The sequence below is a fragment of the Pleurodeles waltl genome, chromosome 8 (genome assembly GCF_031143425.1).
Source record: "Pleurodeles waltl isolate 20211129_DDA chromosome 8, aPleWal1.hap1.20221129, whole genome shotgun sequence".
Taxonomy (NCBI): domain Eukaryota; kingdom Metazoa; phylum Chordata; class Amphibia; order Caudata; family Salamandridae; genus Pleurodeles; species Pleurodeles waltl.
Window position 1 is genome coordinate 1,282,859,965 of NC_090447.1, and position 144,179 is coordinate 1,283,004,143.

The following is a 144,179-nucleotide window of genomic DNA, read 5'->3' on the forward strand; positions in this document are numbered from 1 at the left end:
ATTCTGCAACTCCAGGAGGTACTCCGCCATCACTGAGATTTGGTGCTGCAGGAAGTAGTGCAAAAAGTCCTTTGCGAGCTCCGCTAGTGCCTTCGAGCAAATGCCTCCCAGCCTGTTTATGTATTGGACCACTGACATGTTTTCCATTCTGAGGAGGATGCAGCAGGAGGCTTTGTACCAAGTCAGAGATTTGATCGCAAATGACCCAGAAGTTCCAGGCAATTGCTATTAAGGTTGAGTTCCTCCTGAGTCCACCTTTCCCCCATGGATAGCAGCTGGCACCCCAGCCTTGTCTGCTGGCATTCAAGTCTATGATCATGTCTGTAGAGGATCTGAAGATCTCCCTACCATTCATGCCTCCATGTGGTCTGTCCACCATTGTAACTCCGTCTGTGCCTCTAAGGTGAGAGAGATCAGTTCTGAGTATGTTCTGAGTATGTTAGACCCCTTTTGTCTGGCCTGCAAACCTGAATATGCTCCAGAACCCACTTCTGGCATTTAGTAAAGTGTGCCCCTAAAGCAAATCACCTGCCCTTGCCTGGGCTAATGATTGTTGTTGCCTCTGAAAAATGTTTACTTGAGCCAATGTTTGTTTTAGAACTTGTGTAGGAATCTGGGGCATGTGCCAACTTGTTGCCTGAGCTTGTGGCATTCTCATGACTCAGACTGGGTGTGGCCAGGTGCAGCAGGTATTTACAGCCACACCAGTCTTGAGGTGATTGCTTTCTGTTAGAGGTCTTCAGATGCAGAGTGGGATTCTCTGCTCCTCCGTGCTTGTTCCTAGGTTGTCTATTCCATAGCTCAGCATCACGGATGCCAATCATAGAAAAGAAGAGGTCAAGAAGATTAACATCATAAAAGGCGGTAACACGCTGCATGCACTTGAAAGGCTTCTGACTGGTTACCTTTGATAGTTGATTGCGGCTGGTCAGACGGGCAGCCCACACTAGGGAGACATGTTATTATTGTCCTTGGTTACTTGAATGCTTGCCGTCTGTCAAATAATAATGCTCATCATTTGTAGCTTGCAATGACAGTACAGATTTAAGTGTGTGTTGGACAATTGTTATTTTTAACGAGGTACTATGAACATGTTTGTTATAGCTGACTTTTATGTTGCATTTTCGTGATGCTAATCATTGCCTGTGATAAAGAACACTCAGGGTCATATTTATACTTTTTGACACAAGACTGCGCCGTCGCAGTTTTGCATCAAAAATATTACCGCCGGCTAACGCCATTTCTTTGCACTGTGCGGGTGTCAAATTTATACTTTGATGCACGGCGGCGCAAACCACAGGTGTAAGTAATTTTTTTTTACGCACACCGCAGCGTCACGTCGTAAAGGAAAATGACGTTAATGCGGCAGAAATGACGGTTGGCCGATTTACGACACCGCAAACCGGACATGAGGCGTTTGTTGACGCAATAGCATCAAAATTCCCTGCAAACACAGCCATTTCAGCAGAGGAGAGACAAAATGGATTCCGGAAGCCTGTACAGACCCCAGGAAGATGACAACAGACCAGGAACCAGCCAGGAGGACCCACACAAGAACCAGGACAGGGGGAGAAGAAAAGAAAGTGTTGCTTCAGTGCAGAGGAGCAGGAAATTCTGGTAAAAGAGGTGATGGAACACCAGCACCAACTGTTTGTCACCTCACAGTTGCCAATCAGTGGGAGAGAGGCAATATGGCAACAAATTGTTGACAAGATTAACAGTGTGGCAGAAGTACGCAGAACAGTCATCGAGTGCAAGAAACGCTGGCATGACTGCAAGTGCAGGACCAAGGAAAAGATGGCCAGGAACAGGAAGGCAGCACTGCAGACTGGAGGTGGGAGTCCAGCACACCAGGAGGCCCTAGACCACATGGAGGAGATGGTGGCAACCGTCATCCCTGAGGAGATCGTCACAGGGATTCAAGGACAGGACAGCCCACACTAAGCCCCCTAAACCCACAATGTATAAGAATAAGAGGAGGGAGTCATGTCCGTCAACATGTCTATAGGTTGGCCCTCTGGAGGGTCCGCTTGATAGACCGCACCCGCCGGTTTATATGTCGCACATCCTGCCGCAGGCGACTCATTTTGCGCAGGACACGTCCAATTTACGCTGCATCTCAACAAAAGCAGGAGGGTCAATAGCTGCAGCTGGGGTGGTCTGGGTGCCAGCTGAGGAAGTGTGGGGCCATGTAGTGTCCATGGCCATGGGCTGCCCTGCAGGTGGTGCTGTGCTAGGGCCTGGAGCACTTGCTGATGTGGTTGCCGCAACGGTCCCAGCTGTTGATGGTGCCACCTGGGTGGTAATGGTGGTGGTGCTGGTGGTGGCTGTGGTAACGAAAGAAGGACCGCCCTGTGGGAATGCCCTCCAGGCTCCAGAGGCCCGTTCGTTCCGGTATCTGCGGGCAATTCTTCAGTACCCAGACTCTACCTGAAGTATATGCTGATACCTCATTGCCCGCCTTTGGAATTCCCGCACCTGGATGGGTGTCATATTTGCAGCTGTGAAGACAAATGGAAAAAATAACATTAGGAACTGCATTGTGAGAAATGGCACAAGAAGTAAATCAGACAATACATCTACTGTACTTGTAACAGCTCATATCATCATACAGATCATTGAATGTCCCTGAGAAAGTACATGGCAGGCCAGCCTACAAAGGTTCTATCACACATAGCACATCCAAACCCTACAAGATGGGTAACAACTGCCATGTTTTGGCATCATAGTTCTGCCAGTTGTCAGCTAACAATCATGCAGCACATCCTCCGCCAATGCCAGGGCTACAAATGTCATTGTACGGGATGGCAATCTAGGACCACATGATCTGCAAGTTGTAAATGGACTTGCTAGTATAGTACTCATGTGGGAAACATGAGTGTGTATACTAGGTTCAGACAAAAGATTCACTGATTTTCATGTCTGTGTACCAAACTTGTAACATCAGTCCCAGGTACACTATTCACAAACCCATGCCTGTGTTTGTGGGGGAGGGGGGGGAGTAATAACTAACAATTGCAAACAACATGAACACCCAGGAAGCTTAGGAAATCTGGTCATGTGTTTTGCTCTACACACACACCACAGGTAAGGTGTATGTGCAAATAGGAGACAGCAAACCCTTGACCAATCCCAGCGCCACACATGTCAGGAAATGCAGACCTTTGTCAACATCATATACTTCCAGTAAGCCATGACTTACAACGAGATGCAACAACACCCCTGGCCATGAGTTGCATGCACACCTAGGCCATTGCACTCAAGTGCCACATACTCGTAGCACTACATGTGGAGCTACATGCGGCTAGGAAGTTCAACCTACAGTTTAATAAATACATTAGTGAATTGGGAAGCAGAAGTCTGTGGGTAAGCATTTAGCAGCCCCATTCTGGTGGAATGTGGGTCTGACAGGCTGACTAAATCACAGATTAGGTCCAGTGCAACTCTTGCTGGTACAAGTGTTCTCCACATGACTCATCCCCATTCACATTGCGGGGCCTACAGGACTGAGCTAGAATCCCTAATGAAGACAATAGGATAAGGATTGGCCAACCCAAAGATGGTGTTAAAATGAAAACCCACTCATGGAACAAAACAAATGATTGGGCAGTGCATCACACCTTGCTATGTGTTAAACACACAGGAGTCCATCACACATCACCAGCAAACACAACACATAACAGACATATCAACACTTACTGGAGTTGTCTGGATCCTCAAATGTAGCCACCTTGCCAACAGTGTAGGGTGCGGGTCCACAAGTAAGGCATGGAAGGGAGAAATGTGCTCAAAATCTGTGCACTGTCCAACAATTCCAAAGACGAATACAATGTGTAAGATTACATAAGTAAGTAAAGCCACTCAGACATGATGATACTGCATCCAATATAGCACGGCTAACATGTACATACCATGGGTCTCCTGTGAGTTTTACACACATATCTGCACACATGCAGTGGCCCTAACTATCATATGGTGGCAAACATGCTCCTTCATTAGAGAGCAGACATAATAATGGAGTGTATTCGTCTCATCATGTGTATCCAAGAGAGACATCCAAAGCCACTTTCCTTGAGGAGTGCATTACCAGTCAACCAGCCATTGTGCCCATGACAAATTCATGACACACAGGTACAATGTACAGAGGGGCAGGGACAGTTGTAAGCCCTCATGTTGTTACACTTGCTTCATTTTATGTGGCCCAGCTATGATGCGTTGCATCAACCATAGAGATATGACCCCATGTGCATACCTTTAGCCAGCTATCCGTAAACGAAAAGTGGAACAACAAACACCAAATACCAGTCAAAGATGTTAGCTGAGGGCAGCTTGAACTTGTCCCCTTTGTCTCCAAATCCAGATCTGACATGTATCCAAAATGACGAAGGGCCACAATAATCCCTAAGATTCATAGAACTTCCGTGATCACTTTCCTTACACACTCACCAGACACACATGAGACATATGTTTTGTCCACATTGCTATCATGAATTGACTTGAAGCCTGCACTCATTTTCAGCCTCATGTAGTGTTTCGAAAGTCAGTCTAGCTGTTGCGTCAACAAATATTGGTAATGATTTTGAAAATCTATACCTCACAAGCAAATGTGACCTATATCTATACATAATTGGCTCCTGATTTGTGTTACTGTTTGACACAAAGGCGGCACCAACTTACATTAAGCAACAGTATTCAGTAAGTTTGCAGAGCACTTGCTTCCTAACAGCTAGCAAATGTGGTCCTTAACATAGTACACAAATGACCCTGTATGTTTCCAAAGCATTCCACACACTCAACAACATTGCCGGCAGATATTGTACAAATCATCTGATGTCACTACAGAGCAGTTAATTGTGCACATGTACATGATTTGTACTCACCAACAGGGCCACCAATCACAATGCCCAGGTGGTACAGCAGATCTTGCTCCCTGGAGATGAGGTCAGCCCAGCGGTGGTTCAGCTGGTGGTCATTCCTTGGGGTCCGGGTAGATGCGTTACAGGTGAAGCAATACCTTTCCCCACCGGAGCCTCCGTGCCTCGGTGTGATACCCCTGTATCACCCGCCCACCTGCCTCAATCATAAGGGGGAGGAAATGGCACACCAGCCATATGAAACCCCCAAGCTCCTCCTCACCCATCTTGCCAAGACGAGGCCTACCCAACATCTTAGCAGAAAAAAGGGAAATAGGGGATGAAAGGGGAACAAAGGAGAATAGGGGAAAGTAGAATATGAAAAACATAAACTAAACAACTAAAACAGCCCAACTATCCCCAAACTATCACTACCCACAACAGACTCCCAAAAACAACAAAGACAATAAAATACTAGATAATTGTACACAATAAACACTCAGACAGGATACAACAACAATATTTTATTCACAAAATGACAAGTAATGGACCACACAGGAGACAAAAGCACAATTTAACCAGACAAAACTCTCAACACAGCCACACAGTCTAAAAGAATCACAGACTGCAAAGTGAAAGTACACCCACAGTACATAAGCTGTAAACAGGATATCCTATTACATCACTTCCTGCCTAAAATGGTGGGCGTTTTAATCGTAATTTTGACGCATACAGTCTGGGCGTCATTTTTTTCGACGCACAGGAGTAAAAATGAGCCCTCATCCATATATTTGGAAATAGTCTAACACTTTCTGAGGTACAGTGTGGAAGAGTCAATGGTGTTTTCAGGGCATTATGCGTAGTTTTTCAGGCATAAGCGTCATTTTTTGATGCATATGTGTCAAAATTTCAGTGCATTAACTGGGTTTGGGTCATTTTACCATTTTAATGTTATGGAACATTTGTGACACAACTGAGATAGGCTGATTGCACCCACTTAGGTCTTGAGGGTGTATGGGCACATATGAGGCATCATACTGCTGCGGACCATGATCCGCCACTTCATTAACAGGATTTTCACTCTTCGCTGACGCACTAGATGGCCATATGTGTGGCCTACATATATGTATTGCACAAATTGGGCATGTTTGGCATCAGGAGGGGATAGCAATGTGACACACATAAGTACAATACCTCAATGCCTATGGCTCAATGTGTGTGCATTGGCTATTAATGTAGTTGTTGACCCAGTGTGTGTGCATCACAAGATGCATTATTGCAAATATGCTTGTATGAATGTGAAGTCAATGTGTCCAAACCTTAGATGCAAGTCAGTGTGGAAATTAGAGAGGACATGTGTTAGTCATACATGTAGCAACATCTGTTGTATGCACTTCCAAGATTTTGGGTAACGTAGACTCTACAAATGACAAAGCATGCACCGGATAGATGGCAGATGCTTGTTCATGTCAATGATCCAAAAGTTGCCCATCTCATGTCTTGGAAATTTGGATACTGCTTCCTAGGTTTTTGGTGAACCCGCTGTGAGTCAGGCACATGTACAGACTGAGTGGGTACCATGTTATTGACACGGAAAGCCAAAGGTGACCCACAACTGTAATATCACCCCACAGTTGTGGTCATATGACTGAGCCACAACTCTCCTGTGGCAGTGGTGGACCAGCAGACGAGGCAGCACGTGGCCACATATTTCCAGTGATCAATTGCACAGAGGTGTCTGGTTCATGTGTGTTGTCCATTGTTGATCCTGTATATTTTTAGGGGTCTATGTTGTCACAGTTACGTCCAGGTCTCAGCATGAGTCAGTGGCGGCTACTCCTGTATCTACTGAGTATTCTTCAGAGATCAATGGAAGTAAAGTCGATGAGGACATGAGAACCTACATGGGGATGGTCCCACCCTGTCACTGCAGACGTGTTATGAGACCGTCAACAGGGCAACTTTGGTGTGCTGAGTGAGATCATATCTCAGGAGTCATGTTCCGGCAGGTGTCATTACAACATTTGTACACAGGTTGGCCTGTAAAGTTCCCACTGCATCTGGGAACATCATAGCCTCTGTGTTGATTAATCTTGCAGCTATTCAGCATGCACAGGCCATCAATATGTTGTGAGCAATCAGATTCAGCGTGTGAACCGCTGGGTCCTAACATGTGTGGAATTTTCATGCACATTATCAGAGTTTGCTGGTTCTGCTGGAGGCACCATACCCAATCCCTGCATACAGTCCTGGTACACTGTCACACTTTGTCGTTCATGCACCCAGACAAGGGATAGGCCATGATTTGGGTATTTGGAGACAAGTTTACAATTATGGTACGATAAAAAAGCAGATTATGCTATACAATGTTTTGAGTAAGCATTGTGAAGCACCTGACAAAATACCCCCGGAGGAATGTAAGGGTTGGGAAAGCAAGTGTGGTACATATGTAGACACAAGGAACCTTTAGGGTAACGCACAGACAGGTGCCAGTCAGGTTGACAGGATGCAGGGTCAATCAGGATAAAGCAATTTCACAAGGTACATACTCAGTGGTCTGACTTACACTGGTCGGAGGAAGAACAAGACAGTTGACATGGAAGACTGTGTTTGTCCTGTGTTTTGGAAGGTGACACATAACCCAAGGGCTGTGTTACATGGCTTATTTTTCTAGCAATGCATAACAGTGTAATTGACAAAATGGCAGCTTCTATGCTGTTCCAAGCATCTGCAAGGGCAGTGCATGGTCAAATGGGTGGTCTGCATGGAGGTGCTCACAGGTGTGCTGCATCAGTTTCTCACAAGTCCTGTAAGTGAGATTTGAGTTCAAATGGCCAACAGTACCTTTCACATGGGAAGCAATCTACAGGTGATAAAAGGGCTTAGAAACTACAAGTCAGTGTATTAATTGACCTGATGTCCATGCAGTCAAATGTCCTATGACAATGGCATACCATACGAAAGGGTGAAGCACACTGGATTATTATTGTTAGTCTGTGTGTGTAGAAGAGGGAATATCTGGATACACATATTACCATTCCAGGGACCTCTTCAGACAGGTGGGATGAGACCAGGAGCATGGGTGTGTCAGGAGTTAGGACATGGGCTGACATGTACATGGAATGTTATGTGCGCAATGCTTGTCATAGGTGTGGCACTTGTGCTGTCTATGTTCTGCTTATATGGAACTCTAGTCACAGATAGTCCTTGCAAAGATAGGTGCTGTACGACTTACTGCTGTCAAGGGTCTGGTCATACATTCCTGTTACCAATGCAATAGCACAGCCACTGCCTCATGTATGAGGCATTTTTTTCCCTTATTGACTGATGGTGTCTTACTTGTGTGCCATATGCTGCGATGAACCATGTTGCCAACATGTATGTGTGAAATAGGTGTGGTCCTCTGCTATTGCCCTTCACAGGTGAAATGTACAGGATATATGTCATTTACTGTGTATGTGTATGTGACTGTTGTATAATACGCATCACAATTGCTTTGGAATGTTCTGTGTCCTGATCTGTATGTCAGCAATGCTCCATGAGGCTACACTCTTTTTCTGATAGTTAGAGATAAAGGTGAGCAAAAATGATTTCCCAGACCATGATATGGTGATTATTATCGGTGTTTATTTACATCTGTTGCTGCAGTGGTGATGGTGAGTTGTTTCAAAAGAAATTGTTCACAATATGTTGGCGCCTACGCAATCCAGCAGCTGTGTTTTGTTGTTCCCCCTCATGTTACAGGTCAGCATCCTCCTCTTCCGGCATTTGTGGCTCTGGTTCTAATAGGGGAATGTTCCTTCGTATACAAATATTGTGCAGGATGGCACATGTTAAAATGATCTTACAGACCATTTCTGGTGAATATAAGAGGCTGCCACCAGTGATGTCAAGGCACCTGAATCTCGACTTGAGGATGCCAAAGGTCCTCTCCACTATGGTGCGTGTCCTCCTGTGTGCCTCATTGTAGGCATGCTCTGCTGCAGTGCCTGGGTTGCCAAATGGTGTCATAATCCATGGCTGGATCCCATACCCCTAATCAGCTGAAAGAGAGAATGATTGGGATCATTTTGACGTATCTTGCCCCATTAATATCACCTTGCATGGCAGTATTTGTCTTGTGTTGTCTGTGGCTCTTTTGTGTCATTGTGTTGATTCCTAGGCTTCTAGGATGTAACATCTGCATTGGGTTGTTTCCTTGGCTGAACGGGTGTTTGCCTGCTGACCGGTTGTCAGCAGTATGTTTTGAGATTTGCAGTACAGTGTGCACTCCCTATCATTGTGACTTGTGATACAGGTGTCCCTGTGTCTTCACTGGGGGTGAGATGATAGTTCCATACACAGATTCAAATTGACAGTGGTGGTAACACGTTAGCATCTATGTACCCTGGACATCCCATAACTTTAGACATATGCAATGGATTAATTTAAACATCAGTGAGACGCTTACATTTTGCAAGGTGACAATTAGCCAAACCTCTCCATACGTTGTGATCATTGACGTATTGATATTAGACTGTACACTAATATCAGATGTGTGACACGTTCACTGCAGACCTATCAAACATGGCTAGCGGTGTCACAACCTCAGTGTGCTCCTGTCCACATGTTGCTGTCGTGGTGTATGTGTTGTGTGTCCTAGAGGGTTGCTGTGCAGTGTGTATATAAGCAGGTTTCTGTACTTACCACCAAGTAGTCCATTGCCATATCGTCCATCCTGGAAGTGTTGATTGATGGTACAGTGCCGGAAGATGAATGAGTCATGGACACTCCCAGGATACTTTGCCACAATACTGGTGATCAATCTTGGTGATCCACAATGGCCTGCACATTGATGGAGTGTGTGTGCTTCCTGTTGCGGTATAGGTGTTCAGTTGTAGCAGGTGGCACAAGGAGTACATGTGTGCAGTCAATGGCACCAAGGACGTGTGGGAATCCATTTATGAGGTAAAACCCCTGTTTGGTCTCTTGCTGCTTCTGCTGTGTGTTTGGAAAGCAGATGTGGTGGGGTGTGAGTCCAATGATGGCATCCAGTACTTTGGGCAAGAAGACAGAGAATGATGGCTGTGATATCCCGGCAACCAGGGCGCCAGTGGTTTGGAAGGAGCCACTTGCCAACATGTGAAGTAGCACCTAACAGCTTGGTTTCTGTTAGGGTGGTGCGGGGTGTCAGCAAGCTGGGTGCCAACTGTGGCTCTATGTTGCGCAGCAGATGCTGAATGGCTTGCCAGTTCAACCTGTACCTCTGGATGATGTCATGTTCCCTAAGGCCATGAAGGGTTGTCCTGGTGTGGAATATCCTCTCCTGCCTTCTGCGTTGCCTTTGGGGTCCCTGCTGGTGTTGTGGTAGCTGCTGTTGTTGTTGCTGTGCTCTGCGTCTGCGTGCACGCTGGATGAGAAGCACCTCCATGTCTCCCTTTTGCTGCTTTGCTGTTGCTTCTGTGTGTTCTGATTAAATACAGGTGTGTTTGCCCCATTTTAATGCCTGCCCTGACCCAGGCATTCATTTTTGGTGCAAATCGGGCTGTGCGTCATTTTCCAACTCCGCCTCCCGGGCGTTTAAGTCATTTTTTGGACGGGAACGATTCCTTGCATATAATTAACGCAAGGCGGTTTCCCGCATCCAGAAAATGGCACACACGGCGGGATTTTGACGTCCGCGGGCGTGAAAGTTTAAATATGGGGCAAGGTTTGCGCCGAATGTGCGTCAAAAGTTTTGACACACATTCGGCGCAGACGGAGTATAAATATGCCCCTCGGGGTCTGTACCAGTATCTAGCATCTAATAAGTTGTTGTGGTGTGTTGATGGCTGTACTGTATGTGCATTTTACTAGGCGGGCCCCTAAGAATTAATTAGTTAAGTGTTTAGCTAGTTTGTGCGGAGCTGTATTGCTGCGTGTCGTCTATTTTATATGTGGCCTTTTGCTTTTATACTTGTTAGTTGCTTTTCTCATATTATTGTTTTTATACATTGTAAGGCTTATAGCTTAAACAAATAATAAATAAATAAATAAATACATACATAAATAAATAATAAATAAATGAGCAGGACGGAGTCCTTTGAACCTTTGGTTTGGCTTTTAGCAGTGATCCATCGATATGTGATGATATAATCACTCTCATGGCCGGTGTTGTGTGTCTAGCAAGGTTGCAATTGTCACAGACTGCGTCCTGGACAAATTACAGGACATAGCAGTTCTCACTTCAAATGAGGCAGCACCTCCACCCACAAATCTAAGATCGGGTCTGTTTGTGTGAATGTTTTACTAAAATGGCAGCAGTTTGTTCCTACTTTTAAGAGAGGCAAACTGTGCTTGTACATCAGCTTTGCAAAGCTCAGTGCAACTTCTAGGTGTAATGAAAATGAGTGTTACTTTCACTGCAGAGTGATGGAACAACACACCAGATAATATAAACAACGTGCCCTGGAGCCTGGTGCACCAGCATCTGGTGGCCTGACAACACAAGAGGACCATGTGGGGTGGAGGAGAGTGCTTGAATGAGAAGGCCCAGTGGGGATAATGATGACTAGACATGTAATAAAAGTGTCAAGTTGGGATTGCCCCAGTAATTGTGAACTCCACCCCTAAATCACAGAATAACTCATTGGCTTCATTACACATATATAATAATAATGACACAAAATACATTTGAATAAACAACACTAAGGGCCTGATTACAAGACGGATATACCACCAGCTGTATTACGAGTCCATTATATCCTATGGAACTCGTAACACGGCTGGTGGTATATCCGTCACTTTACCGTCACTTTTGGGATGGATTAACGCCTCCTCCAAAGTTGTAATCAGGCCCTATATTTTTAAAATTGGATACCAAAATTCTCCCAGTTAATAATGACGATAGCAATGCTCCGGCAACGTGCTTATAAACAAATATGATCAGGCAAAAATGTTAACCTTAAACAAAGGCACCCGAAGTAGCATTAGTTTGAAAGGAGGCAATTTCAGTGGCATCAAAAAGCGGGGTGCTAAATAAAACAAAATGTGAAACCATCATTATCATTGCATATCCAAATTATGACATCATGCAAAAAATAAAAATAAATTTAACATGCCATTGTACTCTACTCTTTAAGAAAAATTAATGTTTCAAAAGCATCTTATACAAATTCAACAGTAACTTAAGTACACGTTATAGAACCAAATATATAGTCAAATCCATTTTTCAAATAGACAAATGACATATTTTTGATTTAAAAAAAGTCTTCTCTTCACTCTTGTCATGTCATATAGGCAATTGTTCAAGTCTCATCTTGCAAGGGCAACTGTGTTGCTGCAAGGCTAATGAGAAAGCATCACCAAAGGGTGAGGTCAGAAGCACAGCTATTTATTTCAATATATTTGCAATTTTACTTTTTCTCATTGACCCCATTCTGCACATACATGTTAAGTTGAACTGCTTTGAGCTATGTCTTATGACATGGGGATAGTATTACCTTCTTGGTTGTTTTTTGAATTCTGCATATTAACAAGCTATGTAAGAGGTCCCGCGTTTTCTTAGATTTTCCAAAGGCAGTGCATCAGTGTTTGGAGACAGACCTAATGTGAACACCTTCAGTTATTTACAAAGCAATGCATAAGGGTGTTTGTGTAGCTCTGTGTAAATGGTAACAAAAACAGCACATTGCACTGTCTTGTGTTTCATTGCATCAGGGAAAAGGGAAAATAACATGGGTAGGGCATGGATGTTCATGTGCATACACACATGAAATCTTTAGTAAACCCATATTTACAAAAATTTTTAGAAATGATTTTGACCCACAGCTGTGTGCTTGTCTGGGGCTGCCATCACAAGGACAGAAATCTTTCTCTTTGTAGCTGTTCTGCATTCAGCAGCATTCATACAACGAGGAAAAAGCAATCAAGGTTAATAACTGTGAGGATTTGCAACCATTCCTCCATACAAACGTTTCTGACCTTAACACACACTCACTTGCACAATGTGTGTACATTTGCACAAGGCAGCCAGTAATACACCAGCACACGGATAGAGCAAGACTGCATAATTTATTTAAAAATATGGGGCTGTTTTCCTCTGTCCCATTGATCTAAAGCAGCAGAGCATCTTCGCTTGCTGCGCTGCAGTGTTTGAAATATTTACAAATATGCTTCTAAGTGTTAATTATTTTCGAAAATAACACGCATAAACAATAGCAAAAATCTATATACTATTTAAAATATTTAAAATATTTAATTAGGTTATCAACTTTAAAACAAAATTAAAGCAACTAAATAAATCATACAAGAACAATATTACACACCAATGGGTCTGGGTACCTCATTGCAGTATGATGCAGCAGGTCTTCCTCTATGGAGGACAATCCAGCCCAAAGCTGCTGGAACTGCTGCACTTTGAGACTTCATTAGGTGAAGTACACTTCCCATTGCTGCTTTCTTTTCTCAAGGGGATATCCCTGGCCCACTCACCCACAGGGCGCCAATGTCTGAGGGAAGTAACGCATTGGCAGCTAAATAAGCTCTCCTACCTCTCTCACTTCAAATTAAAGTCTCCTCCCCTTTCCAGGCATATTTACTACACAACTAATTAATAAAATACCCAAACAGAACCCCTACAAATCCCAGCTACACAATCATCTACCTACATACCTAAGTACATGAGATAGAGACAGATTATCGGAAAAAATAAAAGACAAAGTAGACAAATATATTACTAACTAAAGAAAGAACACAACAAAAACACAATCACTGCAACAAAGACACTTTGCTGCCTCTCAAATAACCACCAAAGTCCACCAAAAACCACACATGATTCAAAACCCTCCAAAACACCAGCACAAAAAAGAGAAAGTGAAAGCTGCTTAGAATAATGTGCTAAAACTTGTTGCTTCCCCTTACATAATTTCCGACTTGAGTTATGACGCTTTGTGATGTACTGCATGTGTTTTCTCGTATGGCATGCAATCAGTAGATGTGTGACAATGAATAGGAAAAATGGACGCATCCCTACGCAAATGTCTAACAAAATCACACAACTCAATAAGTCATTATACAACACATTAAAAATAAATACGTTTAACACTATTTTTACACTTATGTGTATGTGTTATAGTACATAGTACATAACAATTTCGATGATGTAAACATTAAATTATATGATTATTAACAAAATATATTATAAGAATACAAAATAGCAACATTAATATGTTAGGTAAAGTACATGCAAATCTAACTTACTTTTAACTTCTTTAGCATGGTTACAAGTAAGAAAGGGTGTAGGCATTTCATTTGGCTATGTATTTAATTCCTAATATCAAAGCATTACTCAATTTTGATTAGTTATAATTGATGCTACCGTTTACGTTGTAAGCCACAGCATGTCTTTAGCACAAACTAGTACATTTAAATGTGTGTGGAAATGGGTTCTGCACAAATCATATCCTTGTGTGTATGTAAGATAAAAAGTTGGTATATGAAAAATAGAAATAATGTAATACTCTTAGACACGTTAAAAAGGAATCTATTAATACTGAGCTAAATGTCATGCTCTCATTTCTACAATGAATGTATCATTCATTATGTGTTCCAAATGAATATTTACATAATTTATATTATGTCTACATCCTTATGTGATTTGAGGTTTACATACCATTTTGGTGGAAGGTTTGTTTTGAAATTTAGCATGCTTAATGCTTCAGAATATTATTATCATTTACATAAGAAAGTTCAAATTAACCTAACTGCGTTCTTGAAAGCATTTATGTGGCATTCATGTAATTTGGATTTACACATATAATATTATGAAGTAACATAATTAAATAAACATAAATAAATCATTCCTTGATAGATGGAAAACATAAGTAAAAACGCAGTTTAAATAAAGACATAGGGAATAAATGTGTGTTTCTTTCATTATTTCAACAAGGTAAAGATCAGTGTAATTTTTAAAACATAAATGACACAACTTTAGAGAAGAGAAAAAGTTTTGAAAGACAAATGAAAGCTTGCCTCAACATCAAGGGGCATGTTTACTAATCTTCCATGCACCTGAGGGCAGCAAGCAAAGGTGCTGCTTTACATTGCATGAAAGGGGTGTTTCTGATTTCTGCTTGCGCTGGTGCACTGTGTGCTGCCTACCGTCAACTCAGGTATCTTTGCATAATGGTGCAAGCTTGCTTGCATTACAGGCAAGATTGGTTTTGTGAGGGAAGGGACATCTTCCTGCACAAAAACAACTTTTAGAGACATTTTCCTCTTTTTGTGTGTGCTGCATACTGCAGCAAGGTGGAAGGAGTAAATAATGATAAGTGAGAAATAAGCATATTTCTCCTTGTTACGCTTCACTGGGGAAGGCACAGCATTTGACACATTTCTAGGTTTACTAGCTTTAGCAAATATAGTAATGCACCAAAATCCATCGGTGGGTGCATGGGAACGCTTTTGCTCCACCCACGAAACTCCACCCAAGTTTAAATATATGTAACACACCAAGCAAATTAGGCCTTGCATGGCTCAGTAAGTTCCAACTAAGCGTTTGCATTGCCCTAAGTTGTCTTGTGCAATGCAAGGGTGACACAAAGGTTTAGTAACTCTGTGCCCAAGTACTAAAACAAAAACACAAAACATACAGTTTCAAATTATCATTGTCTAAAAGGGAGGCTTTATGTAAGCAATGTATGGATAAAATATACTCCATAACACAAGACTGCAGGTGAAATGCCAAAAGATAGCATGACAATATCAGGACTACCGGGATAACTGGGCAAAAAGAAGTCCCAAACTTTTATTTAGCTGCCCTGCGATGCACAATAGTGACTCCTACACTTTCTACCTTTGATGATTCAGCATCCTCCTTATGTTCTGCTTGACAAGCAGGCCTTAGAGGGTGTGTGAGCAATGCTCAGTCACCAGGTGAAGAAGATGTAGGTTGCCTGGTAGCTAAAACATTAGTGAGCACACTGAAGACTACAGGGAAATTTCTGGCAAACACTGCTGAGTTTGTGAAACTATAACAACATACTATGACAACATTGTTGTTGAGGATGCTCTTGATAAAAAAGAAGGAGTCCGTATTGGCCTCCATTCCATGGTGGAAAGATTAGATAGATGAATTGATAAGCGTGAGATGCTTTGCTACTTTACTAGTAACAGAAGACAAAGGCTGGTGTTGTTCTCTCTTCTCCTTCATGAATTGAGCCATGTCAGCTACAGAATCATCAGTTCCATAGACCTAAGAATGAGAGTCTTAAACAGCCTGAGCCAAATGTCTTGTTGAGACGCAGATGATTACGGACTCCTTCAAGAGTGTCAGTCAATATCTCTAGCCACAACTTGATCTCTTCCACCATTCGTTGCATCTGAAGTTGACTTCAAGGTCTTCTTGATCTCCAGGAACACACATACAGATGCTGCTCACACAGCCACATTGTCGTCCCTTGTCAAGATGGGAGGAGAATTGTCCAGAAATTCAATGAGGTTGGTGAAGCTGTCCTCATCTAAGAAGGACGAAGCTAAGGCAGCAATCATGCCATTATTAGGCCTTTCCTTAGGAGAACAATGTTCTTCCTCTGACATAAAACAATGAGTGCATTGTTATGTTTGGATTTCCATAAATTAGGACACACAACCATTTTAACAATGGTTATAGATTGAATTTATTTGGAAAAAACGTTGTTAGTGTATTCCACTAATTGAAAATAGCTCCAATCATAATAAGATTATAAACATATAGAATAAAAATAAACCCTCTAATTCAAATTTAAACACACCAAAAACCAGTTAGATATTTGTAGCATACAGATATTATAAACAGTTCAATACAAGTTAGTTTTAAAAAAAAGCTGCAGTAGCTCAGAACATGTAGAAACATGCAGACAATTCTAGCTTTTTACTCTATCTAAGGAGTGCAAAAAACAAACATATACTGTTTTTCATGATAAACTATTAAAACAGATTAGAAGAAAGAAAAAATACATTACGTTTATTGCTTTAAACAACTGCTTTAATTATGCTCCATCACCTGACCTACCTATCACCTCGGCTGCAATACTGTGTCAGTGATTGTGCATGAAAAGAAATACATACTTGTCCCCCGTCATATACAAGGAATTGTACCCCTGACAGTGAAGGAGATAATTCGCTATAATTTCATTGCAATAAATAGCATGAGTTAGTCCAGAAATACTGTATAAAGTGGGTTATCGCCATAATTGAGAATCATCAGCAATTATTGATAATCTTCTTCCAAAATTTACTTTGAAATATATTCTCAGTTATCCAGCCTGAATTGCCTTATAGCTATTATTGCTGACATCAGAAGAGTAGGGATATTTAGGAATGGACGACAACGCATTGCATTGAATTACATACAATTACTGAAATGGACCTTGACCTCGGTTGCACCTTGGATTATTTGTAATATCTCGAACTCCAGGAGCTGTTGTTATCCCAATTAATAAATTGAACTACATCTAGACGATTTGTATACATGAAGGTGTCTATTTAATGTTAAAAACTAGATACAATTGTCCCCTTGTTTTTTTACCTCAATATTTTATCATTCACTTTAAAGTATGTTTGACTCACCATGACATAATGTGAAATTCTTTCTGTTCTGTCTCCTGTTTACTTCCACCCTTTACCTTGTGTATTTTAATACAATTAGCTGAATGGAGTAAGGTAAAACGTGTTTATAGTCTCTTCTTTTCTGCAAGAATAAACTGCTTACCAAACATATAAAAGTCAATGGTACGTATTTTCTGGTTATACATTATAGTATTGGAGAAGTTTACTTTACCGTTTAAAGACCCTGGATTACAAAGAATAATCCTCACTCACATTGACACCACACAAATAGTGTTTTTTCTCCTAAATCTGTTTTACTCCTAGATGTCTAATTTCTGCTTCTAAAAGTGTTTCCACATGTCTACCGACGTTGCACGAATTGTGATTTGTCACATAATCTGATTTTGCATTTAAATGTGATTTCACTCTACATATAATGTCATAATTCTGCTTAAATTGCAGAAAGGCTGATTTTGTAGATAAAAGTGATTTTGCATCTAGATGTAATTGTAAACCTACATCTGATTTGAGTAGATTGGTCACACTCATGTTTATGTTAGACCAAGGGTGATTTCGAACTTCAATGAGCTGTCAAAGAAATGTAATACCATACTGATACACACCTTTTACACCTAATGGGTGAGCATACTACTGCATTTTCTTTCTGTGTTGTGTAATGTTGCACCTGATACCACACTCCTGCTGGCTTTGCACCAATTATGATTTAATACCTAAATGTGTTTCTGCAATTAACATTTATTTGTGCTGCTAAATGCATCTGATTTACACCTAAATGTGGCTGCATACTCTTGTTGATTTAGTACCAAAGGTGATATTGCCTCTAATCTCATTGTGCAACTAAATGTGTTTAAAAGTGTTTTCACACTGTTGGTGCACCATGGATGTTTTTTCACCTAGATGTGATTTTGTGACGAAAGATGATTTTGAGACTATTTTTTCACTTAATTTTTGCTCCGACAAGTACTTTCATTTTCCTGTTGATGCTGTACCATGGTGATTTTACACCCAATATATGTTTGCTTCTAAAAGTATTCCACACTCTTGTTGATGTTGCCCGAGGGGTACTTTTGTGCTTAAATATAATTTTGTACATAAATATTTACCTTCTTATTATTATGTGTGCTCCTACAAGTGTTGCCCCATGCTTCCTGATGCTGTACCACATGTGATTTTGCACCTCAGTGTAATATTACATTTATTAATACTCCTAAATGTGATACCGCGATCCTGGTCACTTCACACCAAGGATTATTTTACACCTGAATATTTCCTCCTAGACGTGACTTTGCCCTTTAATGTGATACCAAAATCTAGCTTACTTCCTGCCAAGGGTTATTCTAGGTTATTCTACACCCAAATCTGATTTTGCACATGTATCTGATTAGAGCTTCTTACATTTTTACACACTCATGCTGGTATGGCACTAAGGCTGAATTTTGATTTCAAAGTGCTGCCAACCAAACATGAAGTCATAAATAAGTTGTCCCTTACTTAATCTACTTCAAGATCAATGGTTTGCATGTTTTTGTGTGATTGTATTATGTCCATTAAACCTGGAAGACAGATAGTTTCATATCAGGTCAGACCCCTGGGTGGATATATAATCACTTGACAGATCCTAGTCTCAATTGGCCTACTCCAAACTATCCCCAAATACCACAGAGAGCCATGACAGTAAAACAAAGAAATCTTAACCAGTGAAAAGTACCATGATTTCAGAGTGGGGGGGGGGGGGCATTAAAATTGGCCTACTATGGACACTTCTCTTGGACTGATATACAATGTTTTTCCTTCTGAGACTTAAATAAAACAAAGATACCTTATCAGGAAAAAAATCATACTATTATTTCAGTTTACCATACTCACAAAAGTGAGTTGCACATCACCCTGTATGAAAATGAGAAGGGCACAATTCTAATTCTCGGAAATCAAGTTTAATGTTTTCACAACAATGTTTGATACTCTAAAGGCCCTAAGAGCCTTCCCAATGGCTAGGTACAGTAGCATCAACACAATGCTTACATCCCTACTAGATACCACAAGCTCACCCTTCTTCTTGCCCCCCTCTCCGCTCTTCTTTCCACACTGGCACCCATACACATCCCAGGAAATGAAACTAGCTATCAAAATGGCAACTTAAATCGAAGTAGGCCCAAAACTTGGTACAAAGCTACTACTACACTGACACAGATGGAAACCCATTTGCATGATGCCTATTTTCTATCCAAGTAGAATTTGCATTGTTTAGGATTCAGCAGGGATCATGCCAGCACGGGGAGCAGGCATGACGTGTGTTAGAAGCACAGCTCAAGATTAGACAAGTGCAACAGTGATACCAAACTGAGAGTGGCACCATACTAAGGCCCATTTTTAAACTTTTTTAGCGCCGCATTTGCGTAATTTTTTTACGCAAAAGCGGCGCAAACTTACAAAATACAATTGTACTTTGTACGTTTGCGCCGCTTTTGTGTTAAAAAGTGGCACAAATGCAGCGCTAAGAAAGTATAAATATGGGCCTAACAGTGCATGAGGATTTTCTTGGAGAATGTTTCACGTTTTATCAAAAACTGCATATATCAGAGAGAGCACTCGAAACAGATAACATCTGTGAATACCTACAGAAGATCCAGATACCTAAAGTCAGTTAGAAGATACGTGAACTACCAAAAGGGAGCTCACAGAATAAGTGATTGACGAGGTTAAAAAGAATTAGGAGCAGATACGCTCCAGGAGCAGATTGTGAACTTGCCATAGTGTAGAAGATCTTCTTAGGTACTATAGCAAACCACTGCTGGCCAGGACATTTTAGGGGACATGGGAAAAGGGAGTTGATAGAATAGGACGATTGTTTCCATTGCCCTTAAACCAAATCAGGACTAAACTTAATGTGACAAACTGATTAACGTGGATACGAATTCTATTCTTGCAAATCAGGTAGTATTTGTCATTGAAGATCCTTACAAAACAACATGACTGGCTTGTGCGACCGCTGGTCCCCCACTTAGAAGTGCCCTGGAGTGCAGAAAAAAAGGTATGATAGAACTGAATGGTATTGTGTCTTAAAGTTCTCATGAGTCTGGGCTCAGGGAAGGACTTCATTAAAAAGTGAAACAGCTACACCTTAACCCACAGCCTTAGTGAAATATGATGGTAGAATATTAGGTCCATTCTTTATCAGCAGAGGTACACAACATGGTTGCCCTTGGTCACTTCTGTTATTCCTGCTGACTTTGGGGTCTCTGACAATAAAAAGGAACAATGCAGCTAGAATGGAAGTAGGATTTGGGGCATTAAGGCCAGAGAACCTCAATCTGCAGAACTATCAACAGATACTTCTAACGCACCAACGAGGCCTGCCAACGCTGCCACATAATAGATGCAGACTTCCTTCACATGCTCTGGGCATGCCCATCGCTGTCCCAGTACTGGTACGCAGTTACAACCAAGTTAGCCAGATGCACGGGCTTCACAACATTACATCATTGGGGAGCTTGCCTATTTAGCCAGCTGCGCCGCACTAAGAGCCTCTGTTCAGTTCATCGACCTGGCCACATTACTTGCTAAGCATCAGATCTTGTGAAAATGGAAATCTCCTAGTCCCCCAACTTTGTCAGGCTGGGCCCTCTCTGTGAATGCATGAGCACAGGCCGAAAGCAGGGCCTTGCACTGAGAGGATACTAAGGGGCTGCGCAAATATCCCATAGCGGCTGCGTGAGATGCCCTACTGACAGAATTCCAAGATGCAACACGAGGCGGGGAACCCTTCCCCCCTACACCAGAATATGGGGCACCCGCTAGCTCTCCCACATAGAAGCCTGGAACTCATGACATGGCAGGCACCACACAGCCACACATTCACACACTGTTACACACATAAAGGTACTTCGACTCTACCTCGACCCATGAAGACAGGTGCAGACTAGTTCTACTAATGGTAATAAGTTTAAAAGTTTTCATCTCTTAACATGTGTTCATGAATCCGTATTACTTGTATTCACACTACACATTCAATAATGTCGAAACATCGACCTATCTATCCTGTAGTCAGCTGAGGAGTTAAAGTATAGTTGGTTCATCAAAGTTATCATATGTTCAATGTCATCAGTATACACTGTTTCTGATTTTTGTATACTGAGGTATAAGGTAATTGTATACACGAAAATGCAAAAAGAGTTTAAAAAATGAAGGCCAGAGACCTACTCTTCAAAGATGATATCTTCATGGTCTGAGAAGAATCACAGATAGATGGCTTAATAGGAACAGTTTGGGCGTTCTCAAATGTAATCCCAATAAACATCAACTTTATCCTGATTTGAAGATTGCATAATACCGGTGCAAACAGTAGACGTTTTGGCGGATTGTCACTGCAAAAGGAAGGGAATTATACGAATCTGATTGTGTTTGCATCTAAAGCGCAAACAGCCTCAGATAAAAAATATTCAGGGGTGGAAAAGGAAATACCTGCATGTAGGATAACATGGGGATTAATTATTTTAGGTATTTCACATGATGTATGGAATTTTTGTTGAGGAGCAATCACAAAAATGTAACACCTGTTTACTTCTAAAATCATGTTAATGGTGTCTCAACACATTACAAAGATATCCATGAGTTTTAGTTTAGTGTAGTTTATTTGCCAGCTTGGAGCAATGTAACTGGGGATTTTTGGTCTCCATTTTAATTGGTAATGTTGAGGCAGAAGATGGTCATAACTGTAATGGGTGTACTATGGCAATAAATTGGCAAGAGGTGGAGAAATCCATACCTAGTAAGGTGTGAAGTTCTGGGTATGGTGATGGTAAAGGGCAAGTCATTATGGCCCTCATTACGAGGCTGGCGGTCATTGTAGGAGGCTGGCCTGGCTTGTAGTGGGTACCAAGGGGTACTTACACCTTGCACCAGGTCCGGGTATCCCTTATTAGTGTAAAGGGGTGTCTAGCAGCTTAGGCTGATAGAAAAGGTAGCTTAGCAGAGCAGCTTAGGCTGAACTAGGAGACGTGTGAAGCTCCTACTATACCACTGGTGTCATATGCACAATATCATAAGAAAACACAATACACAGATATACTAAAAATAAAGGTAATTTATTTTTATGACAATATGCCAAAAGTATCTCAGTGAGTACCCTCAGTATGAGGATAGCAAATATACACAAGATATATGTACACAATACCAAAATTATGCAGTAATAGCAATAGAAAGCAATGCAAGCAATGTACAGTCACAATAGATTGCAATGAGAGCACATAGGTATAGGGGCAACACAAACCATATACTCCAAAAGTGGAATGCGAATAACGTATGGACCCCAAACCTATGTGAGCTCGTAGAGGGTCGCTGGGACTGTAAGAAAACAGTGAGGGTTAGAAAAATAGCCCACCCCAAGACCCTGAAAAGTGGGAGCAAAGTGCACCTAAGTTCCCCAGAGAGCACAGAAGTCATGATAGGGGAATTCTGCAAGAAAGACCAACACCAGCAATGCAACAACGATGGATTTCCAGACGAGAGTACCTGTGGAACAAGCGGACCAAGTCCAAAAGTCACGATCAAGTCGGGAGTGGGCAGATGCCCAGGAAATGCCAGCTGTGGGTGCAAAGAAGCTGCCATCGGATGGTAGAAGCAGTGGATTCTGCAAGAACGAAGAGGGCTAGAAACTTCCCCTTTGGAGGATGGATGTCCCACGTCGTGAAGAAGCTAGCAGAGGTGTTTTCGTGAAGAAAGACCGCAAACAAGCCTTGCTAGCTGCAAGGTTCGCGGTTAGGGTTTTTGGATGCTGCTGTGGCTCAGGAGGGACCAGGATGTCACCAATTGCGTGAGGAGACAAAGGGGGCGTCTAGCAAGACAAAGAGCCCACTCAGAAGCAAGCAGCACCCGCAGAAGTGCCGGAACAGGCACTACGAAGTGGAGTGAACCGGAGCTCACCCGAAGTCACAAAGGAAGGTCCCACGACGCCAGAGGACAACTCAGGAGGTCGTGCACTGCAGGTTAGAGTGCCGGGGACCCAGGCTTGGCTGTGCACAAAGGAAATCCGGGAAGAGTGCACAGGAGCCGGAGCAGCTGCAAATCACGCTGTACCCAGCAATGCAGTCTAGCGTGGGGAGGCAAGAACTTACCTCCACCAAACTTGGACTGAAGAGTCACTGGACTGTGGGAGTCACTTGGACAGAGTTGCTGAGTTCAAGGGACCTCGCTCGTCATGCTGAGAGGAGACCCAGAGGACCGGTGATGCAGTTCTTTGGTGCCTGCGGTTGCAGGGGGAAGATTCCATCGACCCACGGGAGATTTCTTCGGAGCTTCTAGTGCAGAGGGGAGGCAGACTACCCCCACAGCATGCACCACCAGGAAAACAGTCGAGAAGGTGGCAGGATCAGCGTTACAAGGTCGCAGTACTCGTCTTTGCTACTTTGTTGCAGTTTTGCAGGTTTCCAGCACGGTCAGCAGTCGATTCCTTGGCAGAAGGTGAAGAGAGAGATGCAGAGGAACTCTGATGAGCTCTTGCATTCGTTATCTAAAGAATTCCACAAAGCAGAGACCCTAAATAGCCAGAAAAGGAGGTTTGGCTACCTAGGAGAGAGGATAGGCTAGCAACACCTGGAGGAGCCTATCAGAAGGAGTCTCTGACGTCACCTGCTGGTCCTGGCCACTCAGAGCAGTCCAGTGTGCCAGCAGCACCTCTGTTTCCAAGATGGCAGAGGTCTGGAGCACACTGGAGGAGCTCTGGGCACCTCCCAGGGGAGGTGCAGGTCAGGGGAGTGGTCACTCCCCTTTCCTTTGTCCAGTTTCGCACCAGAGCAGGGCTGGGGGATCCCTGAACCGGTGTAGACTGGCTTATGCAGAGATGGGCACCATCTGTGCCCATCAAAGCATTTCCAGAGGCTGGGGGAGGCTACTCCTCCCCAGCCCTGACACCTTTTTCCAAAGGGAGAGGGTGTAACACCCTCTCTCTGAGGAAGTCCTTTGTTCTGCCTTCCTGGGCCAAGCCTGGCTGGACCCCAGGAGGGCAGAAACCTGTCTGAGGGGCTGGCAGCAGCAGCTGCAGTGAAACCCCGGGAAAGGCAGTTTGGCAGTACCCGGGTCTGTGCAAGAGACCCGTGGGATCATGGGATTGTCTCACCAATGCCAGGATGGCATGGGGGGGGGGCAATTCCATGATCTTAGACATGTTACATGGCCATATTCGGAGTTACCATTGTGAAGCTATACATAGGTAGTGCCCTATGTATAGTGCACTCGTGTAATGGTGTCCCCACACTCACAAAGTCCGGGGAATTTGCCCTGAACAATGTGGGGGCACCTTGGCTAGTGCCAGGGTGCCCACACACTAAGTAACTTAGCACCCAACCTTTACCAGGTAAAGGTTAGACATATAGGTGACTTATAAGTTACTTAAGTGCAGTGGTAAATGGCTGTTAAATAACGTGGACTTTATTTCACTCAGGCTGCAGTGGCAGGCCTGTGTAAGAATTGTCAGAGCTCCCTATGGGTGGCAAAAGAAATGCTGCAGCCCATAGGGATCTCCTGGAACCCCAATACCCTGGGTACCTCAGTACCATATACTAGGGAATTATAAGGGTGTTCCAGTATGCCAATGTAAATTGGTGAAATTGGTCACTAGCCTGTTAGTGACAATTTGGAAAGAAATGAGAGAGCATAACCACTGAGGTTCTGATTAGCAGAGCCTCAGTGAGACAGTTAGTCATAACACAGGTAACACATACAGGGCACACTTATGAGCACTGGGGCCCTGGCTGGCAGGGTCCCTGTGACACATACACTAAAACAACATATATACAGTGAAATATGGGGGTAACATGCCAGGCAAGATGGTACTTTCCTACAGTCATCAGACTACATCACAAGTTGTGGGGTTTGGCAGAAGCCAAACCTCCACAACGCCGCCTGGCCCACCGGTGCAGACGCACCGATGCGGCCGGCGATGGGCAGAAGTCCTCCAATGACTCTTATTATGGCGGTCAGCAGACCACAAGCATTGGCGGTCTGCTGGCTGCAGCGGCTTCAGCTGTCTTAGGAAAAGACCGCCAAAGTCGTAATGAGGCCCTATGTATGTTGAAGTGCTCGATGACGAGTCAGTTCAAAGTTGTGTGACTATTTTGGAAAAGAAGCAATGAATTATCAAGGAAAATTTGATTGTGGAAAGGGCGGGTGTTCAGGTGAAAAGATGAGTGAGAAAGTAATACAGTATTTATAGAAACAAATGAAGAGAGTCATACTTGTTTTGGTGACCCCCTAGTTGACAAACGACAAAAGAAATGTACTGGTTGTGAGATATTGGCTAAATGTAAAAAAGATGCCCACTTCCATGTTAATCCCTGTAGGATGTCCTGACCTTCCACAGAAAAAAGTAGCCTTTGATGTGTTTTTGCCCAATATAACAAGATACAAGAATATGAACGAGATATTTATTAGATCATTTTAGTAAGGTTGGTGAAGTATGTATTGTCATTCAGGTGCACATGTGGGAGCTGCACTTATTGTGTTAGGTGCTTGAGCGAGGGTGCACGGCAGTGTTTATAGAGCAAAAATGGTGTATAGGTGGATTTTGATAAAACATGAGACTTTGTAGCGAGACTTAGCATTGAACATACTTTTACAACATTGTACCACTGTATGTATGATGGTTTAGCATACAAGTCTTACACAGAAATGAGGGGAACATTTAGTTGGCTTGGATCAGTGAGTGTAAGCGGTGGCAAGAGCTCATGGATATTGTATGGGTGTAATGCACCACTAGGAACACTATTACAGGGTTCTCATCTTTTAAAGAGATGGTGGCAGAACTCCTAGTTTGAACCCTAGTTGGGTCAAGGTTTCAGAAAGGCGTAAAAGGAGTGGGTCGAAGAGATGATGGCAGTTGGCCAGAGGAAATATAAGGATCATTATAACAATGAAAGAGGTGAAAAATGGACAATGGGTTAGTATTTAAAAAGGCAGAATGGTACATCTATCTCCATAGGGCCAAAGCAATTCAATATGAGGGCAGGATGGGAGAGTTGGCGTTTCATCAGGTAGGCACAATGTTAATTATAGTTGCAGAGGAGTTTTAAAAGAGAAGGGTAGTGAAGTAAGACAAAGAATAATGCGCAAGTAAAGAGAAAATGAAAGAGGATGTGTGGGATTTCCAGGAAGAGTGTTCTGTGGGTACTGGAGAAGGTTATGGCAGAAGGATGGAGGCTGAAATACGTGAAGAAGGAGTAATGGGGAACTGAAGCAGACAGGAGTGGCAATTGTGTCATTTTATCTCCCCCTTACTTCCAGATGTTTCATTTGCATCTCAACAAAATATTTTCACAAGATAAGCTGATCATTTTAAAGAGACAAAGCAAATCACACCATAAAATATTTATTAAGAATTGGAGACGTTTTTCTTGGTTTTTAAAAAACACTTTTCCACAAGTGCCCTTTATAATAATTAAAAACTATAGCAAACGTCAACATTTGTTTTACATTATTATACATTACAATTATAAAACGTGTAAACACCACATTTCATACAAACCTTTTTTTACATTTTAAAGTATTTTGTCCCCAGATCAGCTGTAGCACGTTTTATATATTTAAATTTATTTATTTTTACAAGTAAACAATATACAAACCGATGCACCTGAACGCCACCAGCCAAGGAGCTGTTAGTGACCGGGCTCGCGCATTTAGGACACGGCATCTCGCAAGATAAGGTGATACTGTATTGATTGATGGAAAAATTTGCATTGCTCAAGTGACTCTGGGTCGGGAAGAGAGCTATTTCTTTAACTACAGGATTCTAGTCTATGACACAGCTGAAACCCACACCTCAATGCAATGCTTTCTGTCATAATCCTGTAAGCAACAGAGCCAGAAGCAAACATACAGCAGTGCCATGTATGATAATGATCATTCTCAATGGATTAGGGGCCAAGAAGTGTCATTCAAACATGTAGTCTTTGCTTCTAAACACTTACACGTCAATGGGAACATTTTCACGCCCGGTTGATCAACTGATAGCAGTGAATAACTTCTCAGCATCAAAAGGTATGAAATATTATTTTTGGGGTGAACATATGTGTTATAGAGGACCGAACCCAGTTCTGAGAGTTACAGAATTATACATTCATTTCCGAATCTCCCACTGATTATCAGTGTGATCTGACCATGGCCTCTTATGCTGTATACGTTCCACATTCCACTGCATTATTTACATGTTATTGTCATGCCTTCTACTTCTGATGCTGCATTCATTCACACAGCATCTGTTGAAGTTATGGGGCAAAAATGAATTTGTGGCAGTGACTGACACCTACTCCTTATTGCTTCAAAAGGAAATGTAAATGTTCATTTTGTACATAGCGTATAAATGGTGTGGACCCCCTTTTCTGGACTGAAAACCGAATCCAGGCACTCAGAAACAGTGATTTGGCAACACTAATGCAATTCCATCAGTTGTGGAGGCCAGTTTCCAATAATGCAGGTGGCTAACTTACCCACTGCTAAGTGCATTGGGAGAGGGTGTTGAGGAGAAGTCTAATAATTAACCATTTGTTGGCCAATAATCGTCTCAGGGAGTTCACGGATCCGTATGATTAGATTTATGCTACTGTTTAATATGAGACCTGAGGCTCTCTGTAGACATCTGATGATTTGACGTTGGCGTTGTACGATACAACACACTGATGGTCAGGTGGAATCAGTATATGGATCCACAGCCAATATCCTACAGTAGTATGTTTAGTCAATAACATTTGTCACTATGCACTTCGGAAGAAAAGCAAGCATGAGCAATCTTCAAGGTCATGAAGAGGCATGCTAAAATAGAACTCTCAAAGGGGCCTTTGGGTCATGCTGGTCAGGGGCAAACCAAGCCTCTTAATTGTTTCAGGCAACTCATGGCACACTCTTTGTTAATAGGAGAGTCGAAGTGATAAGGTTTACAAGAATTTCTTCTTCCATCATAAAATGCAGAATCTCTGCCCGACCAGCCTCTTATACTACCCTGTACAAATGTAAAGAAAGGTGACTGAATCAATGGCTCATAATGTGTACTTGCAACCGCTATGGAATTCTGAGATTGTCTTGGCCAATCAGAAGGCTTAGAATGCAAGCTTTAACGGATGCTATTTGCGTACATACTTGGGGCCGGATGTGTTAACATGCAGGTCGCAAATAGTGAGTGCAAATTGTACACCAACTTTTTGTGATGTGCTCTAATTTTGCAGTGTGATCTATGCACTAACAGGCTGTGTCACAAATTTCAATCACAGAACAATCTGCCTAATTAATGTTAAGTAGGCAGGTGCCAATGTATGACCCTACCCCCCCATGATTGGCTACAAACCCCCAGATGGTGGCATACAGGCAGTGCTTAATTTGAGCCTATGGTGGCAGGTGGGGCCCACTGGTGCTCATTTTTGGGAACTGACACTTTTTTTCCCCAATAGACAGATCTAGAGCAGGAGTGAGAAAAACACAAAAGGGGGAGGTGGTGGAAGAGAAAAACAGAAAGCGGCAAAGTAAGTAAGCAGGGATAAATAATAACTTTTGAGAATGAGATAAAGAGTCTGAGTGTCTGGTGGGGGATTAAAGATGGCATGAGGTGGAATCCAGATGACACCTTAGAGCTTTGATAGTGCAGGTCGAGGGGTTCTGAACACAGCTTTGGCCCCTGAAGTTATTATTTTACAAATTAAGCACTGCCTTCAGTGAACAGCAGATCGCATTCCTGAGTTCACATTGCCAAACGGGAAACTTTTGTTTTTACCGCTGCTCGTGCTCCTTAAAGGAACAGATGCTGCTTTAAAAAATGTTTCCCATTTAAAAAGACATGAGGAAAGAAGGCAGTGGTCTTATGGTCCTATTGATCACTGCCTGTTCCCCAGGAGTCTGCCAAACACAATCCCCAAACACAGTGCTTAATTTGGGCTTGTTGTTTCCGGTGCTGAGCACCAGCACTTATTTTTGAGGGCCAGGGCTTATTCTTCTGCCTCAAGCATTTGCTGCGAGCAAAAGACACATATGGGAAAGACGGAGGAAGAGAAAAATGAAGAAGGGTCACAAAGGGAGAAAGCAGAAAGCTGCCAGAGTGAGATGAAGGGGCACGGATGGACTGAAAAGGCCCGAGATGGCTTCAGGATTAAGCTGTCTCATTATTCTGTGCTCATGCAGCAGCTGTGTGTTTAAGAGGAGGGCTTTGGGCACCGGCACGTTTTTATTTAAAAATTAAGCACTGCCCAAACAGGAAGGTGTGCAGTGGGAACAGCTTCCCCTTTGCAAATGAGTTACAACCTCCTTTCTAAATCGAAAATGCTAATTTAGTACATCGTTAAAACACATTTTGAGGTTGCCATCCCTGTGATTTGGGGAATTGAAGGGTTTATGACTGCAAAATGTTTTTATACATTTGGCTTTAAATTCTGTGAAGGTATCAGATGGGCGTGAAGTGGGCAGGGACACTTGTTATGATTGTCTGCCTAAAAGGTCTTGAACCAGGCACTAATAAGCCTATTGATCACCTTCTTATGAACATCAATTACCTGCCCTTCCCTCCCATTACATTTAAACTGAGGAAGGCACATGGAATGCATTTCCAATGGGGAGTGGAATGAGAAACAAAAGCCTACCTCTCTTTAACTCCTGTTTATTCTAGTGGGGCCTTCACTATCCATATATCACAATTTGTTATTTTTTTTTCATCAAATTTTGACTGTACCGTCAGTGTGACTGACCCCACCGCACCAACAATCTAGAATCTTTCAGTATTAAGGGGAGGTTTTTTAGCTGCAAAATGATTACTTTTTTGATACATCACACAACATCTCTTTCCCTTAATAGAACCATAGATTTTTCAGCAGTACCGATGCCCACAAAATGCAACTGGTTCTAGTGCCACGTAGAAGCAGGTGGTAAAAATGCCAAAACAAGCACACTCAAAAACAGAAACCTGGCAACCTGCTTATCAAAATACAAACAAGAACATCACATATGGCTTCACTTTAATTAACGGTGTTTTAAAGAAAAATCACAAAACTTCTTTTGGACAGGAAATCTGTTTCAGCCAATAAGTCAGTTTTTTATTCTACTCTTTGTAAATGATTGTCTTAAGAATTAAACAGATCTGGGGATTTATTTACCTAAACATTTTTCAGTTCATGTACACTAAAAAAAAAACTTGCATTGACCATGGAAAGAAGACTTTAGCTGTACCGGTGGGGTACTTAATGGCTCGGGCGTTTACAGTACAGCAAACCTACAGTCGTTTGAAAGGCATAGCCGCCATTTTGAGGACAATACATTCTGTCCCATAGTTAATCCTCCACTGGAATCCACTGGAATGAAAGCCTATCTGGTAATGTCAACTCAGGAAGTTTTTCTGACAGTTTTTTGGCAATTCATTCCAATGAAAACAAGAAATGCTTAGCAGGCGCTGGAGAAGTTCACTTTCTTTGATGCACTAAGCACTGAAACTTCCTCCAAAGTGCTCTTCTTTTTTCAGTGATCAGACGTCACCCAATACTTCATACTGTCACCGGGGGGTATTTCATCTGGTCCGGGTTGCTATGGGGGTAGGGTGACTGCATTGGCCTGAATCCGCCTTGCAACCCATCCAAGAATTGCGGCATTTGAGTCATTTGCATAGAGTCGTGCGGCACGGCGTAGCCCACAAACTGCGGGTGCAGGTACTGCCCTTGATGTGGAACAAGCTGTGAAGCCTGCTGGCAGTTCATCACGGAGAAGTTGGTGGGGATGTTGACATATACATTATTCATGGTCCCTTCTGGCAGGCAGCAGTTGGTTTGTGACCTTGTGGGAGGCGGCCGGGCTCCTGAGTTGGCGCTCGAGCTGGAGCTGGCAGCGGTGCTCGACTGGCGCGAGGAGGACCCACGTGACGTGCTCGCACTTTGGATCATGGGGATGGTCTCCATCATCCGGTTGTTTCCAGGGGCTCTGCTCTGCTGAGGCTCTTGCTTGGGCCGCAGGCATCGACAGCAGCAAACGGCCACTAGGGAGCCCAAGATGATGAAGGCTACAAAGACAGAGCCAACGATAAGGAATGGTACATAGATAGGCACTGCAAGAAATAGAAAGATATAAACAGAGCATTAATGTTACATGATCATGAGTACTTTGTCGGTACATAATGCAAAAAGTTAAATGTAGCATTTTTACAATTGTAAACATTATGTATTACATGTAGTATTAATTAAAAAAAAAATCTAAATTTACTGCAATACACTGCACTAATTGATATTCTTTGGGGGTTACTTTGTAAGTTAGTATATCACAGTATGGAAAAGCCTAATTCCCCCACTGATAGTTAAGAATAGGTATCCTCAGATGCACAAATCACTCAAGCTTTGGGTACGAAAAAACAGCTAATGTTAATGGGGCAAGAGGAGCTAAAGGGAAAATGGCGGCTGCTTGCTGATAATTTGCTGACACAATTCTAAGGGCCTGGTTCACATTCTTACTAGAGCACTAACAACAGCAATAAAAAATGCCCACTGCAGTACAAAACTGAAATAACGTTTGCTCTGTGTATACACGGCTTGCATAAGATCAGGAATAAAATGTGTAATGACAGAGTGTACTTTTCAGGTGTGTTCAGTGCATGTTAGTGGAGGAGAAAAGATACATCCAAACAGCCAACAGAAACAGAGACTCAAGTATTCCTATGGGCTGATCAGAGATGTGATTGGCTATATCTAAAGCTCATAGCACAAGATTCCTGCACCTAAGAAGCCAATGGCTGAAGAAGGTTATAGTATGCAATGAACACAATTTGTTTGCCATAAATGGTGCAATTACTATTACACGTCAAACATAAAAAAGGAATGCAACATAGGTGGAGGCTTCTATTTGGTAAATTGTGATAAAAGCAAATACAGGGTTTCTGCATCTAAGAGAAGAGATTATTCTGATTTCCTACGGGACTGCCTGTTTGTGGGCGGTTTTGGGGTGACCGCTGGGAATTTGTTACCGAGCTCACCATAAGTGAGGCACTGTTAATACAATGACACAAAGTTAGATCCGGTCATACAATCATGTACAATGTTAAGAAATAGGAATATGGTACCTGTTCAGGGTCAGACTGGCCTACCGGCAAAGCTGGCAGTGCCAAAAGGGCTGGTCTCGCCAGCTAGCGTGCAAGCCAGTTTTTTTGGCCATTTATGGGCCTATCTTATGGTCTTCTGGGCCAGTTTGTACTGCTGATAATACCAATATTACCACAAACTTTGCCTGTAACAAGCATACATGCATGGAGTCTCCAATACCTCGAAAAACACCCATACAGTATAATGACAAGGCAGTGGTAAGTAAAAGAATGTATTATGTAAAACTGGTTGGGTACGGAAATGCCATCCAACTGGCAAAATGGGTAATTTTGAAACCCTCCATATGTGCTATTCTAGAACCTCATGCATGTTTCATGATGTCATGCATTGAAGAAGGATGCTACATATTTCCCCTTCTAGGAGAATTTACAAGAATAATAGATGTAGATCGATGCATGTATACAATATCTGTGTTTGTCATATGCAAAAACAGAATAGGATCTGAACTGGATATAGACTGGGGGAAGAAATAAAGGATTAATCTAAAACACAGACCACTCATCAATTTATACACCATTAAATAATGACTCTCATGCAATATATCCCGTGTTCTTTACAAATTTAAACTAGCCTGAATTAGAAACACGGGCCACGTGTTTGGCTATCTAATTCACTAATGGGGTCCAGGTTTATTTTGGTTCCCAGGCCTGTGAGTCAAACCCTGTCCCTGGTGTAACAGCGCACAGAACGCTCTTAAAAAAATATAAGGCAGCACTGGTTTATAGGGTAAAGAAACCTGTAAACTCAATGAGATAAGTTTACTGCGGATTAGTTGAAGCAAGCCCTGGAAGGAGGGGAGAATCTGGACGCATCAGAAGAGAGGCTGAATCGGAGAGGACAGCACAGGAGCCATTGTAGATCTCTCAGATTTCATATGAAAAAGAAAACAAAAGAAGAAATGTGCAAAAACCCATCAACTGCAGAGAGATGTGAAAGAGTGACAGCAGCAGTGGGACTGAAGGGTACTTGGGAATGTGACAGAGGTGCAGGGCAGGTGGTCAACGCGAGCAAACGTGAGACTAGACCAGAAGATAAACACTGAAGTTGGTCAAACGAGGTGGCGAAGCTATTTTAAGTTTGTTAACGAGAGGAGCAAAAAGCAGGAACAGTCCCCATGCTCGTTAGGACTCCGATGTAGGTGGGAAAATTAGGACTTGTTGAGCAAAGCATAGAGCAGAACGGGTAAAAATAACAACTGTTCGCCAGCGCGCCGTTTCAGAAGTAAGGATGCCGAAGGGACCCGTGGGAGGGCGGTGACACAGCCAGCGCGCAGAGTGCCTATCGCAGCAGTCTTGGCGCTTGACTCAAAAACCACCAAACAGGGAGCTTAGGAGCCGCGTAGATAAAGCCTAAAGGAGTCTTGGAGGGTAAGATAGGAAACTCAAACACTTCTCTAGGGAATACACTCATAGCATAAGGCACAGATTTTTAAATATATTTTAATGGAAGGCAGTCAATGTACATGACCCTGGGACGGACGCCCAGTTTATTCCATGGGCTTTTCCCCACTGGGCAGCAGGGCCGGCCTTAGCACTGGCAGCGCCCTGTGCGACCATATTTGTTGGCACCCCCCAGTGACCACCTCCGCTACGAATTCCTTCACTACCACCATTTAATAGTGCCCTCAAGTCTCCATAACCACCCTCTCTCAGATACATTTAATTAGTTTTATAGCGCCACTCACACCAGAGTAGGGTGTCAGAACACTACATTGCACACACATTACACAGAGGCAATCATCATAAATGTGTAACTCAGTGTATAAGAAATGTTACATAAGACAGAGGACTACAAGGTGTAGGAGTCACATGTCATCCATACTGGTTGGATGTATAGTTTAAGAGTGCTTGGTCTGGAGAAGTACACACTTAGAATACAAAATATAACACCATGTTTGGGGGTTCTTTTAATAATAATAATGGACTTATACCCAAATGAATCCTTTATTGCAACATTAGGATAATGAAAGACTGGGGGGGAAATGATAAAGCTCTAATCTATACCTTGCGGAATGCATGCAGTTCTTTGATGAAAGTTATTAGTTTACTGGTCTGGATTGGGATTTTAATTTATGGACTGTAAGTAACAAAAGGACCTCTAAGACAAAAGCAGTAACCCACTGACCTATTTGTGGTATATGCCCTTTGTGATCTACATGGTACATGTTCTTTGCAGGCGGCATATTAACCCCCGCACTACCTTAAAACTTACACCAGAGAAAACAATGAACTCTCTCCAGGAAGAACACTAATCACCAAAGTAATCTTGACACTTTTTTGGTTGCTTGAAAATTGCTTTAGGCTAGGAACGCTACAGTAAGGGCTTTTAAAACTATAATATACTTGCAAACACAGCACCCACTCCCAAACTCAGCTCCTGCTCAGGGCTGCTTTTAGTTCCCAGTAGATGTGGTGTCAGCAAACTCTATCTGTGGTCTCAAAAAACCTATGCCTGCAATGAGAGCAACATTAGTAGAAAAACGAGGCCAAAACTGGAGACCCTGTAAGTCTGTGATTAAAATGGTGGTCATAATCCATGGTTTCATCCTGCAGTATTTGTGTACAGTGAAACATAGTAATGGACATAGGACTGAAGCGCTGTCCTTCAATGACAAGTGTTTTGATGACCAGAGGGGAAGTGGTGGCCATAATTTTTGGCAGGAACAGCGGGGCGCACACACACACAAATATATATACATGGACATACACCAATTCACAACACTCACTCACAATAAATTCATATATCTATACACATACACAAGCCTCTAAAATTCAAAAAATAAACCCTATCTGCACTGCAGCTCAAGGAGAGGAACGCCTGGGAGTCCCAGGAGGGTTGGGACTGCTGCCTTCTCTCATTGGCTGAACACTCACTCACAACAAATTCATACATTTATACATGCATGCATGCACACAGCAAACATTCAAAAACATAAAACACATCTGCACTGCAGCTCAAGGAGAGGAAAGCCTTGGGGGTCCCAGGAGGGTTGAGACTGCTGCTTTCTCTCATTGGTTGACCCCAGGTCAGCCAATGAGTGGAGGCAGAAGTCCGTCACTCGTCACAGAGTAGGAAGGGGTCAGTGAGACCACTAACCACACCCCACTCTGTGTCGAGGTGTCACTGATTAACACAACCCTGGGAACTTCAGGGCTTAAAATTGAAGCACTCATCCAGGTATGAGGCAATCAGTGACACTACCCCTTGTCATGAGGAGGAGGGCCTCGAGGCACTTTTGCAAGGCTGAGGAGGTCACACCCTGTGAAACGTTCAGGCTGGTAAAGTTCAGCTCAGGCATCTAGGAGTCTGCACATTTAGCACATCTAGTTCCTGGCTGCCTGACCTGAACAAGAAGAGTGTCTGCCAGGCTAACCTTCGCTCAGCCTGGCAGGCACTCTTCTTCTTCAGAAAAAGGTGAGGCAGGTGCCAAGAATGTGGGGGGGCTGGAGCAGCAAAAGTTGAGGGTGGCGTCTTCCATGCCAGATTTTCTGACTAGCCACTATGCAAATGATTTCCATTCTGATTAAGTATAAATACATTCACCTTCAGTGAGTACCCTGGAAATGTGGCATAGCACAGGACCTCCTGGAACACAATAAACAGCATGACTAAGAATACTTAAAAAATATTATAGGAGGTAATTTGCATTTGCCACAGATCAGACTTAGGCCCTCATTATGATCATGGCGGTTCGGCCCGCCATGCCGGCAGTGGCGGCTGAAGCCACCAGCCGGCATGGCGTGCCGGACCGCCATATAATGCACATGGTGACAACCGCCAGCGGCAGCCATCACCCACCGTCAGGCAGCCTGGCTGCGGGATGAAACACCATCCGCCAGGGTAGCTGTGCTACCCTGTGGATAATGTTTAATTTCCCGCCAGCCTTTTCGGAGGCTGGGGGAGGGGGTGCCCCGGGGCACTTTGCATGGGCAGTTCAGGGGCCCCGGTGCAGAGCCCTGTTGCGCAGATCACTGCCCGATTTTCGGGCAGTGATCTGCGTGACGGGTGCACCTGCACCTGCCACACAGAGGCATTGAATGGAGCTGCCGTCAATGTCCCGGCTGAGCCTTTCTGTGAGCCGGCAGCATTAACGGTGGCTGTCAATGTCCCGGCAGAGCCTTTCTGTGATTCGGCGGGCGGAAACAAGGTTTCTGCCCGCCAGCTCTCAGAAATGTTCATTATCTGTCCGGCGGGGTTCCGGGGTCGCTGGCGGACAGTGTTTTGACCGCCAGCATGAACACGGCGGTTGTTTCCTCTGTGTTCATAATGACCCCCTTATTGTTAGCAAGGTAAAAAGCTTACTATTGACATTAATATATATTAAAAAGGCATTATAAAATGGACAAACTTTCAAAACTGAATATTAGGATGTGAAGTACTTTGATTCTGCATGCCTGCAGTGGCCGGTGATTAACTAGAGCAAGACTAGCAATTGCACTTAGTTGACTATATTTTTTTCATTTGCTTGTGTACATGGCTATGTCTCAAATTTGATTATTAACAAAATACTACGACTCGTTTACAAAACCTGTGCCATCCAACACTGGTCCCACTTCAGATAATTGGGAACCTGCATGGTTTTTACATGGATTCTTTCGGATTTGTTGGTAGATTATGGCTTTTTCACTGTAGACCATTTCCACTCTCAACATACTTTATTACTATTTGTTCATTAAAGGCCTTCTTGAGGAACGTCTCTGAGCACGTGAACATTGAATGGTACAAAGACAGTGACTTTGATGCATTCCAAAAGAGTCAGAGACACCGTAGAGGTAGCGATGCTTTGGTTCTGAGTGATAAATTCATCAGCAGGTAGATTCTGCCATCTTCGTGACAGGTGCAGGCTTTGTCGCTGAAGCTTGCAGGACCTTTGTGGAAGGCAGCAGTAGTTGCAGGGTCTGTGGGATCTGTCTAGGTTTCAGTTCCCTGAGAAGTGAGGAATGATGGTGCTCTGTGATAAAGTATGTCTTGTTACCGATAGATTGGTCTTGATAAGCAAAGTAAAAGAGATGGGTTGGCAGGAAGCATTATTTCCACAGACTGCTATTAGTGATCAATCGAGGGAGGGGGGTAATGTTGAATGAGGAGGTTTGTTTGAACAATGGCAGAGTTCACTAGCTTGTTTTAGAGATCACCATGCATTATCAATAGATCTCCATGGAGGATTACTAGTGTGCAAAGATGCTAAAGTTGACACTTAACAACTTTGAGGAATTGTTTTTAAATTCTCAAGCTTTATGCAATAAAAGATTGAAACGTTTAAAGAAAAGAGGACAGCTGTAGATGTACTGCACAGTAATAAGCAACGTTATTGGCCTTTCAGGGCAGTGGGTACTTCCGTTGTAGGCCTTGAAACTGACACTCTATCACCCCAAAGAATTACCTCCACTGGCACTGGTGCAAGGCCTGCTCGTTGCTCTGTAGCCAGGAGCTGCAGGGTGATGTTGGCCCTGCAGAGAGTGAGTGTTGGAACATGTAGTGCTAAGGCAATTCACTGCAGCTTGCTACCCCACCCTTTTTGGGCAGGGCCTTTAGCTGCAGTCAAAGTCTGGGACCTTTACTAGTCCACCAGGCCATGCATGGATGGACCTGGGAAAGAGAAGTCAAAGGAAGTAGCCCCAATCTATGACAGGGCCACCGCCACTATAAACTTGTGCCCAATGGAAGACAAGCAGTCAGGTTACAGGTTTGTTTCGCCAGAGCCAGCCTAGGTTCTGCCATCAGAAACCCAGTGGTTCCCCTGACTCTAAATGAAGTGCAAGTTTGATGGGGCAGGAGCTTCACCCATTTATGGCAGAACTCGCGACAAGGATCTGGTGCACCAGGTTAACCTTGCCTCCTCCTCCCACAAAGACTAACTTTGGGTCCTGCCAGATCAATTTGTCAAACATAAGGAATTAGCCATATTTTCAGACAATCTACAATGTTATTCGATCAAATCTCGACACTGCTCAGATTTTGGCGAAAAATTCAAATTAAACCTGAAGGCAATGACCAGAATGAAGGCAATGGAGTTTTAATATTTGGCTCATGAAAGCCATCCCTCTTTCAAAGAGACTACCTAGCTTACAACCCACTGGGAAAATGCAGTGTCCAAATCTCTATAGGTATGATAAATGGTGAGTTAGTCTGTAGCATCGCTTTCTTACTTCCTTGTATCCAGGGTCACCCCACAGAATTGGTTCACTGGGCGTCTTTGTGGAAAAACCTTTTCATTATATGGAACCTACAACAGCAGATCCCTGGCCTCCACTGGTGGCACAGTTACCTTTAGCACTCTTCGTCCAGATATGGATCCAAAAGATCCGCAGGTTGTTTATTGAACTATTTTGGTCTCCAGAAATATAGTGCAGACCCAAGCACACAATGGGACAAGTGGACTGACTTAATGGGTACAGAGCCTTCGTTGGTAACTAGCAGACATTTCTGCACCAAGGAAACAGCTAACTCACAAGTTTGAAACCTAGACTCACTTGAATTCTCTCCAATAATCTTTTTGGCAAACTCAAATAAAGGAGGATAGACCACCCAGCTTTGAAATGAGTTCGTGAGAGATGCTATCGTGATACCTTGGTCAGCCAGCCACATACAAACTGTGACTGGGAATGGGAAGTGTGAGTTTAACTACGCCAGGCACACAAATAGTATAATGTTGCAGTTTATGCTACAATCCCTATGTTGTGCTAATTAGGTTAACACTTGTGTCACTCTACTTGCAACAGGAGCTCCTTTGGGGTTTCCCTCCGATCTCCATGATCACACCCTCCCCCCTTCTCCGCCATGGCTTCTTCTTTCTTGCCTCACTGTCCTCTTCATGGATTGTCCCAGAACACTCTGAGCAGGTGGTCAGGAAGCTCTTGAAACATTATACTCTCTCAGATGTCCCTGGCTCCAGAGCGAAATGTAGCAGGACCTAGTAATGCACAGTCAGCACAACTGCCCGCTCAGACATGCCGGAACAGGAAAGGAGGGGAGGGCAAGCGAGTGGGCGGGGTGGTGCGCGGTGGTAGGGTGCATGGGGATAGGGGTGCGCTTGCGCATGCCAGCACCCGGTGGCATAGAAACATAGTGGAGCAAGCAAGGACAGAGCAGCACTGAAGAGCAAATATGGGCACATGGAACACACGGGAGGCCTGGTGCACACATAAGCGTGGCAGCACATGGACATGGCAGAACAAGGTGGCATGAGAACATGTTGGCACAAGGAAACACACAAGTGCGCAGGCCCACATCCCGGAAACTTTTCATGAATAATATGTATTTCCCTGCAGTCTTGAATGTGTCGAAGGCTTGCGTATTAGCATGTGATATATTTAGATTTCACAGTCTGTCTCAAGATATTATACCGTAGGCGATCTGGTGGCCCTGTGAGAGATGAGCCGAATAATGATATTCAAGACCCTGTATGCAATTATTACCAGTTTTAACTGCAATGTGCCAAAATAACTCAATCAGGCCATTGGCACGATAGCACATCACCATTACTGTAAAGTGCAGTGACATCTGAGTGGCGGCTTAAGATTGCTTGTTACACTTCTCGGCATTTACCCACCTGTTGAGAATCTGCACCTGTTTAAAGGGACTGAATGATCCCCATCACAACAGAGCAGCCCCCACGGTAATTGCCAAACAATGCAGTTGTCCTGCTTTTTTCCTTTTAAGCTCCCAGCTGCAGGAGATAGAGTTTCATGGTTAAGGCATGAGTGGGAGTCCACTACAAAGCACAGCTGCTCGGTGCATGAATGAGAACATGCGCCTAAAGAAGGAACCGTCTCTAAGTAGTCCTGAATCAAGAGTGGATTGAGAAGCCCCAAGGGACCTGGGCTTGATGTCCCTCGAGCCACCCTCCACGCTGTGGTCATGAGCTGGGCAGGGGCGTCTGTGGGGGGGCAAAAATGTTATAGATGGTGAATGGGCGGAAGAAGCTGCAACACAGAATGTCATGCACAGCACAGCTTTAGGAATGCCCTTACATTTAGCAATGCTAATTGAGAGGAGCATGAATGCCTACAGTGACACAGGAGTAAATCAGGAGATTAATGGACCCAAAGCCTTCAATGCATCCGTCCTCTACATGGACATTGACTCCGCCTCAGTCCTGAAAGCTTGCATCATCTGCTGGTTTCTACAGTGAGTTGACTCGAATATCACACTGCTGAGACGCAAGGTCTTGACTTTTGTAACATTCAGCTTCTTGCAATGGGCACAGCTATCAACAGTGCAGCAGGTGCTTTGGCAAGGACCCTCGGGCTTCACGGGCCCAGTGCGCCCAAACCTCAATTTTCCTTGCTTGCACCAGGGTCCATGACACCCTTGTTGTACCACTGTACCCGACCGACCCAGTCAGACGGCGAGTTTAAACTCTCGCCAACAAAATGGCAACACAGATACTATGGCCCATATTTATACTCTTTTTGCACCAGATTTGCGTCATTTGTTTTATGCAAATCCGGCGCAAACTTAACTCCATATTTATACTTTGCCGCTAGACCCGTCTAGCGTCAAAGTTATGGAGTTTGCGTAATTTTTTTAACTTGGAAACCTACCTTGCATCAATGAGATGCAGGGTAGATGTTCCTGGGCAAAAGATGACTTTAAGGCATTTGTGCCGTATTTATCCTCCTGTGCAAAAATGACGCACGGGAGGAGGAGGGCCTTAAATAATGGCACTAAGCAGGCACTAGGGTACCTGTGGGCTCATTTCCATGGTCAGAGACCATGGCAGCAGTCCACAGGTGCCCTTCCCTGCACCCAGGGACACCCCCTGCTGCCACCCTCACCCACCCCTGGAGGAAACCCATGCATGGGGGTACCCATCTACGGTAAGTCCAGGTAAGTTTTTCTTATTTTTTTTGTTAAAGTGTCACAGAGGGGCCTAACTTGGGCCCCCCTACATGGCGCTATGCCCAATGGCCAGGCCCAGGGGACAGAAGTCCCCTGTGCCTGGCCACTGGGCAGAGGATCTTGTTCCTGTCTTTGCTAAAACAGGAGTCGTGTCTATGGGGGTTGTGCGTCACAAAATGACGCTAGTCAGCTTAGAGTCAATATTTTTTACGCTAACCTGACTTGCACCATTCTTTGACACACAATCCCCACGGCCTATGTATCACCTAACAGGACAGATATGCAACATGTGGGTTCTGATCACACAAACAACTCTTACCGGAGAAAATAATGTGACATGCTCCCTGCAAATAGTTTTGCCTCTCATTTTATATGTATGTTTATCTTCTGATTTGCTCCATATGTGATTTATTTATCCAATGCAGTTATTTTGTTTTGTTTTTCAATTACATAGTGCTTGGTTAAATGAATGGGCTAAAATTTCCACATCGCTGCTACAACATAAAACATTGTAGGGGAATCTCTGAAGGGATCACTGAGGCTACCTTTCCATCACTGACTGTGAACCTTCCAAGCTGGAAATCCCAGGACTGGTCAGGGTGGCCTCATATTCAGACATTCTCTTGAGCATGAAATAAGAAAGAACTGGACGGCTGGATATGGACAAATGCCCTGCATTACAATGGACAACCATTTAAAAAAAAACCCTAACCACACATGTCTCTTTTATCCAGAACAGTTTCGTAAGGTCTTTTTTTAATAAATGAACAACAGCAATGTTCTTCCCTAATAATACATTTTATTCTGTTCTGTTTTATATCAGAACCTGTGCATTAACCAACTTTTCTACAAAACACACATACTCTGCAAATTACTTTTACCTAATGGGAGAATTGTCTCTGCTACATCAGCATTTGCTACGAGATTGCATTACCTAAAATGCCCTATGTCTAGGTCTCGCCTACACAGAGCACGCACTGTGCGGCAGCTCTCCCACAACCCCTATTACGAGTTTCCTGCTGAGCCAGCGGGAAAGAGCCCACAACATTGACGCCGGCTCATAATCAAGCTGGAGGTAATGTTGCGGTGCGTCGGATGCAACAGCACCCGTTGCGCTTTTCACTGTCTGCTAAGCAGACAGTGAAAAGCACAACAAGGCTGTCCATGGGGGCCACTGCACTGCTCATGCCAAGTGCATGGGTACTGCAGGGGCCCCAATGTGGCACCCCATCTCCGCCAGCTTTTACATAGCGGTGCAACCACCATGTAAAAGCCGGCGGAGAGGGGACTCGTAATCCCCAAGGCAGCGCTGTCCTGGTGGATTAAGACCGCTGGCACCACTAGGCGATCGGCCGGCGAAAAAGTGGCAGTGCCGGCGGTGCGACCATGGCGCCTTCACCACGGTCATAATGTGGAGACCGAACCGCTGCATTGGCGGAGGTCCGACCGTCACCGCAAGTCTGGAAGTCCTAGGACCCCCAGACTCCTAATGAGGGCCACATTGTTTACAGTTCAAAAGGCTTTCAGTCCATCACAACATACCACTAGTTGTTTTTTTTGTCACTCTCACTTCCAATCATTTGATTCCTTAGCGCCTGTAGGCTTCCCTTTCTTTCTTGTGGTAGCTCCTCCCTGGAGCATGGACCAAATACATATGTTCTTCCTCGTCTTTTTGGAATGCACTCATTTGTACTTATTTTTTATTTTGTAAGCGTTTCGGTATTATTCCTGGATGTACGATGTGCTTTCCTACTTTAAACACAGGCATACAGCTTCACTGTATCTGCCGCCTCACTAAGATGGTTCATGTAGTTACTGTACTTGTTGCAGAGAGCTATATGCTTTTGGGTGGGCATGAGTTTCAAATCCAGGAAAGGCAATGGCTAATTCATATTGCAAAAGACCAGACACCAAACAATGATGGAGGCGGAGGACCAGCCTCACCACAGGCTGTTGACAGTAGCTACAGATTTAAGCAAGCATAACTATCAATCCCAAGCTCTAACTGAGCAGGGTGTGTGTTAGGCGGGAAGAGTGGCCAATTTTGGGCTGCTCTCCAATCACTGCCCAACTCTTTATAAGGCCATTTTACATTATATGAATTTGTAGTGTCCAAATCACTCCCCAAGGAGTATCGAGGAGCAAGGAAGGAGACTGACCACTCTGGATTTGGGTCAGGACAGAAGACTTTCATCCTTCTACAGTTGTTAAAATGGGTAGCAATGAGATGCATAATAATATGTGTTTTGTTCATAGTTCTACACAACTTCCGGCTTTTGTAGCAAGCACTTACTGCAGAAACGTTTGAACCATTCACTCACGTAGCACTCACTCTGTCATCAGTCCTTTCACTCAAGGCAAGTTTAGCGCACCCCCCTCTGTCACATGCATTGCGTTTGTTTATAGTGCAACTCCTACCAGTGTAGGGTGTCAGGGCACTTTAGATCACACACACATTATACACAACCAATTAATCTTACATGTGTACATTTGTCTATAAGACAATGAGGATCACAAAGGGAGGTAATCATGTCATCCCTATTGGTGTGCAGTAACTTTTAAGAGTGTTTGGTCTGGAGAGCAACAGACTCTTGTTTTAAAAGGTACCACCGTGGTTTCATGTGGCTTTACTAGTAAGAAAGAGTTTCTACCCAAACAAACCTTTGTTGCAACATTAGGATTTTGAGAGACTGGAGATAAAATCAATGTTCTAACCTACACCATGCAGTTTGCATGCAGCACTTTGATGACAGTTCATGGGTCACTGTGGTACATTAGGATTCTAACTAGTGAACTAGAAGTAACAAAAATATCTCAGTGACAAAAGCAGTAACCCACTGAGCTATCCACATAAAATACAGTTTTGTGATCTGCACTGTTCACGTAATTTACAGTAAGCGCATTAATCCTCTGTGCTACTTTATGATGAGTCAAAACTGCCATTAGCAATAATTGTGATCTCGCTCCAGCAGGAGAATTAATCACCAGAGCTACCTCGGAAAAAGAAAAAAAATATATTTGCCTCTCAAACTATTCTCCTGCAAGCATGTTGATTGGATGTATTTTTTACCCTACTCACCTACGTATCTCACCAATATTATTTTTTATTATACTGGAAAACTTTCCTTACAAAGTGCAACAATGCAAAATTCCAACAGAGCCATAAAAATAGTCATATCCTAAGCTCAGCACTGCACTCACCTACAATAAGAGGGCTGCAAGACACTTTGGGCATGTCCACTTTATGATTGAAAGGGGGCCTAGATGACATACCACGGCAATACAAATTTAAAAATATCATGATATCTTATTGGTTTAAATATTGAGAGGTCGATGCTCTTTACAGCGGAAGTTCCTTTCCAGAACTGAGTCACTGTAGAAATACAAGGCTTTCTGCATGTGTTTTAAATGCATCATTACAATACCACATCTTAGAAAAGTCTACATAGAAAACACTTTTTGAGCGCTATAGCTAGATTATTATTTATTTGTGTATTCAGGCCTCAAAGACATACAGAAACAACCATTTGCAATGCACTGGGTCTCGCATTCGCTCGAGTCAGAGCTATTAGCATTGTAAACTCCTAACCGGACTTTTCTTGTCACACAAATTACAAGAAAAAAAACACAGCGCAATTGCGCTATGTAAAATGCAGCGCAATCGCGCTGAAGTTAAAAACTGAAAAACCGGGCGCGCTCACACTATGTAAACCCCAGTGCGATCGTGCTGCGTGGAAAATAAAAAGATAAAGTAGTCCGGAAACCATGCTGAAAACATCAAGCCTCGAATGGTTTCAGTAGTTTACCGGTGCTGTGTAGGTGGGCTAAACACCAGAAAAGGCATGACGTATGCATGCCTTTAACAAATGAAAGCAAGGAGATTTTATAAGGCAAGCCCACGAACCAATGAAAGTGACTGACGTGACATGGGCGTGGTTAGAAGCCCAAAGAGAGATTAAAGCATGGGACGGAGCACTTTGCGCTCGCCCATAAAAAATGGAATGTCAGCAGAAGAAATTAAAAACATAAAATTACCGGCCTATTCTGAAAGGCTGGAGGAAACAAAACAGTTCCAAACTCGTCGATAGTTTTATGCGATCAATCTTGACTAATCTTTGGTTCATTAAAATGTTACCATTTTGTTTTCAGAAATTAAACCAAGCTAGAGAACCTCATCAGCAGGTGTTAGAATACCTTCCCTGTGGATCCCTTGAGTAACCCTTGGCTGTGGCACATCATCAACTGATCATTGAGGCAACAGACTCCCCATAAACGGGTAACAGTGAACAAAGCATGTCCTTGTGTTCACACCACTGGCTAACTGACATTGCCCTCTCTTTAAGGGTTTGACTTCATTTACTTTACTGGGATCAAACTTAAACAAAATGTTATAGTACTCACAGTGATGCATTAATTGGCTGACTAGTATGTATAGATACAAAATGTGGTATGGAAGGAACCAAAATCCCCATGCTATGCCCCTTTTCGAAGGATTTATCTAGCAATATGTGATAATTGGTGCACTTATTAAATGCCAAACCCAGAGGATGTGGATTGTAAAGGTGCAAAAATTATCACATCCACTTTTAGGGGACTCATGATTGAGACCTTTATAGAGCTATTTTCTATATGAGCATCAGATGTTTATGACAATGTCTGGTTATCATTAACTCCGTGGCCTAGACTTACTAACACTTTGCACCAGGTTTACATTAATTTAGTAATGCAAACCAGGTGCCGAGTGTTGTGGTGACATTTAGGCCCATATTTATACTTTTTTAGCGCCGCATTTGCGCCGCTTTTTGACGCAAATGCGGCGCAAACTTACAAAATACAACTGTATTTTGTAAGTTTCGCCGCTTTTGCGTAAAAAAAATGAGGCAAATGTGGCGCTAAATTAGTATAAATATGGGCCTTACTTTCCAACGCAAGTCAGGAATTGCGTTGGAAAGTTGGTCAAAGTAATTCAAGGTATTGCAGTAACGCCACTTTGCCACATTAGGGGTTTCTATGGGTGGTACACCGGTGTTGAATACAACCACCCATGGGTTTGAACACAAATACCTATCTGCTGACAACTGAAGAATGAGATTTGTGCCAAAACCTTACTTCTCCTCGAGGCAGAAATGCTTTGATTTCTTCATACTTGACAACATTTGCATGTGTGCTGCATTGTAAAGCACACATACAAAGTGGGGAAAGAATTAAAGCACAGTTTGTGTACTGGAAGGATCTTCATCCAGTACAAAACCTAAGTTTGACAGAACAAACACATCCTTGCATTATTGTATATTACCTAAGATGGGCCATTGCTGAGGTAGAGAAAAACAACGCCATGTCTTAGCAAATATATGGTGCTGTTTTCCCCTCTCCCTTTGTTGCAACTTAGTACAGCAACTTTGGTTGCTGCAGAGTCACTTTAAGGATTTTGGGGGCCCTGGGCAAAACATATTTTGCGGCACCATGTGTTGAACAAATTTGAATTATATTACCCATTTCAAGCACACACGATGCTAAACAATGCTACATTATATGTTAAATTTGAATAAGGTCACACAGAAATAGTTGAAATATGTATTACCCAGTACCCCAAAAATCCTTAAGATATCACTGGTTTTAAGAGACAGCTTTAGAGGTAACAGTAAAAACAGAGGGAAGAGCTTTAGGTAGAGAAGAATAGACAGAGGTCAAATTGAGAGAACGTTCAGTTTCCTAGTGGGTACTTTGGAAGTTGGGGGCTCTGGGCAATTGCCCACTTCGCCCATGCCTTAAAAAGTCTCTGGGTTGATGTGCTCCTTTGCATCACACGTTAGTAAATTCCCTCTGAAACTTTATAGGGAAGTAATATTGGCAACATTTTTAAAAGCTTTACTAACAAGTCAAGAGAGAGTCAAGTCTGTTTGCATAATCACACGTTACTAAATAATGGACGTATTTTCAAAAATATTAGAAATCTGATATATTCACTACAGAAAATTGCACCGACACATTTATTCCACCCACATGACTAGCAGTGAGGGTGTCTAATTTCCAGACACAGAACCAGAAGTGAAGCAAAACGTTTATCCCGCTGTGTACTTCGGAAGCACTCTAGTGCCTTAAATACCTATAAATAATAACTCTCCCTGTGACTGGTACTTTGCATGAAGACAGACGCCTGAATGATATATTATGTTGTTGCCAGAATTGATACAGTGCCCTTCTATGGTTCCATGGAGCTTTCAGAGTCTGGGCTCCATTAATGGTTGTGGGGGCTTTATTGTAAGGGAGGAGGTTTGCATTATGTTCAGTATCCTTAAATGTCACTCTGTTGAGAGCAATACAAGTTCAGATTCACCTAAACACAGAATGAAGAGGCACTACAAAACTTCTCACATTTTTCTTATAATTGGATCTGTCTTTGGGCGCTAGTGTTCTGTCTTACTCACTGGGCCATGCAATAGAAGGTTTATTTACCAAGAGCCTCACATTGACCTTTAGTAACATCTCACGTTCAACCAACCAGGCCCAATCACAGATCCTTGTTAAGCTGCCCCACTGGTCACATCATTCCACCGTGAAGCAATGAGATGTTGTCCAGGTTTTCCAAATATTTCACCCATATTGAGTCCCCCATTCTGAGGGCACCTGTCATTTTCCCAGGCAGTCAACCCACCCTGTGGGGAATAATGTTACTGTATGTCTCTGCATCATTTTTACAACTGATTCTGGGTTTCCCAGTTAGGTCTTACCAAAAAGGAAAACCAAAAGTGATTTCTTTTTTTGACAGCTTTCCCCATGCAAACTCTGCCAGGTAATACCTAATAGGAGTTTCACTGGAAAAATCCATTTGTGTGTTCACCTGAATTATAATCCCATATCGGACGCCAACACTGTTTGCATCCATTTCTTATTATATCAGAAGTAGTAAAAGGAGAAATGTGAAGTTAGAGTTTAATAGTGGATTTATTACACAGTGACTTGTTGGTTTGCTAAATATTGCTGCACTACAGCCCTCATTAGGAGTAACCCATAACTTCCAACGGAGACGGTAATGGGAGCTTCTGTCCCGGGAGAACTGCAACCCTTTATTTCTTTTTCACCCAGACATTTCACTTCCTAAAAGCAGGTCAAATATCTAGGTGGAAGGAGGCCTGACAATGTGGAACAACATGTGGAATCCAGGTGGAAACACCGATTCCTGGCATTATTCCCCATTTACGAGTGCAGAACTCATAATAATGGGTGCTCCCCCATCCCGAAATTACCAATGAGCAGAGTGCAGGAATACCGACGCAGGAATCTTGCTTCATCAGGAATTGGACCCTTATAAGTAAATCTATGAAAGACACATTACTAATATCCCAAGCCTAAATCCTATTACTGTAAACTCCCAATTAACACTTCTGGATTCTTCCCTCCTCCACCCCTCCATTACTCCAGTCAATCCAACTAACAAATTCACATATCCACTGCTCAAATTAACTCATAATAATACTAAAACTGTACTCCTATTTCCATATACTAATACAACACTAAGGGGGTTATTCTAACTTTGGAGGAGTGTTAATCCGTCCCAAAAGTGACGGTAAAGTGACGGATATACCACCAGCCGTATTACGAGTTCCATAGGATATAATGGACTCGTAATACGGCTGGTGGTAAATCCGTCACTTTTCCGTCACTTTTGGGACGGATTAACACCTCCTCCAAAGTTAGAATAACCCCCTAATTCTTTTTGGGTTCCGGAGTAGCGTGCTACTCGCCGAAAAGCGCTTCAACGCCTCGTCAGGGGTAGTGAGCGCTATATAAATACTATTACAATACAATACAATACAATATGCTGCACACATTATAGAAAATAATCTATATTTAAAGCAGTGCATCTTACGCTAAAGAAAGGGTATGATTTTTTTCAATTGACAGTTAATATCGTTCCCCATGTTGACAGTGATGCACAAGAACATTTTTTTTTTTTTTTTTTTTTTTTAGTATTGGTTACTTCTCGATGAAGATGTCTGCTGGAAATTAGCTTTATTTTTGTCTATGCGCCCTGTTTGTTGTTGAGTCACCACAGGACTCCCGGGCGCGGTGGTACTTTTCAGTGCAGAAATGAAGAAGTCCTGTGCCTTTTGGCAAACGCTGCCTTGCCTTGCTTTCCTTGGCTCGCTGGTTTAACACTTAATTTAACAGCATGTCGCTCGGCCCTTGCCAAACTTACACTTCCCCTGAACCCAGACCACCATCACTGCTCCGGACTTGAAACGACACACACTGGGATGCAGTTTACTATCTGGATCCAGAGCAAAATAAGACTTCATTTCTGCAATGGATATCAATGGTCACTGGTAGCATCTCTAGGACACCCTAGGTGGACACCGAGGAAGAGGAGTGCTGGCAGAGGGCCCAAGCCACAGCAAATGATCTGGTAGCAATACCATAGAGCCAGGTCCTCACCACAGCAATCAAACCCTGCTCATGGACGAGGAGGTAAATTCCCTGTCAATGGCGACCACTGGAAGCCTTCGACACCTTTGCCTCAGGCGTGTTCTCTGCATGTCAATATGTGTGCGGTCGATTGCTGCGTGAAAGATTCATCATTGCAACACCTCAGACTGTCTCTCATCTGTGGTTTACAGAAGACCCACTTTTGTAACTCAGGATTGCTCTCAGTTGTGTTTTTGATATAAACCCTTCCGCAAAGTTGGCTACTTTAGTCCGGGGTGCATAGGGCCTGCTTCAGGCTTCATAGATTGGATTCAAACTGAGATCGTCAATGGTACTCAGAAAAGAGTTCTCCAATATGTTTTCTAATTGTTTTGCCAACTCAGATGACAATATGCCATACACTCTAGGGTTGCAATTCTACAACTCTACATGAAAATCTGATGATTCCATACACTGATGGGAAGACAGCACTCACACTGAACACCTGAGAAGTGAAGCGTCATATTTTGCAATCAAGTCATTTTTTAAGAAGCAATAAAACTCCTCACATCATTGGCTGATTATAACTGACATATGTGCAGGCTTCGACTTAGTTATGCCCTAGTGATTTTAACAAATTTAAATTTCTAACAAAATGTATTTTTGCAGAGACACATCTTCGCTAAAGAAGCGTTGTCCAACACTGATCCTACGCTGTTACTGAAGAGTTGAACTTTACATTATGCACCGGTTTCATCGCAGATTCAAGTAATGTCCATTCATGTAATGAAAAAATTCACGAGTGTCAGTTTCTCGCCTGGTAATCATTAGGAGGAGTCAGTAAATGACATCCTATGAATTACATTTTTTAGGTTTGGGTTTTGACAGTACAGCCATCAAACAAATATATTGCTAGCAAAATACATAGGCTTTGGCTCCACAACTTTTAACCACTGGCTTTCTTCAATTAGCCTTTTTCAGCCACTGGCTTGAAGCTTTGTCAATCATGCCTTGGCACCCCGGAGTAGAATCTTCTTCTGTCACTTAAGGCCATTGGCTGTTTGGATGTATCCTTCCTTCTACACTCAGTTGTTTTCATTGAACCACATGAGGCACTACTTTACAGGTGTAGCCATCACTATCATAATTTCTGGTTCCCTTCAATGTGTTTTGATCTAATGTGCTATGGTTGCATTGTGTTCGCACATGGAATCTAGGCCCACTGGCTTTGTGATTGCTTGTTAATAGTGTCCGTTAGAAGTGGTTCAAACTGTTTAGATCAATCACTTCAAAAGGGCTGCTGTGTAGTTTCAGGAATAGGGCAGCACCATGAGTGGCACAGCCAAGGTACGTCGTTCTCACCTATGAAAGAATAAATTCAGATTACCACACTCTGTCTGAGGAAGATAAAGGAAAATGTACTAAATGAGTCGCATTGCAACACAGCAACCAAAGTTGCTGTGCTGTTTTACGTCAAATGGAAAGTGAAAAACAGTGCCATATCCACTAAGATATGACACCATTTTTCTCCTAGCCAGCTCTGGTGCTCTTTAAACTGTCATGCGCCAACATATCTACCCTTGCACAATAGAACAAGGGCATATGCGTTCTATCAGGCATAGGGTTTGACTACAAAGGGAGCCTTTCAGTAAAAAAAAACTCTACTTCAATACTTTTTCTACTTGGTTTGTGTGCTCTACAATGCAGCACACATACAAAGTTTGAAAAGCTTGGAGACAAACATTTTTCCTATGTTACGCCTGTCTCAAGCACAAATCCCTATCAACGTTAGTAGATGGGAATTTGTGCGAAAGCTGCCTGGGAACGCCCATTTAACAACCATAGAACGTCCACTGACAACATTTGGACATCTTTCCGATGCAAATCTTGATCTTGGAAGGAAATACCACCACACCACTTTGGGCAGGGTTTGCATTACAAAACTAATGTAAACCAAGTACAACATTTAAGAAAATCTGGACCACAGATATCATGATGTCTCGTAGGGCAAAAGCCAGGACATCTCTTGGAAAGTCCATCAATGACTTGATGTCCTTCTAGACAAAATTATGCAAAGATGTGACACCCAATAGTAGATTCCATTGTATTGCCCCTTTTCATGATAGTGGAAGAAGCAACACCACCGTTTGTGATTAACAAATAACATATCTGCATTGAGATGTGATCAACAAAGTAAAGAGGAGTATTTATTAAAGATTTGTCTCGCCTTTGCACCACCCAATGGGGCGCAAGATCAACGCAACACCTTACATGGCCTTACGTGGCTTGATAAATCTAGAGTAATGCAACACAGCTCAAATCGCTACTTTGAATTACTCTGCCCTAAGAAGGCGTTCAGTGGGGTGAAGCGTGGGTGTTCTCACACATCCATCCATGGGTTTTGGCACACTCCTAGATTTACCATTACTGGTAGACCTAGGAATGCATCAAAATGCTATAACTTCCCAAGTGAGGCATAACGAGGAGAAATATCTGTATTTCTCCTTGTTACCTCCTCTATCTATGTGCGCTGAACTCTGCAGCACACATAAAAGGAGAAATTGCCTCAGAGGATTGTTTTGTGCAGGAAGGTGTCCCTTCCTGCACAAAAGCAATCTTGCTTACAATGCAGACACCCTTGCACCGTGATGCAAGGGTGCCTGTGTTGACGATAGGCAGCACATTGTGCGCCCGTGCAGGGAAAAGACAGGGATGTGCTATATTATGTTAAATACGGCTCATTCCTATCCTTTCCCTATCATGTAAGGCAGCTAGGTCACCTGCTGTGCCACATTATTTTTTCAGAAATGTGCCCCAAAGAGTGCAAACAGGAGCATGGAGTCAAACTGCTCTCTGACGTAGAAAAGACGCCACCTCCTTCCTGTACTTTTAATGTAAATGTTATTGACATTTCCTGTTTGGCTTGAGTGTTTGATCCCATTAAGTAATGCATGTGTCCGTGTTAGGCACTCATTAAATACTTCCAAGTGCTAATTAATATTTTTTCAAAAGGAGAGTGCTCTTCTTTTCCGGGGTTTTGGGCATGCACGACACAACTAAATCAACTTTTGTTTAACTATACAGATTATAAGGGAGCAACTTTTTGTGGGGGCTAATTGAGGTGCTCCTTCAGTTGTGGTGTGTTTTCTACCAACAGTTAACACTAGGGTCCTCACTTTGAGCCAGGCAGAATGGAATGGGTTATTTACCACACAAAGTAAATATCATTGTCCCATGGTGAGGTATTTGCCATGAGGTATTTACCACTTGTGGTAAATACCTCCTGTTCCACGTTTTTAACCTGAAAACAAGGCCTAAGACTCAGAATAGCACAAGTTTTCTCGCTCAGAAGTGCATGGGTGTGGTCACACATAAGTGTGCACTAAAAGCTCGATTGACAAACTGCATTTTGAAGTATGTGACATAGTACCCCGGGGGTACCATCTGCTTCCTACAGCATTGGATTCTCGAACCTTTGTCCCGACAGTTTCACCTACACCTCTCCTACCTTTTCAAAACAGAGACCTCTGCCACATTTGTGCATTTATATTGGCAGATGGAGGGGTACGCTCTTCTAGTAAATGTGGCTGGAGAATGGGAAACGTACTACTAAATGGTTGGTATTTATGGAAATTTAAGGAGGGGATATGGGAGGCACGTTAATGCAAAAGAACACATGTATAAATGAGTAAGGCAACTGCTATTCACTGCATACATTTTTAATTCTACCGCAGTTGTCATAGTAACAAAACAGGTTCAAATGCCTTAGACTAAGTCAAGCACCACACATGGCCAATCACACCTACTGTACTACACACTCGGAAACCTCAATGGAGGCAGCAAATAACACTTGGGGAATAAAGTCTGAGGCAAAATCCTTGGTATATATAGTCTATTGTGAAAATTATTGCAGGAAAACGTTTCTTAAGTTTCTATATTTGCTTCTGTTTTTGTGGCCTAGCTTTGATTGCAGAGTTCTTGTATAGAGTACCCTGTTTTAAACTTAAGCCATTTCTATACAAAGTCTGTCACTGTATCTGCAGTGAACCTTCGCCCTTCCCTCCGTACTTCTTCTGCAGTTCCTGTTTGTCGCTAGTTTCAGTATTCTGGCGTGTGCCTTTGAGATAGCCTGTAGTCTAGCCAGCCCGGAGCTCAGTTGTGGCACAGATTCCCTGAGAAACTGAGTTGTCTAAATCTGTGGTCTGAATTCCTGTGGTGTTATTCAGCCCGGCTGTGCAGCCCTATCTTCTAATTCATTACAGCTTTTTGCAAATTCGCAACTGGCGTGTACTTTCTTTCCGAGTGGAGCTCTCTATTCTGCTGTGTGTGGTATCTGTGTATTCACACTGCACCCATTAATTAATGTTTTATTACATCTCTGTGTTAGTGGGCTGCCTTCCAAGACATACTATAATGCTAGTGTTTCCGCATACAATTTCAAGTCGTGGTTCTTGTGTTGTAGGTAAATAACTGCTACTTGCTTTGGTTGTTGTTTAGGGTACTTTTGTAAATTGTCAGATAAATATTACGTACGAGCTTATTTTCTCCATACGTTCGCTTGGATGAACCCTGTTAGTATGCACCCAAAACATACACAATAATTGCCAGAGCTTGCTTGCCAGATTGTGTTATTCTTTCCCTACATAATTCTGTTCGTCTTGGTGTCCTATTTTATGTCCTGAGCTGTCGTGGTTGGTTTGCTTATGCAGGGTGTCTTCTGCTCACAGCACTTATTTAGCAGAACATTTCATATCTCCTGTTACTGATCTAGTTCTCTTCTATTGTCTTTGCTTCCAATGGTCATATTTGTTTGACTGCAAGGGTGTGGAGTGTTTTGTACCGTCCACATTTTCTGAGTGCAGTTAACACACCCCCTGTAAGCATGGACAGATACTAGATGTAGAAACACCTCCTTAACTGAACTGCTTCAGTGGATACCAGCATTGTTATCGTTGCGAGTTATTACCTCTCAAAGGATGGCTCTTAATAGTTTCATATTGAAATGTCTACTGGTGCAAGAATGTATTTCACAAACTGTTGTGCATCTTGACCTTGGGCATCAAATATACCAAGAGGTTCAATGTTTCTCTCTGCACAATGTGATGACGTCACAGGTATTGTGGGGCTTCCTTTGCACCCATTGATCACTTCTTCCTTTCTTTAGACCTGGATGCTGGGATTACAGAACTGGAAAAACCTTCCATAATTGCACTTAGTTTTGTTTTGTCCTTGTCCAAAGGGAACTTCTGTTGACAGCTTCTCTGATTGAGGAAGTATTTGCCCTGATTAGGGAGCCTTTCTATGACTGATATACCCTGATATTCTAAGTATGTCTTTGGGAAATAACAGTGGCAAGTTAAAGGTCTGTGACACATTGTGGGCTGAGTGTTTTTACATTTATGTCCATCTTCCCCTTTAGAAAGTTAATTAAAAATTCCTCAGCTTTTTCTGGTGAATAGTTACCAGTATAAATGCCTGTCACTTAACTAAGGCCTTTCAGTAAAGTCTTGCCGGTGGTGGCAGAGCATCTGTATTGACAGATAACGTGTGTCTATTGCTATCTAGATGGCATTGTGGTCAGTGCCCAGACACTAGAGACGGCTCATCCACCCTCATCGGTTCCCAATTACCCAGTTAAAGACCAATCTGTAAGAATCCCCAGTTTTTCTGGGTCAACTTATATCCTTTTATTCTCAGAAATATTGCAAGAACTTACTGCTCTAGCTGCAAAGTTAAGAGCAGACACTCAAAAAATGACGCAAATGCGGCGCTAAAAAAGTACAAATATGGGCCTCAGTGTCCACTCAAGTAAAATAGATCAATTGTGCACCTGTGTGTATTAGAAAATCTAAAATCACTTATTTTGCTTCAAGTTGCTTAGAACTGTTATTTAATCCTTGGTCAAGTCTTATATGGAATACCAGTTTTTATTTTTACTCAAAAATGTGAATAATTTCCTCTAGCTCAGATTGTTATGTTATGCAGGTTTGTAGAGTCCACTATCACTCCAGAGCATATCCTGGTGCTGAGCATGTGTGAGACTAAGCACAACTGGGGTCTAGTTGGACTACTCGAAAAGCCAGGTCTTCAGCTTCTTGCAGAATTCAGGAAGTGAGGAGAACACTCTTATGTGTAGTGGCATCTCATTCCACACTTTAGGAGCTATGTAGGAGAAGGCTTGACTGACAGATCAGGTTTTCTGTATGCATGGAATTTGTGCAAGTGGAAGGCTGGACGAGCGGAGGTGCCTGGAAGGTTTATGAAAGCATATGCAATTGTGAAAATATTCTGGGCCAGTGTTAAGTAGTGCCTTGAAATTGTGGATGAATCATTTGAATTGTGCTCATTTGTGAATGGGGAGCCAGTGAAGCTCCTTCAGGTGTGGACTGATGTGAGTGCTGTGTGGGAGGTTGAGAGTGATTCTAGCTGCCAAGTTGGGAATGGTCTGCAGCCTGCTGGTGAGTTACTTGTTAATTCTGGTGTTGAGGGTGTTCCCACGGTCCGGATTGCTTGTGAACACGGGCCGTGTGGTAGTTTTCTAGGCGTTGAATGGAAGCCATTTAAAAATCTTCCTTAGCATCTTCAGGATATGGAAGAATGATGAGATGACGGCATTGACTTGGGCAGTCATGTTGAGTTTGCTGACAATGATGATCCCAGGGTCCTTGGCATGGTTGGTGGGTGTCCTTTTAGCTCTGTTGGCTACCAGGTGGAGTCCCCTGTGATGTGCTCTTCCCAAAGATCACAATTTCAGTCATATCAGTGCTTAGATTTAAATAGTTGGTCTTCATTCAGTAGGCCGCTGCAGTCATGCAGGCATTGAATTTAATCCAGGTGCTGGTCACCTTGTCTGTGATAGAGAAAATAAGTTGTGTGTTATTAATGTAGGAAATGAATATTGATTGTGAGAGCAGATGATGCTGGCTAGAGGGATCATGTAAGCATGGAAGAGGGTCTTGCTCAAGGAAGATCCTTGTGGAACTCCACAGATGAAGTCGTAGGCATCCGTGGTGTATGGTGCCAGGATGAATGACTGGGTCCTTCCGGTCAGGAAGGAGCAAGTCCATCAGATTGTATGTCCATCTATTACAATGTTGTGTAGACATTGGATAAGGATGGGGTGGGAGACTGTGTCAAATGCTGCTGAGAGGTCCAGCAAGATGAGGGCTGATGTGTCTCCTTTGTTCAGAGTCATGCATGGCAACGATGAGGGCAGTTTCCATGCTGTGCTTGGGTCTGAAACCAGACTGAGTGGTGTAGTCTAGTTGGTGAACATTGAGGTATTTGGTGAGGTGTCTGTTGATTATTTCCTCTAAGACCTTGGCGGGAATGGTGGTAGGGAGATCGGTCTGTAGTTGGTGAGGGTTAAAAGGTTCGCAGAGGGTTTCTTAAGCAGTGGGAGGATAGTTGCATGTTTCCAAGCATCTGGGAAGGTTGTGAAAGAGATTGAGGCTTTCAGAAGGAGTGTAAACATTGCTAAGGGGTTGCAGTCCTCTGGAGTAGGCGTGGTGGGGACAGACATATAATGGGGCCCCTGAGTGCATGGACTTCATGGTGGTGACAGTTTCTTATGAGGTGACGATGGGCTATGTGTTTAGCATTGGTTACTGGGATAAGATCAGGATTCAACATCCTCTGAATCAAATTGTTTTGGATGCTTCCATGTTTAATATCATCTCCCCTGCATTGCAGTATTTGCGCAGGTCACAAATGAACACACATGCCTACTCTAAATGGTTTTAGCTTGGGCACTATGGAGTTCAACATTTAAACATGAGCAACAGGATTTGAATCGTCACTGCTGGGAAACCTTGAGCCAATTAAACTCTTGTATTTCCATATGCCTTCCCGAAAAGGAAGACAAAAATCCAAAAGCAGGTCTTTTGAAGTCTAATAATATGGCATACTCTAACAGCAGAGTTCAATATCCCATCCTCATTAATGATATTTATATACATACCAACATTTCAGAAGAGGAAAGTGGGGTATTTGAAAAAAAAAAATGGGAGAATGTATTTTCCTTTTGACTCCATTGAAGCAAAAGCAATTTCAGACAGGAGACAGCCAAAATAAAGCCATTTTTGGCTTAAAAAAATCGGGAGTCTCCCGCCTGAATCAGGTCTGTTGGCATTATGGGCCTGATTACAACTTTGGAGGAGGTGTTAATCCGTCCCAAAAGTGACGGTAAAGTGATGGATATACCACCAGCCGTATTACGAGTCCATTATATCCTATGGAACTCGTAATACGGCTGGTGGTATATCCGTCACATTTGGGACGGATTAACACCTCCTCCAAAGTTGTAATCAGGCCCTATGTATTTATGATGGCTGACCTTCTCAAAAATGTCTTAGCCTTTGTCGGCTACTTTCTTAACTTTAATCTTTTAGACTCTTTTGAACTGTACTTTTGTACCTTGCTGAAGGTTACGGAGTTAGGATCTTCACTTTGCATTTTAGTCTTCTTCGGATCTACAATGCACCCAAGGGCGCTATTTAAGCAATCTAGAACTTCAAACAATACATAGAAAAGTAACTGTTTCAAAGGTGGACAAAAGTATTTGCAAAATGTAATGTTCATTTGCTAGATGTTTTTGGTTATGGGTAAATAGTACAGAAAAGGAGAGTGAAGTGGAGTAGGACTTCCGTACCACAAGGACAATGCGACTGAATAACATCTTCTGCCATCTTGGCTTTCTGGCAGCAGCTGTATTGTTGAGCTGGACTCTATTCTTTGGCCAAGCTGCTAATTTACACAGAAGACAGTGAAGAAAGACTGGGATTTCAAAGGAAAATGATTGTGAAGTTTGCTTCGTCCTAGAATCCTCACCCTTTTTCAGAGAGGTTTGACAGTAGACAAATGTAGGAGAGGCTACATTTCCAGTAAATATGGTACTATGATATGCTGAGCCAGCATTTGTGGTGAGTTTGTGGATGCTTAGCAGTTTCAAGCACAAAATTGGCTGAGTGCTGGCACGCGACAGATGTGATTTCTTTTGGCACAAGTAGCGAACTACCATGTAGAATATACAAAATTCCTCTAAAATTGTTCCCTTTGATAATGCATTAGGATCTGTGGGCTTTCAGAACCGTGACATCTGGCTGTAACTCTAATCCTAATATGGCACTAGGGATTTCACATGTTTGATTTGAGATTTACATAAAAATATGCTGCATGTTTTTTATCTTGCTCAAGAAAGGTGAGACTATGCATGCATGAGTCGCTAACGAAATCCAATAAGCAATTATTTGTGAATACAAGAGATTTCACAACAGCCTCTGTCCCAGTGGGCTCCCTTCATTTCCCTAGCTGGCAGTCTCAGAAGAGAGAACAGTGGCTGAGCAGGTATGGAATCCTACCTTCCCTCCTATCACCTAAGTGGTGGTCCAATCAAAAGCAGGGAATTATATCTTCCCTCCACTCACCTGAATGAGAGTCCAGTCAAGAGCAGAGAAGCCTGCCTTCCATCCAATCACCTAAGCAGAGGTCTGATCAAGAGCCAGAAATCCTACATTCCTCCTGCCGCCTAAGCAGTTGTCCAACCAAGACCTGATCATTCTATTTTCCCTTCAATCACCAAAGCTGTGATCTGATCAAGAGTGAGGAGTCTTACCTTCCCTGATACCATGTAAGCGATAGTCTGATCAACAGCAGGAGAACCCGTCTTTCCCTCCTGCCATATGAGTGATGGTCCGATCAACAGCAGGGAATCCTGTCTTCCCTCCAGTCACCTACGTGGGGGCCGGATTAAGAGCCAGGAATCCTATCTTCTGTTCTGCGATCTAGGTCTGACCAACAACAGGAGAACCCTTCTTTCCCTCCTACCACCCAAATGATAGTCTGACCAAGAGTGGGCTGCACTGGGCAGCGTGGCTGTTCTTTGATACGAGTGGCGGCTCCTCCATTAGGGCTCTGAGCAGTGTCCGGATTGGCATCAGGGCAGGCTGGGAGCCGGCACCTGCAGCGCCAGTGACGAAGCAGAGGAGACGGAGGAGCGGAGCGGCGCACGGCGTTCAGGTAAGTGGTTTTATTTGTTTTTTAAAATAATTTGATGTTTATTCCCGTCCTCTCCCCTCTGCGTGCGTCCCGCCCCCTCCGCAGCCCACAAGCCGCGACTGACTAATACTGCTTTCACTTTGGTGGTTGGGAGTGCAGAATGGGTAAACTTGCCCCAACAGTGCCCCTGTGGCATCCAACTTCGAGATAGTGCAGTGTGTATGGATAGGATGGCCTGCTCTTTTTAGGTTTCAATGGTGCTAAGAATTAACCTGTACTCACACTCCTACAACCTAGTTACCCAGTTCAACAGAGAAAAATATGCTGTAGCCAGATTACCAGACCTTTTTTCCAGTTTGCATGGATTAGAACTTTGGAAGTAAGGCTGCTATGGGTAATGCAGTCCCCCCACATTAGAGAAGTTGTAACACTGCATCAAACAAAAACTTTTGCTATTCACCTCAGAAATAAATACGCAACTGTGGGGGGATGAGGGTAAGTGTGCAAAAGCGTGAGGTAACTGTGGTACTGCTTGTTATTCCACATTTCCCCCACAAATTTCTAAATCCGGAGGTAACTTGGCACTCTCCATGAGCCAGCAGTGTTGTATCTGTTTATAAGACATCGTGGCTAGGCTTGCGCGCACATAGCGTGTCCTTCTGCGCAGAAAGGCCAAGCAAGTCTGATTTGGACACAGGACAGTATGGGAAGGCTTGCACAGTCTGTGCTTCCTTTAGAGATAAGGCACAGTGAGTGCTTTCACTATAGACAAAATATCCCCTTGGTGGCTTACCCTGTCAGAGCACTTTAAGGGCATCTAGCCTAATATTTGGCAGGGACAATCCATCAAACTACTTTAGGCATAAAATAAACAGACTAAAACATTTTGCAGGTGACCACAGACTGGAATGTGCTAGCAAATAAAGAGTGGAGCGCATGGGCACACTTGCACTCACGTTACCTGCCCTCTGTGCAGAAATGGCAGCATGGGTTCAATTTTAATGAAAATACCTGGCTCTCTGCGTGGATGTGGCAGCTTGGGTACAGTGGCACTGACATGATCTACTCTGTGGGTGGGCAGAGGGGCACGCTTTCACTGGCATTACCTTCTTGCTTCATGCAGATAGGCCTGAGGGGGAACTCTGGCACTGACAGTCGCTCCTTTCTGTTTGAAGGTAGGGCGGGGGTGGGGACACATATGCTGATATTACATACACTCTGTTTCTAGAGGGGGTATTCTTTCACTGACATTGCCTTCCCTCTTTTTGCAGACATTACCTACTCTCTGTTTCTAGCTAGGGCAGAAGGGTACTTCTTCACTGACGTTACCTGCGCTCTATTTCTAGCTAGGGCAGAGGGGTACTTCTTCACTGACATTTCCTGCGCTCTGTTTCTCTATACGGCAGAGGGGGTACTTTTTCATTGACATTACCTGCTCTCTGTTTCTAGCTAGGGCAGAGGGGGTTCTATTTCACTGACATTACCTGCGCTCTATTTCTAGCTAGGGCAGAGGGGGTTCTATTTCACTGACATTACCTGCGCTCTATTTCTAGCTAGGGCAGAGGGGTACTTCTTCACTGACATTTCCTGCGCTCTGTTTCTCTATACGGCAGAGGGGGTACTTTTTCATTGACATTACCTGCGCTCTCTTTCTAGCTAGGGCAGAGGGGAACAAATTCACTGACATTACCTGCGCTCTGTTTCTCGATAGGGCAGAGGGACACTTCACTGATATTACTTACTCCCTGTTTCTAGATAGGGCAGAGGGATCTCTTTCAATGATATTAACTTCTCTCTCTGTTTCTCGATAGGGCAGAGGGGTCTCTTTCACTGACATAACCTTCTCTCTTTTTCTAGACGGGGCAGCGGGGAGTTCTTCACTGACATTGCCTTTTCTCTGTTTCTAGATAGGGCAGAGGAGGTACTTCTTCACGGACATTACCTTCTCTCTCTGTTTGTCGATAGGGCAGAGGGACACTTCTCTGATATCACTTACTCCCTGTTTCCAGAGAGGGCAGAGGGGCCTCTTTCACTGACATTACTGACTTCAGCTAACGGAGAGTTCTTCCAAACTAACAGCCACAGCGTCTGACAGCTGCAAAATGAACGCGGAGCACCGGTGGCTGCCATGCAGATGGGTATGTATACGCCCAGAATGCCTTGCGCGCGGCATGTATATGGTACAGGCCCATACTGCCTGTGGGGGTGCGTGTGTAGAAGCCAGCGGGGTCTGTGGGAGGTGGGCGTATCACAGCGCGTGTTGTTCATGGCGGCCCGTCTACAAGCGGCGGCTTCCTGAATGTTCCCCTCCCCTGGTCCTTCTTGCTCGTCCACGGCGCATGGTCTCCGCCTCAATAATTTGAAGCATGTCCGCTTCACCACATTAAAGAGCCCCACGAGTATCCATTATGCCCGCGGTTGCAGTTTTCCTGGGAACGAGTTCGTGCAACAACTGGAGCAGCTTTTAAAATAACTCGGCCTCAGATGAGGCCTTAGTTTAAAAGACTTCTCAGCGCGGAGAACGAGAGGGCGTGCGACGGTGGACGCCGTGGCGCGCCTTCCTGGCTTTCCTGGATTCACACACTGCACCGGGATCAGACTCCGGAGAAAGTCTACCTTTGAATCAGCACCAGAAATAATCCGTCCAGTCCTGGAAACCTGGCACCTGACGCTGCTGCTACAGAGACACCATCATTCACAGGGTGGTTACACTTTTTAGTATTAAAAAACACTCTATGTTTCTTATTTGCGCAAACATGAATCATTTGGGAAAATGTTTGGATGGAAAAGGACCGTAGTCAGTAAAAATTGTAACTATACACCCAAAAGAGGTGTCAAATAAAAGCAGCCCTTCAAACACACAAACAGCTCAGTTCACCAGCATTCATGAGTCAAGAAGAGGGCCACTGGAATTATGCGGCAGGTGAGGGTCAAATTATGCGGTACATTTGAGTAAGTTATGCGGCAAGGAAAGGTAAATTATGCAGCACTTCCTGTGACAGTATTTATTCATTGTATAATCATTTTTACACTTATTAACACTGTCTGGGCAACAGTTGTACCTCATTAGTACAAGTTTAACACCCAAAAAAAGCAGTAAGCTACAGAGAGGTGGCCAGTCAAACTTTGCAGGGGGCCTTCCACTGAGCAGCAACACGTGTTGCAGCGATTTTACTAACTTTTGAACCGTTTGAACCAGAAACATTTTTTGTTGTTAAAATCCACAGAGTGTGCGGCAAATGATGGATTATGTGGCAAATGCAGCAAAACTACAACTAAGCAAAAACCGCAGCAGCAGCACAATCACATACTTCCAGTGGCACTCATCATGAATAGGCATAAATGCCAGGGTAATTGTGCTGAATTGCTTCAGGCGATCAATGCTATGATTGTGCCAATACTTGTGTGAAGGGGGCTTATCAAAATACATAACTATTTTTGACCCCAGGCATCAATTGAAAGTATGTGTTTTCGGGGCTCTGGCAGTCTACCAACAACAAGAATTGATACACATGGGTCCTGCCTGTCCCTCTTCCATCACCCAACTTTCCCCTGTCGTTGTGAACAAAGACCGGTGGTTTATACGGAGTTGTGTAATACTGGGGTTCATGTGAAGAGGAAGTATAGCATTTGAACCCATATCCCCCATAGTAAGGAGTGAATTATTGCATTGACTAAAGTCAGGTAGAGGCTTTGCCTCCATCTTGATATTTCTCTCATGCAAAGACTTATTCTGGCCACTGGCTTAATTACAGCAGTCTACACCTAAGGTGATGTACACAAACTCTTAATTCAAACAGACTAAAATGGAAGGTCAAACATCTTGCACTGTATGGATGAACTAGAGAACTCACACTTGTCCTTGTACACGCGAGGCCTTGAACATCATTCTCTCCCCTGCAACACGACAAAAGTGTTTCACAAAATGCCTTTATGGTAGCTGAGAACAGCCTCCTAATTCCCAGCAAAACACCTAACCTCAGAGGAAAGCCTGCCGAGATTTCATTTTGGTAGGGTGAAACTCTGCTGCTAATGCCCTTGGGCTTGAAACGGGTGGATGAAAGGTGTTTCCACTCCTGTCTGAGAAAAGCCTCCCTGGAATACCAGGAAAAGGAAACAGTCCGTTTCATGTGTGTAATTCTTGCTGTTTTGAATATTCACTATTTTAGGGTCATGGGGAGGAATCCCAACCTTCTTATGCCTCGCAAGCAGGAAACACCTTTAAGCTCCCATTTCATGGCTGCCTGTCTTTTTGGGCCAATCAAAAGATGGATGACTTCAGCTGCCCCATCCAATCGCACTTTGCCTTCCTGTGGAAGAGCACCCTTTCTCGTGCACGAGCCAGCTCTGAGTTCAGGCTATCACTCTAAAAGACTACGTTCTCATATCCAGCTGGAAACGCCCAACCTTTCGCCCTCCAATCTAGTATTTGACACCAAAGGGACATATTCCGGGACTAGGACCAAAGTCCGTTTGTGAGTATACAAAAGCTCAGTCATTGCCACACTAAAGGAAAACATAACATACTAGCTAGTGACTCCAACCCACTCGTTAATAAAACAATAACATGTCAAACAAGCCTACACATTCAATGATGTACTTGGTGATTATGCAGCGTACAAAACAACCTGAGCCGATCCAGGATTTGATCATGCCACAGTCCACCAGTGCATGAATTTCGCCTAATATTTTGCTGGTAGTGTCCACACTTTGCCTCATCCAAACCTGTAAATCAGTGTATGGCCTCACTGGTACCGACCTGCTCTCAATTACGTACAGAACTGTGAGGGGTGTCCCTTTGAGAAATGGGCCCCCATGCGAGTACTTGCTGCTTGGCCCAATATCAAACGTTTCGTGGATTTGTCTGCCTGCCTAGTGGGGCGCTTGACGCTTCCGCTACACTTGAAGGGCCAGAAAGTTTGAAGTGACTGAACTGAAGAGGACGGGGCAGATGCCTCAGTGTGAATAATCTGTCTCCCGACTGCACGCTGTGTATATGGAGTCGCTCGGGGCTGTGTGCCCTGGAGGGACATGAACCCTCATTAGCCTCCTTCGGGAGCTCAGCACTTCCAGAAATTAGATCAGTATGCACTTTCAGGAGGGCGCTGGGGTCGTGGGTGACATTTTGACCCAATTACACTGCGCAATTAGGTTACATGTACATGCTCCTGAATTCTGACCGCTGGCAGCGTGCTGAGCGCGCCGCTAAGTGACGCCGGCCATGCTTGAAACGCGGCCCAGTCTGCTCGCGCCATGTGCGCGTGACAACTGATCCTGCCGCGCGCAGAGGGCCCAGTCTGGCACACACAGCCAGCACTATTATTATATTTATCATAAATCCGACAAACCACCCGGACCCCTCGTTTCTGGTTACATTAGTTACAGGATCTAAACAGCATTGGAAAAACCAGTAAGTCTGGCTTTAATGTGCCAACACATGCAAAGACACACTCAAATGCTGTTTAGGTGGGTAGCATGTAAAACGTAGTTTATGACATTAAAACCCGTCCTTTTGATTTTTCCAATGTTAGAAGAAAGTCGGAAAAAGGATTGCTTTCTATACAGAGTACATATAGGAGAGAGGTAATTATTTTACTTTTCAGACGTAAAATAGTTATCCATGCAATCCAATGGAAGCACTTCCTGAATGAGGAATGTAACAGCAAATAGTCACAGACATGAGGTTAAAGACTGGTACTCATCTCGCGGAACTCAAAAGCCACTCTATGTATATTTTAAAGCATTGGTAACATAGGTCGTTCCGACGCTCCACTATCAAGCCAGACCTAAAGCGACCAGGTGAATTTATGCATGTATGAATTCTTCACCCATTTGCCTCTAGAAGTTCATAAGTTCATAAGTGTTTTAAAACTGCATGCACCAACAATGTTGATTTACCGGTGAAGCACTCATTTATTGTATTATACCTTCATTTATATAGCGCTTCATACATCTGATGAGGCTTTGCAGATGGGTAGCACACTCCTCCAAAGAGTGTGCTTGGCTGGAAGGGTGGTGGTTTGTAGTGGTGGCCTGTGTGAGAAGGGTTTCCTGTTAGCATGATGACCAGAGCAGTGATATTACCATGTTACCTTGGTAATTGTCAATGTGCTATGGCACGAAAGAGTTGATGTACCATGTGAGAGCAGTAGTGTAATAGCAAGGATCACATGGGCACTGATGGAGGCACAGAAAACACCCCGTGTTCTCATACCCAGCTGGGTAGTAAATTATATGTATAATAGGGCGTGCTGTCTGCCCCTTGGGCTCCAGTACCACTGCACCTGCTGCACTAATGATAGACCCCTGGATGCAACTTGCACGCAGCATGACTTAAGTACTAAATGGCATACATTTAAGCACTTGTAACTTTTTATTTTATTCTGCACATGGAAAATATTTTACACAGGAAAATCCTCCTCTCTCCCCTTTCCCCCAATCTGTAGTTTTCACACTTTATCTCATCCAGTTTTCAAACTTGCTCCATGATTTCTTAACACTGTCTAGAGGTGAGGAAAGTGAGTATGAACAATCACTAGGAATGCTAGTGACTACCCATCCAGTTACCACTCTGTGTATCCCTCCCATTCCCAATTGCCAGCCACCCCCCTTCCCTAGGGACCCCAATGTTCCCATCCATAACCCCAAACGTTAGACTGTGAAAATGTAGCCACTGCCGGGTTTTCTGAAGCAGTAAGGTCTATCTGCAGCATCATAAATCACAGATCCGGATTATATGAATTCAGATCTATAACTTATAGTCCCAGGCAGGACTTTTTCCTCACCCAAGTAAATCTTAGATATACATACAAGCGCTTAGTAAAGTGGCCAGGGGGTTGGGAAAAGTCTGCCTGAAACGGCCTTCTTGGCTCATGGACCTTTACAAATAATGGTATTTTGCAGAGTCTGCGAAGGGCGCATTCTTTCAGCCCTTTCACTGCTGTTCTGCACTAGGATTTGCTGAAAAGACGTCTGCAAACAGACCCAGGCACACACAGCAACAGCAGTACAAAAACTTGCTTTGGAGGAAATTACTTTATGTATAAAGGGGAGAAACCAGTAACTACTAGTATTGTTTGAAACCAGTGGGGTGGGTTGCGGCGCGATGCCGAAAACACTCACCCATGCTGCATGTCTCTCGTCCTGGGTGATGAACAGGAAGGTGCTTCCCGACTTCCTGTAGTGCCAGCAACCAATCCTGGCGCTGCTCTAATGCTGCTTTCAGCATGAGTGCAGCTCCAGCACTGGTTGGAGCAGGTTAACCCAGCGCTCATTTTGAGGCTGGGGGCCTGTACCAGCAATCCTCATGCTGTTTCACAGCCCTGGGACTGCTGGGTCTAAAGTGCGCATGTCAGATAGGTCGGCTGTAGACAGCCAGCCTATCCGACATGTGAACTGGCAGCAGTCATCATGCTGCAATTGCAGCACCCCCACCCAACAGCGTGGGCCTGCACTGCAGCGCACAGACTAATAAAATTGCAATAACCATTTCATTATTCTGTGAGTTTACCTGCGGCGCTCGCTTCAGGCGGGACGATGCGCCTCCGCTCATTAGTGTCTCTTTTTGGAATTAGAAAGATGTTTATACAGCTAAAGAGACCTTTTTTACACCGTAAACACAGATTTTATCAGGAAGCGTAAGTTATGTATATATGTAAACCTTGGTCAGACTTCCACCGAATGAGGGGTGGGGGTCTTGGAAAGGCAGGGATTGGTAAGAGGGTTGAGTTCATCAATGCAAGAGGAGCCATTGGTGGATATTTGAGGGCTTGGCCATGGACAAGGGGAGGGTTGTGGTGCTCATCATTGGCAATATAACCACTCCTATCATCCCCAAAAACACAGCTTTGCAAGTTATAGGCAAAGCCACAGATAATCACATAATTGGGGATTTGCTACATTTGCCACATGATTGATTGTCTGCTGCATAATCTACAGATTATAACAAACAAAAATGTTTCTAGCTCAAACGGATCAAAAGTTCATAAAAAAAGCAGTGACACTTGTTGTTGTGCAGTGGAAAGCTCTTCTCAAAGATTGACTGCTCATTTTTCAGTAGCTTATTACCGTATTTTTATGGTAATGTGGTACAAATGAGGTGAATCCTTTGCTACGGCACTGAACTAGGGGTGGGCGGTGGGCAGTGAGCTCTGCTCCGCTGGAGGAGCTAACTGAGTTTTTGGAACTCGGAACGCGGAGTTCAACCAAAAACGCTGCTAGCCCCACCAACAGAGCAGAGCTCAAAGCGTGCACACTGCAGCCCAGTTATGGGCTTCATAGCTCAAACGCAGACAGTCTGCGCTTGGGCTGGTGGCCCATAACTGGGCTGCAGTGTGCACTCTTGGTCAGACGTCGACGGCATGGAGATGCTGCTGGCGCCAGCTCCAGATCCAGATCCAGGCCTCCCTCCACCAGCAGCCCAGGAGAAGGGGGCAGAGGGAGGCCAGGCTGCTGGGAATGAGGACCCCCTGGGAGAACCCAGGTAAGTCCTCATTTTTATTTCTTCTGTGCACACTGCTGCACAAGAGGCCTGACCAGGCCCGACCCTGCATCCTCCACGGGATTCCACTGAGTTTGAAATCAACTTCACAGAATTCCGCGGAGTGGAATTCCGTGAGTCCACCCACCCCTACTGTTAACATGGGCAAAAATGACAACAAAATGAGCCGCGTTATACTGCATAATTTGCCTTTTCTTTCCATATAATTTAGTCAACCCTGCACCATAATTTCCTTCTCTAGTGCTGCATAATTCCAGGTGCCCTGGTTGTAGGTGGGTTTACAAACCTGCAGAGAGCCCATACACAAGCTGTAAACCCACTATATACAGGGGTTTCCAGCTCACTATGTTTTTGCCATGGGACATTGGCCCTTCAACAGGTGACACTGTGAAGAATTCTGATCTCTTGTGACCCATGGTGGCTCAGTGAGAGTTGGCAGGCCCGTATGTTATAGAATATAAGCAATGCAAGAATCTCTGTTCCCTCACATGATGAGGTAAATACGAGCAGATACATGGTGTGTGTTTTTTTCAAGATTGTTTCAAGATAAAAAGAAAAAGGTCTTGACAGGGTGAAAATGGGAGGCATGCAATCATTTTAATTATGGGTGTGAGATGTTTTCTCTCTCGAACTCCACTAATTCTCGTAAACAGTATAGTTACTAAGAATAGGTTGCTAAGTATTCTCTGTGTGTTTTCATGTTAAAAATTAGTACTTTCATAGTAACTTGTAAGTTGTCTGAGGCAAAGATCAGTGTCAAAATTGCAATCAAAGTGGTTTTAAAGTTAACTCATGAGAAACAAGCATTGACAAAGGCAATCGATCTCACCTATATGTGTTTGTCAATGTATTTTATCCAGGCTGTAGAGCAGCGTATCTGCAGTGCAGCATGGCTAAAAGGTATATAAAAAAGTGCTATGATGCAGGAACGAGAAGTTAATAAAAGACATATGACACAGAAAACACTTCCACCATCTTAGCACCTTTTTTCTGCTGATGGGGGTTGGCAGCGCACACACAGGGAGGGTTGGGGTTGGAAGTAAAGCGGCACAATGGGAGATTGGAGTGGAGGTATGAGGCAACACGGGCAGTGTTAGGGTGGGAGGGAAGGAGCAACACAGTCAGCCGGAGGGAGGGGGATGGGAGGGAAGAAGCAACACAGACAAAGGGGGCATAAGGAGGGAGGGAAGATGCAACACAAACAGACCTGGTGGGGTGGAAGGAAAGAAGCAACAAGGACGACTGCGCTGTCCAGAAAATATTCAAAAATAGTACCTCAATAGTATCTCAGTCACAGCAGCAGAAGGACCCCAATCAAGAGGAAACAATCAGTACTTGGTCCATGCTCCAGAAGAAAGAAGAGGAAGTGAAGCCAGCACACACTGCCCAATTAGGAGGCAGCAAATGAGAGTGACAATGAACATACTGGTGGTAAGCAATGGGCGGGCTCCAAGCATCATTTAAAAAACAAAATCTCTCACTAGCAAAACCGAATGCACTAGTGCTTGTGAGACATAAAAAAGCCATGAATTCTCAGTACTAACCAGCAGCTGAAAGCAGTTTTGCTACTTTATGGTGGGCAGACCATAGACGTATTAAAGTAGAAATCTCTAGAGTTATGAGCAGGACAAAACTCTAGATTTCCGTAAAAATTCACACAGAAATAAAAATAACTTGCACACCCCTAATTTTAGTGCTGGGTCATTAACACATTTGCAAAATGATTTCGTCAAATCGTTAGATCTTACGCCGCAGCCGCAAATTATAACGTAGTGCAGTTTGGGGTAAATACGTTTCACAGGTTTGATGATACAAGTGTTCAAAAATGAAGGTTTGTCTTTTCAGCACAAACTCGCAGGTGCGGCCAGGGCCGAAAATCCATACAAACACAGGCCCTAAAACATGGAATTAGAAAGAAAAAAACAGCAAAAACCCAGATGCCGGGAAAAGTTTGCAATACTAATACAGAAGTAAGCGGCAGGAATGTAACCATGTGAGTATTGTTAGTGCAAGGCTCGTACCTTCTAAGCAGAACCTCTCTGATCATGTTTTCTTTCACTTGACAGCTCCCCGAGCAATGAAAAATCCAGGGCAAACCATTTCAAAGGCAGCATGCCCCACATTTCACACAGATGAGTTGCAAAAGTGACACGCACAGGTAATTGTCAAACTTCTGCATCTAAACACATCCCCCGGCACCCTCCCCCTGAACCAGCCCACCCATTATGAGAGGTATTCTCTGAGCTCCCTGTCCAACGTGCAACGAGGGGACCAAGAGGAAAATATGCATATGGTCCGGTACCGCCGAGGCCTCCCTCCCCACCCACAATCAACCCTCCCACAAATGTCAGTGTACAGAACTCGGGGAATAAATGTTTTAGAGTAAATATATATTTTTTATTAATTTAGAGGAACTGATCAGCCTTTGAAGGTAAATTTAGCCTGCCTGCAATGAAAGGATGCCAGTATTGTCAAAGTGCATGGTGCCATCCACGTCGGTCTTTTACATTTCTACATTATGAATCGAAGGCACAGGAATACAACTTGTCCAAGATCACACAGCTCGAACATGGCTCTGTACTACATCAGGTTCCGGCTGGAAACCGAATTCTACCGGCGCAACGCACGAAAACTGCAGTGGCGACTTCCAAACAGTGCAGACCGTGGGTGATCCCGGGCACCCAGCCCACCACCCGAGTACCCCCACTCGCTCTCCCTGGAATCACAACCAGTCCTGAAGGCGCCCTGCTGAATCTAACGTGGCTCTCATCACAACCTCCCACGACAAGTACAAAAAATACCTCTCCGTGGTGGGAACGGAAAGTCTGCACGGAAAGACTATCCTGTGCCTGGAGAGATAAACATCAAAAACACAAGGAACACTTCATAATCGTTCTCGAGGGCCGCACCCAAAATCCGGAACTCGTTTACAGGGACCGTGGCGCTTAATCCAAGAGGCCACTCAATTCAGGGAAGATCTAGAAATTTAAAACATTCGTAGGAAGTACATATGTAATTAATACTGGAAGGGCGGGATCCCGTTTTGGTGTCAAATCGTGTCTAATATATACTTCTGGTTGGTTGATGTACACCATTTCTTGTTCTCAGGCCTGAAATGGCCTGGTTCCCGTGCAAAAAAAGAGCTGAATAAAAATATTGTAATCTACAACTGCCCAGAGGGTCACAACTCAAACTGCTTGTGTCTGGCATCCAGAAACCAATATTTTTAGGGTGATTTCACCGAGGAGTCAACAAAATCAAGTGAGGCTGGCGCCAACACAGATTGAGATGACTTCCTTTATTCACACGAAAAAGCACATATCCATAGTTTAAAAATCACAACACGCATCAGCATAGTTGGGCCTAGAAAATAGGATGTATTTCCTGTCCTCAAAAAACACTTGTTGATGTGGCCTGAGCTTAATGGGTCCACCTTAAGTTCTTAACACGTATCAACAAAATATTTGTTCCCTCGATTTATGCACAATATGTGAGAAGCAGGTCACACCTTAATAACTTATATAGTACCTAAAATTTCCCAACACACATAAACTCCATGGTCCTACAACTGTTAACTGGCATTATGTGAAGTGGTCAATTTCAGCCATACCTGATGCTAAACAAGCAAGGCCTTGTAGATAAATTCTTACCATTGATAAATCTGGGCCTACACGTCCCAGCAGACTTAGCAGTTTTACCTTAAAATCCAGGACTGCCTGGGTGAAAGGCACCCTTATGATGAAGGGCTAAGTGGCAGCCATGTTAGTGACATCAAGTATCTTGTTCCTTTGGGACGAAATGAGGACCACCGCTGGCAAAGTCTAAATCACTTTTAATCCAGATGGGTTATAAGTATATTCAGGAATACATTTTATTTCTAAACAGTATCTTACTCGGTAAGGAGATACTTAGCAGGGCACAAACATGCCTCCCTCATGCTGCTAAGCACTATGAGGGCAGGCATAGCTTGCATGTCTGTCCTTTTCTTAAAATTAGAGTTTGTCTTATTCTATAAAGGTTATAATTAATCCCTCGATCAAAGACAGAATAATGCTGTATTGTGATGCTGCAAAATACAGTTACACAGACATTGGCACAGATAGATATCTCAGAACCTGAATTCTTTATTATAAAAGTGGGCTGCGCTTCTCAGAAAATTCCTGAGACACTTTTGGCTTGGAAACTGCTCTTGGATCCTTATTGAAAAAGATGACCATTTACATAGCACACATCTCATAATGAAAAGTATCTTGGCGCTTTGATAGCAGATGTTATGCAAATGCTGAACTAACTGGTACTCATGTTTTCAACCTCGCACTAAAGAAGGTCTGACAATGCTTTATGGCCTGGATTTAACCTCGTGACCTTGAAGGATAGGTTCAAACTGGTGACTTGGAGGTAACACGCACATTTCTGTAGCATGAGTGGAACCTAATGAGTTTGTGAAGAGTTGAATACCAGAATTCCGTTTGTATACATACGTCCGTGCATCAAGGGCTCAACCAACAGAGCAGTCTTGTCGAGATTGCAATCTGTGAGTTGTAGATTTCACACTGATATCTGCAGCATGCACTCAACCCACCGAGCGAGCAAGCAGGTGGGTAATTTATATAGCGCAATAATGAACAAAATGGACGTGGCGGTGCTTAATTCAGGCCACTTTTAGCTATGCCAGTTAGTTCAAGGTGCAAGTGTCTGAAATCGAAGAGGAATGGTTGGTGAAGCACGGCGCGGCCAGCTTCCTGTCCTAACGTCACTGCTCTTGCACACGACAGCAAGCGACGCCCCGCCCCCCACAGCTGCCCCGGCTCTCTGACAGCCAGCCTGCACCTGTCCACTCTCTGAACGCCGTGCCTAATTGCATGCCAAATGTGGCCATGTTTTTCTCCGCTGCACCAGCCAAAATCCCCCTCTAAACGCATTTCAGGAGAAACACAGAGCTGTGGCTAAAAAATATAAAAAAAATACCCCTCACAAATAATTTCTAAAGTGCCTGCATCCGGTGCCGGCGACTTAACATTGCCAGTACCTTTTGTAGTTAAAAGCACTTGGGTGTTCTCTGTAAGACGTTGGTTAAGGTACTTGGGCCTGCTTGCAGAACACAGTACAAAAATATTTGTGATTTCACAGACAACTGTTAGACCACACTTCTTAATATTCACAGTTTTAGTAAGTCAATGTTTAGTTTTTGTTGCATATTTAAATAACCCAGCCCAGTTTATGTATGGCCTGCTTTAAATACCTAAAAGAAACCGAGCCCCTTAAATACAGCTTTGTTTTTACTTCAACATTGGAGGACCAGAAGATTAATGGATTCAGCTCTAGTCACTCCCTGGCCAACGTAACGCTTATCTCTTCTAGGACAGAACTCCCGTTGACCAGTCACAAGTAGAGTCTACTGGACCCAGTTGGTAACATGAGGGTTTTTGACACTTGATTATCTAATCCCAGATCTGCGTGTAATTTGTAGATCACAGATTTTAAACCCAGCAAGATAACTTACTGGGGTTAGCGCCGTCAGAGACTAGAGTCTCCCCTGCTTTGGACTGAGAGGAGAAGGGAGTTTGGGGGCGGAAATAGACCTTCTGTGGAATTTCACACCCGCGGGCACTCACTGCGGCCAGGAAAAGATGAATCCGCTGCTGGAACTGTCCAGTTCCTCTCCCAATTGTGTATATTCCTTTGAGTTGTCTTAAAAAGGGGTCTCTAGTTGGCAGTCGGTTTGCACCCTCTCCAAGTAGGGACCCTCACTCTAGTCAGGATAAGGGAGATACCAGCTCAGACAACCCCTGCTCACCCCCTTGGTAGCTTGGCACGAGCAGTCAGGCTTATCTCAGAAGCAATGTGTAAAGCATTTGCACATAACACACAGTAATAAATGAAGACACTACAAAAGGACACCATATCAGTCTTAGAAAAATAGCCAATATTTCTCTATATTATAAAACAAGACCAAATATGATAAAAATCAGCCATAGAGTAATAAATATATAAATTCTGCAAGTTTTAACTTAAAAATAGAGTTTCTTTAAGTCAATAGCTCCACCTGGGGCTATCACGTTGTAGTGATCAACAAAACCAACAGTTCAGGCCGGCCACGGCGTCGCGGGCAAGCTACGGTGTTGGGAAGACCCGCAAACAGTACCTTTGGATTTGCAGGGCCTTGTGATCCTCGCAGTGCGCTCCAGAGGGTGGTGTCGCTGGTGTCACGGTGTCGGTTCCAGAGTTGGTGCGGGAGTAGTCAGGTCCTTGAAGTCACATGCGTTGCGGATCGAACTCCGGGCTGATAAAGTCAGGAGCACTGGCGTGGATGATATTGGGGCTGGAGAGGGAAGCGGGACGGTGCGACATGCGGTGCCCACAGGTCATGGTGCTGGCAGCGGCTCGGTGACACTGTCCAGCACCATCGGTGAGTCCAGAGCTGCTGTGTGAAGTGGGGCAGTGCGAGGGGCGGGGTCACCAGGTCATGGTGCAGGCAGCGTCATTGTTGTTGTGGAAGCGCTGTTGTCGGTAGGCCCAAGCCAGCAATGCGGGACGGGACAGGGCTTCGTGACCCTCACGAGCGGTGTCCACAGGCCACGGTGCAGACAGGATGCCCGGTGACGACACTGGAGTCGATGATGTTGTTCGTTGGTGGACCAGAGCTGTGGTGCGGGACGGTGTCTCATGTGCCTTGTGAGAGGTGATCACAGGCCACAGTGCAAGCAGCGGCGCCTGTGTCAGCAGGAGCGGCGGCGTCGGTGATGCCCAAGCTGCGGTGTGAACAGATGATCCTGGAGTTTGGGGCCCACAGGTCACCGTGCGTGCAGCGGCTCGGTGAAGGCCTCCGATGACACCATTGGTGAGACCAGGGTCACAGTGCGAAGCGGGGTAATGCGACTCTGTGCAGCGTCAGCAGGTCATGGTGCAGGCCAGTGGCATCGTTGGCAGCGTCGCAGTGGTTTCTCCTCTTGAACAGCACAAAACACACGGTTCCCAGTGCTGCAGGTCGAGGAAACTGAAGTCTTTGGTGTCCCTGAGAGGCAAACTCTACTCCAAGCCCTTGGAGAACTCTCTCAGGCAGGACACACAGCAAAGTTCACCCTTTGCACTCTTTTTCAGGCAGAAGCAGCAACTGAAGGCCAGTCCAGCAAAGCAACACAGCAAAGTGACAGTACTCCTCCTCCAGCACTTCAGCCTTTCTTCTTGGCAGAGGTTCCTTGTGATTCCAGAAAGATTCTAAAAGTCTGGGGTTTCGGGTCTTCTTCTTATACCCCGTTCTGCCTTTGAAGTTGGCAAACTTCAAAGCAAAGTCTCAAGGGTTTGCAAGATCCTTCCTTCTCCAGGCCAGGCCCCAGACACACACCAGGGGGTTGAGACTGCATTGTGTGAGGGCAGGCCCAGTCCTTTCAGGTGCAATCGACCACTTCTCCCTCTACTCTAGCTTAGGTGGCTCATCAAGATATGCAGGCTACACCACAGCTCCCTTTGTGTTACTTTCTAGAGGAGAGGTGTGAACAGCCCAACTGTCAAACTGACCAGGCGGGGAATCCACAAACAGGTAGAGTCACAGAATGGTTTAAGCAATAAAATGCCTACTTTCTAAAAGTGGCATTTTCAAACTCACAATCTGAAAATCAACTTCACTAAAAGATGTATTTTTAAACTATGAGTTCAGAGACCTCAAACTCCATATATATATCTGCCATCAAAGGGAATTTGCACTTTAAAGTTATTTAAAGGCAGCCCCCATGTTAACCTATGAGGGAGATAGGCCTTTCAACAGTGAAACCCAAATTTGGCAGTATTTCACTGTTAGAACACGTAAAACACACCAGTGTATGCGCTACCTTTTAAATACGCAGCACCCTGCCCATGGGGCTACCTAGGGCCTATCCTAGGGGTGCCTTACATGTACCGAAAGGGAAGGTTTGGGCCTGGCAAGTGGGTTCACTTGCCAGGTTGAATTGGCAGTTTAAAACTGCAGACACAGACACTGCAGTGGCAGGCCTAAGCCATGTTTACTGGGCTACTTATGTGGGTGTCTCAACCAGTGCTGCAGGCCCACTAGTAGCATTTGATTTACAGGTCCTGGGCACATCTAGTGTACTTTACTAGGGACTTACCAGTAAATCAAATATGCTAATCATGGATAAACCAATCAACAGTACAATTTACCTAGGGAGAACTTGCACTATAGCACTGATTAGCAGTAGTAAAGTGCGCAGAGACAATAAACAAGCAAAAACAGACCTGAAAAAAATAGGAGGAAGAAGGCAAAAAGTTTGGGGATAACCTTGCAAAAAGGGCCATTTTCAACAAGTTGGTTTCTGTATTTAACAACTATTCCTTCCCTTATCCTGCCACTGGGTATTAAGTGACAAATATAGCCTGGCAACATGAGTTCAACCCGAGCTAGGATTAGAATATGTGGCCTACAGGTTGTATAAGTCTCTGCAGCAGCTCCTAAGCCACGTAAGCTATGTTACTGAGAGTGGAATCTGTGAGCTGCATGTTACACGTGGAACCTTAAAGCAGGCACTAACGACAAGAAGCTGTCTTGCTGGGTTTGAACTCTGTGAGTTGCTAATTACACACAGATCTCAGCAGCAGGTACTCAAATCATTAATCAATCTCAGTGGGATTAGATAGTCTAATGTCAAAAACCCTTATTTTACCAACTTTTCTAGACTAAACCATTTGTGACTGGTCAGATGGAATTTTGGACAGGCGGTGACAAGTGTTGGGCCTGGCCATGGAGTGGCTAGAGCTGATCCTACTCATCTAGGGTACACCATTGTTATCGAATTTTACAGCAAGCCATAAAACACAGGGGGTGTTATTTAAATATGTAGAGTAACCTACTATCATTGTGGTTACCAAGATTACTAAAAAGTATGGTCTTACAGTTGCCTTTGAAGTCACAAACATTTTTGTTACCTGTTGTGCAAGTAAGCCTCCATAGCTTAGGCAATGCCTTAGAACAAACACCAAAGTGATTTATTCATTAACTTTATTTGAATGTATCTGGATTTTTAATTAGTAAGATAGCTGGCACGACCTGGCAGCTTCATGTTGGCTTTATTGACATATGGTATAGCTACAGGGCCACACAAGTGACACCCAACTCTCCCAAGTGTACTACGGTTGGTCAGTTCGATCTATGGCAGCTACAGCTCTCCTCTACAGATAAATCTATGATATGTGATTTTTGGGCCTGATGTATCAAACGGTTTTACCTTTCTGTGTCTATGGGAAAATGTGCTGATACATAAGGGTCTTTGGTACGTATGCAATCACTATATTTATGTTTCACTCACTACCAATCATGATTGAGTCAATCAATTTTTATTCAGAACTCTCCATTAAATGCTATTAATAATTTATAATACAAATATAAGGTTTTTTCTGACATTTACTGGCAAATTTATAGAGTAATAAACCCCTTTCTGGTCCCATCGTGACTCCTTGTCAAGCCAGAATTTTTCCACCTGAGGTCTTGGGCCTCGTTCACAAAACTTGTTTTCACTTTAGTCTAACGTGCATGCACAAACAGACTTCGCCAAGTGTAAAACCACTTGTAATACACAGAAGTCAGTTTTGCACTTGTAAAAGGATTTAGTCACACAAGGATTTCTGTGAGTAAATCTTCTACACTGGGTGCTGAGTGGCGTTTAAGGGCTTGAATGCCACGGACGGTTTTGTGCACCCTCAAATGTACACATTTGTGAGTATTAACAAATCATTTTCTGACCCCTTCAAACACTGGAAATAGTTAGTGACTCAATTTCCAGTGTAGGAAGAAAAGGTACACACCCACGAGTGGGGGGGGAGGGGGTTGTAGTGGCTTGTCCTTGGGGAAGAAACTGTGTTCCCCTTGTAGAAAAAGAAATATTAGCAAACTGCGTTTGGACTTGCTCTGTTATTTAACTGATGCAAAAAATATACGTGATTATATTTTTGTTAGTGAAAAAATAATTGTTTTTTTTCTAGAATTATATCTGCAAAACCATGTTTGCAGAGATATAACCTGAAAAAGTTTTGCGAACTCCAGACTCCTTTTTTAGATTCGGCTTGTTTAGTACTTCTGTAAAAGGCGATTTGCCCTGTTCAGATTTTCTTTTAGAAGTGGTGATGCTCTCGGTTAATATCCAATATGCAATCATTCAAGGCCTGAGCAGAACTGTATAAAATGTTGACAAAGTTAAGAGTGCCGATCATGTGAGCATGACCTGTTAGGCAGGGCGGGGATTCGGGATCTCAAGTTGCAAATAGTTTTGCTTTGTTCAAGTTGTGCCATGAGGGATTTGGAACACTGAACTTTAAATGTTCACAGAAACAACGGGACTTTCTATCAAAGAAAAGGGCCGTTGAAATCCTTAAATACATACAGTTTGAACGTTAACTTCTAAACAATAGTTCCAGAATCTGAATTTAAAAACATGGTGAGTAAGCTGGACACAACATCGAAGGGAATTTAGAAGGCATGGGATATTATCCAAGAAATTCTGTTCTTCAATTTTACCTTTAATTTCCTAAAATTGCATCTAAAATTTCAAACCGTGAAATGATGCCCAATTTAAAAGCACACTTTGCCAAGTGCATTGGAAGAAGACTATTTATTGGTTTTCAGACACAATTACGGAGTGGTTAAGCCACTATCAATCTCTTTTATTGACAGAACCCTGTTTGCATAATGTCTTCATTCTTGTGGCATTTGCCATTCAATAAATAAAATCTTTTTAATCAGCACTTAACTGCGACAGCGGAGTCGAAGCACTGCAAAACAGATGCTACCATTAGCTCGATATTATTTATTTTACTGGTATTCAGAGTGTGAACAAAAAACTATTAGAAGAAATGAAGGATTGAAAATGTGCCCTAAAGCAATTAGGAAGTTCTCTTAGTGGTTTGTTTTTACTGAAACTACATCAAAGCAGTCAAAGAATAATTCAATTAATATGATATGCAGCAAACACTTTTTGACCAAATATGTTAGGACTTGAATTGCTGCATAAGTTAAAGGCAGTCCTGTTTGACCCCAGGCTGAGACCTTAACATTCAGAGTTCTAAATCAAGTGCGTTTGACCCACACATAGTTTGCCTCTGTTGGGGTATAACCTGCAACATGTATCTGAGAGTGTAACCAAATATCTGCTTTACACAAAGTTTCTCCCGCCTGTGCAGCGCCACTAAACTTTGCTGGCTTTCTCTGTGCTTCCCCGACATCTCGTGGCGGATTGAGGCACTGCAGGCGCCAAAGGCATGGCTGCTATCTCCTTACCTGCTGCCGAGTCCTGGTCGTCCTTGTCGCTCCTGCCGTGCTCCGGTGCCCCCTGCAGGCGGTCGTTGCTGCAGCTGCCCTGGTCCAGGCGGGCCTCAGCCGAGGCGCAGCAGTAGCGCAGTACGCAGGTACCGCAGCAGATGGTCGCGTCCTCTGCGTCAAAGCGCTCGGGGCACTGGAAGCCGTCTCGCCAGGTACTTTGCGTGTCCAGCCAGCCGTGGCAGTATTCCCCAGAGCCCAGGGCCGGCACAACCAGGAGCGCCAGGAGCATCAGCAGCCCCGGTGCCCGAGGAGGCATGCTGCGGGGGAGGGCTCCCTGCTCCTCCTGGCGCGCAGCAAGGGTTGGCACCGGTGCAGGTAGACTAGAGGCAGCTCTCAGTGACGGGGCAGTGCAGTGGCGTAGCCAGAGTATCGTGGGCCCTAGAGCAAGGCAGGAAATTAGCCCTCTAGTTGTTGCAGAATTGTAAATATATCGCAATAATCAGGATTGGGTGGTCCCCTCAAGCCCCTGGGCTTCGGTGCCACTGCACCTGCTGCACAAACGGAATCGATGCCCCTTGTGACAGGGTGATACGAGTTGAAAGGATCGATACAATTCAAGAGTTCACATGCACTGAGATCAAAAGTAGTTTAAATCCCGGTAGTGGTTCAGCGCAACATTCATAGCCAGTCGTGGGGCTCCGTCGGGGTCAGTAGTACCGCTGGTGAAGTCCAAGTGCGAGACGCTTCTCCAGGTCTGAGGCAGGCACCGGGTAATTGAAGTCCGCTGTCTGGGCGCCCTACTGACGGGGCATGTGCCACATGGAATATAAATCCCAGTTGCTGCGGTGTTAGCGTGTCCACAAAAGTTACATTTGTAGTTCTTTGACCGCTGAGTCCGTTTTCAACGAAGGACTGAGGCTTGGGGCGTGGAGGGATTGGGGCGCCGGACCAGCCCGATAGGCTGTCTCTGAGTAACGATCTGATGTAATCCCACAGTACATGCGGTGTGCTGGGAAGTCCACAATTCTCCGCTGCAACTGTGACGTCACTCGGGGTCTCCCTTGAGAAGGATATCCTATGCCAGGGCTTTGGGGTGCTGTTGACGGCACCCCCTCTCTGTCTCTTTCTGTTACTTTTCTTCTTGGACATTAGCTGAACAGAGGTTGGTAAAGAAGACCTAATGTCCCCACGTAGAATTCTTCTCCTACAGACCCCCTCAACCTCCGAAACGTGCAGCAAAGCCCAAAGGGCACCCCCACCCGTTATTCACCGGCTCCCCTGAGACACCCTGTAGCAGAGCTCCCCGCCATCCCCTCTCGGCGCAGAGACACGCGTTCCTCTTCCCGCAGCAACTTCAAAGCGTCACCGCCTCCTCCTGGGCACAGCAATCAGAAGTTCTCCAAAACTTTCATTTGCTCTCCCGGCGCCACCTTAACACAGCTCTTTGCCACGGTACACACGAGGACGGAAACTCGGCACCCAGCGGCGTTCAGCCTGTGTTGTTGTGCTTCCCAAACATCCTCGGAGCGAAGAAACACAGTTCACGTAGTCCTGTCATGCTCCGTGCACCGGCAGCCACTGTGCGCAACCAGCAGCTCCGCTGCCCCGGCTGTGCTGGCGGCGTGTGAGTGACAGTTCTCCGGCCTGAGGGCCGGTGTGCAGCCAGCGAGCCAGCAGAGGAGTGAGCGGCAGCAGGCTGTGCAGGAGGAGTGCAGTGGCTCGGTCTCCTGTCCCCCTTGCTTGGGCGAGCCCCCTGCCCCTCCCTCTCCCTGCTCAGGGAAAGTTACACACCAGTGGCTCTGTCTGGATTTTGCCTGCATTAACATAGGCGCCCTGCTCACCCCCTCCCGCCCCCCCTGCACAGAGGGGAGCATGCGTGCTGGAGTCGACCGGGGCTGCGGGGACACTGGAGAATGCACGGCAGAGGGTGAGGTGGGCACCTCCATTCTGTCACGGGCAGACAAAAAAACAAAACCCTGAGCTCAGCTCCTTAATACTCTGGGCGTCATATGTTGATGCACTTTAAATGTTGCTCCATTTATTTTGCTTCATTTTAAATAAATACAATATTGTCAAATGTTTTTTCCTAACCATTGGATATGTGTCTACAGTTTTTTTTAACGAAACAAACTTGTTCGTACATCACTTTGCATGGTGTGGAAATACACTATTGATGTCGAATATCATTTTTTTTTTGCACGTTGGATGCCTTACTCCCTAAAACCTGCTGAGAAAGAAGCAATGGAAACTCGTGATTTATACATAGAAGCCCCACCTGACTTCGGATACCGCATGATTTAAAACAGAATTCAGTGATTTGTTAAAGAAGCTGGAAGACAATCCCTTCACGAGACAGCCTGACCTGTCTTGCGTTTGTCTTATTTTTAAACACACAAAACAGCTTGTGTCTCTAGAAGATGAGTAGGGCGAGACGCAGACTTTAAGCACTCCTCCGGTGGGGGGGCTCTTTGGCCGTTTCAACTGCAGCACATTGGACATGTTCGATATCTCAGTTATGAAACTTTATATTTTGGATATATTTCAGATAACATATTGAATGAAACTAAAGCACCGAGTTGCAGTACTCTAACTTCCACAGACCATACTCTACCAATGTGGAAAATATTTTTATTATTTTTTTAATTTATTTGATAGTATAGATAGCACGGAGTACTTTAAATCAACGCCATAGCTCATTAGTGTTTGTAGAGATAATGGAACTGTCAGAGACGTACAAAACATATAATACAAACTATATACCCATGCATATTGACTAAGTCAAACTTTTATAATGGTCAACATGAGTGCGAGTTAGGTGCTTAGTGACTCCATTGTAAGCAAGACAACTTTTTGCAAAGCGCATTGATGAGTTCTGCGGACGGGTTACTCTGTTAACACGTCACAAATACACTGTCTGCCTTATTGTAAGTGCCAAACGCTTACGCCATACACTTGCAAAATGGTAGACGGTACATCCGCTACGTTTTCGATAGAGTATGCTTTATGGCAGACGCTAGCTATCGCCCTAGTGGCTTTATGTTCTTACAGGAGGGTTGCCAATGTTAGGTGGATGCAAATTGCACAGCACTGTATTGCGAGTTGCCCGCTATTGTGCAATGCGACTTATGTTCTAATAGGTCGAATCACAAAATGCCTATTCACAGAGGATTGCAAGACAATCTGTTTAAATTATGTGTGGTTTATGAGATTGGCTGCAAATGTAGGGATGGTGGCCTGCCAGGGATAGCAGGCCTCTCTCGCTGCATGTTATGGATTCCCAAATGAAAAACATTTTTACTAAAGCATCCCTTGTCAATAAAAGGGAGAGGTGGTGTTTTTGTAGTAAAACAATGTTTTCCATTTGGGAAGCCAACAGGGGGAGCATGTGCTCTCCTCCCCCTAGAGGTGGGCAAGCCACTGAAAGCTGGAGCCATGCACAAGCCTGAAGCTTGGCTCTGGTTCAGCTCAAGGTCCTGTTGGAACCTCAAGTCTATAACAAGCCGAGCTTTCATGTGGCTTCTGTCTGCCACCCTCCCTCCAACCAAAATGTGGTATTATGGCTACAGCAGCCAACTTTGGAACCAAGTCTGAGTCTGAGCATTGGTTCAACATGCTGTTATTCTGGGTAAATCACTTAGGGCCTCGTTACGAGTTTGGCGGTCCCTCAGCTGCCATGGTGGTGGTGGACCACCGTATTACAAGTCAAGCGGGCCTATGGAGCCAAGTCTGCTGCTGTTCCGTTGGCACCGCCAGGCAGCACATACCGCCTGGGTCACGAGGCTGCACTAGCAGGCCGGCGGAGCCTGTGTTTCCTTCGGACTAATTACGAGGTTGCACACCGCCAATGTGACTGTGGCTGTTCAACCACCACGCCTCAGAAGGCGGAAACAGACAGTATAACGGGAGACCCTCACCTGCAGACAGCCTCACTCAACCAGTGCTGCCATGGAGCCCATCGCACATGTCCTGCCACTTCTGACGATCCCCGAAGGTGCACAAAACCAACAAAAGTACAATAGCCTGGAGCAGGTGATATGGAAATAGCCATGTCACACTGGAAAAATACCAACAATTTACTCTTCACTAAATGATTTTTGTCCCAATAGAGTCAAGGAGGTAGTATCAATGTCGTACAGATATGCCACAGTGGCATGGAAATGAACGCTGTAGACATCATGTTCAATATGTCAGGGAGAGATGTCCTCAAAACACAGCATAATGAATAAGCAAGCCCCAGGGTAATCACCACTAATGTCTGGCACCCCTTACAATGACATACTCTCAGATCCATCAGTCCTTTGCATGTTGGAGAGACACAGAAGTAGCAAGGACTTGTAGGAGGCCCACACCATGTTGCCCAATGGGAAGTTACATCACCATCCCCATTATGGTCATGCAAACCCAGATGTCTGTCCGTGGATGTGTGCCTGTACCCAAACACGTGTCTAAAACATAACTGCAAGTCACTCCATGATGCATGCCAACAGTCAAGGCACATACCTTAACCTTTACACATGTGCAGTGCATTTGTCCACATGATGTCACATCAAGCTCAAAGATACTCACATTGTGGCTCTAAATACTAGGGCGACCTGTCATGTCCCTCATTGCTACTGCAGTAGTACAAGCCAAATGACATGCTACGATGCATGAGGGAATGTGTCAGCAAATAAATAATGGCGACATACTCCTGCATGTGGCACAACATGAAATGAACCCGCATTGTAAATGTACTATTCCACAAACAGGTTGCCATGCACAGATAGGTGAGGGAATACAGACATCATCCCATCAACATAGGTAGACCATGCACGAACCTGCAGCTCACAAACGTTTCCTAAAGAGAAAGTGACAAATGCTGTCATGTAGGCACAAGGAATGTTGGCAACAGTGATGGCACATAATTCATGTCAATTGACATTTCCAGTTACCAAGGGAAAATCGTGACCTATAGCTGCACACAAACAATGTAAGCCCTGTCACATGTATGTTGGATACCTTCACATTACAGACTGCATTGAGGCACCAGCAACCATCACACACTGAGATACAAGCTTCTGGGTGGCAGATGCCAACATACACAGACACATGGCTGATGACAGTCATGCATCACCTACTTACCTGTGGCCTGGAACATTGAGGAATAGTGGTCTGTTGCATAGAAACTACACACAATACAACAACAAACAGTATACGATTGATAATTGTACACAGCCATATGTGGTCTTTTCAGAGCAAGTGGTGTTAGGATTCCACCCAGTTTTTCCTAGGTCCCTGATCCAATAGGAAAGGCACATCTTTACAAAACACATGACATGTCATCACAATCTCTCCTCCACTGTGTGACACATGGCTTATCCCTAATAGTCAGGGGGAGCAGTCAGAACCTCACTCAATCACTTGGCAATGGGACAGGAAGGACTATGCCCTGTACTCACTCTCTTGTGGCTGCTGTTCTGCCCTCAAATGCCCACCAAGATGTGGATAGGCCACAGCCAGAATGCAGACCATTAGGGGGTGTCATGGTCCAATGGGCACCCTGCCGACGTTGGCAGGATAGCCCCAGCCGGGCCTCCACGATCTTCTGGGCCCAGTGTCTCAGGTCCTCCCACCTCTTTCTGCAGTGGACACTCCACAGGCACTGGACCCCAAGGGTCCGCACCTTCTTGGTGATGGCTCTCCACATTCCCTTCTTTTGATGGGCGTTGACCTGCATGGATGCAAAAGACATATCAAGAGATCATGTTCATACATATCATCACAAATGGTTCAGTCACATACATGTCAGTTACATCAAGCTATAACTTCCCCATGTTGTCAATACTCCCTAATTGTGACACAGACATGCCAATAAGTACTGGGATATGACTCAAGACATACAGTTCCCAATCTGCAGACCAACCCACCACCCTGTTCAGGCCCTACATTGACTAGGAAGGCTTACTCACTTCTCTCGGGATGTGCTCTAGCATACTGACTGAGACGTGAGCCACTATGAGACACATCACACCTCTGTGGCTTCTGCAAGGTAGACTCCTAAGGCATGAATGGACCAACACATTCACACTCTGTGAGTATGACTCTAAAGTCCCTACAGGCTACTGCCAGAGTACAAACTCCAACATCACACATGGGTAACAATGAAAGGACTGGCATGGTGGGCATAGAAAGGGTCTACCCTGTCCATGTTTGGACATTTGCAATAACCAAATGCAGACTCATGCCACTTTAGGAGGTGGGGTTCTATGGTATCTACCTGTACCACAGAACACACTTTTGGATATTTGTATCCATGCTACAGAGATGACATCCAAAAAACAAAGGCATGCATTGACCAGTTTCTGCAATGTGACCAAGCTACTGAGTCACATAACATGGTCTCCCAGGAATCAACACACTGTCTGCACTGTGGGACTGTAATTTATGCAATAAGCCTGCGCAGGACACATATGACCTGTATGAAGGAGACAACAGGGCTGTGGGAGTAAAGGACCTGTCAGGAGTCAGAGACACACATTGACACATTGACAAAGTGCATATCTGTCACAGATCAGTAACTTACCCCTGTACCCATTCCCAATCTGATCAAAGGAACAAGGAATTCTGGGCAGCATTTTACAACAGATCCTCATATTTGCTACATGACAGGATCTGCTGGTGTAGAAGGAGTGGGCACAGTGCCACAGTTACATAGCCTCAGAGACTCCACCCCAGCCTAGACTATGGCTCATATTGGGAGATACATGTGCAAGGCCCTGGTCTCTGCAGATTGAGCAGACAGAACCTATATGACGCTCCATTCCCATCACATCCATGCATAACAGTACATCATGTAGCCACCACCAAATTGGCATGTGGTGTGTGGCAACCTGGAGGGCAGCTAGAGTAATGACATGCCTTACAAACAACAGTCTAGCAAGGGCAGATGTACAAAGAAATCTCTGCGGCAACATACACATAGGTCACATCACTCACAACTGACAGATATACTCAGCTCATGCTGTCACGCACATGTATGTAGTCTCACATATGCAACATCCATGAGGAAAGACATGTCAGTGGATGGCTGTAATGTCACCTCACCTAGTTATGTGCATCCAACACAAAGTGGTTCATGGAACAAAATGAACCCATCCAACACACACCACAATATGAATGAACTCAACGTGTGATACTGGCCACGATACATGCAAATTGACTCTTCTATTGATGCCACACAGACCACACCTAAAGGCACATGAGTATTAGATCTGCCACACGTGGGTACATTCTAGCCTGTGAGGATGGAAAGGATGATGAAGTACAGAGAAAACTGTGGACAGGAGGTACTTACCTGCTCCTCTGATGCACCACAGAGCTGTTCATACAGGGGTAGTGTTGCGTAGGCTCTCATTATTCTAATGAGACTACTGGATTTGGGTGGCAAAATCACTTGCACTGTGGGGGACTGAGTTTGAACCCACTACAGGTGACACCTGCCGGCCCAATCCGGGTTTTCCTCCGGCTAACTAACAGTGCCTCATCTCCACCGTAGAGCAGGGATGATTGGGCAGCCGAGCGCATGACACAATTGATTCCTCAGGGAAATCGTTTCTCTCATTTACATTAGTCTCACATATAAAAGGACAATCAGAGGCAGAATATATTTCAATAAGGTTTTATTGAAGTAACTGCATCTGCGATAATAAAGCATCTACTGCAATAACTAGGAAGATGAAGCATGACAGGATTAAAATTGTGACAAGGAGAGTAAAGCATAAAAATAACGCTACCATGTTGTCACTAGAGTTGTTAAAATGGTTCCTACCTGGGCTATGTTAGAGCACAGCATGTTAAACTCTAGTTCTGCCCTTCAGGTTCCCCTGTGAAGACATCATCCCTCATAACTGAGCAAGAGGTCTGTAGTCTACGTAAGCAGCTGCAGCAAAGCAATCAGCATACAGTTGTGGTCATCTGGCTGGAATCTCCCTCTAATGCACATGGGTCAAAGTAGTGTTTTTATAATAAAACAACTGAAATTCCAAGAAAGAATCCCCACGTAAGAGTGTGTATGTTTCTATGAACAGTAGATGTTTGCCGGCAACCTATCTTACTGCAACCTTGAGAAAAGCATAGAGTGAAAAAAATGTCTTGTTTCAGAACGCAGTGCTGGCCTAGGCAAAGAGCAGCTAGATAGAGAAAATAAAACAAGACTGCAAATGTGGTTATGTTAAAATGATAAATGAAGCTGAATAAAATATATCTAGGTTAAAGTGCACAGCTTTCAAATTCGCTAAAATAATGTATATGAAGCTATAACTAAAATGGCTACACAACAGCAGGACCTCATTCTGCAGCCTCTCCAACTCCTCAGATGAGAAGGCAGGGGCCCTATCACCTGCTGGATGTGGCATGATTGCTCCTAGAGGTGGTACACAGCAGCTCGGAAGTGGAGGTTTTGATGGCAGCAGTGTAAGGAGTCCAGTGAGGAATTTTGCAGAACATGGAGGTCACATCCCCATGTACGTGGTCATCACCGCCAGCGGACACAGCCATTGGGCCGTGACTGCCACTGGCAACAACGTTAGCCTATGGATGTGTCCGCTGCGGTTGCAACCGCATACCCCCATGATGACTTCCTCTGGTGGTCGCAGGCGGTTCCGAATGTCCAGTGGAGTAGGTCAGACAGGCACCATTTTAGTGGCATGAAATGTGGGATTGGGTTATTAACACTGCGTCACACCTCAGAAAATGTTGTTTTTTGCACAAAGGCCTGCTCATCGTGTCTTGTCATGTAGGTCCTACTACTCAAACACAATTGTCGTATGTTGCAGGGCACAGATGGCAATTCATTGGTCATTTTTGTGCACAGGACATCCAGTCACATTCCAAGGGACATTTGTGATACACATTTTGGATTTAGGTCCAGATACATGTTGTCTACACATGTGTGACATACCAAGGGGGTAACATGTGAACCTTGTGTTATTAACAGCTGTGATGTGTACTTTTGCTATGTTTATCCATTATAAATGTTCCTGTCACATGTTAACTTTGACATGCATCATGTATTTTGCTGTGGACACAGTGACTAATGTCAGAACTAATTTCCTGCCACATTTAATTACCAAGGGAGAGAGAGGATGTGACAACCACCGATCTACCATCTACTGCCAGGCCTTCAGGCCATGGAAGAAAGACATATTATACTCCTGTATTGTCTGAATCTGCAAACAATAGTGGATCTATGTCATCAGTTGGAGCCAGATCTGATGCCAGCTAATAGTAATCCAAACAGCATACCACCCACTGTACAAGTCATGTCAATGTTGCACTACCTAGCCACAGGGTCCTTCCAACATACAGTGGCCCAAATTGGTGGTATGTCCCAACATACGTACAGTCTGGTGTTGAAAGATGTCCTCTCAGCAATGTAGAAACACCTAGACGGCTACATCCAAGTTCCCCAGTGTGGCGATTTAGCCCATGTAAATGCTGACTTTTATGGTTTTGCATGCATCCCACATGTGGTGGGGCTATTGATGGCACACATGTTGGCTTGGTCACACCGCATGCCAATGAACAAATACACCACAACCGAAGGAACTTCCATTCCATCAACGTCGAAGTTGTATGTTTGTCGGACCTCTACATTTCACATGTCTGTGCCTGTTTCCCGGGTTCAGTCCATGATGCCTTCATTATGCGGAACAGCACAATCCACAAGCTGATGTCACAACTGTACCCAAAGAGGGCCTAGCTGGTTGGTAAGTCACATCTGTCCTGTTTGTGTGTGTGTGTGTGCATTGTCTGGTGAGGATTTACTGATAAGAGGTACTCATTGTTGTACATATGTCCCATTCCTTAACAGGATACTCAGCATATTCAAACCGTCCTTGTTTGTTGATGCCGCTGTGGAATTCAACTACGCCAGGGGAAGTCCACTTCAATGAGTCCAATTTAAGAACAAGGCAGCTAGTGGAGCGGGCTTTTGTGCTCCTGAAGGCCAGATTTAGTTGTCTGGACCGGACTGGTGGAGCCCTCCTCTACTCACCCGGGAACGTATGTAAGATCATTGTTGCCTGCTGCATGCTCCACAACATTGTCTGAGGAGGAACACCCCACACATCCCAGAGGAGGTGCAGCATGCAGTGCCACTTGTGAGCCTCCTGAAATGCCAAGTGAGGATGACAGTGGTGAAGAGGAAGGAGTTGTCTTGCGGGAAGATCTCATCAATAACTACTTTTCTTGCGTATGAGTATGTCATGTGATGTAATGACTGTGACTTACGAAGTAATGTAGCTGTCAGAATGTGTGGAGCTAAGTGTCTTGCCATTACACTGGGGAGCTAATGTATATGGAATAGGGGTAAATGCCGGGTAGCGCTTCCTAAATTACAACTCCCTGTCACAAAGGGTGGCCTAGGCACCCACAACTTCAAATATTACTATTTGGTGGCATAGCTACAGTGGCCCTCATATTGGTTGGCTGAACAATGCACTGAAGTATTAGGCCCTCTTACCCCTGTGCAGGCACAAGAAGTGTTGCATTGTGTTTTCTTGCCATAAACACACACTCTCTGACGACAAATAGCTTGCTGCAGATTGCATATGAAAGTTTTCACAGAAGCCTGAAACTTACACCAAAAATGCCACTTTACTCACCAGACATATCACTCCGATTAATACCCACCTTTTGTGGGATGCTTTGTGAGTTGGGGGCTGAATACACGGTCGTAGGCGGGCATGGACAAACTAGGTGCACTGTTTCGGGAGGGCATGCTCATGACGTATGAATAGATGCAGAATGAATATAGGTTGCCTGCAGGACACTTTCTAGCACATGCGCATCTGCTAGGAGAGGCACTCCGATTATGGGCATCACTGACATAGAACCAGACCCCCACGCACTAATACAGGTGCGATATTCGATGGGTGAAGGGCGCAAGCTTATGACGTGGCTGGCGCAAGCATTTGCAAATCCTGTGCAAGCTGCTCTAGTCGCAACCCAGAGAGAATGGGAAAGTGACCTGGGCAAAGAGCTCACCGCTAATGAGTGGGAGAAAGTTCCTGTATACCCCAGACAGGTGTCACGTAATGAGAAATTCCAATACATTCAACATAACATTCTGCACAGAGCATACCTCATGTCCGTTTCCCTATGTCGCGTGTTTGGTTCCCCATCAACATGCCCACGGTGTTCACAGCCAGGGTCTGATATAAAGCACTTGTTCTGGGACTGTCCAATAGTAACAGATTATTGGGCCCAGATACACAGTGAAATAGAGCGGGTGACAGGACGTTTGTACTTGCGCTTGATGGAGGAGTTTCTACTTGGCCTCTCTCATAGATCACCGGTTGCCAAGGCCAGCAGAAAGTACATCACCCTGGCAATGCTAGTGGCCCTCAGACTTACAGGTATGAATTGGAAATCTATGGTGTTACCCAGTACAGCCCACTGGCAGGCAGCAACACTTAACTGGGGCTGAGGAAAAACAATAGCCTTGAGACGTGAAGAAAAGAGGTGCCTTAGAAAAAAAAAACATAGCCACAGACTGGGAAACACTATTATTGGCTTTATACAGCCACTCAACGCAACCTGCCGACCCTCTAGGTGATCACTATGGACCATTTATAGTTGAACCTAGAACATCGTAAGTGAGTGCCCCCCCACCCTATGTATCACCGCAAGTTGAGGTAATAATGTGATATGAGAATAAACTTGTGACTCAGACTAAATTAAGGGGAAATTATATCTGTATGTTATGGGCTAAAAGCTCATCACAGGATGGTTTATTTTTTATGCTGTTTTTGTTGATAAAGGTATGAACCGTTCACTCCTGCAATTTGTTTCTATGCTTCCTGATTACTGTATGATGGGATTGATATATGTCATCATAAATAACAATCCTGCTTTGACTCCTGTAATGTATCACAATATTGTATCCTCAATAAAAAGGGTTAACAAACATTGGGGAGCTAATGTTCAGCAATATTGAGCCAAAGGGTGCTTGAAGAGTTAGCCTCTGACATATCACAAGATTGATTCAGTAGCTTTCTTTGGGTTGGTCTCATAACAATGTAACTTCATTTTCAGATGCTTGCTATGTGATTTCTGTAATAGGCATGTTTTTAAATCTATGGACCTTCAACCTGACATCCTCATGTGGGCATTTCAGAGATGTGCCATTGCCAGGCATCTGATGCTGTTCTGACATAGGAAGTGGATATGGATTGTGCCAGGTAATGTGGGTCACAGATTTGAGGTGTATGCGACCTGTGCCAAGCCAGCCTGACCAGTGCGTGGGTGGAAGGACTGAAGTGCACATTGTACTTGTCTAGGGTGCTGTGGTGGGCCCATTGCTTCATGTGCGTGATCAGATGGCCATGAAATATGTTGCCAGCAAGTGCAAGCCAGGCATTCACCCTTCACATAGGCTAAACACTCTTCTAGTATGACCTGTATGTAGCTGTAGGTATGTTTCATCATTGCAGGCCACAGTGCCTGTGCCACAACACTGACATATGTTTGTATCATACCACCAGATGCATGGTCATTGGATTATGACAGACCTGTGATCAGGGTCTTTTGTACTGCCCTCTATCTATATTTTGGATTATGTGGTGTTGAATTACTTGGTTTTGGTATGTGTTAAGGCTCAAGCTGGTGACACCATTCACTTCTCGGTTTGCCTATTCTACAGGACAGTGTCTGACAAGGCCCTTCCTGTCTGTGATCTGGGGAACTGTACGTACCTCCATATATCTACCCTCACACAATATGAGTCATCCATTCTTGGCTCTGACAGTCCAGACATATGGACAGCCTTTATGCTTTATAGTGAAATAAAATGTTTGGTGCACCAGACACTTATACCAATGTGTTTGTGGGTGTTGGTTGTAATACTTAGCAGGACACTGTATCTGTAACACATCCCACCTTGCACTAGTATCTTGTGTCTTCCTCATTTGCTTCACATGGTCTTACATCTTTACATAGCAACAACTGAAACAAAAGCAAGCAGACACAAACTTTGTGATTGGTGGATTTATTGAACATTTGTGCACAGACTGATATTAGGGTATGATGGAAAAGAAAAGTGAAGGGTTCAGTCATGGTGGATGAAAACATTGGAGTAGATGCCACAGCATTGTAAGTCCAAAGGCCAGTTTACTCCTCCCATAGGAAATGTAAGGTGGTTGAAGAACAGTCAACAGAGTGAATACGTGGCACACAAAGGAGTTTGTTCAGGAAGACGTCAGTTGCTGGCAGTGGTCGTTGTCTGGCCATCTGCACCTCCTGAATTCTTTGCTGGACGTCCTTGCTTGCATGTGGGGGGAGGGAGCTGTAGCTACAGAGTCAGGGGGTGTCTGGGGCAGGTTCTTCCCCTTACAGGGCCTCCCTTCCAGTGGCTGGCACAGATGATGATGGGCCTGATGTTGCTGCTCCAAATGAGAGGTAGAGTGTTGCTGACAATCCCTGATCAGGGTACTGCTAATGTACTCCAATACCCCTGTTAGGGAAGCCAGGTTGGTATTGGTGGCCTCCCACTGCTCACACATATCCCTATGGATGTCCCTCTGCAGCTGCTTGATTTTCTGGAGTTCAGTAAATGAGACCCCCAAGACCTGGCTGATGGAGTCCTGGGCAGAAGCATCCACAGTGTCCTCAGCCTGGTGGCCCATAACATGCCTCCCACGCACCCTACCCCCACGGGCCTGTGCCTTTGCCACAGGATGCCCCCTGCCACTGGTTCCAGGACCATCATTGGCCGAGGTGTGCTGTGACTCAGGATTCTGGACTGGGTCACAAGATGGTAGACACTGTCCTAGGTATACATGTTGTGGGGTAAATGGCTGCCTGTGATGTCTAGGTAACTGGGTACGGAGGTCTTGATGTGGGTACAGTGAGACTCACTCTAGGGGCCTCGACAGGTTGCCCCGATGGACCAGAACCGTCCTCCATGTCCAGACGTTCAGGCATGTCATGATCACTGAGGGCTTCATCAAGGGGGATGGCAGCAGTCTCATCTGTGGCCTCTGTGTGCCCAGTGGCAGCTCAACCTGTTGATGTGAAAGATACAATGGTAATGGTGGTATTGTGACATCTACCTCCAAAAGCTAACAGTGACATTTTGCACAGCCGGTGTATATATTTGATTTGCATGTGATCCTATTGTGAAAGGTACCCATGGTATTGGATGTATTGAGCTGACATTTGTGAACCATGCCAATTCCTTTAAAGTCCAGCGGTTGCTGAATTTAGAACCTCATTAGTACTTAGGAGGATAGGCTAGAGTTTTACATCTTGCCAGCTGTGCAGGCAAAACAGTGGCTGGGCAGGATCTGGCTTTAACCATTTTGAGGCCTAGTTGAATGTTATGCAGGCTGAACCAGGAGCTTGTTGTATATGTGACTGGAGTCATCATGTGGTCAGTGCGTTATGAATGTGTCTGCAGCCAGTACCATTCTGGTGATGCATCTTGAGGCCTTGTTGATAATTTATGTTTTACACTGTGTGAGCTGTCCTTTCTGTCCTCAATAGTTTCAACTTGGCTTAGCAGTTCAAGATAGAGCTAGGTGGCCAGCCACATCTCTGATTTGGGCATGATCTGTATCTTGATCCCTCCCAGGTGAGAAAACATGAGTTGAGAGTGATCAGGCTAGGACCAGTGGACCAGTGACCACTGTTCTTGTATTTGGAGTCACTTGAACAGTGCCTCCTGATGGTTGCATTCAGGCCACTCCCCTAGTTCCCAACACTAGACAAATTGTATTCTCCCAGGTGAGCAAACTTCCTTTGAGAGTTCACTAACAGATGCATTGGGGCAAGTGTGCACTGGGCTGTGATTGGAGTTAGTAAAACAGGGCCCTCTGTGCTTTACATTCAGGCCACTCCAACTAGTCCCAACACTAGAGAAATGTGATCCTCCAACGAGAGTACACTTGCATTGTGAGGTAACGAACAGGGGCATTTGGGCAGGTGTACACTTAGCTTGTGTTTTTGAGTTGGAGAGACAGCGCCTCCTGGCCTTAGCAGTCATGTCACTCCCTCTACTTCATACACTTGACAAATGTCATTCCCCCAGGTGATTACACTTCGTTTGTGAGTTCCCAAAACAAGAGTCTTTGGAAAAGAGGGCATTGGTCTGGTGGTTGGAGTGACAGTAAGAGACCCTCCTGTGAGTTTCAGTCATGTAACTCCCTGTACTACACACACTGAACAAATGGTAAGGTTACAGTGTGTGGCACACCAACAAACACTAATCAAAATGGTCCATAAATTTTTTTTTGCAAGTTCAAGTATCAATTAAGGTCAAGTATCAATTTTTAATACAAGTTCAAAAAAAGTTCATTCAATGCTTTACATATTTGCTCCTCATAGGTATGAACAAATCTCCAAAATGGTACAATTCAAGCCAACACGTGTTTCGTCTTGGGAACACTTCAAATCGATCCCACACGACTTCTTCAGGGCTAAAATTGTAAATAAATTAATTAAGTTAGAAATCAAAATCCTGCAACTTAGTCCTCAAATTGACAAAGAAAATATTTCATAGACAAGCTAACTTAAGTCCAAAAACAAAATGGCCGAAGTGTTAAACCGTGAATTAACAGTGTCTCTAAAAAGCGTGTTCCTAAAAAGAAAGAAAAAAAAGGAGAAAAGAGAAAAACAATGTGAAATGAGTGCCCAGATAATCACAAATGGACTAACACTGTGTGGAGAGTTAGAGAGGCAATTGTATATAGTGTCTAGTCAAAAAGAAAACAACTCCCAACATGCACTAGCTCTAATTCCATACTTATGTATGGAAAGTTAGAAAACCAGTTACATGATTATGGGGAAAGACAACCCCTAATATATACTAGAAACAACTCCAATGGTCCATAAAGGAAAACACCACTGTGTCAATTATCATGCCATAACCTACAGACAATCATACCTCTTAATTTTTCAAAGGTTGACCCAACTTCAACAAACACAATCCACGAAATATCACACAATAAGTAAGTGATGCTTATCTGAAACAAGAATATTAAAATCAATTATACCTCCTATTTCAGAAATGCTCAAATAGAATTAAGTCAATAAGGATCGCAATACAGTTACCTATCATGACAGGATTTCTGTACTCCAATGTACGGTTTTGAACCATCTATGCTGATGACTAATCCAGTAATCGGTAACCGTCAAATACAGTAACCTTTATTACGACTCCAGATCTAGCAAACAAATAAACAAAATCAATGGTGAATTAAAAACAACCCCTATCACAAGTCTATATATCATATTGCAGGGGAGCATAGTTATATTGTTAAATCTAGTGAGAAATCAGAAAGTCCCCAACCTATAACCGATAACATTGCGTGTAAACCCGAGACACCCTCACCCTCAAAATATCAAACAAAAGCAAAAGTCCGTGGATACTATCCAAATACCGACAAACCCCCCACATCAGGGTCTTTTAACATTAAAGACAAGCATCAATCTGTTCAAAAATCCCACCCGATACTCACCGTATCGAGAAAATGAGCAAAATCAGGCTCCAAGATTACCGAGCAGAAACCGGAGAGGCGAGTACGCTTTTCTTCGGCTCCGTGAGACTGCATGACAACCCGGAAACGCGAGTACGCGATTAATACAACTAGCATCTGAAGCCCGGAAGTCAAGTAGACACGCGATCAGTAATATCGAAAACGGACTACCGGGACAAGACCCGAAGGCATCATCATAAAACTAAAGAAAAGACTCGCATTGATTCTAAATACAAGATAGCCTCGTTAAGTATCAGAGGGAAGCCCCGATATTAAAGAAATAGACTGCTTATTTACACTCACAACTTAAATAGGACAGATATAAATGATGTATATTTTACGAAAAAAAATATATTACCATAGACAACACTTGTATTCAAATTAAACGATAATCCAAAAAGCCCCTATAGATATTGCAAGCAGCCGAATCATTCATTGCAAAAATAACCTCATAAACTCTAATGTCTCAATTCAAGAAGTCAAACTAACCCATATTGAATAATCAAAGGTTCACAATAACCAATTTTAATGATAGAAAGATTTTTAAAAATTATGTGTGGTAATTAGGTGATGGAACCCAATCGAATATTCCCCGTTGTATATAAAGGAAAAGGATTGAACCCCAGACGACCTTGTTGAAAGATTTTGATTGGTAACTGAGACAATGCGACCCTGTTAACCACAGAGAGAATATAAAACAAATATATCACATACAGTACATATAATTGGAACAGAGAGCAACATATAACAACAATATTGATTAATTGATTCAAACTGGAAAAAACATCAATACATAAGTAACCCATATCATTGATTATTCTACAAGGAAGAATTCCAACTCCCTATCAGTGTTAAGACCGGACTCAACAGCCTTTAATCTCATAATCAAGAATGCCTCCCTTTGTCGCAGGGCTAATTCCCTATTTCCACCCCTCGGGTCTTTGGGGATGTGTTCCAACCCAAAGAACTCAAAACTCTTATGAACGGTCTGTGAATCACAAATCATTATGTGTGCCACTAGTGGATATCTCATATCCATATTCTTTAGCGCTCTCATGTGTTCACCAATTCTAATTCTAAGTGCACGAATAGTGCTGCCCACATAAATTTTCTGGCATTTACACCGTATAATGTAAACAACAAAAGTGGTGTTGCAGTTGATCATTGAGCAAATCTTAATTAGTGTTTTTCCATCCGAAAATTCTTGCACGTTGTGACAGGCCCAGCGGCATACTCCGCAACATCCACATCTGAAAAAACCGACCCTTTTGGTAGAGAGCCATGTCGTCTTGGGAGAATTAGCAGTAAAACTGGGACTCAATATGCTTTTTAGGTTCCGACCCCTCCAAAATGTTACTGATAATCTTTCAGACAGGATATCCTTCAGTGATTCATCATGGGATAATGACATCCAATGTTTATTCATACATTTTTGTAAGATTAATGAAACATCATTATAGTCCGTAATAAATCGAGTTATATTAGATTGATTAGTCCTCTTAATGGTACTGGTCTTATTTAATATATCATCTCTCTTTAAGCTTCTAGCTCTACGATGAGCCTTCTTAACCAATTTATGCGAGTAACCTCGTGCTAAAAATCTTTCACCCATATGATCTAACTCATGGAAAAACTCTTCATCTAAGCTACAATTGCGTCTGGCCCTCACAAATTCTGAGTAAGGGATGGATGCTACTTGATGCCTGGGGTGCGCGCTATCTGCATGAAGTATGGAATTGCAAGCTGTGGTTTTGCGAAATAGTCTGCTCTGAATTTTACCATCAGCAATGAAAATTTCAATGTCTAGAAATTCAATACTTGTGAAACTATATTTATGTATGAATTTCACATTCATGTTGTTAGAATTTAGAAATTCTCCAAATTCCAAAAATTTCTCTTCACCACCCGTCCAGATCAAAAAACAATCATCAATATATCGTCCCCAGAATAATATATAGGTTTGCCATTGGCTTGCATCAGGGCCCCAAATCCATTTGTGCTCGAACCACCCCATAAATAAATTTGCATACGAGGGGGAGAATTTGGAACCCATGGCCACACCTTGCTTTTGTCGAAACCAATCGTTGTTGAATAGGAAAAAATTATTGGTCAAAATCAAGTTCATCATTTCAATTAACATATCAGTATGCTCCCAATAACTCGCTGATTTTTTGTGTAGAAAGAAACGGACAGCTTCTTGTCCCAGTTCATGATTGATACATGTATACAATGAAACTACATCCAATGTTACCAACATCATGTCATTATCCCAATCTACATCATTCAGGATGCTCAGAATATGCGTAGTATCTTTGATAAAAGATGGTAAATTACATACTAATGGTTGCAAGAAGCAGTCCACATATTCCGAAAGCTTCTCCGTAGGACCTGAAATACCTGAAACAATAGGTCTGCCTGGTGGGAAAGGCAAACCTTTATGCACCTTGGGCAGCGTATAGAGACACGGATATCTAGGATGGTCCACTCTCAAGTACATGTATTCGTCTTTATTCAAGAGTCCCTTTTCACGCCAGGTCACCAGTTTTTTGTTTATTATGCGAGTTACAAATGGTATCCTCCCAGGTGAGCACACTTCAATTGAGAGTTGAGACACTGTGGTCCTTGGACAAGAGAACACTGTGTTGGTGTTTGGTTTTCTAGAAACAGGGCCTCCTGGCATTTGCAGTCACGTAACTCCCTGTACTACACACAATATAAAAATGTCATCCTCCCAAGTGAGTACGCTTCAATTGGGTGTTGACAAACAGGTTTCTTTGTTGCTGAGGAAACTGGTCCGGCTGAGTGGAGTACCAGTAACAGATCCTTCTGGCCTTAGCAGCCATGTCAGTCCCTGTACTAAACACAGTATAGAAATGTTATCCTCCCAGGTGAGTACACCTCAATTGGGAGTTGAATGACAAGGGTCTTTGTTGCAGAGGACACTGGACTGGTGAGTGGAGTAACAGTGAAGGTGGCACAAGGTGGGCAAGTGAGCATGCATGACATAACATTTTGGTAATATTTTTCTTGTTGTGACTTACCAGACTCCACTCCCCAAGGTATTCCTATCAAGCCCTCAGGATGCAGGATGGCCAAGACCTTCTCCTCCCAGGGAAAGAGTTGTAATGGGGCACTGGAAGAGTCACCACCAGTCTCTTGGCCTGCAGATGGTGCAGGGAGACCAGGGAATGGTCCTTGACCCTGAGGTCGTTCCACCTCTTTCTGATGTAGTCCTTTGTGCACAGGGTGGTGTCTACAACATTCACTCTGTCACCGATCCTCTCCCACATTTCCATTTTCCTGCTGAGAGGGGTGTGCTGGATTCAGGCTCCGAACAATTGTGGCTCTACTCTTATGATTTCATCCACCATGACTGCTTTCTCTTCATCAGTGAAGCAGGGATTTGTTGATACATGCCATGGTGGAATAAAAATATTTATATATATTACAAATGACAGTGACTTACTAAAGAGGGGTAATGCAAAAAGGTGTGACTGGACAAAAGTGTGTGCAGGTTGTTGTTTGGGATGTTGATAAAAAGTGGTGCCTAATATCTGTCCTGTGTGGTAAATAAATTGCTCTTGTTTGTGTGTTCTATGTTGTAAATGCAAAGGATTGTGGTGTGTGTAGTTGTATGTTTTATAGTGTGTTTTGCAGGTGTGTCGAGTGTTGTAATGTGTCAGCTGTGTTGTTTTCAAATCAATCCAATGTGCTGTTGTGTATTACTTTGGTGACCGCGGACCGCCATTGGCTGACCACCATAGGTGCCTGCCAGGGCGACTTTGGACTTGTAATACGGTAGGAAGATGGTCACGGCGCTGTGGGTGCTGGACTTTGAACCGCCAATTGCTGGGGCTCCGCGCCGCTGCAGATCTGCCTTTTTTTGTTGGCGGTCGGCGGTCCTGCCTATATAACCTGTGATAGGGCGGTCTGGGAGACAGCTAACATGGCTGTCTTTTTGGGACCACTAACGTGGTGGTCTGGCTGTTTGATTTCCAAACTCGTCATGAGGGCCATGTTCTCCCTGTGCCTATAAACAATGCATGAGACCTTGTGTAATGTAACTGGTGCTGATGTAAAGCACCTAAGTGCCTTTGGGTCAAGCTCATGCTAATACAAATTGCAGAAAAATGCAAAAAAAGGTAAAACCAAAGCCGAAACATAGAGAAAAACAAAGAGATACCGATTTCTTGGGTGATTTGTATAAAGCAAACACAGAAAACCTGGATAAATTTCAGCTTATGCGCTTAAATTGTGTGACAAATATTTTATTTCACCAAAACTCTTTTTTCTTCTTTTTCTCGTATGAAAACAATTTTAAATATGTGGGTTCATAACATTAGTTGCAATACATAACTCATACTAAAAGTACAAAATCCTATTTTGCTTGATTTATTAAACTATGATGTTGCTCTATAATAGTCTTGGTCACATACATGACTTACATGACAATTGTCCTGCCTCTTAGTGCACTAGCCATTTATGTTTAAAAACTATCATTTTCAATAAGTACTTCTCAGTGCAGTGTACAATGTGACAAATTAATGTCAAAGCTTCACACATGTTAAAGAAATACACTTTTTTGAACTTTGAAGTTACTTCATCATATTTTACGTGATTTTTGTTGTGTGATTACATAGCAAACATTTTTAGGGTTCAGCTCATGCACGGGATCTAAAATGCGAGCCAGATCATTGACTTAGCTCTGCTCTCCCTAAAAATTTGTTGGCTTTCCCACCTATTCTGACCCCCTGAGGCCCCCCAACATGATTCGCAAAGGTGTCTTTTGGATGCAAGTTAGAAACCATACCAACTTGTAAATTAGATTTCATACCAACTTGGGTGTTGGTATATGATCAATGGTATGTGGCCACAATTGTGGTCAACAATTATTTATGCATGTCATTGTGACTCGCAGACAGAAGGGGGCATCCTGTTACTCCATTGCCTAATTATGACTCTGAACGAGCCAGAGTACCCCCTTTGCAAGTCGCAAAAGAGCAAAAGGGGTTTAGCACGTGGAAAAGAACTATTTTGTGGTTGCAAATCATGTGTGTCATACTCCAAACTCTACTGCCACCCACTACCAATGCATCAAGAATGCAAAAAAAGCTACACTCTGTGAAAGCATCAACACCTCCCGCACAACACAAGAGAACTCTTCACGGTAATCAACAAATTCTCCAATCCCCCCATCCAAATCCACAAACATCCCCCCATCGCAAGACCTCTGTGACAAATTGGTCACTTTCTTCCACCGCAAGATTAAGGGCATTTATGACAGCTTCTTTCTGGAGAACCTGCCCAGCATCAGGACGACGACCGACCCAGCCCCCCAGAACCCACCCAAACCATCCACAGCTGGTCCACTCTCACCACAGAAGAGACTGAAAGCATCATGGACGTCACTCACTCCGGAGTTTCCACAGACCCCTGTCCTCACCACATTTACAACAGAGCCAGCGCATCCATCGCCCCTGAGCTCTGCAAGACGCTGAACTGCTCTATCAACACAGCCACCTTCCCCAAAGAATGGAAACATGCTGAAGTCCGCTCCCTCCTGAGGAAACCCACGGCTGACCCATCAGAGCTAAAGAATTTCCAGCCCATCTCGCTATTACCCTACCCGGCCAAAGTACTGGAAAAAGCTATCAACTCACAGCTGCGACAATTCATCGAAGACAACAACTCGCTGGACACCTCTCAGTCTGTCTTCTGCAGCAACCACAGTACGGAGGCAGCTCTTCTAGCAGCTACCAATGACATCCCCACACTTCTCAATCGTGGCCATACTGCCACACTCATACTCCTCGACCTCTCAGCAGCCTTCGACACGGTCTCCCACAGCACCTTATGCACCCGACTCCACGACGCAGGAATCCACGGAAAAGCCTTGCAATTGATTCACTCCTTCCTCTCTGGAAGAACAGAGAGAGTCATATCCAAACCAACAGAAGTCAGCTGCGGAGTCCCTCAGGGATCCTCCCTGAGCCCAACGCTCTTCAACATCTACGTGGCCCAACTTGCAGCCACCGTCAGAGGCCACAGAATGAACTTCGTGTCATATGCCGATGACACACAACTCATCATATCCCTCACTAAAGACCTGGACAAAGCTAAGAAGGACTTCCACACAGGAGTAAAAGCCGTCACTGCCTGGACGAGGGAGAGCTGCCTCAATCTCAGCGCAAACAAGACCGAGCTCATCATCTTCTGTAACTCCACCTCAGCCTGGGATAACTCCTGGTGGCCCACATCATTCAGTGCCCGCCTTCTCTGACTGACCACGCCCACAACCTAGGAATCATCCTCAACTCTTTCCTAACAATAACCCAGCAGGTAAACGCAGTCACCTCTTCCTGCTGGCACCCCAACTCCGCAAAATCTTCAAATGGATCCCAGTCGACTACCGCAAGACAGTCACCCATGCCTTAGTCACAAGCAAGCATGAATACAGCACGCACTCTACACCAGTACCTCAACAAAGAACATCAGGAAACTACAACTCATCCAAAACGCTGCCACCAGACTCATCCTAAACCTCCCCCGCCAGGAACATATCTTCCTACACCTAAGGACCCTCCATTGGCTCCCAGTGGAGAAGCGAATCACCTTCACACTACTCACCCACACCTACAAGGCCATTCACAACATCGGACCAGCCTACCTGAATCATCGCATCTCTTTCCATAACCCCGCCAGACCGATTCGCTTCAACCAGCAGGCACTAACCACCATCCCACGCATACTGAAAACCGCCGCTGGAGGAAGATCTTTCACCTACCTCGCAGATAGAAGCTGGAATGACCTACAAATGCACCTCAGACAAAGCCCATCACTCACCATCTTCAGGAAGACATGGCTCTTCGGATGAGGCCCGACCCTCCCCAGCACCTTGAGACCCTCACAGGTGAGTAGTTGTGCTTTACAAAAAACTGATTGAACATACTTATGTGATCTGAGTGTGGGGATAGGGCCCAATGCACTCAGCTGGGTTTGTTAAAGGGTTTGTACAAACTGCTCTTCGACTGGTGTTGGAACAAGGATTTATTTTGCAATGCAACTGATATATTAATCAGTTGCATCGCAAACTGTATGTCCATATCATGTCGCAAAGCACCATGCCTCATTAATATTGATGAGGTGACTTCCTGCAAATCCTGAAGTTTGGAGCCCAGTATTCCATTGTAGTGTTGCATTTAAGGGATATGAGAAGAAATTCAGTTTCATCTGGATTGAGCTTCAGGAACAGGGTTGGACTGGGGCAGGAAATAGACTTGGGCACCAATGCTGTATAGGTGTTTTGTAGGGTATAGGAAACTATATGTATTTGTGCTTGCTACAGGCAATGTTTGTGCTAACATCAGGGAAATCAATTGTAAAAGCCAGCCCACCAGCCCATAAACAAGGCCGACAAACAGCTTAAAAACCAACTCATACACTGATCTGCAGACTAGCCCTTCAGACACTACCCAATGATTCTATAGGCCAGTTCAACCCTCTTCGCGAGATGTTTTTAAGCCAAGACTAAGCTACTTTTAGACCTTTCTTTAAGATGGAAGTGTCTTGTCCTTAGCTAATTCTGAGATAGAGTTGAGTAGTCTCAGGGGCATATTTATGAGCCCCTAGTGCCACTGGACCCTCACTTTATGTGATGCTCCAGTGGCACTAACCTCTGCTCTATATTTACAAGGAGGTGTAATGCCACTTTATGTGGCGTTACACCTCCTTGTAAATATGGGCCCTTCCGACGCAGTTATCTGCATCAGAGGGGCGTGCAATGGGTGTTGCTGTTGGAGTGCCACAGCAACACCCATTGCATTTTGATGCTGCCTCAGATTTTCAAAATTTCATAAACCTGAGGCAGTGCCAAAGTCTAACGCCACCCCCAGGGGTGGCGTTAGCTAGGCACACTGAGGAGGAATACCGTTATTCCTCCTTGTTTTTTGCCTCTTTTATGCAGCATTCTGCAGCACGCATAGAAAGAGAAAAATGCCAGAAGTGATTGTTTATGTGCGGGACAGATCGCGGCGCTGCCAATTTTGGCACAACGTTGCACCCATCATTTTCCCATAAATATGAGCCTTAGTTTTATGATGAATATGGAAGCCTCTTTCTCTGATTTTCTGTTGAGCGGTCCAACATATACACTGAAAAGGACAGGTGTCAAAATGGATTCTTATGGTATTCCATTGGACGATGGTGAAGGCTCAGAGAGAGAATTATCCATCGTATCCGCTACTAGGTAGGATCTTATCCATTTAAGGACACTCCCATCCATTCCCACCCTTATTTAAGTGTATTAAGGAGGGACTTGTGGTCAACAGTGTCAAAAACTATAATGTCGTCGAGGACAACCAAGAGGCATGACTCCTTTGTCTAGGATCTTTCGTCAATCATCAATAACTGATTAGGTTGTTGCTTGGCACTGCACCTTTCTCTAAAACCTGACTCTTTTGAGTGTAGAAGGTCTTTATTCTTGATCACTGTTCCTTCTAAGGTGCGCGCCTGGGCAGCCGCACAAGCTCTCATTTATCTCTGACCACAGGCCTGATAAAAGTGCATTTTACAAAGGCTCCTCCTGCTGTGCAGGAGGTGAGCTCTTAAGGAGCCAAGTGGCCAAAGGAGGCCTGGTAAAGAAACAAAGGATAGTCACAACAGCAATAGAAAAGTAAGCTTATGTTCGTGTTTTCACACTTCCAGGACTTTCATCACGCTTTCCTATTATTTGATTTGGCAAACTCATGCTCATTTTCTCCCTGACCACGCATCCCTTTGCCTGACTTTTATTGAAGCACTATCATTACTGAGAAGAATCAGTGACCCCAGCATGCAGAGACAAAAGTAAAGCTTTAGTTCACAAGCTGCCAGTATGTTAACCAAATATCATACATTCCTCAGAGCTGGGGGAGCTAAAACTGTTAACGTCAGATAATTAGGAGGGTGAGATCAAAACAGATTATGTAACATGCTTACATGCACGTTTGTGTTGCCAGACTATCTCATGGCATGCATTTTACTCCTTCTACTCAGACATTTACAATTTAAAGACCACTTAATAGCACGGTGTATACAATCAGATGGCACCGAGAACGTTTTTGAGTTAGTGGTGTGTGAAAAGCGAGACACCAAAGAACCACTCTCTGATACTGATCCTGCAGAATACACTTTGGTATCTATAGGTGATGATTTTTGAAGGGACGTTTTTAGGGGAATGTGGGAGTCACATGTCACACATCTGTGGGGCTTTGCATAGTGTTCTAATACATTTGGAGCTAAAGGTAATATAAGGAATTTGTGGAAAAGGCTGAGCTTTTTTTAGACTGCAGCACCTGTGTATGCACAACAATTGTTTGTGATATAAATCACCACTATAATTCTCTTCCTGTTATGTGTGCAGTGATAGACAGTACAATGTTTTTTACACGTCTTTTACCCTCATTACCATGAAGGATGCTACTCACAACATGACCACTTTTTGAGTACTGTAAGTTATATTTCTTTCCCTCCTTCTCCTGACATTTGATTTTTGCCTGTACTCCTTTTTACATAGTGTTATTCTTCTTGTAGTTATGTCCGTATTTTATATCTATTCTCATTCTCTGTATGTGAAGTGCTCCATCACCCTTTGAGCTTCCTATGTGCTACATAAACTACAAAAATACATTTAAACTGTTCAATTTTTTCAACCAAAAGGGATCTTCTAAAACCAGCCTATATCAGTTCACAATTGAAAAACTATATTTAGCTGGTTATGAATTTACTGTAGAGTTTTCAGTGATCTAGTGGTGTATTTCTATAAGTATTTGACAGTGTCTGCATATGCTACTTTTATATGCTTATTTACTGAGCACTGCAGAGGGAAGAAAAAATAAGTGAAAATATGACTGATTTTGTCTGGGCGAAGCAGGGTAGGTTCGAAAGTGAAGAAGAATAAGTGAGTAGCCTGGGGCGCTACAAAAAACCATCAGGCATATAAAGGAATTTTCTAAATCCAAGCATTAATATATTTGGGTGCAGTGGACCAACATGAAATATTGGATTATTCCATGAGCCCCATCAACCCATCATGTAGTTGGTGTAATAATAATTAAAACTTACCTTTAAGTCAGTTTCAATGCAAGATGAAACTGAGCTGCTGCTCCTAGATATTTCTGTCTCACCCTGAGGTAGCACGGTTGCTCACTTAGTGAGTGTTATTGCATCCGATTTGCACACACAACTCAGAAAAGCATGCACACAGACCTAGTGATTGCGCACACAAATAATTAGAGGGAACATTGCTCTTGACATGAGAATGTAGTTGTTTTACCTCTAGTGTTTTTTTCAGATAATGTAGCCCAGATACAAAGAGGTTGAAGCCTCCAAGAATAGGCTCCCTTCTTGCATAAAATCCTGACCATAACGCAGACACTCTTCACTATGGTGCAAGGGTGCTATCTTGGCGCTAGGCAGCTCAAAGTGCATCAGTGCAAGGAGGGAGTAGAACTATGCCCTTTCTTTGAAAAAATAGTGCAGTTCTGCTATTTCTCTTTCACATAACGCAGTTCAGCAACTTCACTTGCTTCTATGTGTTGCATGAACATTTTTATAAATCCAGGCCTTAACGTTTGGTTGGTCCTTCTATAAACAAGACAGCTAATCACATGTTTTTTTTATCTCAAAACTATCACCAGTATCTTTCCTTATGTGGACAAACATCACATTGCATATGTCAATGCTATTATTAAATCAAGCATTGACTACAGTCAATTAACTTAAAAATGTGTCTACCCGTTTTGTCTCCACCATCTCTAAAAGACAACATATTTCCCCCTTTTTAAAGCAATTCCACCAACTGCTGGTTTGCCAGAGGATTATTTTTAAGGCCATGATGATTTTTCACCAAGCCTTATAGGAACAGCCACCAGATTATATTTGAGTTTGAGTGGCATAAATAAACATGTATCTTTGGTCCAACAATCATTTCCTATTAAACATTTCAAAAACGAAATTGTCAACTTTTGGCAATTGTGCTTTTTCAGTCACCGCTGCACAAGTTGGCATTTCCTACCCTTGTCTATTCGGTCAGATAGGAGCTACCCATCCAAGTTTCAGAAAGCAATTGAAAACCTAGCTATTTCTGTCTCAGTTTAGCACTACTATCTAAATCATCGTAGTGAATAACGAATATTGTATTACAAAGAAACCATAGTGAGTGTGTGCTTTATAAGTTCCTTAAACGTAGCACATCAGGATTTGAGTCGCCAGTAAGTAGTTATATTTAAGTCTGCATTTCCATAGGAATAGCATTTTTTGGTTTGCTAATAACTTTGGTGTTGTGTGATGAAGCTTCACAAAAGTTTCCAAAAAACAGTTCTTCCACCTCAGCTCTATCCTGAAAAGTTTCCAGTTGATAAAAAAGGGATGTTTCAAAACCAAATTTCCCCATACATTTTCCATTGACATTTTTGGAATGCAATATCTCAAAAACGAAACTGCTAAACAGAATGACACCAAATTGGTCAGGAAGCTAGCCCTTGGTCCAGAAAGCATGCTTTTTGTGATTTGGTGTAAATCTGCTCAGTAGTTTTTGAGAAATTAGGATGCAAAAATATTTGTACATCTAGACGGTTGGGTTTGATAAACTCTGGGAGAGTTCTGCGAGCTCAACTTAAAAAAATAGAGCTTTCTGGTTGGCTTAGCAGGCTTCTTTTCCTTTGGGTCACCTCGCTGCTGTGGAAGTAAGGTTCCCACAGTAGCTAGTGCTTTGATTGGCTGGCCACAACATGAATAAAAATGATGAGGCAGCCATTACAGGACTCTGGGACATAGCCACATGTCCTGTAAATAGTTAAGAAAAATATAAGAGGGCAGTAACACCCTGGCCCTTAAGACCTTGTTGGGGCGGTCCCAGAGGGATTCCCCCCGGGTTCAAAATTTTAAAAAGAAATGGTTCTTTCGCACAATCACGTGGTACTCCTGTGGGATCATGGAATAAAATGTCAGCTCCCATTTTTTGAAAAATGTGTATGACCCCCGGGGTAGGCCAGGTCCCATGGGTCAATATATGTAAGGGAGGCATGTATGAGGGGGTATATGTGGGGCTAACTTCCCTGGGACAATTATGGCCCCAGTGACCCCAACACCCGGGGCTTGACCCTGAGCCTGTACAAGGTCCCAGGGACTCCATCTTCAGACCAAATTGCAAATAAAGGGGAGGGGACCTGCGACGCCTTCCTTGCCTAAATGAGTCCATGGGGATCCCATCACCCAAGGTCAACTAGTAAATAAAGGGGGGTGTATGCAGCCACTCTTGGGTCCCAGGTCCTCATCCCCATGGGCTGAATTACTTTAAAAAAAGGGGGGGAAGCTGAGCACCCTCCTTTTCGTGCCGGAACTGAACAGTGTCCCAGGGAGCCCATTCTCGGGACACTGTGGTTCCCTACCCAAGAAAGTGCAGGCATACCCAACCTGCACTCTCCTGGGCAGGGAAATCAACTTGGCTCCCACCACAGTGGGAAAAGTTGGAAAATACTGCTCCCACCCTGGTGGGAGCAAAGAAAAAGTGCTGGATCCCACCAGCATCCTGTATAGGGCTAGCTGGGGAGCCAGGCCAGCTGGGTCTGCGGGGGCACCAAGGCTCATCCTGTGGCCCCCACAGCCCTGAAATGTGAGTACCTCAGGTGGGCCCCAGGAAACCTCACAAATTTAGGAAAGTGGGAGACTGGGTCCACAGGGAGCCTGGAACTCCACCCACAGCCCCCAACTAAAAAACAGAGGTATGGGTGCCCTGGGTGCGCAATGGGGCATCCACTTAATAGTAATGTGCCACCTCCTGCCGGCACAGATGATGTATGATGGTTTTGGAACCAGCTGGGACCGTGGGGACCCTACGGCTCCACCCACAGCTCTGAACTAAAATTAAACATGTGGGTGTCCTGGGTCGGCACTGGGATGGCCACAAAAATATGGTTAAAAAAAAAAAGAATTATACATAAACAGCAGGAGCCACTCATTTATTATTCACTGCTCCATAAAGGAGCACCCATTAATGCCCTGATGGGTCTATTTTGATTTTTTTTAGATTGGTGATGTCTCGAGAAGGTGCAGGGGCAACACCAAGCATTTTTTAAATATATTGTGAAGGGCTGCAGCATGTGCAGCAGCCCTCAAGCAACATTAAAAAAAAATAGTAAGGCCCGGATCTAAGAGGGCCTAGTGCCATTCTAACGCCAAATTAGCTTCATTTTTCTTACGCTAATGTGGTGTTAGAAGGCCAGAAACGCCACACCACATTTACTGCGTGGCGCAATGCGTGCGCCCTTTGTAACCCTATTATGCCTGAGCCAGCCTGTTGGGGGGGGCAAAAAATGGCACAAAGAAATCTAAGAGATTTCTTTGCATCATGTTTTTCAGCACTTTTCATTCCTGCTTTGAGCAGGCGTTAAAAGGAGGCTCCCATTGGTTACAATAGGCCTCTGGGTGCTTTGCAGGATTAGAGCCAAAAAATTTTACGCTAACCCTGCAAAGCGCCGAACTAGCATCAAACATTATGATGCTAGTTCCCCAACTACCGCCATCGTGCACATGGTGGTGTTAGGGGAGGCGCTAAGGGGCGCTAGAAAAGTGGTGCTGCACTAGGTACAGTGCCACTTTTCATAAATATGACCCTAAGTCTCCTGGGGTCTTTAAATCCATGACCCCAGGTGAACTTTAGCATATGTTTTTAAATCACTTCGAGCTGGAGCTCTAGGCCTCTTAGCTGGGGTGCAAAGGCCCTTTTGGCATTGTTTTTATGATTGTATTTTGTGGGCTGAAAATTGTTAAAGTTAGAAGAAAGACTCAGAGATATGTTGGTTTTATTTTAAAAAGCCTCCGAGTCTTTCTTTAAATAATTTCCGGCCTACAAAATGCATTCATACAAACTATGTTGAGAGAAACACTTGCAGACATGTTGATTTGATATTTTAATCAAAACTTTCCCAAACATTTTTATAATGTTCACTGTTATTAAACATTGCATTGTGTGAATTAATAAAAATACATTTGATTTAAAATATTGGTGATTTTTGGACAACAATAATAATTTTTCTTTATGTATGTTGATATGCTCCCCACTTGATAAAGCCATAATAGGCGTAAATTATAACTTTCAGTTATAACTATAAAATTATAAATATACGTTTTGAATATCTATTGTTTGTGAAGTTTAAGTTGGATTTGTAGAGAAATAATAAATTATGCTTCCCAAATTATAACTGATCTTAAACTTTTGTTTTTTTCATTGAATTTGTATATCTATATATTTTTTTTAATTTGTTTCTAAGAGAGGGTGGTGGGGAGGAAGAAATTGAAGGACTCCATTGCATGGGATTTTTTTTTTTTGCCACCTCAAGGGAACAAAGTTCATTCCAAACTTGTTGCATGCAACCTATGTAGCAAAGCCAGTTCCTGTGGAAACATTACAGAGTACTCCTTTGGTACTACAGGATAAGAAAACACCTCCAGGCAATTTATTCCACCAGGCTGGCGTGTGCAGATAGAAGGTATCAGCAGGAGATAGAACAGACTGTATCTATAAGATACAGAGTATTCCTGTCCTCTTCCACTGCTTTGGTGCACAATTGGGTGCCATATGCCAACACAGGCACCCTTGCACCATGATGCAAGGGTGTCTGCATTGTAGGAAATATTGTTTTTGTGAAAGAAAGGGCACCTTCCTTCACAAAAACGATCACATGGGGTGTTTTCCTCAATTTATGTGTGCTGAAGAATGCAGCATACATAGAAAGAGAGAAAACAAGGAGATATAAAGTTATTTCTCCTTGTTACGACTCCCCTGGCGAGGCGTAGGCTATTGACGCATTCCCAGATTTACAAAGCCTTGTAAATCTCAGAATGCATCAAAATCCATGGGTGTTGCATGAAAAAACCCACCGCAACGCCTATGGATCGCCTCTTTGACACAAAGAAAGGCAATGGAGTGACTTTCACTGCATTGCCTTGCTCCATATCTACAAGGACATGTAAAGCCACGCAAAGTGGCTTTGCATGGCCTTGTAGATATGGGTCTGCGCCGCCGGTGCATCAAAAAAAGTGATGCCCCGCAGCGCAAGGCACTTGTAAATATGCCCCTAAGTTCTTTTTTGTCTTCGTTATCCTCTTGTTTCCTGTTGCGACTATTGTTTTGGTTGGTTTGTTGACCTTGTAAAAAATTCCAGAAAAAATCCAAAAGAAAGAAAAGCATATTTTCAGGACTAATCAAATGATAAAACGCTTTAACCAATATCAATCATATTTTCTTAGTATCAGAGATAATAAATTGTTTTTAATATAGAGCTAAATGGTAAGTGTAAGGTAAGTTAAACAAGTAACATATGGGGCTTCATAGTAAATGGTTAGTTAATATAGACTACTACAGTGGTAGCTGATTCTATTTAATAAACATTACACAAAGTCAGTCCACCATTGCTTTCCTTTTTATGTGTTTTCAGACAAAAACTAACATTTCTATTACACTACTATTTTTCAAATATCAACTCTCATTCCAAGCCCCTTAATGACATATCTCCTGAATTAGCTAACTACAACTCATACGTACCTTTTCGTGGAACAGCCATACAGATCCATATAAAATGTATCTGTTTTTATGTAGGAGTATAAAGATGAGGTGATGAGGCATCATTTACAATTTCACGATTTTTCTGTCATGTCTTTGAAGAAGATATAGAGCTCTGTTGTTTTCCAAAAGTCAGCAGTGTCTCTATGGTTGTTAGTGGTATTTAGTAGAACCGGAATGTATTTATAGCCTGCTTTGTGTTGATAAACAATCACATAATGCTTTACTTCTTAATTGTATTTCTTATCTAGTTTTTTATTCATTTTAATTGTCTTGTGACCGGAGATGTGTGTGTCAAATGCCTTTCTAACGCTTGTAAGAACGTCATTGCTACAGATTTGTTTATTTTTTGTACATCATTTTGGTTTTCTGGTAGTATTGTATTTTTTTAGATTTCAATAACTACAGCTGTACTTTCTATATCCTTTCAAGAGAGTTCTGCAGTACATTGTAAACTTTTTCAATTATATATCTATGTCAATGAAAATACTTTCCCCTAACTCTACAGACTTTGCTGAACTGCCTTATTTCTTTCTATATAGTACACAAAGAATAATACACTATATTTGATGTTAAAACACATAAAGAAAAATCGCTTCATAATGAACCAGGCGGTCACAAGACCGTCAGGTTCGCGGATGTCAGCCGGACATCTGCCAATGCGGCGGTGTGAGCACCATATTTCAGCCCCGGCAGTCGGGCCACCAGCTCCTCCAGGATCGGCGATCCCAGTGATCTAGAGGTGGTGGCGGTCCTAATCCCCCAAAGCAGCGCTTCCCTGGGGATTACGACTCCCTTCTCCGCCAGCGGTTTCATGGCGGTACCTCTGCCATGAAAATGCTGGCAGAGAATGGGTCGAGTGGGGCCCCTGCACTGCCCATGCACTTGGCATGGGTAGTGCAGGGGCCTCCCTGGCCAGCACCCTGGCAATGTCCTCTATCTGCTTTGCAGGCAGTAAACATTGCAAGGGTGCTGGTGCACCCTGCAGGCTACAGCATTGCCACTGGCTCGATTACGAGCTAGAGACAATGCTGCAGCTTGTTTACCGCTAAGCCAGCGGGCAGAAACTTAAGTTTCTGCCCACTGACCTAGCGAGAAACTCTTATTAACTCCGGCAGAGAGGTCGCCACATAGGGGGCAGCCACCCTGCTGGGAGTTTGGCAGATGGAGTTTTCAATCCACCAAACTCAAAATCGGGCCTCAAGTGTGGTCTAAACAATATGGCTGCTTTTTAATGTTGTAAGGCCTTTGATGAAACAGTATTATTATTTTTCATCATTACCATGTACCAAGGTATGCCACAAAGGTACCGTAGTATACCGTGGCCCACTATACCATTAAGATTTTGTCCCTTATTAATTAAAAACAACGAAACAAATTCAGATCAAACAACAAAAAGGACACTTTGCATGGTAATGGCAAATGTCATTGCAGTGAAAGTGGCTGAATAGTAAGTGTAGTTGATGGTTGTTGTGTACTGCGTGGTGTTGATGGTGGTTCTTGTCACCTAGATCTACCAGAAGCCGAAACAGTATTGACTAATAATCAATTGCACTGAGCGCAAACCTATTTATTTGAATACAGGGGACAGATGGGAGCTACCCGAGCCCTCTTTATTCCACAAACATCTACAGAACAAAGAGTGTGAGGCAGACAAGAGCTGCCCTGGTGAATTGTCCCATCGCCTCCCACCCTTGGACAAAGCAGTTGTGGGGGCAGAAGCATCTCTCCCAGCCCTCAAGAAAAGGAAGAGGGAAAAGGACTCTGAGGCAGCTATATATTGCCCGGCATAAAACCCACAAAGACAACAGCGTAATCCCTCCTCCATTCATGGGGCAGTAAAGGAGAGGGGGATAAAATAACTCTCACAGTCCTTGTCTAGGACATGCTTGGGCTGCAGGTATTAGGCCAGCGCACAGCAAAAAAATAGAGAAATCTAATCTCTCCTCTGCTCATGAGCTGAGCGGAAGGTGCAAATTAGCCACATAGTTTTACTAAGACTAGGAAGATAATTTGTAACAGCCTGGCCCCTTTGGTATTGCTGTGTGTATTTTTTTAAATCTCTACAAGAAGTTATGGAGTAAAGATAATACCACCAGTCCCTGCAATTTCTCTGCATTGTATCCTACCGCTGACACAGCTCTTGGAAACACATGATCTGTTCAGCCTTCATCCCCAAATGAACGTCCTTTCCATGCTACCGGGGGCCAGAGAGATGCTGAGGGTCAGGCCAGCGTTGGGCTATCTTAGCCTGCTATTCTGCGGGATGATACAACTTTGTGCACAAATATGAGGCTCTCTTCACTTGGGGGTAGAGCACAGTTGATCAATGGCTGACATGGCTCACATCTGGCACTTCTGGGCTTGGGTCCTCCTTCTATGGTAGAAGAGCCACTGCTTTATCAACTGCAGGCGAGGGGGAAAGGGGTGCATGCTCTGACAGTTTTGAGGGACTCACTGGCCAAGGCATTAACCATTTAACATAGCCTACACCACCTACCACACTCCCCGGAATGTTTAGGTGTTGCGGCTGTTGCTTTATTCACTAGTGAAATGCTGAGGATGCTTTGTTATAACTCAAGTGTAGTTCTAGTCCCAGATAAAGGAAAGCAGCAGGCCACCAAATGGCATAATGGGCAGGTTGTCCCCTAAATCTGGACCAGGTCACAAACAGGGATAGCTAAAGCCTTTAACGTGGAAATGGAAAGGGGTCAAAAAGCTAGACCGTTTCTACTTTGTTACGTGATCTATATCCCATCACTTCGATACCGTTCCAAGCCTTCACTTCCTGAGGTGAGTTTGGAACCCATTGGTGGGTGATATTGCCCTTCTTAAGGGATTGGTTGTGTCCATTGACAATCTCTCAGGGCATAAGAGAGATCTCAGCCAGTAGCTCGTGCACATTTCCAGACAGATTTCTGAAAAAAAAACTGTTGCCCTTGGACTCTAATGATATAGGTCCAGTCCTGCCACAACCTAAGGCAAGATGCCAAAAGAGAACATCCCTTGTTTGGGGGTGTCAGCCTTCTACTGTACCTCCTTCAGCCTCCATGCCTAGCCTGCTCTGCTAGTACATGTTGTCCTACTCGCGCGCCTACGCACAACTGCTGTTGCTACAAGAGACTGTCAAATATCTTCTTTTTTTTACAGCTATAGTAAGGCTACCCCAGAGTGGAGCCCATACCTGCAAGATGGGAGAACAAGCCATTAGCTCTGAGACGGATCAACCCACTCACTAAGAGGCTCCAGCCAATGTGGAAAATCCAGGCCCCCTCACTGACACATCACTTACTATTGTTGTACTTCACACTGTGGCTCCCTGACAGAACCCTTGCAAATGGTTTTACCTCAGCATGCTGCGTGGTTGCTATTGTGTCCAAGTCCCCAGTTTTGTCCTCCACCCTCGTCCCAGCAAGTATAATCGGGCCTTGATTGTTCTTCTACACCACCCACAGTGCTACATCTATCGGACCCACTGCGTGTCGCAAAACCCAAAGCATGCAAACCTGCCAGCTATCACCACCAACCACCTAGGAATCCACACCCTCTGCAGCCACAATATTTGCAAACCAACTACCTTAACTTTGTGGATAGAAGTGGCCTCCAGCGGTAGTGAGGGCACAGGAATGGTCTTTATGTTTGAGTCCTCAGTGGCACTGTATACTATTGCCTATTACGTGCCCCAATTACCCTACTATTTTCTCGTGTTAGGTTGTTTTTTTTACTTCTGAGGGTTGTTTATGCCATTATTAATGTGCAATGGTCGGAAGTTGTCTTTTAACTAAGTGAAGGCAGGAGGATCATTGTCAGCAAAATTGTCTGCCTATTTTCTCTGCACACCATGGTAGAAAAACCCTGTACGAACAACACATTCTTTTTATACAGGCCCTACTCAAGTGGTCTGTTCATCTCTGTATCAGTAACTACCAAAAAATAATTTCTTTTAGTATTTGGGAAACAACTGTTCCTATCCCAGCTCTCCAACAAGAATAGTATTTGGGAAACAACTGTTCTGATCCCAGCTCCTCAACGGAACAGGAGTGGACAAGCTACAGGAAAATACAATGGTAATGTACACAAGGAAGAATTAAAAAAATATTTTGTTAAAGTTGCTCATTGCAATCCTTCATATTCTTTTGTTTCTGGTTAAAAATAAAAAGTCTCGATTTCTAGGAAGAGGAGCACATGTTAAATCAATTTAGTAAAACTTTCTCTCACAAAAATGTATTTTTTACAACGTGTTTAATATAGGAAAGAATGCAATTAAAGAATCTTACCAGTTGTGAAGAAGCTTGTTATCAGAGTTTAATGCCCAAAAATGCTATATTAAAAACACGTTCTTAGGTCCCTGGATTACTGAGGTGTAATGGCTCATGGCCTCGGTATGGGGCACAAAAATGGCCTACCTTCAAACTCACTTCACCAGTGTCCTCAGGGTAAAGCCATTGCTAGGTCTGCCAGCTTCTACATTTTCTACCGAGTGGCAACCTTGGTCTCAGCTTTTGTACAGGTGATCTCACAGGAAGTGACGATGAAGTAAGGACCAATACGTTGTGCAGTTAAGATCTGTTATTTACAGTGCAACGAAGCAATGTTCTCTCCCACATTGCTCTTTCACACACATTGTAGCTCTCAACCTTTCCTCCTGTATCATTCACCTTCTTATTCGACGCTGTACCACTTCTTCACTCAACTGACTATCTATCCAGCTCTCCTCCTTGAGAACCTCCAAAATCTCTCTCATCACCTTTTCACTCCTCCTTCCTCAGTCTACTTTATGTCAGCCTCAACGTTCATCTTTCTTGGTGGGCCTACTCCGGCCCATCCTCCTTTTCTCCCATCTCACATGCCCCTCTTTCTCTCTCTTAGCCTCTCATTTACTCTCTCTCCCACTCTCTCTCCATGTAGGCACATGGGCGCACTTCTTTCCTCCCCCTTCCTTCCTCTGCTTTTTGTTCTTATCTTCACTACGTTGTTCTATCACACAACCCATTTTGTTATACTTTCTTTTAAAAACCTTCGCCTTGAGGTAGCCATGTCTGTTCCCTTTTCGTTATCCATGGAGAGTGAAGTGTACACAGAGAATAACTTGGCAAGCCAGTTTGAAGGAAACAGTATCTATGCCCTTAGAAAATAATGGATAACAACAGTATCCACCATGGATATGACCTAGTAATCACCTAGGCCCGAGTTTAAGAAAAGTGGTGCTGCACCCAAAGCAGCGCCACTTTTCTTGCGCTCCTTAGCACCCCCTACAGCCACCGTGGATGCGCCGTATTTAATATACAGAGCACCATGGCACAGGGTAGGGGCAATAGCATCAACAATTTTGACGCTATTGATGTACTGTGCAGGAATTTTGCAGAGTACATAGGGGCCCATTGAAAGCAATGGCATGCCTCCTTTTAATGCCTGCTCTGTGGAGGCATTAAAAATAGTTGCTAAAATGGCTTGTGGAATCTCTTCGATTCCACTGTGCCATTTTTGCAGTCCCCCTAATGGGGGAACGACCCCCTTGCATGCATTATACCTAGCACAGGCAAAATGTGTTGCAAGGGGTTACAAAGTGGCGCAATGCATGCATAGCACCACTTTCTAAATATGGCGCAGCGAATTTGCCTTGTTGGGCCACCCTAGCGTCATTAAAAAAATGACACTAATGTGGCACAAGGACACGCATGGCCCCCTTTAATCTGGGTCCTAATGTCTTAGGACCCAGAGAAAGGACCTCTTTATTCCCCTTATCTCTTTCATAGGTAGGGCTATGAAACAGGTTGAAATGATGTAGTAAAAGCTAAAAAAAAAAAAAAAAAAAAAACATGAAAGGACCCTGACACGATAAGCAATTTAAAGCGGTGGGCAGATGCTGCCACCCTAGCAGTAGGTGAGGGGGCAGTGTGTACATTTTAGCCACAGTACCAGGATACTTCACATCTAATTTTGGATTTACCACTTTACTTGCTGGTGATAAACACCATAAAATATTGTAAAAGTTTGGATAAGGTCCCCAATAGAGGTATATTTCCCTGGGGAGGTCAGCCCTCCCCCTCGCCTTCCCAACAAACCCGGTTTGAGTTGTGATCCAGTGATTACATTTGAACCTCTGGAAGCTGGAGACATGGGCCCATATTTATACTTTTTTAGTGCCGCATTTGTGTCATTTTCTGACGCAAAAGCGGCACAAACTCACAAACTATGGCCCATATTTATACTTTTTTTAGCCCCTCATTTGTGTCATTTTTTGATGCAAAAGTGGTGCAAACTTACAAAATACAATAGTATTTTGTAAGTTTGCACCACTTTTCCATCAAAAAGCAGCGCAAATGCAGTGCTAAAAAAGTATAAATATGGGCCTATAATTGCATTTTGTAAGTTTGCGCTGCTTTTGCGTAAAAAAATGATGCAAATGTCGCACTAAAAAAGTATAAATATGGGCCTTGGTTTTAATCCCAGCCTGCCCATGTGCTTAAATTGAATTCATGTTGTAATCAATTTTTGAACTTCTCTGCTCTGTTTTTGTACGAATATTGGGTCTATACAATCATGCTGAAAAAATCTTATAACTGTGTGATAATAAAACTGGACTGAAATTTCTCACAAGTTAAATTTTATGTCATTGAGGAAGAACTGGTTTTGCTCAGATACTGCCCCAGGTGAAACCAAATTTGTCATCCCTGCTAGCCCACTTCATGCAGAAGTACTCCAACCACACTCTGCTTGTGATGAGGCAGAGATATCTCCCCCACTGTCCTTACTCCCCACTCCCCGCCTCGTCTGAATAAACCACAGCTGAGCTCCTGCTGGGTGCCAAGTTGAAGGACTCTGACCTTTTAAGTAGCTTACGTTTACCTCAGACCCACCCTGTGGACAGCCTTCCTTGTATTTATTTGCACCTACTTCTATGAAGAAAGAGTGCTGATAAATGGGGTGAGGGTGAAAGAATGAGATTTACACTCAAGGTGACCACAACTGCAGCCTTGAGAAATAATAGTTTAATTAATTTTTCTTTGGAGCTGATCAGCAAGGTTGGGGGCGGTGCTATACAACCTTCTTGCAGAGAGCTTCCTGTGCAACTCTGAAGGCTGGCGTCTCGGGCATGGGCCCTGCTGGCCCTTGCTAAAGGCTGGTCTATCTGCCTGGAAGACAGCAGCCAGTCCCATGGTCAACTCACCAGAATGAGGAATGGTGGAACAATGACGAGCCCTGGAGCAATACCTCATCTATTGCTATCTAGCTTTTCATAATTGACCAACCTGTTTGACCTTGGGCAAATCATGTTCTTCAGTGACCTGTCTCCTTGTTTGCACTTGTTTGACAATTTCCAAACAGGATCATAGCAGAAATGAGCACAATGGAAATGTTTCCAGAAAAAGCCCCAGGCATTGCTTTCAATCTTTTTTTATTATGCTCTTATCGTATTGTCACAGCTGACAGGGTATTATTGACAGAAAATTACCACTTGGTGTGTTTATAGCTTGACTGTGGTCCCACCATGACTTTCCTCACTCAATACATGTTTTGTTTTTACTCAAACTACCAACGCTGGAGTTTGTTACAGTAGAACAAAAAAAACAGTGGCCTTGACAGGCAGGGAGTTTTCTGTTTGTATATCAGGGTTCTTGTTTGTTTTACGAGGAATGCAATGCTGCGGTTGGCGTTCCCGGGCAGGGAAATCCAGTGATGGTCACTCCGTCCAAAATTAGATGGGGTGGCCATCACTGTTACCTGGCGGCTCAGTGGGGGACGAGCTGCCAAGTCAAGGGTGTCTTTTGGCAGGCCTAGAAGAGGTTCTGCTAGCGGAATCCTTGCGGTTCTCCAACTCTAAATGGAATTGGGGAAGCACTAGACTGCCACACTTTAAATGAGGCCCTGGGTTTTGAGTGAGCACTTGGTGCTTAGCCTGCTCGTTCAAACTCAGCGCTGAAAGGGTATCTTGAGAATACTAACTGTATGAAAGGATAAAAACAAGGGAGTTCATCAATCATAGTCTGAAAACGTCTCTGTGATCTTTGGTACAAAGGCTCTAACAAGTACATGTGACAAAAGGATTAATGTAAGATGCTGCTGTTATTAAAACAGCAGCATTTGCATCTTTTGAGGAGTGACTGTTGGAATTTACGAACCGTGGGATCTAAGAATTTGTGGATTGTATCGGACTTTTTTTCGGTGACTGTTCCCTTTCACTGTGGCGAGATACATTCTTTGGACAACTGTCATCTCCTTCTGTGACTGCTGGCCATTGGATGGCTACGCAGATTATATCCAATATATCACGGTGTCTAATGGAATTGTTGGTTGATGATTTCTGTTATGTGTAATATATGTATATATAATTAGTGTTTTTTTTTATTAGTTGTATATAAGATTCTTTTTGGGTGCACAGGTAATCTGTGGGCACTATAGTTAAATTGCTTTAATTGGAAATAAAAGAAATTATTTTTCAGTGAATAATTGAGTTTTTCACGGCAATAGTTGGGTACATATTTATCCCTCTTGGATATCTTGATCGGAGTGTTATTAAAAGTGATGACATATCCTACATTATACCTGAATATTTAAGTGGAAGCAGCCAAGTAATTCCACCTACTTGACATCCAATAACTACACAACACAGTAGGGGGCGCCTTAGAGGTGGAGAGGATTTGCACATTTTAAGAAAATCTGAATCCTAATAAATCATAAGACTGGACAGCAAATGCCCCATGGGATGAAACAACAATGATAGATAGAATCGGTTCAGTTAACGCAAAGTTAATTTCACCATTGTTAATAGTTATGATGAACAGAAGGAAACAGCACAGGTATTTTTGTACTAAAGTTTTTAAGAAGTGGCAGCTCAACACTGAGGAATATACAATGATCTGCAGGTCTCGCGCTGAGCCCTGGAAAGGCCAGCTCAGCGCATCCTTCCCTTCTGGATTCTGTAAAATGAGAAGCATATAATTGGATAATAACATCTGCTATTCGCAGTGCTTAGATATGACAGGAATGCAGTCTGAATCTGTATGTAAAACGTGTTAGCATTATTTTTATATGTGACACCAGAGGCTGTATTACACAAAGTGTTCCTGGGGTGCCACGGTCGTTCGGTCCCAATTCTGTGCCATGGACGCTTTGCTATTTTAGAATGAGTTGCAAATGCTTCTATGCCCCATTCTGTAACATGGATTGCACCCATGCAAAACGCGTGTCAGCACGATCCCAAGGGGGCATGCCCTCATTTATCGACAACCTCTGAAAGTGCACCCATGCCATCTTACAGATGTGGGTGCAATACTAAAGAAGCCTTCAGGAGGTGCACTGATTGCGTGCAACATAGGAGCTGGCAGGCCTCTGTTGGGGGGGCAGCACGGGCACCCCTGGAATCCTGCAAACATTACTCCACAGGGAGGTGCAGTTACACACTTCCGCTGCGTGCAGGGGGATCCCTGATCCCTCTTAAAGATTAAGCCGGATCCACTGTCGGCCATGACAAAATTATAGTGTAATCCGTAGCTTGGTCTTTCACTGCTACTCTCTCCCCAGTGCAGGCATGTCAGAGTGTATCCCTGTCCTGGACGCAACACATATTCTACGGTATTGGACTCACTGTCCCAGACTGCACTGGGCGAACACGCTGAAGGTGCTCCGTGGCTCAGACACGGGAAGTGAGCCAGAGCTATATCATGGCTCCAGAAATATATACAAGATAAAGTATTCACAAATGTACATTACAAAGATACTGCAAGTCACTCATGATTTCTGTTGCTAGGTAGAAGCACAAAGCCACAGGCCACCTAAAATTACGGATTCACGGAACTGAGAGGTAACTTACAATATGCTTTGAATTGATAGTTGAGTGTTTTATTTAATCTTATAAGAAGGCCTCTATGATGTAGTAGCAAAGGGCCCGCAAGGAGAGACCCACCCCATCTGCAGATTGGTGTGCATTCTGCTTACCTGTTTACTCATATTTTTGAGAAGCAGCAAAAGCCCCCTAGCTAGTGCGCCCTCTCGCGTGATGTCTTTAGCCAAGGGTGTCTTTTTTGCCTTAGAGGATGCGGGATTATTTTTGTGCCAGTTAGCAATTGCACCAGGACCTCTGCTAACTGGCTGCGCATCGTTTGTGCAGCTATTCGTAGGCAGAAGGGAGCTGCTGCTGTTATGACCCTGAGGACATATTTTTTAAGACGGCAAATACCTTGTGGATGGACTGTCACTCAGAAACAAGCACCTCTTAACCCTGTGTCACAGTGTCATGTGACGGGGGTCATTGAGGGAAGTGCTGTGCTCCTGTAGATACTGCTGTAACCACCTACCGTGGTGGCCTGTCCTGTGACGGTCGTGGCAATAAGGAGAGAAGGGTTCCACTTGTCACTGAATCTCTGGACCTGTTGTTTCTCTGGTTCTATACTGGCGCCCTGCTTGTGTGCTCACTCAGGGGCCCGTTTATGAGCTGGTTTGCACCACTCTTGTACCACACAACGTGGTGCAAGAGAGACACAAGCCTTAAATGTGAGTTATGAAGCCACGCAAGGCCGCTCTGAGTGGCTCATAAATCTGGACCAAGGCAACACAGCGCAAATCGTTGCATTGCCTTACTCTGCCCTGAGAAGGCATTCCATGGGCGTGGCGTGGGTGTTTCCACACAACTCCCATAGTTTGTGGTGCATTCCAAGATTAACCAGAACTGGTAGGCCTGGTAATGCACCAAAAATATATACCCACAGGTGAGGCATAACAAGGAGAAAATTCTTCATTTGTCCATGTCACTTCCTCTTTCTATGTGTGCTCAGCACACATAGAAAGACGAATATGCCTCTCAGGATTGTTTTTGTGCAGGAAGGTGCTCCTTCCTGCACAAAAACAATCCTGCATGCAACGCAGGCACCCTTGCACAATGGTGAAAGGGTTCCTGTGTTGGCACTAGGCTGGCAAAAGGGGGGCCAGTGCAGGGGAAAAGGTAGGAACGCGCCAGATTATCTTAAATAAGGTTCATTCTTGGCCTTTCCCTTTCATGCAGTACAGCACGTGTCCCCTGATGATGCTTCCTCCTTTCTCCATGTTGGAATGGGTGTGAGTTGTGTGATGCAGGGAGCCCTGTCCCTCCAAGACAGCCAACAAGCAGATGTGACCCCAGCCATGATGAACTCATCCCCTAAAGAAGCAAAACAAGCCCAGCTCTATTGCAAACTGCAGATGACTCTCCTCCTCTTTGGGCTCCTTGCACCTTCACAGTGAGGACTTTGCTTTGTTCCTTGAGGGAGAAGATTTTGAAGGAGGAAAAACCCAGTGGCCCATCTGTGCCTGCTGGTCTTCCAGAGAAACACAAATAATCATGATGTGGTCCCTCAATGGTCTGACAAATGAACAATCAATAGAGCAGCCACAGAGGACGATTCAGTATCCAAGGGACTAGTACCACTGACACTGAAGGTGAACATCCCTTATGGAGAAAAGCGGGATATGCTGGAGTAAGCCACTGCATGGAGACTGAGCACCAGCACCTTAGACATCCCACTTCCTGGAGACACCTGTGACATTCCTCCAGGTATAAAAGTTAGCTGAATGGTCCCTGCACCCAGTACCAGAGGGCCAGCTGGGTAACAAGAGGTTGACAGGTGTGAGAAAAGCCACTGTTGAATAGTCCCTGTTGAATAGTCCCTTTACTGGGAGCACATAGGGTTATATTTCCCAGTCCCCATTGTTGAAGGGAAAAGGGCAGCTTTCTCAAACCCCTCCTTGTGCTCTGTATACGTTTGGAAGAACGGTGTTTTGAGGACAACAGACTTGCCAGAGAAATTGCAGAAAAAATAGGAGTCGGCAAATCAGTAAACACAAATGACACAATTATATTAGGGGGGTGAGTATTATATTCTAACCTATTGTAGAGAAAATGGATAATAATAATCATTATTATAATACAAACTCTAGCAAAAGAAAACAAAATCAGACTCAAGAGAATAAAAATACCAAACATTATGGTTTGTTAGTGAATTTCCAAGTCTACATTTGTTCTCAGATCTACCAAATTATGCAAAATCTTCCCCACACATCATACCTGACAGTGCCTCTGGCTTATTATTGGTAGGATTGTCATTGATACAGATACAACTCCCTGGCTTGTAGATGGTTCTTCCCCTCTCATGGCTGTGACAGAGCTCTCGGCCCTTATTCTTACTTCTTCTCTTGCAATTGACCTTTTTAGGATACTTGAGGGGAAAGGAGAATTTGAATCAATCTCAAAATGTAATTTGCAGTGCAAACCAATTGCTCACACATTAAATACCAAAAGACAATACAATAAGTTAAGGGGCAAACTATTATAAATGAATCTCAAAAACATACTATATAAGTACAAAATTATCAAAGGTGAACTAAAGCACCGAAGATCATTAAATTGCACAAGCCTAAGGTCAACAAGAATTTCAGCTGAGGCAATACAAAAGATAATAAACAGAACCCACCAAACTGTCCACAGCTGGTCACCACAGAAGAGACTGAAATCATCATGAACAGCATTCACTCCGGAGCTTCCACAGATACCTGTCCTCACCACATCTACAACAGAGCCAGGGCATCCACTGCCCGAACTCGCAAAACACTGAACTGCTCCATCAAAACAGCCACCTTTCCCGATGTCTGGAAACACACCAAAGTCTGCTCTTTCCTGAAGAGACCCACAGCCAACCCATCAGAGCTAATGAATTTATGGCCCATCTCGCTACTACCCTACCTGGCCAAAGTCCTGGAAAAAGCCATAAACTCACAGCTGCGACAATTAATCCAAGACAACAACTCTTTGGATACCTTCCAGTCTGGCTTCTGCAGCAACCATAGCACAGAAACAGCTCTTCTTGCAGCCACCGATGACATCCGCAGACTCCTCGACCGAGGCCACACCACAGCACTCATACTCCTCGACCTCTCAGCAGCTTTCGACGCGGTCTCCCACAGCATCTTATGCACCCGACTCCATGAGGTAGGAATCCACAGAAAAGCCTTGCAATGGATTCACTCCTTCTTCACCGGAAGAGCACAGAGAGTCAGGCTGCCACCCTCCATATCCAAACAAACAGAACTCAGCTGTAGAGTCCCTCATGGATCCTCCCTGAGCCCAATACTCTTCAACATCTACATGGCCCCACTTGCAGCGATTGTCAGAGGCCACAGAATGAACATCGTGTCATACGCCGATGACACACAACTCATCATATCCCTCACTGAAGACCCGGACAAAGCCAGGAGGAACTTTCAAACTGGAATGAAAGCCATTACCCCCTGAATGAGGGAGAGCTGACTCAAGCTCAACTCAGACAAGACCGAGCTCATCATCTTCGGAAACTCCACTTCAGCCTGGGATGACTCCTGGTGGCCCACATCGTTCAGCGTCCCACCTACTCCAACTGACCACGCCCACAACCTGGTAATCATCCTCAACTCCTCCCTAACAATGACTTAACAGGTAAATGCAGTCACCTCTTCCTGCTGGCACACTCACTGCCAACTCCTCAAAATCTTCAAATGGATCCCATCAGACTGCCACAAGATAGTCACCCACGCCCTAGTCACAAGCAAGCTTAACTACGGCAACGCACTCTAAGCTGGCACCATGACAAATAACATCAGGAAACTACAACTCATCCAAAAGGCCACCGCCAGATTCATCCTGAACCTCCCCCGCCAGTAGCACACCTCCCAACACCTGAGACTCCTCCATTGGCTCCCGGTGGAGAAGCGAATAAACTTCAAACTACTTACCCACACGTACAAGGCCCTGCACAACATCGGACCGGCCTACCTGAATCATTGCATCTCTTTCCATTAGCCTGCCAGACCCCTCCGATCCGCCCAGCAGGCACTAGCCACTATTCCACGCATCCAGAAAACCACCGCCAGAGGAAGATCTATCACCTACCTCGCAGCCAAGAGCTGGAACATCCTACCCACCCACCTCAGACAAAGCCCATCACTCACCATCCTCAGGAAGAACCTCAAGACATGGCTCTTTGAATGAGCCCCAGACCCACCACCAGCGCCTTGAGACCCTCACGGGTGAGTAGTTGCACTGTATAAAAACTGATAGATTGATTGTACATAAGTTTTGGTCCTCTTGTCTAATCATTAGATACACTTACGTTGCTCTAAATTCCCTGAGCTCAACAAAGAGAAATCCTAGTTGATTAGCGGGAAAAAGGAAAGTGTCAGAATAACAGAGACTTATGTAGAAGTTCTGATGAGAGATGTTGCAAAGCATAAAGCCACATAAAGGCATAAAGGTAGAGAGGTCTGTACCTGTCCAAGTCTCTAGTGAATCTGGTCTTGACTAACTGTGTGAATACCAATGAAACAAAAAGGCCTTCAAGAAAATCATATCATCAACACCAGTAGTTTTCCATCTTCCTTACAGCTGAAATTGGCAACTCCCCTCTCTCACCCCACAGACTGAACATCAGGACAGCATTGGACATCTTCCAGTGCCTGGTACACAAACAGGAGTCTTTTCTTCTTAGTTTGTTAGCACTTCCTCATCCTAGCCAAAGTATCCTCCCTGGAGCTCACTTTTTCTAAAAACACAATATGCCTTTCACTAGCTATAGAATCACAGGAACACACCTGCATAGGAAAAATAATTGTGACACAAGCAAAACTCCATGTTGAAAGTTTTTTTTTTTTTTTTTAAATCTGTTTATTAAACATTATGCACACACAACAACATGTTTAGTCATTGATAGTTTTTCAAATTGTTTGCGCGCAATTGTAAGTCATTGCAGCGCAGTTGCGCGATACAGTTCCGAAAACACCATTGTAAATTATGCAACTAATTAATTAACTAAGGTCACAGCTAAACACCGCTGGTATTATTCCTAATGCTGGATACACCAACCTCGGGAGGTGGGATAAATTAGAGAAAAGATCCGATTATTGTGCTTGGAGATCGGGGCAACACAGTTGAGATGTTGGTTGTGAGGTATAATAGGGCGTAGAGCCATTTTAGGGGTAAACAAATCAAAGCATGTAGTGCGTAGAGGCGTGGTCCCTGCGCAAGCATCCAAAAGTATCGCCTCATGCCTTTAGGAGGGGGCATGAGGGGGTTAATGTACAGAAAGATTGTGGGCGGGGGTCCTGGAGGTACCCCACTGTAATTATTAAACCGGAGGGTGTTGTCTTTACTGTTGTTTTTTTTGGTTTTTTTTTATTTCAATTGTCAAGGGGGGTATGTGTCATCCCTGTTTTCAATCGCTACCACGAAAGTGTCCCAGACTTCGGGGCCATCTTGTAGTAGGCCCTTGTATTGCAGTAAGCGTAATGTCTGAGCTTCGGCTTGTGAGCGACTGTGCAAGTCGCGAAGCCAGGCAGAGTGAGATGGTGCATGTGGGGCTTTCCAGTGCGTGGCTATTAGGCGCTTGAAGACAACAAATGCCAAATCGATAAATCTGTGCAGATGTTTATCGCCTTTGGCGCATTGACGTATGCCAAGTAAACATGAGTCAGGGGTAGGCGACAGAATATGAGATGCAATGTCTGCTGTGGTATTTGTGACCCGATGCCAGGCTGAGTTTATGGGGTGACAGCTCCAGACCATGTGATAGAAATCCGCTACCGGAGCAGCACATCTAGGACATGTCGGGTTTGCGTTCGGGTATATTCTTTGGATGCGGGCCGGAGATAAATATGCCTGTTAAAAGTTAAAAATGAAAAATCAAATGCTTGGGACCTTTGGTTATATTTAATAGAACAGTCAATGCACATTTAAGATGCAAGATTATAGGTGCATCTTGTAAATATGAATGAGAGTAACGACTCATAAATGAAACATTTATACATGCAGTTTCAACAAAGCCATATAAATTAAAATACAGAGATATAAATGTGAACGAGTACTACAATTTGGTATATTAAAGTCAGACATCAGAACGCAAACATATATGAATCTCCAGTCTTCTACCGTTAATGCACCTTAAAAATACCATTTGGGTGATCCACTTTACATTAGTACATTAAGACACACAATATATATGCTGTTGATTAAACGGTTAAGTTACTTCCGTAATGTATCTGGGTACAGCAAAGATTACGCGTTACCATTGAGGACCACATATATACATAGCAGACATAAACATACACAGACATGCTTACATCGCCTCTGTGCCTGGACACAGTGGTTCCACGGTGAGGGCAGCATGGCACTCCTTTGCTGAGAGTGAGACGTAGCCATTGCTGGGTGAGAGTACTTAGTAACCCATTACTGCCCCCCCACTCTAAGGGACCTGTTGCTAGGCAAGGTGGCATGGCAACCACATATCACAGATGCTTCTCACAGTCTTTGCATATTACGGTTAGTCAATTACATACGTTATTATTATGGCTAAGCTCACGCTGCATACCTATAATTCCCAGTAAGAAAACATTGTGGTAGCCCTATTGTATCATTTTAACAATGTGCATAACAAAACAAAACATTGTTATGCCCTATATGCATATCCCCCATCAGGCATTTACCATACATAATATGTAAAGCAGAGTAACCTATACAATAAATTAACATATTCATATATGGAAGATGTAATGAATGAAGTAGTGAGGAAATAAATCCCACTACTTGGAATGAAAGCCATCACTACAAATAAAGGTTCACATTGTATGACCCAGATTCCATCGCCTACAGTACCTGAGACAGATTGTGCCCGCCTTATTGTGTCAATCTCTGCTGGACTTGCTCTACAGTGTGCAGCAGACTATAATGTGAAGGCAGGGAACATTGAAACAGAAGGACTTGTACCTTCAAGAACATCTCATTAATAAACAGTGTAGTGTGTGCCAAAGGTCACATTCCTACTCTGGCTGCCACCACGTTGATCTCAGACCTGAGCGCTCCCGAGGTCCCCACTGTGGGAGGCGATACAAGCAAAGCCTCTAGTCACAAGCACTAACCATGAAGAAGGGAGGGTTGATGCCTGCCTAAGGGTGCACCTCCACTGCCAATACTACAGCATAAAGGTACTGTAGCTCATTCATGAGGAGTGCACCGTACCATATCACTGCTTAAGCAAGAAGTGTAAGACCTTTCAGTCCACACAGGTGAATATGAAGTCTACTCCACCACATACATAGGAGACCGGGAAAGAATATAGATGAGGTATCATGGACCATGTAATCCTGCCCTCGCTCTGAATCACTCAATCTAGAATAAAAGGCATTATCATGCCTGCAGATCATGTCCAGGGACATTCATAATATCTCATCAGGTCTCTGCGATCCTCTCATATGCTGGCAAAGATTTGATCAGTGTGCCACAGGTGAGTAGACAGAACCAGCGTAAGGGACAAGGCCCATGCCCTTCAACAGTTTGCTACATCCATGGTCACAATCTTGTCTAGTTCCCACTGCAATCAAAACAGACTTTATGCTTGAGCCAGAACAGCAGTGAGGCACCCACGAAACATTAAGTCAGTGGTCACAAAATCGTTCTTGGAGGAAAATCCACCATCCAGGTCTTGTAGGTTTTCCACGAGCTCGGACCTTGAGAGAGAATGTTGTGCATGCTGTGCCATGCACTCCGATGTCTCTGCGCGTAGTCTCCCACAACTCTTATAACACCCACCCCCAGCCACCATGCAAGCCCTAGCATCCAAGTCAAGAAGGACCATGTGTAGCCGGCTTGTTTAAACGATACAGTGCTTGAGAAGAGATGGTAGACCCACCGCTATTACTGCCCTAGCACCTCAAAAGTCCTCAAACAGGACACAAAGTCTGACCTGCACTGATCATGATTTCCACCCATATTTCAAGTCGAGAGGATGTGAAGACTGGCTAACAACCAAATGCAAAAGCCAGGAGTCCTCAAGTGCACCATTTAGTTTAAAGGAGACACGTCATCACGCCAGAACAAAAAACTCAGCCTCATCCAAACAAGTGAAAGAGTCACTTTGTTCTGCTCAGACACTGTCACGTTCAGTCTGCACCTTTTCCCACACACAGCCTAGACCTCACCAATTATGGCTTCAGCAGTAACAAACATCTGATCCTCATCTCTGTTCAATGATGCCCATGTTGCCTTTCAGTCCCGTATCTCGGGCAGAATGAGACTAGAAGTGAGTGATATTTTGACTTAACGCCGGGTAGGCTGTCAGCAAAACACTGCCAAGTTCTGTATATGTGCTCAGCACACTTACCTTTTAAAGCAACAGCCAGACCCTCAGCAATCAGCAGTCTAATAGGACCCACAAACACCACAGTAGCAATTCACATAGAGTCTACAAGAGGCATGACATAAGGCGCATCCCCAAAAGATGGATGGGCTCTTTTCTGCTCAGGATCAAAGTGGAAGTATTAATCTATGGCACAGTGAACCTCAGTGTTAGACTCAGTACCCTAATGCAAAGTGATAATGTGTATCACACGGATCAAATCAGAATTCGCAAAAAGATTAGCAGTTCCCACACACATCTATCCATAAATCGTGATTATCTAAGGTTTCAAGCTTTCATACAAACACATGCTATGGATGCTGTGTCAATCCCCTAATATTTGTATTATACAGACAAGTAAGCCCAACTACAATTGCTGACCCTGGTACAGAGTAAACATGGATATGTTGTAGATATTGCCCTTGTTTTGTTATTTTGATGGTCAAGATGGTCTATGGAGAACAGGGGACGCATAAAAAGATATATACATGCAAAGACATCCTTACAATAGTATGAGCCGATGATCACCAGTTCAAAGTTCTAGGCAGAACCTAATTGCTAGATGCTCACAGAACCCAAGTCATCTTTGTCTCAGATGTCTCCTAACCATTCGATTATATTGACATATTACTATATTTTTACCTTTTACCAAGGCATACCATTCATATTACTCGAGGTGCCATTTTGAATGTGTTGAGTAAAGATTCAATGTGACCAAGGTCACCTTATGTCATCCATTCCTAGGCACATGCAGAGAGATGGAATTAATAATGAACATTAATGTTTTCTCATAGAATGCAAATGGACCGAGCCTGTCATTGGCTGATACACAATAGGCATAGTTTATTTACCCCGCTTACTTTTGGGGATGTTAATGGCAATAAACATACACTCACAATGTTAGTTCGTAATCAGCCCTTGGCGCCAAATGCCAAACCCTTTTATTTGCTAGCTCCTTACGTCAGGAGCAAACCAAAACCACGTAGAGGGGTCCTGCATGGCAGCGTCCATGCGGCACTTGGAACACCCCTGCCCGAAGGAACAACATAGTATGAACATAACATTCCTCCTCAACTTAAAATAAAATAAAAACGGCGAGTCATACGCCCCAGCCTGAGATGTGGCCCATAGAACATAACGAACCCTTAAGCCAAATAGGGGATGTACCACAAAAACCGCATACTCAAATTATCCCAGCAGGTCCTCTACTGACACACATAGTCTTGCAGTTTCACAAAAGCAGCAGGTCGTGGCCGTAGATTGTATCGATCCACACCTCTCCTCATCATAGGATCAGTCATAGGATGATTGGTGAAGGGCTCATGAGACACATTTTTTTCCGCATCGGCATCCTCATCTCATAATAGCGGTCCTGATGGCACTTGTGAGTCTCGTGAAGACCTCAGTGACTCAGAGGATAGCCCTTCATTTGCAAAAGACATCTGGTCCACATCGTCATCTTCTGTTAACTGCGGCATGGGCAAGGCTGACGAGCCTGACTTGGTCGGGGGCAAATTGTAGTGCTTAAAGAAATACACATTCCTGGTTACGAGCTCCATGCCTCACTGGGCCGTCACCATCGTGCCTTTCACCTTGACAACTGTCCACGGAATTGGTTCAAAAGGAAATCAGAATTTTCCCCCTGGGTATCGGTTCTTCAACAACACCATATCTCCCACTCGTAAGCTTCATACACGTGCTCGCCTTTTTTGAGACATCTGCTCATTCTGCACCTGGCGGTGACATAGGGGGTCATTCTGACCCTGGCGGTAAAATCCGCCAGGGCCAACGACCGCGGGAGCACCGCCAACAGGCTGGCGGTGCTCCCATGGGCATTCTGACCGCGGCGGTACAGCCGCGGTCAGAAACGGAAAACCGGCGGTGTACCGCCGGTTTCCCGCTGCCCTGGGGAATCCTCCAAGGCGGCGCAGCTTGCTGCGCCGCCATGGGGATTCCGACCCCCATACCGCCATCCTGTTCCTGGCGGTTTTGGCCGCCGGGAACAGAATGGCGGTATGGGGTGTCGTGGGGCCCCCGTAACAGGGCCCCACAAAGATTTTCAGTGTCTGCCATGCAGACACTGAAAATCGCGACGGGTGCAACTGCACCCGTCGCACCCCTTCCACTCCGCTGGCTCCATTCGGAGCCGGCATCCTCATGGAAGGGTGTTTCCCGCTGGGCTGGCGGGCGGCCTCCTGGCGGTCGCCCGCCAGCCCAGCGGGAAACCCAGAATACCCGCGGCGGTCTTTTGACCGCGCAGCGGTATTCTGGCGGTCCCAGCCGGGTCAGAATGACCCCCATAGTCTGATAGCTACTTGATCATTAGGCCACAAGGAGTCATTCACCTGATGCAGAGCGTCTCTCACACCATCTACCATGCACACCTCGCTGGGAGCAACGCCGGTCGTGACATGTGGAGTTAAACGATACTCCCTCAGAAATTCAAACAGGGCACATTCCAGATTTTTGCCCTGAGAGACCGCAATTCGCAGCACTTTCTTTAGAGTCCTCATAAAACGTTCAGCTGCGCCATTGGCTTAGGGCCAACGAGGGGTGATTTTCCGAAGATGGATGGTATGAGAAGCCAAATAGGATGCAAAGTCATTGCTTGAAAAAGGGGGACCATTGTCTGTTCTTAGTTCCTGAATGATCCCACGAGTGGCCATGATTTTCTCTAGGCAGGGCGCAATTCGCTCAGTTGTGGTAGAGTGCAAAACCTCCACCTCCGGGTATTTGGAAAAATCATAGATAACAACCAACATATGTCGACCATCAGGGAGGCTGCCTAAATCCGCACTAGCTCGATGCCAAGGAGTTGACGGAATCGGCTCCGTGATGATGGGGGCTGGCGTATCGGCTAGACTGAGTGTATGACAGATGTGACAATGTTGGATGGTCTGTTCCACCCGGGCATCCAGGCCTGGGAACCACACCTTGCTTCGCAATCTCGCCTTGGTCTTCACTACTCCTTGATGAGAAACGTGAGCTAAATTGATTGTCCTCTGTCGCAAAGCCTCTGGGATGACCAACCGATGACCTCGCAACAGGCACTTTTCTGATGATACTGTCATCTCTTGTCGAACACTGCAAAGAGGATAATGTTGCACTCGTTTCCATCGTTCTACGGGATAGATTTTGTTTTAATACATGCCACTTCCCATCACGGACACACGATATTGCTAACTGCAAAGCCTCATCTGCTCGTGTAGCGTCTTGAATTTCCTGAACAGAGATTGGACGTGGCATAGACCGTTCCACCATTAGCCTTACATGCTCTTCGACGTCCTCAGATTCCGTTTCTTCCTGGGCTGTGGCCAGTATAGCATGCCTTGACAGATAATCTGCAGGATTTTTTGCCCCGGGTCCGTACACCACTGAGAACTGATAGTCCTGTAGTTGGGGAATCCACTTCTCTATCCTGGGTGGGGGCTGAGAAGCGGATTTATTGAAAAGTGGTATAAGTGGTTTGTGATCTGTATGTACAACAAACGGGTGGCCATAGATGTACAAGTGGAAGCGTGCACCAGAATGTCATCGCTCACGTTGATGACCCCTTCAAGTCCAGCCAGCACCCCAAGAATCGTGTCCTGAAACACCTCAGCGGCACTGGCAATTCCAAAACTAAGATGCATATGTCACCTCAGCCCCACATGGGTGGAAAAAGTGGTTTTCGCTCTAGATTCTGGGGCCCGCATCAGTTGGTGGTACCCTGCAAAAAGATTCATTTTGGAAACCACCTGGTGCCACTAACTTCCGCCACAATATCGTCCACTATGGGGGTGAGATGCCGCTCCATCCGGATGGCCACATTTGGTAACCGCATGTCCACACAAATGCTCACCTCGCCTGGTTGCTTTGGCTTGCGGGTGACAACTATGGGCGAAACCAATGGTGTTGGCCCTTCCACCCTCTCAATGATGTCTGCTTCTTCCAACTTGGGTAACTCCACTTCCATTTTTAGTCAGAGGTGGATCGCTATGCATCTGTGTTTCAGTGCCACTGGCTCAATGGACTTATCAATATGTAATTTCACTTGTAGTTCCTTCAGGCAGCCAATACCTTTGAAAATGTCTGAGTATTCTTCCTCCAAACCCTCCAGAGCCCTCACATGTATGCTGAAAGCAAACGTGACCAGCTCGAGCTCCTCAGCTGTACGACAACTCAATAACATTCCTGTCCCAACTTTCGTGGCGTATATCTTGGCTCGGTGGTCGTATCTTCATGCACAATGTCCGTCGTGAATAGACCTGCCAACGGGATTGGGGTCGCCAATCCAAATGCGAACACTTGCACTGTGGTGGGCCGAAGTTGAGGGCGAGTTGGTAACTGCCTAAACACCGACTGAGCAAGAATGTTTATTAAGGCTCCGTGTCAATGAGAGCTGGCACTTGATGACCTGCAATCTTCACTCAGCACTTTGGAATCCTTTTCCAGAATATATTGCCTGGTTGAGTGGTATGGATGACATACACCGTCCCCTCCGGTTCGTCATCATCATCCATGTCCTGTGTATCCTCCTGTTGTTGAGTTGCTTGTGCGGCATGTGCCATCTTCGGCCCAACCGACTTGGGCTTCGGGGTTGAGCGTCAAACCTTAGCAAAATGGTTGAGGTGTTGACAGTTGGTGCATTGTTTCCGTACCGCTGGACATTTACCTTGGTGCGGGTACACTCCTCCACACATATAACAGGCGGATTTACTCTTATCTCTCCGTTTTGCTGTTGCCCCCGCCATGAAGGCATTAACCGGCTCAACCTTTACGGATTTTGTGAGTGCCGACTCCATGTGTGCCGCCCGCACACGGGACAGTTCTTTGGATCGGCCCATTGTCAGCATGTCCACCATTGACATCCCCGGGACTTGCAAAATGTGTTCACGCAATTTAGTAGAATGACACCCTTGAATAAACTGCGCACATATCTCATCCCCTGGATCTGGCAACGTGCATGTACTTGCCAAGACCCTGAGTCTAGCATAGAAAACATCCACCGACTCCTCGGGGAGTTGTCTGGCTTGCCTGAGAAGAAAATGTTCATAATCGGGATTTGCCAATGTTTCAAAATAGGCTGTGATCGTACGCAAGTCTCATAAGAAAATGGAGGGCCCTCTTCGACCACCGACTTGCTAATCTTGTGGGTTTCAGGTCCACCTAAATGTAAGAGCATCGGACGTCTCCTGTCTGGGTCTATTGCCATTGCAGCAGAATAGTTTTCAAGACGCTCCACCCACATTTTCCATTTAGCTGCATGTGCTGATGGAATGGTTCCAGCGCAGGAAAAGAGGTCATGGTGCCAGCAGTGGTCGTGTGCAACAGAAACCACTTCGCCAAAAACAGCAACGGAGTCCTCCACCAGCCAATGCCTGACACCACTTTTGTCAGAGGGTGACACTAAATATTATACCCTCTTGTTAGTGTCCTTCTAAAGAAAACGAGGTGAGCACTGTCCTTGATGTGGAGTACAGCCAGTAAACAATCCCTTGTTCAGGCCTCAAAACATTACAGTCATGACTCTTGCCTATTTCCTACGTGTTTCCTTTTTTTCCCTGTTTTTGATGACTAGCCCCAGGGCCCTGCCCTTGCACACTTGCAAAAGCCACTCACAGGGAGTTCGGTATGTACCAGCCAACGCCCGCCAGCAGGCCTCAGCGCTCCGCACGCACCAATCAGGGGCGTGGCCACTGCCAGGAATAAAAGTCCGCTCTCTTCCAATTGGAGCGCCGATGAAAACTCCGACTCCGAGGCTGCCCTGTGCAGCGTGCCTCAGCCTCCAGCCGCACCACCGCCAGACACCGGTTGGGGTCACGGCCGTAGACTCCTCACGGTGCCAAAAGCACCACACACCAACAGTCGGGGCTGCCCCACGTCCACGAGCCTCACACAGCCACTCGTCAGACCGCGTCTGGATATTAATAAGCGCCAGCCAGGGTATTACAAGGGCCGTCTCCCGGTCCTCATTGCCAATTTTTTGTGTGCCTGAGCGTACTTGCACTGCTTACCTTTGGGGACGGTAATGGCAATAAACATACACTCACAACGTTAGTTCGTAATCAGCCCTTGGCGCCAAACGCCAAGCCCTTTTATTTGCTAGCTCCTTACGTCAGGAGCAAACTAAAACCACGTAGAGGGGTCCTGCACGGCAGCGTCCATGCAGCATTTGGAACACCCCTGCCCGAAGGAGCAACATAGTATGAATATAACAGTAGTGAATTAGAATCAAATTACCGTGGGATCACATGCTTTGCCCTGGTCCACCGTAATGGCTATAATAACAGTTACATCATTAGGATAGTGACCCCAGTCATCGTCAAGCCCCACTTCATGCGATTTGAGTGAAAAAATCCACTTCAGTTCCTTTTTAAAAAATAAGGATAGAATTATCCTGAGGACTATAGACTATTTTCAGGACAATCCACTGCAGGTCATCAGATAGTGGCATTGTTGAGAAACATGAGTGACAAGTTTCATTTCTAAGTGTTGCTTATCTGATTGACGAACAGTGTTTCTGGATCCATAGTTTCATTCTTCTAGAGATCATGTCAAAATATCTTAATTGGCATCAGCAGGTCATCGTGTATGAGGCATTGTTTTCTTCACAATTACAGTTTGTTTGGTCTCCCACATTTTATCCTGAAGTAGTAAAACTGATATTATCACTTTGGGAGATTGGAAAAACATTACGTTTACCAGATGGAAAAGGTCCCTGCACCGGGGAGGACACACAGTGTGGCATATGGCCGATGGTGGGCGGAGATTTGCAGTGTATCCTGTAGTATTTAACACTGGAACCTCATCCTAATGCAAATCTTTGGATCAATGCTTCTCTGTTATTGTTTATGGCTCTTTTAAATAAAAGTCTTTAGAACCATCTAATTGTGCTAATTGTGATAGCCTTATGCCACAAGTCTCTCTTTTAGATCAACCACTTGGCTAAAGTGCTCACTTGTGCTAAACTATAGCTTATCTTAAACTTCAAGAACTAACCCACATGGACATTCTCTCTGAGTGCCCAAGTGTGAAATTACTGATATATTAGTAAGGCGTTTCGTTCTGTGGGTTTTTGGAACACTTTCACCTCCAACCATCTTTTGATCAGGTCCTCAAATCTAATAAAGTCACTTGTTCCTTGCTGTGTGACCATGTTAAAGTTAGATGGCCATCTGTTAAACCTGGCATTCTTCGGGGGGTCTTACCACAGATTTCTTTACCTTTTTCCTCCTATTTTTCTGACCATCTTTGTGTTGGCCTTAAGACTCTGGGCACTTTACCACTGCTAACCACTGCTAACCACTGCTAAAGTGCATGTGCTTCTCCCCTAAAACATGTTAACATTGGTGTATCCAAAATTGGCAGATTTAATTTACATGTAAGTCCCTTGTAAAGAGGTGTACTGTATACCCAGGGCCTGTAAATTGAACGCTACTAGTGGGCCTGCAGCACTGATTGTGTCACCCACTTAATTAGCCCTGTAAACATGTCTCAGGCCTGCCACTGCAGAACCAGTGTGTGAGGTCTCACTTCCAGCCTGACTTAGCATTTAAACCCAAATTGCTAAGACTTAAACTCCCCTTTTCTTACATAAGTCACCCCTAAAATATGCCCTGCCAATAGAGGAGGGTGCCATGTGAAGCAAAAGGCAGGACATATACTTTTTAGTTTTCATGTCCTGGTAATGAAATCTCCCAAAGTTGTTTTTTATTACTGTGAGACCTACCCCTCTCATAGGTCAGCATTGGGAATTTCTTATATTACCTTTAAGTTGCAATTCCTGATCTGAGAGGAGTAGCTGCATCATGTTTAATACCATCGGAATGGTAATAATAAATCCTCTTTACTGGTAAAGTCGCATTTATTATTACTATTTTAGAAATGCCACTTTTTGGAAGTGAGCATTTTTTCCTGCGCTCACTGCCCTGTGTGCCCACAGCCTGTCTCTATACACGTCTGACTTGGGCTAGGTGACAGCTACTCTTATGCATTCCCTTCTGACACCTACAAACGTGATAGTTGCATCTGCATGCATCTGAATACTGATGGGTCTTCCTGGGGAGGAGGTTGCGAAAGGCTCACACTTACACCTCAAATGGTAGTGACTAGAGTCCTCACAAAGGGGCTGATTACCTCCCACTGATAGTCGGGAGCTGGGCTGACTTGAAAGGGGGACCTGTGCACTTCACAAGAACACTTTGTAGTCAATCCCCATATCAAAGGCATTTTCTAGGAGAAGTACTGGGTCCCTGACCTCCTAAAATCAGTACACTTCTGGATTCAAGGAAATGATGCTGGAGTAAAAGGTGCTGTGTGCCAGGACTATCACTCAGCCAGGATTGACTGCTACAAGGAACTGCTGCTCTGCTTTGCTGTGTCCCCCTGCTGCCTGCTGATCTCTGCTCAGTAGCCCAAGACTCACTCTTCAAATCCAGAGTGACTGCGAGCGGCTTGTGGTTTCCTTTGCCGCTCGCTACTTTCAGTCAACTCAAGAGGCTCTGCCAAACTTTGCCGCTTGCTTCTGTGAACCGCCCGGAGAAGCCCTGCTTTTCTTTGCCACTCCCTACTTTCAGTCAACCTGAGCAGCTCTGCTAAACTTTGCCATTTGCACCTGTGAACCACCTGAAGTGGCCCTGGTTTCCTTGGCCACTCACTCCTTTCAGTCAACTCGAGCAGCTTTTGACAAACTTCGGTGCTTGCCTCTGTGAACCGCCCGGAGCGGCCCTGTTGTCCTTTGCCACTCACTGCTTACAGTCAGCCATAGTGGCTCTGCCAAATTTTACTGCGTACATCTGAGAACTGCACAGAGCAGCCCTGCTGAACATGGCTGCTGCACCATTCTCCTGTGGTCTCCACTAACTTCCCTGGCAACTGCGCCCAAGAATCACCCATGTGTTCCCCAAGAGGAGCGCAACCAGGATAATACCATAGCCCATAAAAACAACGTGCACCGATGCCGAGGAGTTCCTGGCACCACTCATTTGATCTCTGCATTTGCTTAGCAACCTTGCTTTATTTCTTTTGAGTCTACAAAGCAAATACTTGGCTATTTATGAGTTGGATCTGTATTGTACTGATCTTAAATTAATCAGATACACAAGCTTTAAGTTTCTACATCCGTGTGAAGTCTCTCTTTGTGGTTTACCTCCGTTGTCATTGCATAAATACTTTGCACATCGTCCTCTAAATTATGCCCGTCTGCTCTGCGCCAAGCTACCAGAGGGTGAGCACAGGCTAATTTATGTTGTGTCACTGACTTCTCTTGACTAAGATTGTGGTCCCTACTTGGACAGGATGTATACCTCTGCCAACTAGATACCCAGTTTCTAACATCATCTTTGTGATTAATGCGACCAAAAGAAAACCTTAGCTCTTAATTTGTGCCAGTCCAAATACACAGAACATCACCAATATCCTGGCTCCACACTCTGTTTGTGATATTATGTAAGGCTCCCAGTTTTCTGTGTTCACTGATTTTTACAGATGAATACAGACAGAAGACAATGGTCTGGATTTACCAAAGGATTGCTTTGCCTTTGTGTCACACAAGGTGATGCAAGAGCAACGGAATCCTTAAGTCAGATTTACCAAGCCACACAAAGCCACCTTTTGTGGCCCATTGTGGCTTGGTAAATACAAAGTAATGCAAGACAGCACAAATCACCGCCTTGCATTACTCTGTACCGGGAAGGCATTACATAAGTGGAGCATGGATGTTCCCATGCATCCACCCATGTTTTTTGGCGCATTCCCGTATTTACCAAGACAAGTAAAGCTGGGAACGCCTCAAAATGGTATGCCTTCCCGATAGAGGTGTTAGGGTGTCTGCGGTGGAGATAAGGCAGCACACACTGCACCAGTGCAGATAGAGAGCAGGAATGCACCATATGTTAGTAAATATGGCTCATTCCTGCTCTCTCCATTTGACACAGAGCAGCACGTTGTCTTGCTACGCTGCACTGCGTTAAATACTCATAAATCTGGCTCAATGTGCTTAGTGTCTGTATTTATTTTTAAAAGTGGGAAAATACAGAACATTGTGCTTCACATGAGTGAGTGTCCATGTTGTCTTTCATGAATTCCAACCAACAGCTGAACAGGTAAATAGCATGGGGAGTTAAAAACAGGATTACATTTTGTTAAATACATACATGTTAACATACATTTGTATACAATACTAAAGTGTTTTGTTATATTTGGGTGCTTAAATTACTGAAAAGTGACAGGGAAAGTATGAGGACACACTTGTTAAATAAATGTGGAATTACAGCATTTTGCACCTCCATTTATTCCCAAAACACCAAATAACTATGGATAAATACCTATAAGACGGCCAAAAAATAAATATGGATAAATGCAGACGGAAATGTTGAAAAAATAAATACCATAACACCGGAAGCCCTTAAAATAAGTTTCAACAACCCTGTTTTAAAAAAAATCACTCTAACTTTAAATTAAAAGCACAAGGCAGAAAGTGAGATATGCCTGTGATTGGCCAATGTGGGGTGCTCTGGGTATCAACCCTAAACCACCCAAGGATCAACAGTCCAATGCCCAAGAAAATAATGTACAACTTGTTTATAATTTCTGTATGATGGACTTAGGTTCGTATCTAGGTAATGAACTAACAAAACATGCAACCAGTGAGGAAACCCGCTTTTGAGTGCTGTTTCCTGATCATAGGCGCATTGGTGGACTAGCCAGGGGAAACTCCAAAGGCCGAAACTCATGAGGATGTCTGTATAGATTATAGAGCCACTTTCCACTGTAATATTGTTATACAACAACTTGTGTGCTTTAATAGTTCAATTTAATGATGGACAATCGCCTAGATGTGCATAATCCCCTATAAGCAAGAACTGTGTATTAGTGTTGAAGGTCTTCGAAGGTGGGTGAGAGTTGAATGATCAAGTAAGTCCGGCTGTGATGGATACATTTCACCCAGTGACCTGGCACATCCCTTCATTTTATCCATGCTGTAGATTACACCAAGATATAGTCATAAGAAACATATCTGGTAAATAGGAAAAAAACAATTAGTGTAAAATTGTGCAGAGACCATGGGGAGAGGCAGAAAGACAACAAATAGGGGGTTATTACAACTTTGGAGGAGGTGTTAATCCGTCCCAAAAGTGACGGTAAAGTGACGGATATACCACCAGCCGTATTACGAGTCCATTATATCCTATGGAACTCGTAATACGTCTGGTGGTATATCCGTCACTTTACTGTCACTTTTGGCGGATTAACACCTCCTCCAAAGTTGTAATAACCCCCAAAGTGTGAACATTGCTGCAGACTCGCTGTTTTAGGTTGAGAGCTACTGAAATAATTCCTAGAGGCCTTTTTGGTCCTGCAAACAGAAATCAATACAGCATTGCGTACAAGATGATGATGGGCTCTGCAGGGCAGCGGAAAGGGGGTGGGGGACTGGTGTGAAGAGGGGCTGGTGGGGAGAGTGAGTGAGAAAAGACGTTTACATTGAAGCAAAAACAAATCTACGAATTTATAGGACTGCTTTTGGCCTTTTCCTTTCCAAGATACCAAATTTGTTTCAGAGTTAATGTGCCTAAAAAGGCGGCTACCTTCAAAATGGTTTAGGTGGTGTTTAGCAGAGAGGCAAGTTCATGTTGGAGAAATCAATTTGTCCTAAAATACGTAGATATGCTTAAAAAGCTGACATGGGTTGTAAATGGATTCATTAAAAGATCACGTTTGAGCAGTCTATAAAGCAGGCCAAGTATTAAATTTTGCTGTATGAGTATCTAAAACATTCAAAAAGAAAAAGATTCACTTATCAATTAGGGTTAGAAATAGTTTCCAGCAAAACAGACTAAAGGATAGCGTGAAATAAAATTGTAAAAACAATTCTAATACTATTGTCTTTTTATAGCTATTATATATTTATTTGTTTATTTAGTGTGACAGCGTTGGGGTACCTTATGTGGAGCAGTAGGATTCTATTTCATGGCTCAATTTTATTACAAGACTGGAGGCTCCTATTATGCCCTCTTGTCTTGCCTTTTTTTAAATAGCTGCCAAGAAACAATAACTAAATTTCCCATGAACCCCAAACAAACAACTACAGCGAAAACATCATAATAAAATAACCAGTCACAAAACAGTATGTTTTCTAACACTCTTGACTGAGATCAATAAGTCCTCTCTTCTTACTGCTTGCAGTCAAGAGAAGTATACATTTCAGTTTTATATCTTATAGTATGATAACTTTAATAAATAAGCTTTATATTGGTGCTACATTTAGGTATTGATATTTTTATACCTTCATGGTCCTTATCACTTTTTCTTTAGGGTAGCATGATGCAACTATTGCACGCGCTTGTCTGCTAGCGCGTTCGAGTCAACCCCCTCACTAGCGGTTGTTTTGTCAGTGGAGGAGGAGTCTGTCGTCACACAGGCCGTTCCTCATTAAGCACTTGATGACGCAGAAAGAAAGGTTTTACATTTATTAGCGCATAAACGTAGTGCCGCAATAATCAAGTGTGACTTTAACCGAACTAATAAAGATTGTACGGGGACAAATGTGCCCTCAGAGTAGTTCGCCAACATTTATAAGCGTGCTTTATATAACGTGATTTATTAGAATTGTACTAATCTGACATAACCGTAAACGTGTGCCATGATTTGCCTGTTTGAAATGTTTTAACTTAGCATAACTTTAGTGGAGGCTTCGGCCTAGTTGCCTTGTCTCACGGTTTAGATGCTCGTGTTTTTCTAATGTGCTAATAAAACGTGTATTCTTGCTTGAAGCTGTACTTTTCCAGTGAGATCGGTTCACATGCTTATCTTTAAGGTTTCGTGCCAGCCTGGCATCTTCTTCTTTGCTCCAAGGTCAATCTGCAGGTGTAGACAATGGAAGCTCTGAAAGTGAGTTAATTGGTAAAATATGTTGCAACTTACGTTCCCGACTCCAAGGATAATGTATGCCTAGGTAGAAGCTTGTGAATTGTTGTTTTTGATTGGACAATTTGAAGCCAACCTATGAACCCTCCAATGGAAGACCCTACTGGATTTGAACTGTTGTTTATTTAAACCTGGTGCACAAGAAGAAAGCAGCCATTAGCCATTAGCCATTACCCATTACCCATTGCACCCATTGAGGACATTATTGCCCATTGCAGCCATTATGGCCCATCTTGCCGACCTCGTCGTTTTGCCATCTTCTACGATGCCAATTGATGTTCGACGCCATTTTGAATGAGACTTTGATGCTTTCTCTAATCGAGAGAAAGAGACTTTAAGTAATTCTCGCCCTAGAGACTTTAACTTCGATTTGCCCCTTTGCATAAAGTAGTAGTTTTGTCCTTTTATCTTGCCGCTGTGAGGCAATTGCCCCGTCCACCCTGCCCCTTTGCCCCCCGTCCCATGCTGATCTAAACCGGTACCTGTGAGACGAAGACTTCCTTGAATGCTGATTGGATTTGGTAAATATGAAAGGAAAATGTACAATTGCATTGTGTTTCTTTTTAGGTAACCAACTGCTGATTTTTGATAAGAGCCCTAGTTAGGAGTTTTCCAAATCAATGTTGCTAAATTGTTTTTTTGCATGAAGTCCCACATGCAGATGCTAATTTGAGGTTAGATGAGGATTCATTAGTTGCACGATGAAATTTGAGACCTTGTTATGCTGACTAATGTATGCAATTAGCCCATTACAGATTATAGTTTTAGTGGTTTGCTTTGCTATCATCCAATGCATTGTTATTCAAATGCTGCATAGATTGCATCTTTTTTGCCGTTATGGACAGCTATTAATGTTCATTTACATATATCATTTGGTGTTGAGACACATTTATATTGTGCTAGCTTTGTTAATATAGGGAAATAAATTCATTAACTTTGAATGAACTGGTGTGGTTATTCATGGCCGAAAGGTCATGGTTCGCCAAAATGTTTTCTGGATTAATTGTGAAGTGTTATGTTGATTAGGGCATTGCTTATGTTCGTTATTGATTATTGATTTGATTAAATTGACTAATCTCGGGTGAAGAGAGCCCCACTTGGTCAAAAGATTCATCGACCCAAGTGCGTTCAAATACAGGTAATTTATTAGGACGGAACGCTCTATCAGTAGATGGTAGCAGAGGACGGTTTCGCCCTTTGGGACCCCACTCGAGAGGTAACGGTTTCGCCCTTTGGGACCCCGCTCGAGAGGTAACGGTTTCGCCCTTTGAGACCCCACTCGAGAGGTATATGGTGTTGAATTAGATTTTCTTGGGTAAAACAGATTGAGAGAATGATGATGCCCTAAGTCCCCCGCGACTTTCCCGGGATCTCGGAGCTTGCGAATGGAGAGAATGGAGGTGTGAAATCAGCGTTGGCGGTACTAGTGACGGTATGAGTGAAGTCAGGATTTTGCGCTTGCACAGCTTA

The 144,179-nt window shown here is 44.1% G+C and overlaps 1 protein-coding gene across 1 annotated transcript; it reads right to left on the reverse strand.

Moving 5' to 3' along the window:
* Positions 1–26,765: 26,765 nt before the first annotated feature.
* SHISA2 (shisa family member 2) lies at positions 26,766–81,306 on the reverse strand. The gene is made up of 2 exons (XM_069202232.1): positions 79,534–81,306; positions 26,766–31,479 (listed from the first exon to the last, which is right to left on the reverse strand). The coding sequence occupies exons 1-2, from the start codon at positions 79,829–79,831 to the stop codon at positions 30,926–30,928; spliced, it is 852 nt and encodes a 283-aa protein (XP_069058333.1). The 5' UTR covers positions 79,832–81,306; the 3' UTR covers positions 26,766–30,925.
* Positions 81,307–144,179: the final 62,873 nt, after the last annotated feature.

What these genes read in the sequence shown, in the direction of transcription:
- SHISA2 (XM_069202232.1), bottom strand. Translation starts at nt 79,831, where the DNA reads ATGCCTCCTCGGGCACCGGGGCTGCTGATGCTCCTGGCGCTCCTGGTT. An exon ending in CGACCAGGACTCGGCAGCAG is followed by an intron (nt 31,480 to 79,533) that starts GTAAGGAGATAG and finishes TATTTCTTGCAG; the next exon opens with TGCCTATCTATGTACCATTC.